The 140,910-nt window shown below is 46.6% G+C and overlaps 4 protein-coding genes across 8 annotated transcripts; 1 reads left to right on the forward strand and 3 right to left on the reverse strand.

Moving 5' to 3' along the window:
* Positions 1–15,478: 15,478 nt before the first annotated feature.
* Positions 15,479–21,113, reverse strand: LOC106594760 (protein-lysine methyltransferase METTL21E). Of its 3 annotated transcripts, none has more exons than XM_014186146.2 (4): positions 20,741–21,113; positions 18,868–19,025; positions 17,792–17,909; positions 15,479–16,157 (listed from the first exon to the last, which is right to left on the reverse strand). In XM_014186146.2, exons 1-4 carry the CDS (start codon positions 21,096–21,098, stop codon positions 15,733–15,735), a joined length of 1,059 nt encoding a protein of 352 aa, XP_014041621.1. In that variant the 5' UTR covers positions 21,099–21,113; the 3' UTR covers positions 15,479–15,732. The 3 variants fall into 3 exon arrangements, with proteins under 3 accessions (XP_014041621.1, XP_014041624.1, XP_014041623.1); XM_014186149.2 differs by having other exon boundaries at positions 20,736–21,113; XM_014186148.2 differs by lacking the exon at positions 20,741–21,113 and adding an exon at positions 19,102–19,486.
* A 1,877-nt stretch (positions 21,114–22,990) lies between these two features.
* On the reverse strand, positions 22,991–92,900 carry ercc5 (excision repair cross-complementation group 5). Its single transcript, XM_045711302.1, has 14 exons — positions 92,703–92,900; positions 92,492–92,597; positions 92,102–92,277; positions 91,758–91,873; positions 91,107–91,245; positions 90,792–90,929; positions 90,422–90,629; positions 88,713–90,205; positions 87,778–87,897; positions 28,576–28,789; positions 27,009–27,153; positions 26,228–26,431; positions 25,835–25,919; positions 22,991–23,939 (listed from the first exon to the last, which is right to left on the reverse strand). Exons 2-14 carry the CDS (start codon positions 92,577–92,579, stop codon positions 23,304–23,306), a joined length of 3,762 nt encoding a protein of 1,253 aa, XP_045567258.1. The 5' UTR covers positions 92,580–92,597; positions 92,703–92,900; the 3' UTR covers positions 22,991–23,303.
* Positions 92,852–104,139, forward strand: LOC106575890 (golgin-45). Of its 3 annotated transcripts, none has more exons than XM_014152605.2 (7): positions 92,852–93,069; positions 93,590–93,707; positions 93,868–94,394; positions 101,543–101,742; positions 102,130–102,258; positions 102,939–103,185; positions 103,320–104,139. In XM_014152605.2, the coding sequence occupies exons 2-7, from the start codon at positions 93,680–93,682 to the stop codon at positions 103,512–103,514; spliced, it is 1,326 nt and encodes a 441-aa protein (XP_014008080.1). In that variant the 5' UTR covers positions 92,852–93,069; positions 93,590–93,679; the 3' UTR covers positions 103,515–104,139. The 3 variants fall into 3 exon arrangements, with proteins under 3 accessions (XP_014008080.1, XP_014008079.1, XP_014008081.1); XM_014152604.2 differs by having other exon boundaries at positions 93,002–93,102; positions 103,320–104,138; XM_014152606.2 differs by lacking the exon at positions 92,852–93,069 and adding an exon at positions 93,300–93,396.
* Positions 104,140–108,138: 3,999 nt separating this feature from the next.
* On the reverse strand, positions 108,139–111,022 carry LOC106575889 (tRNA methyltransferase 10 homolog C-like). Its single transcript, XM_014152603.2, is given in 3 exon segments — positions 108,139–108,545; positions 108,656–109,607; positions 109,610–111,022. Coding segments are annotated over 3 exon segments (1,719 nt in total). The 5' UTR covers positions 110,192–111,022; the 3' UTR covers positions 108,139–108,360.
* Between the last annotated feature and the right edge of the window lie 29,888 nt (positions 111,023–140,910).

Consider the following 140,910-nt stretch of genomic DNA (forward strand, 5'->3'; position numbering starts at 1 on the left):
GTGTTATTGGGGGGGGTATGTTTAGTTGTGGTCGGGGGTCCGGTGTTGTAGTGTTATGGGTGGGGGTATGTTTAGTTGTGGTGGGGGTCCGGTGTTGTAGTGTTATTGGGGGGTATGTTTAGTTGTGGTCGGGGTCGGTGTTGTAGTGTTATGGGGGGTATGTTTAGTTGTGGTCGGGGGTCCGGTGTTGTAGTGTTATGGGGGGGTATGTTTAGTTGTGGTCGGGGGTCTGGTGTTGTAGTGTTATTGGGGGGGTGTGTTTAGTTGTGGTCGGGGTCCGGTGTTGTAGTGTTATTGGGGGGGTATGTTTAGTTGTGGTCGGGGTCCGGTGTTGTAGTGTTATTGGGGGGTATGTTTAGTTGTGGTCGGGGGTCGGTGTTGTAGTGTTATGGGGGTGGGGTATGTTTAGTTGTGGTCGGGGGTCCGGTGTTGTAGTGTTATGGGGGTGGGGTATGTTTAGTTGTGGTCGGGGGTCCGGTGTTGTAGTGTTATTGGGGGGGTATGTTTAGTTGTGGTTGGGGGTCCTGGTGTTGTAGTGTTATGGGGGGGTATGTTTAGTTGTGGTCGGGGTCGGTGTTGTAGTGTTATTGGGGGGGTATGTTTAGTTGTGGTCGGGGGTCGGTGTTGTAGTGTTATGGGGGTGGGTATGTTTGAGTTGTGGTGGGGTCGGTGTTGTAGTGTTATTGGGGGGTATGTTTAGTTGTGGTGGGGGTCCGGTGTTGTAGTGTTATTGGGGGGGTATGTTTAGTTGTGGTCGGGGTCCGGTGTTGTAGTGTTATTAGGGGTATGTTTAGTTGTGGTGGGGGTCGGTGTTGTAGTGTTATTGGGGGGTATGTTTAGTTGTGGTCGGGGGTCGGTGTTGTAGTGTTATTGGGGGGGTATGTTTAGTTGTGGTGGGGGGTCGGTGTTGTAGTGTTATTGGGGGGGTATGTTTAGTTGTGGTCGGGGGTCCGGTGTTGTAGTGTTATGGGGGGGGGGTATGTTTAGTTGTGGTCGGGGGGTCCGGTGTTGTAGTGTTATTGGGGGGGGTATGTTTAGTTGTGGTCGGGGTCGGTGTTGTAGTGTTATGGGGGTGGGGTATGTTTAGTTGTGGTCGGGGGTCGGTGTTGTAGTGTTATGGGGGGGGTATGTTTAGTTGTGGTCGGGGGTCGGTGTTGTAGTGTTATTGGGGGGGTATGTTTAGTTGTGGTCGGGGGTCCGGTGTTGTAGTGTTATGGGGGTGGGGGTATGTTTAGTTGTGGTCGGGGGTCCGGTGTTGTAGTGTTATTGGGGGGGTATGTTTAGTTGTGGTCGGGGTCCGGTGTTGTAGTGTTATTGGGGGGGTATGTTTAGTTGTGGTGGGGGTCCGGTGTTGTAGTGTTATGGGGGGTATGTTTAGTTGTGGTCGGGGTCCGGTGTTGTAGTGTTATGGGGGGGGGTATGTTTAGTTGTGGTCGGGGTCGGTGTTGTAGTGTTATTGGGGGGTATGTTTAGTTGTGGTCGGGGGTCTGGTGTTGTAGTGTTATGGGGGGGGGGTATGTTTAGTTGTGGTCGGGGTCCGGTGTTGTAGTGTTATTGGGGGGTATGTTTAGTTGTGGTCGGGGTCCGGTGTTGTAGTGTTATTGGGGGGGGTATGTTTAGTTGTGGTCGGGGGTCCGGTGTTGTAGTGTTATTGGGGGGGTATGTTTAGTTGTGGTCGGGGTCCGGTGTTGTAGTGTTATTGGGGGGGGGTATGTTTAGTTGTGGTCGGGGGTCCGGTGTTGTAGTGTTATGGGGGGGGTATGTTTAGTTGTGGTCGGGGGTCGGTGTTGTAGTGTTATGGGGGGGGGGGGTATGTTTAGTTGTGGTCGGGGTCCGGTGTTGTAGTGTTATTGGGGGGTATGTTTAGTTGTGGTTGGGGGTCCGGTGTTGTAGTGTTATTGGGGGGGGTATGTTTAGTTGTGGTGGGGGTCGGTGTTGTAGTGTTATTGGGGGGGTATGTTTAGTTGTGGTCGGGGGTCCGGTGTTGTAGTGTTATTGGGGGGGGTATGTTTAGTTGTGGTCGGGGGTCGGTGTTGTAGTGTTATTGGGGGGGTATGTTTAGTTGTGGTCGGGGTCCGGTGTTGTAGTGTTATGGGGGGGGTATGTTTAGTTGTGGTCGGGGGTCCGGTGTTGTAGTGTTATTGGGGGTATGTTTAGTTGTGGTCGGGGGTCCGGTGTTGTAGTGTTATGGGGGGTATGTTTAGTTGTGGTGGGGGTCCGGTGTTGTAGTGTTATTGGGGGGTATGTTTAGTTGTGGTCGGGGGTCCGGTGTTGTAGTGTTATTGGGGGGTATGTTTAGTTGTGGTCGGGGGTCCGGTGTTGTAGTGTTATTGGGGGTGGGGTATGTTTAGTTGTGGTCGGGGGGTCCGGTGTTGTAGTGTTATTGGGGGGGGTATGTTTAGTTGTGGTCGGGGGTCCGGTGTTGTAGTGTTATTGGGGTGGGGTATGTTTAGTTGTGGTCGGGGGTCCGGTGTTGTAGTGTTATGGGGGGTGGGTATGTTTAGTTGTGGTCGGGGGTCCGGTGTTGTAGTGTTATTGGGGGGGGTATGTTTAGTTGTGGTCGGGGGGTCCGGTGTTGTAGTGTTATGGGGGGTGGGGTATGTTTAGTTGTGGTCGGGGGTCCGGTGTTGTAGTGTTATTGGGGGTGGGTATGTTTAGTTGTGGTCGGGGTCCGGTGTTGTAGTGTTATTGGGGGGGGGTATGTTTAGTTGTGGTCGGGGGTCCGGTGTTGTAGTGTTATGGGGGGGTATGTTTAGTTGTGGTCGGGGTCCGGTGTTGTAGTGTTATGGGGGGGGGGTATGTTTAGTTGTGGTCGGGGTCCGGTGTTGTAGTGTTATTGGGGGGTGGGTATGTTTAGTTGTGGTCGGGGTCCGGTGTTGTAGTGTTATGGGGGTGGGGTATGTTTAGTTGTGGTCGGGGGTCCGGTGTTGTAGTGTTATTGGGGGGTATGTTTAGTTGTGGTCGGGGGTCCGGTGTTGTAGTGTTATGGGGGGTATGTTTAGTTGTGGTCGGGGGTCGGTGTTGTAGTGTTATGGGGGGTGGGTATGTTTAGTTGTGGTCGGGGGTCCGGTGTTGTAGTGTTATGGGGGGGTATGTTTAGTTGTGGTCGGGGGTCCGGTGTTGTAGTGTTATTGGGGGTATGTTTAGTTGTGGTCGGGGTCCGGTGTTGTAGTGTTATTGGGGGGGGGTATGTTTAGTTGTGGTCGGGGGTCCGGTGTTGTAGTGTTATTGGGGGGGGTATGTTTAGTTGTGGTCGGGGGTCCGGTGTTGTAGTGTTATGGGGGGGGGTATGTTTAGTTGTGGTCGGGGGTCCGGTGTTGTAGTGTTATTGGGGTGGGGTATGTTTAGTTGTGGTCGGGGGTCGGTGTTGTAGTGTTATTGGGGGGTATGTTTAGTTGTGGTCGGGGGTCCGGTGTTGTAGTGTTATGGGGGTGGGGTATGTTTAGTTGTGGTCGGGGGTCCGGTGTTGTAGTGTTATTGGGGGGGGGTATGTTTAGTTGTGGTCGGGGGCCGGTGTTGTAGTGTTATGGGGGGGTATGTTTAGTTGTGGTCGGGGGTCGGTGTTGTAGTGTTATTGGGGGGGGTATGTTTAGTTGTGGTCGGGGGTCCGGTGTTGTAGTGTTATGGGGGGGGTATGTTTAGTTGTGGTCGGGGTCCGGTGTTGTAGTGTTATGGGGGTGGGGTATGTTTAGTTGTGGTCGGGGGTCCGGTGTTGTAGTGTTATGGGGGTGGGTATGTTTAGTTGTGGTGGGGGTCCGGTGTTGTAGTGTTATGGGGGGGTATGTTTAGTTGTGGTCGGGGGTCCGGTGTTGTAGTGTTATTGGGGTGGGGTATGTTTAGTTGTGGTCGGGGTCGGTGTTGTAGTGTTATGGGGGTGGGGTATGTTTAGTTGTGGTCGGGGGTCCGGTGTTGTAGTGTTATGGGGGGGGTATGTTTAGTTGTGGTCGGGGGTCCGGTGTTGTAGTGTTATGGGGGGGGTATGTTTAGTTGTGGTCGGGGGTCCGGTGTTGTAGTGTTATTGGGGGGTATGTTTAGTTGTGGTCGGGGGTCCGGTGTTGTAGTGTTATGGGGGTGGGGTATGTTTAGTTGTGGTCGGGGGTCCGGTGTTGTAGTGTTATTGGGGGGGGGTATGTTTAGTTGTGGTCGGGGGTCCGGTGTTGTAGTGTTATGGGGTGGGGGGTATGTTTAGTTGTGGTCGGGGGTCCGGTGTTGTAGTGTTATTGGGGTGGGTATGTTTAGTTGTGGTCGGGGGTCCGGTGTTGTAGTGTTATGGGGGGGGTATGTTTAGTTGTGGTGGGGGTCCGGTGTTGTAGTGTTATGGGGGTGGGGTATGTTTAGTTGTGGTCGGGGGTCCGGTGTTGTAGTGTTATGGGGGTGGGGTATGTTTAGTTGTGGTCGGGGTCCGGTGTTGTAGTGTTATTGGGGGGGTATGTTTAGTTGTGGTCGGGGGTCGGTGTTGTAGTGTTATTGGGGGGGGTATGTTTAGTTGTGGTCGGGGTCCGGTGTTGTAGTGTTATTGGGGGGGTATGTTTAGTTGTGGTCGGGGGTCCGGTGTTGTAGTGTTATGGGGGTGGGGTATGTTTAGTTGTGGTCGGGGGTCCGGTGTTGTAGTGTTATTGGGGGGGTATGTTTAGTTGTGGTCGGGGTCGGTGTTGTAGTGTTATTGGGGGTATGTTTAGTTGTGGTCGGGGGTCGGTGTTGTAGTGTTATGGGGGGGGGTATGTTTAGTTGTGGTCGGGGGTCGGTGTTGTAGTGTTATGGGGGTGGGGTATGTTTAGTTGTGGTGGGGGTCCGGTGTTGTAGTGTTATTGGGGGGTATGTTTAGTTGTGGTGGGGGTCGGTGTTGTAGTGTTATGGGGGGTATGTTTAGTTGTGGTCGGGGTCCGGTGTTGTAGTGTTATGGGGGTGGGGTATGTTTAGTTGTGGTCGGGGGTCCGGTGTTGTAGTGTTATGGGGGGTGGGGTATGTTTAGTTGTGGTCGGGGGTCGGTGTTGTAGTGTTATTGGGGGGTATGTTTAGTTGTGGTCGGGGGTCCGGTGTTGTAGTGTTATTGGGGGGGGTATGTTTAGTTGTGGTCGGGGGTCCGGTGTTGTAGTGTTATGGGGGGGGTATGTTTAGTTGTGGTCGGGGGTCCGGTGTTGTAGTGTTATGGGGGGTGGGGTATGTTTAGTTGTGGTCGGGGTCCGGTGTTGTAGTGTTATGGGGGTGGGGTATGTTTAGTTGTGGTCGGGGGTCCGGTGTTGTAGTGTTATTGGGGGGGTATGTTTAGTTGTGGTCGGGGTCGGTGTTGTAGTGTTATTGGGGGTATGTTTAGTTGTGGTCGGGGTCCGGTGTTGTAGTGTTATTGGGGGGGTATGTTTAGTTGTGGTCGGGGGTCCGGTGTTGTAGTGTTATGGGGGGGGTATGTTTAGTTGTGGTGGGGGGTCCGGTGTTGTAGTGTTATTGGGGGTATGTTTAGTTGTGGTCGGGGTCCGGTGTTGTAGTGTTATGGGGGTGGTATGTTTAGTTGTGGTCGGGGGTCCGGTGTTGTAGTGTTATTGGGGGTATGTTTAGTTGTGGTGGGGGTCCGGTGTTGTAGTGTTATTGGGGGGGTATGTTTAGTTGTGGTCGGGGGTCCGGTGTTGTAGTGTTATGGGGGGGTGGGGTATGTTTAGTTGTGGTCGGGGGTCCGGTGTTGTAGTGTTATGGGGGGGTGGGGTATGTTTAGTTGTGGTCGGGGTCCGGTGTTGTAGTGTTATGGGGGTGGGGTATGTTTAGTTGTGGTCGGGGGTCCGGTGTTGTAGTGTTATTGGGGGGGGTATGTTTAGTTGTGGTCGGGGGTCCGGTGTTGTAGTGTTATTGGGGGGGGGGTATGTTTAGTTGTGGTCGGGGTCCGGTGTTGTAGTGTTATTGGGGGTGGGGTATGTTTAGTTGTGGTCGGGGTCCGGTGTTGTAGTGTTATGGGGGGTGGGGTATGTTTAGTTGTGGTCGGGGGTCCGGTGTTGTAGTGTTATTGGGGGGGGTATGTTTAGTTGTGGTCGGGGGTCCGGTGTTGTAGTGTTATGGGGGGGGGTATGTTTAGTTGTGGTCGGGGGTCCGGTGTTGTAGTGTTATTGGGGGGGGTATGTTTAGTTGTGGTCGGGGGTCCGGTGTTGTAGTGTTATTGGGGGGGTATGTTTAGTTGTGGTCGGGGTCCGTGTTGTAGTGTTATTGGGGGTGGGGTATGTTTAGTTGTGGTCGGGGGTCCGGTGTTGTAGTGTTATTGGGGTGGGTATGTTTAGTTGTGGTCGGGGGTCGGTGTTGTAGTGTTATGGGGGGTGGGGTATGTTTAGTTGTGGTCGGGGGTCCGGTGTTGTAGTGTTATGTGGGGGGGTATGTTTAGTTGTGGTCGGGGTCCGTGTTGTAGTGTTATGGGGGTGGGGTATGTTTAGTTGTGGTCGGGGGTCCGGTGTTGTAGTGTTATTGGGGGGGGTATGTTTAGTTGTGGTCGGGGGTCCGGTGTTGTAGTGTTATGGGGGTGGGGTATGTTTAGTTGTGGTCGGGGTCCGGTGTTGTAGTGTTATTGGGGGTGGGGTATGTTTAGTTGTGGTCGGGGGTCCGGTGTTGTAGTGTTATGGGGGTGGGGTATGTTTAGTTGTGGTCGGGGGTCCGGTGTTGTAGTGTTATTGGGGGGGGTATGTTTAGTTGTGGTCGGGGGTCCGGTGTTGTAGTGTTATTGGGGGGTATGTTTAGTTGTGGTCGGGGGTCCCGTGTTGTAGTGTTATTGGGGGGTGGGGTATGTTTAGTTGTGGTCGGGGGTCCGGTGTTGTAGTGTTATGGGGGGGGTATGTTTAGTTGTGGTCGGGGGTCCGGTGTTGTAGTGTTATTGGGGTGGGGTATGTTTAGTTGTGGTCGGGGTCCGGTGTTGTAGTGTTATTGGGGGGGTGGGGTATGTTTAGTTGTGGTCGGGGGTCCGGTGTTGTAGTGTTATGGGGGTGGGGTATGTTTAGTTGTGGTCGGGGGTCCCGTGTTGTAGTGTTATTGGGGGGGTATGTTTAGTTGTGGTCGGGGGTCCGGTGTTGTAGTGTTATTGGGGGGGGTATGTTTAGTTGTGGTCGGGGGTCCGGTGTTGTAGTGTTATGGGGGTGGGTATGTTTAGTTGTGGTCGGGGGTCCGGTGTTGTAGTGTTATTGGGGGGGTATGTTTAGTTGTGGTCGGGGTCCGGTGTTGTAGTGTTATGGGGGTGGGTATGTTTAGTTGTGGTCGGGGGTCCGGTGTTGTAGTGTTATTGGGTGGGGTATGTTTAGTTGTGGTCGGGGGTCCGGTGTTGTAGTGTTATTGGGGGGGTATGTTTAGTTGTGGTCGGGGGTCCGGTGTTGTAGTGTTATGGGGGGGTATGTTTAGTTGTGGTCGGGGGTCCGGTGTTGTAGTGTTATGGGGGTGGGGTATGTTTAGTTGTGGTCGGGGGTCCGGTGTTGTAGTGTTATTGGGGGGGTATGTTTAGTTGTGGTCGGGGGTCCGGTGTTGTAGTGTTATTGGGGGGTATGTTTAGTTGTGGTCGGGGGTCCGGTGTTGTAGTGTTATGGGGGGTATGTTTAGTTGTGGTCGGGGGTCCGGTGTTGTAGTGTTATTGGGGGTGGTATGTTTAGTTGTGGTCGGGGTCCGGTGTTGTAGTGTTATGGGGGGTGGGGTATGTTTAGTTGTGGTCGGGGTCCGGTGTTGTAGTGTTATGGGGGGTATGTTTAGTTGTGGTCGGGGGTCGGTGTTGTAGTGTTATGGGGGTATGTTTAGTTGTGGTCGGGGGTCGGTGTTGTAGTGTTATGGGGGGGTATGTTTAGTTGTGGTCGGGGTCTGGTGTTGTAGTGTTATGGGGGTATGTTTAGTTGTGGTCGGGGTCTGGTGTTGTAGTGTTATGGGGGTATGTTTAGTTGTGGTCGGGGGTCCGGTGTTGTAGTGTTATTGGGGGGGTATGTTTAGTTGTGGTCGGGGTCTGGTGTTGTAGTGTTATTGGGGGTGGGGTATGTTTAGTTGTGGTCGGGGGCCTGGTGTTGTAGTGTTATTGGGGGTGGGGTATGTTTAGTTGTGGTCGGGGGCCTGGTGTTGTAGTGTTATTGGGGGGGTGGGGTATGTTTAGTTGTGGTCGGGGGTCTGGTGTTGTAGTGTTATTGGGGGGGTATGTTTAGTTGTGGTTGGGGGCCTGGTGTTGTAGTGTTATTGGGGGGGTATGTTTAGTTGTGGTTGGGGGTCTGGTGTTGTAGTGTTATTGGGGGGGTATGTTTAGTTGTGGTTGGGGCCTGGTGTTGTAGTGTTATTGGGGGGTATGTTTAGTTGTGGTTGGGGGTCTGGTGTTGTAGTGTTATTGGGGGTATGTTTAGTTGTGGTTGGGGGTCTGGTGTTGTAGTGTTATTGGGGGGGGTATGTTTAGTTGTGGTTGGGGGTCTGGTGTTGTAGTGTTATTGGGGGGGTATGTTTAGTTGTGGTTGGGGGTCTGGTGTTGTAGTGTTATGGGGTGGGGTATGTTTAGTTGTGGTGGGGGCCTGGTGTTGTAGTGTTATTGGGGGGGTATGTTTAGTTGTGGTCGGGGGTCTGGTGTTGTAGTGTTATTGGGGGGTATGTTTAGTTGTGGTTGGGGGTCTGGTGTTGTAGTGTTATTGGGGGGTATGTTTAGTTGTGGTTGGGGGTCTGGTGTTGTAGTGTTATTGGGGGGGGTATGTTTAGTTGTGGTTGGGGTCTGGTGTTGTAGTGTTATTGGGGGGGTATGTTTAGTTGTGGTTGGGGGTCTGGTGTTGTAGTGTTATTGGGGGGGTATGTTTAGTTGTGGTTGGGGGTCTGGTGTTGTAGTGTTATGGGGGTGGGGTATGTTTAGTTGTGGTTGGGGGTCTGGTGTTGTAGTGTTATTGGGGGGGTATGTTTAGTTGTGGTCGGGGTCTGGTGTTGTAGTGTTATTGGGGGGTATGTTTAGTTGTGGTTGGGGGTCTGGTGTTGTAGTGTTATGGGGGGGTATGTTTAGTTGTGGTTGGGGGTCTGGTGTTGTAGTGTTATTGGGGGGGTATGTTTAGTTGTGGTTGGGGGTCTGGTGTTGTAGTGTTATGGGGGTGGGGTATGTTTAGTTGTGGTTGGGGTCTGGTGTTGTAGTGTTATTGGGGGTGTATGTTTAGTTGTGGTTGGGGGTCTGGTGTTGTAGTGTTATTGGGGGTGTATGTTTAGTTGTGGTTGGGGTCTGGTGTTGTAGTGTTATGGGGGTCTGGTGTTGTAGTGTTATGGGGGGTATGTTTAGTTGTGGTTGGGGGTCTGGTGTTGTAGTGTTATGGGGGAGGTTGTTTAGTTGTAGTTGGGGGTCTGGTGTTGTAGTGTTATGGGGGGAGGTTGTTTAGTTGTGGTTGGGGGTCTGGTGTTGTAGTGTTATTGGGAAGGGGGGTATGTTTAGTTGTGGTTGGGGTCTGGTGTTGTAGTGTTATTGGGGGGGGTATGTTTAGTTGTGGTTGGGGGTCTGGTGTTGTAGTGTTATTGGGGGGTGTATGTTTAGTTGTGGTTGGGGGTCTGGTGTTGTAGTGTTATTGGGGGGGGTATGTTTAGTTGTGGTTGGGGGTCTGGTGTTGTAGTGTTATTGGGAGGGGGTATGTTTAGTTGTGGTTGGGGGTCTTGTGTTGTAGTGTTATTGGGGGGTGTATGTTTAGTTGTGGTTGGGGGTCTGGTGTTGTAGTGTTATTGGGGGGTATGTTTAGTTGTGGTTGGGGTGGGGGGTCTGGTGTTGTAGTGTTATGGGGGTATGTTTAGTTGTGGTCGGGGGTCTGGTGTTGTAGTGTTATGGGGGTATGTTTAGTTGTGGTCGGGGGTCTGGTGTTGTAGTGTTATGGGGGTATGTTTAGTTGTGGTCGGTGGTCTGGTGTTGTAGTGTTATGGGGGGTATGTTTAGTTGTGGTCGGTGGTCTGGTGTTGTAGTGTTATGGGGGTATGTTTAGTTGTGGTCGGTGGTCTGGTGTTGTAGTGTTATGGGGGGGTATGTTTAGTTGTGGTTGGTGGTCTGGTGTTGTAGTGTTATGGGGGGTATGTTTAGTTGTGGTTGGTGGTCTGGTGTTGTAGTGTTATTGGGGGGTATGTTTAGTTGTGGTTGGGGGTCTGGTGTTGTAGTGTTATTGGGGGTTGGTGTTAGTTGTGGTTGGGGGTCTGGTGTTGTAGTGTTATGGGGGGGTATGTTTAGTTGTGGTTGGGGGTCTGGTGTTGTAGTGTTATGGGGGGTCTGTTTAGTTGTGGTTGGGGGTCTGGTGTTGTAGTGTTATTGGAGGGGGTATGTTTAGTTGTGGTTGGGGTCTGGTGTTGTAGTGTTATGGGGGGGTATGTTTAGTTGTGGTTGGTGGTCTGGTGTTGTAGTGTTATGGGGGAGGTATGTTTAGTTGTGGTTGGGGGTCTGGTGTTGTAGTGTTATGGGGGTGGGGTATGGTTAGTTGTGGTTGGGGGTCTGGTGTTGTAGTGTTATTGGGGAGGGGGTATGTTTAGTTGTGGTTGGGGTCTGGTGTTGTAGTGTTATTGGGGGGTGTATGTTTAGTTGTGGTTGGGGGTCTGGTGTTGTAGTGTTATTGGGGGGTGTATGTTTAGTTGTGGTTGGGGGTCTGGTGTTGTAGTGTTATTGGGGGGTATGTTTAGTTGTGGTCGGGGTCTGGTGTTGTAGTGTTATGGGGGGGTATGTTTAGTTGTGGTTGGTGGTCTGGTGTTGTAGTGTTATGGGGTGGGGTATGTTTAGTTGTGGTTGGTGGTCTGGTGTTGTAGTGTTATGGGGGATGGGGTATGTTTAGTTGTGGTTGGTGGTCTGGTGTTGTAGTGTTATTGGGGGTGGTGTATGGTTAGTTGTGGTTGGGGGTCTGGTGTTGTAGTGTTATTGGGGGGGTGTATGTTTAGTTGTGGTTGGGGGTCTGGTGTTGTAGTGTTATTGGGGGGTATGTTTAGTTGTGGTTGGGGGTCTGGTGTTGTAGTGTTATGGGGGGGTATGTCTTCAGATGTCTCAGGATGAGAGATGGATGAGTTATGTCTTCAGATGTCTCAGGATGAGAGATGGATGAGGTATGTCTTCACGTCCCGTTGGGACCTAAAGGGCAGACGGGTCGTACTGACAGGTGGACCGTCTCACCTCAACCCCCCCTCTCTGACCCATGTCCTTTCCTCTTCAGTAGACTGACGGATACAACCACTTCCTGTCCAGAACCATTTACAGATCAGAGGTGTTTATAATGTACTTTATTTCTCATTTGATAAATTACTGCATAAAGCAACAAATAACATATTACAAAATAAATAGTGTTTATTGTACGGACATGAGCTTTTTCCTGAAGTTTAAGGTCTTGATATGTACAGCAACACATAAGGTGAAGCAGGTCTCGGTATGCTACAGCAACACATCAGGTGAAGCAGGTCTCGATATGTACAGCAACACATCAGGTGAAGCAGGGCTCGATATGCTACAGCAACACATCAGGTGAAGCAGGTCTCGATATGTACAGCAACACATCAGGTGAAGCAGGTCTCGATATGCTACAGCAACACATCAGGTGCAGCAGACACTATATGTCCTTCTGGTCATGTAGTGGACATCTTCAAATCAGAAATACAACTGAATAATAGCATGAAGGGGAAGAGAGATCCGTAAAGGGGACAGTAACTCCGTAAAGACGACAGTAACCTCCGTAAAGATGACAGTAACCTCCGTAAAGACGACAGTAATCTCCGTAAAGACGACAGTAATCTCCGTAAAGAGGGCAGTAACCTCCGTAAAGAGGGCAGTAACCTCCGTAAAGAGTGCAGTAACCTCCGTAAAGAGTGCAGTAACCTCCGTAAAGGGGATCAGTAACCTCCGTAAAGAGGGTAGTAACCTCCGTAAAGGGGATCAGTAATCTCCGTAAAGGGGATCAGTAATCTCCGTAAAGGGGACAGTAACCTCCGTAAAGGGGTCAGCAACCTCCGTAAAGGGGTCAGCAACCTCCGTAAAGAGGACAGCAACCTCCGTAAAGATGACAGTAACCTCCGTAAAGACGACAGTAACCTCCGTAAAGACGACAGTAACCTCCGTAAAGACGACAGTAACCTCCGTAAAGACGACAGTAACCTCCGTAATGACGACAGTTACCTCCGTAATGAGCGACAGTAACCTCCGTAAAGAGGATCAGTAATCTCCGTAAAGATGACAGTAACCTCCGTAAAGACGACAGTAACCTCCGTAAAAAGGACAGTAACCTCCGTAAAAAGGACAGTAACCTCCGTAAAGAGGACAGTAGCCTCCATAAAGAAGACAGCTACAACAAAACAAAGGGCTGCAAGAAATTATTTTCTGGGCCATGACACTACAACTTCCCCGAAATGCTGTGGATGTCGGCTCAAGGGTAATGACCTTCAATAGTTTAGTGTAATGACCTTCTCCACAATGCCTTTGTTGATTCTCTGAGTCTGTGGCCGGGATTCAATCAAATAACACACATTCCCATCCATCTCTCTCCATCCATCTCTCCATCTCTCCATCCATCCATCCATCCATCCCTCTATCCATCCATCTCTCCATCCACTCTCCATCCAGCCATCCATCCATCCATCTCTCCATCTCTCCATCCATCTCTCCATCCATCCATCTCTCCATCCATCCATCTATCTCTCCATCCATCCATCACTCATCCATCCATCTCTCATCCATCCATCTCTCCATCCATCCATCCATCTCTCTATCATCCATCTCTCCATCCATCCATCTCTCCATCCATCCATCCATCTCTCTATCATCCATCTCTCCATCCATCCATCTCTCCATCCATCCATCTCTCCATCCATCCATCTCTCCATCCATCCATCCATCTCTCCATCCATCCATCCATCCATCCATCTCTCTATCCATCCATCTCTCATCCATCTCTCCATCTCTCCATCCATCTCTCATCCATCTCTCCATCCATCCATCCATCTATCCATCCATCCATCCATCCATCTCTCCATCCATCCATCCATCCATCTCTCTATCCATCCATCTCTCATCCATCTCTCCATCTCTCCATCCATCTCTCCATCCATCTCTCCATCCATCCATCCATCTCTCCATCCATCCATCCATCCATCTCTCTATCCATCCATCTCTCATCCATCTCTCCATCTCTCCATCCATCTCTCCATCCAGCCCTCCATCCATCCATCCATCTCTCCATCCATCCATCTATCTCTCTATCCATCCATCCATCCATCTCTCCATCCATCCATCCATCCATCCATCCATCCATCCATCCATCCATCTCTCCATCCATCTCTCATCCATCTCTCATCCATCTCTCCATCCATCCATCCATCCATCCATCCATCCATCCATCCATCCATCCATCTCTCCATCCATCCATCTCTCCATCCATCCATCTCTCCATCCATCCATCTATCTCTCCATCCATCCATCTCTCTATCCATCCATCTCCATCCATCCATCCATCCATCCATCCATCCATCCATCCATCCATCCATCCATCCATCTCTCCATCCATCCATCTATCTCTCCATCCATCTCTCCATCCATCTCTCCATCCATCCATCTATCTCTCTATCCATCCATCCATCCATCTCTCCATCCATCCATCTCTCTATCCATCCATCTCTCATCCATCTCTCTATCCATCCATCTATCTCTCCATCCATCCATCTATCTCTCCATCCATCCATCCATCCATCCATCCATCTCTCCATCCATCCATCTCTCCATCCATCTATCTCTCCATCCATCCATCTCTCATCCATCCATCTATCTCTCCATCCATCCATCCATCTCTCTATCCATCCATCTCTCATCCATCCATCTCTCATCCATCTCTCCATCCATCCATCCATCCATCCATCCATCCATCCATCTCTCCATCCATCCATCCATCCATCCATCTCTCCATCCATCTCTCCATCCAGCCCTCCATCCATCTCTCCATCTCTCCATCCATCCATCCATCTCTCCATCCATCCATCCATCCATCTCTCCATCCATCCATCTCTCCATCCATCCATCTATCTCTCCATCCATCTATCTCTCCATCCATCTCTCCATCCATCCATCCATCCATCCATCCATCCATCCATCCATCCATCTCTCCATCCATCCATCCATCCATCCATCTCTCCATCCATCTCTCCATCCATCCCTCCATCCATCTCTCCATCTCTCCATCCATCCATCCATCTCTCCATCCATCCATCCATCCATCTCTCCATCCATCCATCTCTCCATCCATCCATCTATCTCTCCATCCATCTATCTCTCCATCCATCCATCTCTCTATCCATCCATCTCTCATCCATCCATCTCTCATCCATCTCTCCATCCATCCATCCATCCATCTCTCCATCCATCTCTCCATCCAGCTCTCCATCCATCCATCTATCTCTCCATCTCTCCATCCATCTCTCCATCCATCCATCTATCTCTCTTCATCCATCTCTCATCCATCCATCTCTCCATCCATCCATCCATCTCTCCATCCATCTATCTCTCCATCCATCCATCTCTCATCCATCCATCTATCTCTCCATCCATCCATCCATCTCTCTATCCATCCATCTCTCCATCCATCCATCTCTCCATCCATCATCTCCATCCATCCATCTCATCCATCCATCCATCCATCCATCCATCTCTCCATCCATCCATCCATCCATCCATCTCTCCATCCATCTCTCCATCCAGCCCTCCATCCATCTCTCCATCTCTCCATCCATCTCTCCATCCATCCATCTATCTCTCTATCCATCTCTCATCCATCCATCTCTCCATCCATCCATCCATCCATCCATCCATCTCTCCATCCATCCATCCATCTCTCCATCCATCCATCCATCCATCTCTCCATCCATCCATCTCTCCATCCATCCATCTATCTCTCCATCCATCTATCTCTCCATCCATCCATCTCTCTATCCATCCATCTCTCATCCATCCATCTCTCATCCATCCATCCATCCATCCATCTCTCCATCCATCTCTCCATCCAGCCCTCCATCCATCCATCCATCTCTCCATCTCTCCATCCATCTCTCCATCCATCCATCTATCTCTCTATCCATCTCTCATCCATCCATCTCTCCATCCATCCATCCATCCATCCATCTCTCCATCCATCCATCCATCTCTCCATCCATCCATCCATCTCTCCATCCATCCATCTCTCCATCCATCCATCTATCTCTCCATCCATCTATCTCTCCATCCATCCATCTCTCATCCATCCATCTATCTCTCCATCCATCCATCTCTCTATCCATCCATCTCTCATCCATCCATCTCTCATCCATCCATCTCTCATCCATCTCTCCATCCATCCATCCATCCATCCATCCATCCATCCATCCATCCATCCATCCATCTCTCATCCATCCATCACCATCCCATCTCTCATCATCTTCCAAAATCCATCCATCTCTCCATCCATCTCTCCATCCATCCATCCATCCATCTCTCCATCCATCTCTCCATCCATCCATCTCTCCATCCAGCCCTCCATCCATCCATCTCTCATCCATCCTTCTCTCCTTCCATCCATCCTTCTCTCCATCCATCCATCCTTCTCTCCATCCATCCATCCATCCATCCATCTCTCCATCCATCTCTCCATCCCCCTGCAGTGTCTCAGACTGCTTCCGTAGAGCATGGTAGTATTAAGCAGCCTCTCCATCCATCCATCCATCCATCCATCCATCTCTCCCTCCATCCATCTCTCTATCCATCTCTCCATCCCCCTGCAGTGTCTCAGACTGCTTCCGTAGAGCATGGTAGTATTAAGCAGCCTCTCCAGATGGTGTCTTCCTCTCCATCTCCTTCCTTGATGCTCGGTACAGTTTGATACAGAGACTGGGCAGATCATACAGTTCTTCCAGGTGGAACCTGGTCCGGAACCGTTCTACGAACTGGTTCTCTCTGTCCAGACGGAACCTCATGGCCCAGAGGATCTCCGTCCCGTCCTGACACAGGTGATCGAAGGTGTCCAAGAGTTCCCCCAGGTAGGGGTGGCAGTACACCACGTCAGCGGCGAACACGTAGTCGTAGTGACAGGTAGCCTGAGGGAAGTGTTGTTCCAGCTCGTTCCCCCAGGACAGCTCAGTGACCTGAGGAGGGTGTCTACACTGCCCCCTGGTGTTACGGAGGACGTTATACTGCAGGTTACTCAGCACCTCCGGTAGGTCTGTGGACGTTACCTTGGCACCTAGGAAATAATAAAAATAAAATTAAAAAAACAACCAAACAGGAAGGAGATGTCTGTCCTCTGAAGAGGGTGTTGTCACCCTGTCCCACACCCACACGTGCTACCTGTCCCGGACCTGCTACCTGTCCCGGACCTTCTACCTGTCCCGGACCTGCTACCTGTCCCAGACCTGCTACCTGTCCCAGACCTGCTACCTGTCCTAGACATTCTACATGTCCCAGACCTCCCACATGTCCCAGACCCTCTACCTGTCCCATACCTACCTGTCCCATACATTCTACCTGTCCCAGACCTGATACATGTCCCAGACCAACACCTGTCCCAGACCTGCTACCTGTCCCAGACCTGCTACCTGTCCCAGACCTGCTACGTGTCCCAGACCTGTTGTTTTCAACTCTCTAGAGACAGCAGGAGCGGTAGAGATACTCTGAATGATCGGCTATGAAAAGCCAACTGACATTTACTCCTGAGGTGCTGACCTGTCGCACCCTCGACAACCACTGTGATTATTATTATTTGACCATGCTGGTCATTTATGAACATTTGAACATCTTGGCCATGTTCTGTTATAATCTCCACCCAGCACAGCCAGAAGAGGACTGGCCACCCCTCATAGCCTGGTTCCTCTCTACCCGGCACAGCCAGAAGAGGACTGGCCACCCCTCATAGCCTGATCCCTCTCTAGGTTTCTTCCTAGGTTCTGGCCTTTCTAGGGAGTTTTTCCTAGCCACCGTGCTTCTACACCTGCATTACTTGAAGGTTTGGGGTTTTAGGCTGGGTTTCTGTACTGCACTTTGAGATATCAGCTGATGTAAGAAGGGCTTTATAAATACATTTGATTGATTGATTGATTGATTGGATGGGCCCGAAAAACAAAAACAAAACCACACTAACGAATCCAGATGGGTCCACCCAGGACAGCTCAGTGACACGAGGAGGGTGTCTGAGACCACCCAGGACAGCTCAGTGACACGAGGAGGGTGTCTGGGACCACCCAGGACAGCTCAGTGACACGAGGAGGATGTCTGAGACCACCCAGGACAGCTCAGTGACACGAGGAGGGTGTCTGAGACCACCCAGGACAGCTCAGTGACACGAGGAGGGTGTCTGAGACCACCCAGGACAGCTCAGTGACACGAGGAGGGTGCCTGGGACCACCCAGGACAGCTCAGTGACACGAGGAGGGTGCCTGGGACCACCCAGGACAGCTCAGTGACACGAGGAGGGTGCCTGGGACCACCCAGGACAGCTCAGTGACACGAGGAGGGTGCCTGGGACCACCCAGGACAGCTCAGTGGCACGAGGAGGGTGTCTGAGACCACCCAGGACAGCTCAGTGACACGAAGAGGGTGCCTGGGACCACCCAGGACAGCTCAGTGACACGAAGAGGGTGCCTGGGACCACCCAGGACAGCTCAGTGACACGAGGAGGGTGTCTGAGACCACCCAGGACAGCTCAGTGACACGAGGAGGGTGTCTGGTCCACCCAGGACAGCTCAGTGACACGAGGTGGGAGTCCGGAACGACCTGTATGTAATATTCATGAGGAGGGAGTCTGGGACCACCCGTATGTAATATGTATGAGGAGGGTGTCGGGACGACCTATGCGACTTTGTAAACACAAGATTGTCTCACCTAGAAGGCTGGTAACTACGGAGACCAGACCGGTCCCGGCGCCCAGCTCGATGACGTTCTTGTCCAGCAGGTTGTACGTGTCACGGTGCGTATCCAGGAAGTAACACAGCACTATGGCCTGATTGGAAATAACAGGACATTATAAAAATGAAGTTATACATGGTGAGGAAAAAAGTGGAATTTAAAAGTAATGATTGTCATGAAGGTGAGCAGAAGGGTAGTAGTGTTAGTGAGGATGACGAAGATGAGCGTAAGGGTAGTAGTGTTAGTGAGGATGACGAAGGTGAGCGTAAGGGTAGTAGTGTTAGTGAGGATGATGAAGATGAGCGTAAGGGTAGTGTTAGTGAGGATGACGAAGGTGAGAGTAAGGGTAGTAGTGTTAGTGAGGATGACAAAGATGAGCGTAATGGTAGTAGTGTTAGTGAGGATGACGAAGGTGAGCAGATGGGTAGTAGTGTTAGTGAGGATGACGAAGATGAGCGTAAGGGTAGTAGTGTTAGTGAGGATGACGAAGATGAGCGTAAGGGTAGTAGTGTTAGTGAGGATGACGAAGATGAGCGTAAGGGTAGTAGTGTTAGTGAGGATGACGAAGGTGAGCGTAAGGGTAGTAGTGTTAGTGAGGATGATGAAGATGAGCGTAAGGGTAGTAGTGTTAGTGAGGATGACGAAGGTGAGCGTAAGGGTAGTAGTGTTAGTGAGGATGACGAAGGTGAGCGTAAGGGTAGTGTTAGTGAGGATGACGAAGGTGAGTGTAAGGGTAGTGTTAGTGAGGATGACGAAGGTGAGCGTAAAGGTAGTAGTGTTAGTGAGGATGACGAAGGTGAGCGTAAGGGTAGTAGTGTTAGTGAGGATGACGAAGGTTAGCGTAAAGGTAGTAGTGTTAGTGAGGATGACGAAGGTGAGAGTAAAGGTAGTAGTGTTAGTGAGGATGACGAAGGTGAGAGTAAGGGTAGTGTTAGTGAGGATGACGAAGGTGAGCGTAAGGGTAGTAGTGTCAGTGAGGACGACGAAGGTGAGCGTAAGGGCAGTAGCGTTAGCGAGGACGACGAAGGAGAGCGTAAAGGCGCGTGTCGTACCGAGGGCCACATCACAGCTCCGTAGAGGTCATGTGACTCCTTGATCCTGATCTGATGATCAGCGAAGGTGTACCCCTCCCAGGCTTCCACGGTGATCAGAGACTGGATGATCCTCCTGGACATGATGGCAGCTGCCAGCTCAGCATCCGCAACATCACCTGGCAACACAATTACGTCAGATTTATTCTGTGTCGGAGACGTGAATTCTAAGGTGGTATTGAACTATTTCCAAACCATAACGGAGAAGATCGTTGCATTTCCCATCATCCTCTCCGTCAGTACAGTCTCAGGTTGTTGATGTATTTCCCATCATCCTCTCTGTCAGTACAGTCTCAGGTTGTTGATGTATTTCCCATCATCCTCTCTGTCAGTACAGTCTCAGGTTGTTGTTGTATTTCCCATCATCCTCTCTGTCAGTACAGTCTCAGGTTGTTGATGTATTTCCCATCATCATCTCTGTCAGTACAGTCTCAGGTTGTTGATGTAGTTCCCATCATCCTCTCTGTCAGTACAGTCTCAGGTTGTTGATGTATTTCCCATCATCCTCTCTGTCAGTACAGTCTCAGGTTGTTGATGTATTTCCCATCATCCTCTCTGTCAGTACAGTCTCAGGTTGTTGACGTATTTCCCATCATCCTCTCTCTCAGTGGAAAGAGCTCATCCAAATCTTCCATTTAAAGTTGAGACCTCGTCTTGGCCCAGTAGTCTCCCCCCACCCCCACCTCCTCATTGGTTGTCCACAGTAATGTAGGGTGACTTGTGACCTGTGACCTAGGGTTAGTAGGGCAGCAGGGTAATATAACCCCTTTACACGGCTAGCTGACCCAGCATCAGTACATTAACCTAGCCCCTCAGTAGGGTAATATAACCCCTCTACACGGCTAGCTGACCCAGCATCAGTACGGTAACCTAGCCCCTCAGTAGGGTAATATAACCCCTCTACACGGCTAGCTGACCCAGCATCAGTACGGTAACCTAGCCCCTCAGTAGGGTAATATAACCCCTCTACACGGCAAGCTGACCCAGCATCAGTACGGTAACCTAGTCCCTCAGTAGGGTAATATAACCCCTCTACACGGCTAGCTGACCCAGCATCAGTACAGTAACCTAGTCCCTCAGTAGGGTAATATAACCCCTCTACACGGCTAGCTGACCCAGCATCAGCACTGTAACCTAGTCCCTCAGCAGGGTAATATAACCCCTCTAGACGGCTAGCTGACCCAGCATCAGTACAGTAACCTAGTCCCTCAGCAGGGTAATATAACCCCTCTACACGGCTAGCTGACCCAGCATCAGTATGGTAACCTAGCCCCTCAGTAGGGTAATATAACCTCTCTACACGGCTAGCTGACCCAGCATCAGTACGGTAACCTAGCCCCTCAGTAGGGTAATATAACCCCTCTACACGGCTAGCTGACCCAGCATCAGTAGGGTAACCTAGCCCCTCAGTAGGGTAATATAACCCCTCTATGTAGCCGATTAGTGTACGCGTTGGCAGGTTATTTGCGTCCTCTCTGACAGACAGACATGCAGCTGGTATACCAGTTATGTAAGCTAGTGAGGAGAGAGACGGAGAACAGCTCTTAAATCACTTCACAGCCTCTGTGTGTGTGTTTGTGTGCGTGTCAATGTACCCCGATTACGATGCTATAAAACAAGTCTATGAAGCACTATAAAACATGACTTAACACTCATAGTGACCATCAATGAACGAATAACACCAATCTACCCAGAGTGCACTTCAACTATCGACAACCGACGTTTCGATACGTACAGCAATAACCATAAAGTTGACATAGTGAGTCATCCCATAAATCGACACGTTTCGTTCTGTATCCGTGTGGGTTCTGAAAGTTCTAGCTACCTACCGTACCTTCTGTTTCAGAATCTTCCTCAGTCTGGATCGGGAGGACGTTCATGTCTCTGGTTGTCCGGGGACTGGAGTAAGGGGTGAGGAGTTTGTGGGTTAGTAGCGGTAACAAAAATCGGACCGTGTTGCTCCAAAACGGTGCGTTGGATGTCCAGGGAACAGAGTCGGGTTCCTTTAGGCTAGGTGCTCCGGGTCTCAATGGGCTCAGGGTCTCAGTCAGGTCGGCTGGCTGTGTGTTGTGAGGGGTTGGTATATGGTTCTCTTTCTCCTTGCCCTCCCTCCCTTGGCATACTGGGTATGGTACTCCCCTCCCTCCCTCCTTTCCTTCCCTCCCTCCGTTGGCATACTGGGTATGGTGCATCTCTCTCTCTCTCTCTCTCTCTCTCTCTCTCTCTCTCTCTCTCCTTCCCTCCCTCCCTCCGTTGGCATACTGGGTATGGTACTCCCCTCCCTCCCTCTCTCCTTTCCTTCCTCCCTCCCTCCGTTGGCATACTGGGTACGGTATTCCCCCTCCCTCTCTCCTTTCCTTCCCTCCCTCCGTTGGCGTACTGCCTGGTGGGTCAGCCAGAGAGAGAATGTGCAAGCCAAAGAGAGAGAGAGGGAAACATGAATAAGAGAGAATGAAGAAAACAGGTGAGAGAAGGTTAGGAAGGGCTAGAGGTAGGAAGGGCTAGAGGTAGGAAGGGCTAGAGGGAGGAAGGGCTAGAGGGAGAGAGGAAGAGCTAGAGATAGGAAGGGCTAGAGGTAGGAGGGCTTAAGAGCGAGGGAGAGAGGAAGAGCTAGAGAGAGAGGAAGAGCTAGAGAGAGAGAAGGCTAGGAGGAAGAGCTAGAGAGAGAAGGCTGGGAAGGGCTAGAGATAGGAAGGGCTAGAGATAGGAAGGGCTAGAGGGAGGAAGGGCTAGAGGAAGGGCTAGAGGGAGAGAGGAAGAGCTAAAGAGAGAGAAGGCCGGGAAGGGCTAGAGAGAGAGAATGCTAGGAAGTGCTAGAGAGAGAGAGAGAGAAGGCTGGGAAGGGCTAGAGAGAGAGAGAGAGAGAGAGAGAGAAGGCTAGGAAGTGCTAGAGAGAGAGAGAGAGAGAGAGAGAGAAGGTCGGGAAGGGCTAGAGAGAGAGACAGAGAGAGAGAGAAGGCCGGGAAGGGCTAGAGAGAGAGAGAGACAGAGAGAGAGAGAAGGCCGGGAAGGGCTAAGAGAGAGAGAGAGAGAGAGAGAGAGAGAGAGAGAGAAGGCTAGGAAGTGCTAGAGAGAGAGAGGGAAGACTGGGAAGGGCTAGAGAGAGAGAGAGAGAGAGAGACAGAGAGAAGGCTGGGAAGGGCTAGAGAGAGAGACAGAGAGAGAGAGAAGGCCGGGAAGGGCTAGAGAGAGAGACAGAGAGAGAGAGAAGGCCGGGAAGGGCTAGAGAGAGAGAGAGACAGAGAGAGAGAGAAGGCCGGGAAGGGCTAGAGAGAGAGAGAGAGAGAGAGAGAGAGAGAGAGAGAGAGAGAGAGAGAGAGAAGGCTGGGAAGGGCTAGAGAGAGAGAGAGAGAGAAAAGGCTAGGAAGGGATAGAGAGAGAGAGAAAAGGCTGGGAAGGGCTAGAGAGAGAAAGAGAAGGCTAGGAAAGGCTAGAGAAAGAGAGAGAAGGCTGGGAAGGGCTAGAGAGAGAGAGAGAGAGAAGGCTGGGAAGGGCTAGAGAGAGAGAGAGAAAGGCTAGGAAAGGCTAGAGAAAGAGAGAAGGCTGGGAAGGGCTAGAGAGAGAGAAGGGAAAAGGGAGAGCGAGAGACTAAGGGGAGAGTTCTAGCAGAGTTGGAAATAGAGTGGAGGGCTTGGGGGTAATACCTTGACAAATATTGTGACAAGGAGGGGAGATTATCATTCCAAACACAGTTTGCTACAGTTAGCCTAAATAAGAACGCTGTTTCTCTGAGGCAGCCCTTCCTGCTGCATCCTAGCTGTTAAAGAACGATGCTGTCTCTCTGAGGCATCCCTTCCTGCTGCATCCTTGCTGTTAAAGAACGATGCTGTTTCACTGAGGCATCCCTTCCTGCGGCATCCTAGCTGTTAGAGATCGATGATGTCTCTCTTAGGCATCACTTCCTGCTGCATTCTAGCTGTTAAAGAATGATGCTGTTTCACTGAGGCATCCCTTCCTGCGGCATCCTAGCTGTTAAAGAACGATGCTGTCTCTCTTAGGCATCCCTTCCTGCTGCATCCTAGCTGTTAAAGAACGATGTAAACAAGCAGAGACACATCGTGTAAACAAGCAGAGACACATCGTGTAAACAAAATAACAAGACTGCCTTTGTAATACAAAAAAAAACATTTTCATTATTCCAAATCTTCATCCCAAAACATAGAAAATACACCAACAGACAGACAGGCAGAGACGCCTCATTATCAACAACGTCATGGGTTTTACACAGCACCGTCTTCTACACCAATACGTCTCATACATTATCCCTCATCATTCAGAAACATCATTCAGAAAACGGTTCCCAGTGGGTTTCAGCGCCTGTTTATCGGTCAAATATACCCCCCTGATGACATCATCACCACCAGACGGTCCAGAGTTTTAAAAGTTTAAAAGTTCTCTCACAGTGTCTTCCTCCCTCTGCCTCTGCCTCTCCCCCTCACACCTCTCTTCCCCCTCCTCCCCCCTCTCCCTTCCCTAGGTTGGCCCCCGAACACGGACTGGGCCGTTACCATGGCGACCCCGCTGTCCCCGTCACTGTCGTCCCCGGAATTGCCGCCGCCACTCTGCTCCGTCCTACTGGGGAGGAGTTTAGGTACGCCGTTATTAGGAGGAGGTACTTCCTTCCTCTGCTGGCTGGCCCCTCCCACAACCAGGTTGGCGCCTCCCGTATTCTGACTAACCACTCCTACTTCTTTCTTCCTTTCTTGGCTGGCCACTCCCACATCATGGCTGGTTCTTCCCATATCCTCTTGAACAGGTTTACTGACCTCTGCCCCCAGAAACCCCCCTGATCCCTCCTCTACCTCTCCTTTCCTCTGCTTTGGCTCTGACCCTTTCCCTCTCTTAGCCTTGGACGGGGAGCCAGTCCCTTCTTCTTCTTCCTCTTCTCTCCCTCCGTCCTCCCTCTCTTCCCTCCCTCCGTCCTCCCTCTCTTTCCTCTTTATACAGGTGACAGCTCGGCGGAGACGCTGGCTCTTGATGGCCTGTCTCTCCTGCTGCTCCAGACGGAAGAACGAGTCGATACGCAGCTGGGTCTACAGGGAAGGGAGGAGGGGAGAGGAGGACGGAGGGAAGGGAGGAGAGGGAAGAGGAAGTAGGAGAGAGGGGAGGGAGGAGAGAGAAGAGGAAGTAGGAGCGAGGGGAGGGAGGAGGGGAGGGAAGAGGAAGTAGGAGAGAGGGGAGGGAGGAGGGGAGGGAAGAGGAAGTAGGAGAGAGGGGAGGGAGGGAAGTAGGAGAGACGGAGGGAGGGAAAAGTAGGAGAGAGGGGAGGGAAGGGAGGAGAAGGAAGAGGAAGTAGGAGAGAGGGGAGGGAGGGAGGAGAGGGAAGAGGAAGTAGGAGAGAGGGGAGGGAGGGAGGAGAGGGAAGAGGAAGTAGGAGAGAGGGGAGGGAGGGAGGAGAGGGAAGTAGGAGAGAGGGAGGGAGGAGAGGGAAGTAGGAGGGAGGGAGGGAGGGAGGGAGGGAGGGAGGGAGGGGAAAGTAGGAGAGAGGGGAGGGAAGGGAGGAGAAGGAAGAGGAAGTAGGAGAGAGGGGAGGGAGGGAGGAGAGGGAAGAGGAAGTAGGAGAGAGGGGAGGGAGGGAGGGAGGAGAGGGAAGAGGAGGGAGAGGAATGGAGGTATACAGGACAGATCAGAGGCAAATTGAGACACATTCACAAAAAATTCACTGTTATACCCAAGTCATTCTCAATAAATTCACTATCCAAGTCATTCACAATAAATTCACTGTTATACCCCAAGTCATTCTCAATAAATTCACTGTTATACCCCAAGTCATTCACAATAAATTCACTGTTATACCCCAAGTCATTCACAATAAATTCACTGTTATACCCCAAGTCATTCACAATAAATTCACTGTTATACCCTAAGTCATTCACAATAAATTCACTGTTATACCCCAAGTCATTCACAATAAATTCACTGTTATACCCCAAGTCATTCAAAATAAATTCACTGTTAAACCCCAAGTCATTCTCAATAAATTCACTATCCAAGTCATTCACAATAAATTCACTGTTATACCCCAAGTCATTCTCAATAAATTCACTGTTATACCCCAAGTCATTCACAATAAATTCACTGTTATACCCCAAGTCATTCTCAATAAATTCACTATCCAAGTCATTCACAAAAAATTCACTGTTATACCCCAAGTCATTCACAGTTATACCCCAAGTCATTCACAATAAATTCACTGTTATACCCCAAGTCATTCACAATAAATTCACTGTTATACCCCAAGTCATTCACAATAAATTCACTGTTATACCCCAAGTCATTCACAATAAATTCACTGTTATACCCAAGTCATTCTCAATAAATTCACTGTTATACCCCAAGTCATTCACAATAAATGCACTGTTATACCCCAAGTCATTCACAATAAATTCACTGTTATACCCCAAGTCATTCACAATAAATTCACTGTTATACCCCAAGTCATTCACAATAAATTCACTACCCAAGTCATTGTCAATAAATTCACTGTTATACCCCAAGTCATTCACAATAAATTCACTGTTATACCCAAGTCATTCTCAATAAATTCACTGTTATACCCCAAGTCATTCACAATAAATTCACTGTTATACCCCAAGTCATTCACAATAAATTCACTATCCAAGTCATTCACAATAAATTCACTATCCAAGTCATTCACAATAAATTCACTGTTATACCCCAAGTCAATCACAATAAATTCACTGTTATACCCCAAGTCAATCACAATAAATTCACTGTTATACCCCAAGTCATTCACAATAAATTCACTATCCAAGTCATTCTCAATAAATTCACTATCCAAGTCATTCTCAATAAATTCACTGTTAAATCCAAGTCATTCACAATAAATTCACTGTTATACCCCAAGTCATTCTCAATCTGTACTTATCTGTAATAATTACGACCAACCATTGACCCAGACTGGTACCTGCTGTGTGCTGAGCTGTTTGAGAACAGGATGTAGAGTCTCTTCTGTCTTCCTGCTGTTCCAACCAAAACGACTCTCACAGAACGTAGGCTTAGGGTTAAGAAAAGCTGGTAGTGCCTCAAAGATCACACACACACACACACGCAGGGACACACACACACACAGAAGCAGGGACACACACACACGCAGAAGCAGGGACACACACACACACACACGCACGCAGAAGCAGGGACACACACACACATAGAAGCAGGGAACACACACACACACACACACACACACACACACACACACACACACACACATACAGAAGCAGGGACACACACACACACACACAGAACCAGGGACACACACAGAAGCAGGGACACACACACACACTCTCCTAGAGGATATTCCTTGAGGAGGTCGAGATGTGGGCGTCCCCAGCTAAAGGAGCTTTCTGATAGGTCGACACTGGGCTGCAGGTAGGCAGTTGCCACTGCAGGGTCGGGGAAACCCGTCCGCAGCTGAAGGCCTCTCAGCTTCCTCTTGACCTTGGAGTCACGGGGGTCAGAGTTCAGACGCTGCTGCTGCTGCTGGGCCGAGGACCACCACTCACTGGAAGGGTCAAAACGGAGACAAAAACACAGACAGCATTGTGCCGTCACTGTGATCTCTGAGGGAATTGAACCCACAACCTCGGCATAGATAAAAAGAGCCACACTGGCCGACTGAGTCACACAGGACTACTAGTTCATTATTTATCACCACACAATATACACACACACACACACACACACACACACACACACACACACACACACACACACACACACGTACGTTCCTGACTGGTTCTGTGCCAGGTCCAGGGGAACAGACCAATCTACCTGAACATGCTGACTGGTTCTGTGCCAGGTCCAGGGAACAGACCAATCTACCTGAACATCCTGACTGGTTCTGTGCCAGGTCCAGGGAACAGACCAATCTACCTGAACATGCTGACTGGTTCTGTGCCAGGTCCAGGGAACAGACCAATCTACCTGAACATCCTGACTGGTTCTGTGCCAGGTCCAGGGGAACAGACCAATCTACCTGAACATCCTGACTGGATCTGTGCCAGGTCCAGGGGAACAGACCAATCTACCTGAACACGCTGACTGGTTCTGTGCCAGGTCCAGGGAACAGACCAATCTACCTGAACATCCTGACTGGTTCTGTTCCAGGTCCAGGGAACTCGTTGAGTATCTCCATGCCGGTCACGTAGCCCACCCCCGGGACTCCCTCCGTATAGTCACTACCGAGCAGGTAGGCCAGGTTAATCAGCTTGGTACGGTCCACACCTGGGGGAGGGACGAGGGTTAGAGAGAGGAGTCTAGTGGGGGGGAGGGACGAGGGTTAGAGAGAGGAGTCTAGTGGGGGGGACGAGGGTTAGAGAGAGGAGTCTAGTGGGGGGGGGACGAGGGTTAGAGAGAGGAGTCTAGTGGGGAGGGACGAGGGTTAGAGAGAGGAGTCTAGTGGGGGGGACGAGGGTTAGAGAGAGGAGTCTAGTGGGGGGAGGGATGAGGGTTAGAGAGAGGAGTCTAGTGGGGGGAGGGATGAGGGTTAGAGAGAGGAGTCTAGTGGGGGGAGGGATGAGGGTTAGAGAGAGGAGTCTAGTGGGGGGGAGGGACGAGGGTTAGAGAGAGGAGTCTAGTGGGGGGGGAGGGATGAGGGTTAGAGAGAGGAGTCTAGTGGGGGGACGAGGGTTAGAGAGAGGAGTCTAGTGGGGGGAGGGACGTGGGTTAGAGAGAGGAGTAGAGTGGGGGGGACGAGGGTTAGAGAGAGGAGTCTAGTGGTTTGGGTGGGGAGGGATGAGGGTTAGAGAGAGGAGTCTAGTGGGGGGGGACGATGGTTAGAGAGAGGAGTCTAGTGGGGGGGACGGATGAGGGTTAGAGAGAGGAGTCTAGTGGGGGGGACGAGGGTTAGAGAGAGGAGTCTAGTGGGGGGGACGAGGGTTAGAGAGAGGAGTCTAGTGGGGGGGGACGAGGGTTAGAGAGAGGAGTATAGTGGGGGGGAGGGATGAGGGTTAGAGAGAGGAGTCTAGTGGGGGGGAGGGACGAGGGTTAGAGAGAGGAGTCTAGTGGGGGGGAGGGACGAGGGTTAGAGAGAGGAGTCTAGTGGGGGGGAGGGACGAGAGTTAGAGAGAGGAGTCTAGTGGGGTGGGGGAGCGAGGGTTAAAGAGAGGAGTCTAGTGGGGGGGAGGGACGAGGGTTAGAGAGAGGAGTCTAGTGGGGGGGAGGTACGAGGGTTAGAGAGAGGAGTCTAGTGGGGGGGACGAGGGTTAGAGAGAGGAGTATAGTGGGGGGGACGAGGGTTTGGTGTCTAGTGGTTTGGGTGGGTGGGGGGTTGGTGTCTAGTGGTTTGGGTGGGTGGGGGGGTTGGTGAATAGTGGTTTGGGTAGGTGGGGGGTTGGTGTCTAGTGGTTTGGGTGGGTGGGGGGTTGGTGTCTAGTGGTTTGGGTGGGTGGGGGGGGTTGGTGTCTAGTGGTTTGGGTGGGTGGGGGGGGTTGGTGTCTAGTGGTTTGGGTGGGGGGGTTGGTGTCTAGTGGTTTGGGTGGGGGGTTGGTGTCTAGTGGTTTGGGTGGGGGGGTTGGTGTCTAGTGTTTTGGGTGGGGGGGGTCGTAGTTCTCACGTACCCAGTTGGTTCTGTAGGTCTATGTACTGGTAGGGTTCTACGTACCCAGTTGGTTCTGTAGGTCTAGGTACTGGTAGGGTTCTACGTACCCAGTTGGTTCTGTAGATCTACGTACTGGTAGTATTCTACGTATTTGTTCTGGCTGAAGAAGTTCTTGTAGACATGTCGTCCTCCGAACAGCCATACGTCGCTGTCGTCGGTGATTGTTCCGTGGGTCTGGTCGGTCCGGTCCAGCGCTGCACACTGGGCCTCGGCCTCACCGGGAGCCACCAGGAAGGGTACGCCAAACAACCTCAGCAGCTCCTGACGGACAAGACACACCGGGACATTAGACCCGGTAAGGGATCATCAAAGACGAGGGGCTATGCTTTCAATGGAAAATAATAACCGACGGGAAAAGGTGTGTTCCACCGAGCGCTAGCAGTGAGGAACTGACCTTCCACGGAGTTGTATTATTTTCCAGAAAACGCATAGAGCCCAGAGTTGATTATCTTTTTATAACATGGACATAATTTAACACATTTGCAGGTAAAAATGTGTTCAACATTCACTGAATTAGATAGCTATGGTAGTTTCCGTGGTAACCAAACAAACAAGCTTGTTTATCTAACCAAACTATCAGTCCTAGCTTGTTCAGCTAACCAAACAATCAGTCCTAGCTTGTTCAGCTAACCAAACTATCAGTCCTAGCTTGTTCAGCTAACCAAACTATCAGTCCTATAGCTTGTTTAGCTAACCAAACTAGCAGTCCTATAGCTTGTTTAGCTAACCAAACTAACAGTCCTATAGCTTGTTCAGCTAACGAAACTAGCAGTCCTATAGCTTGTTTAGCTAACCAAACTAGCAGTCCTATAGCTTGTTCAGCTAACGAAACTAGCAGTCCTATAGCTTGTTCAGCTAACGAAACTATCAGTCCCGGCTTGTTTAGCTATTCAAACTAGCAGTCCCGGCTTGTTTAGCTAACCAAACTAGCAGTCCCGGCTTGTTTAGCTAACCAAACTAGCAGTCCCGGCTTGTTTAGCTAACCAAACTAGCAGTCCTATATCTTGTTTAGCTAACCAAACTAGCAGTCCCGGCTTGTTTAGCTAACCAAACTAGCAGTCCTATAGCTTGTTTAGCTAACCAAACTATCAGTCCTATAGCTTGTTTAGCTAACCAAACTAGCAGTCCTATAGCTTGTTTAGCTAACCAAACTAGCAGTCCTATAGCTTGTTTAGCTAACCAAACTAGCAGTCCCAGCTTGTTTAGCTAACCAAACTATCAGTCCTATAGCTTGTTTAGCTAACCAAACTATCAGTCCTATAGCTTGTTTAGCTAACCAAACAAGCAGTCCTATAGCTTGTTTAGCTAAAGAAACTAGCAGTCCTATAGCTTGTTTAGCTAACCAAACTAGCAGTCCTATAGCTTGTTCAGCTAACCAAACTAGCAGTCCTATAGCTTGTTCAGCTAACGAAACTAGCAGTCCTATAGCTTGTTCAGCTAACGAAACTAGCAGTCCTATAGCTTGTTTAGCTAACCAAACTAGCAGTCCCGGCTTGTTTAGCTAACCAAACTAGCAGTCCCGGCTTGTTTAGCTAACCAAACTAGCAGTCCCGGCTTGTTTAGCTAACCAAACTATCAGTCCCAGCTTGTTTAGCTAACCAAACTAGCAGTCCTATAGCTTGTACAGCTAACCAAACTAGCAGTCCCAGCTTGTTTAGCTAACCAAACTAGCAGTCCTATAGCTTGTTTAGCTAACCAAACTATCAGTCCTATAGCTTGTTTAGCTAACCAAACTATCAGTCCTAGCTTGTTTAGCGAACCAAACTATCAGTCCTAGCTTGTTTAGCTAACCAAACTAGCAGTCCTAGCTTGTTTAGCTAATCAAACTATCAGTCCTAGCTTGTTTAGCTAACCAAACTATCAGTCCCAGCTTGTTTAGCTAACCAAACTATCAGTCCTATAGCTTGTTTAGCTAACCAAACTATCAGTCCTATAGCTTGTTTAGCAAACCAAACAAGCAGTCCCGGATTGTTTAGCTAACCAAACTAGCAGCCCTATAGCTTGTTTAGCTAACCAAACTATCAGTCCTATAGCTTGTTTAGCTAACCAAACTATCAGTCCTATAGCTTGTTTAGCTAACCAAACTATCAGTCCTATAGCTTGTTTAGCTAACCAAACGATCAGTCCTATAGCTTGTTTAGCTAACCAAACAAGCAGTCCCGGATTGTTTAGCGAACCAAACTATCAGTCCTAGCTTGTTTAGCTAACCAAACTAGCAGTCCTAGCTTGTTTAGCTAACCAAACTAGCAGTCCCAGCTTGTTTAGCTAACCAAACTAGCAGTCCCAGCTTGTTTAGGTAATCAAACTATCAGTCCTATAGCTTGTTTAGCTAACCAAACTATCAGTCCTATAGCTTGTTTAGCTAACCAAACTATCAGTCCTATAGCTTGTTTAGCTAACCAAACTATCAGTCCTATAGCTTGTTTAGCTAACCAAACTATCAGTCCTATAGCTTGTTTAGCTAACCAAACTATCAGTCCTATAGCTTGTTTATCTAACCAAACTATCAGTCCTAGCTTGTTCAGCTAACCAAACAATCAGTCCTAGCTTGTTCAGCTAACCAAACTATCAGTCCTAGCTTGTTCAGCTAACCAAACTATCAGTCCTATAGCTTGTTTAGCTAACCAAACTAGCAGTCCTATAGCTTGTTTAGCTAACCAAACTAACAGTCCTATAGCTTGTTCAGCTAACGAAACTAGCAGTCCTATAGCTTGTTTAGCTAACCAAACTAGCAGTCCTATAGCTTGTTCAGCTAACGAAACTAGCAGTCCTATAGCTTGTTCAGCTAACGAAACTATCAGTCCCGGCTTGTTTAGCTAACCAAACTAGCAGTCCCGGCTTGTTTAGCTAACCAAACTAGCAGTCCCGGCTTGTTTAGCTAACCAAACTAGCAGTCCTATATCTTGTTTAGCTAACCAAACTAGCAGTCCCGGCTTGTTTAGCTAACCAAACTATCAGTCCTATAGCTTGTTTAGCTAACCAAACTATCAGTCCTATAGCTTGTTTAGCTAACCAAACTAGCAGTCCTAGCTTGTTTAGCTAACCAAACTAGCAGTCCCAGCTTGTTTAGCTAACCAAACTAGCAGTCCCAGCTTGTTTAGCTAATCAAACTATCAGTCCTATAGCTTGTTTAGCTAACCAAACTAGCAGTCCTCGGCTTGTTTAGCTAACCAAACTAGCAGTCCTATAGCTTGTTTAGCTAACCAAACTATCAGTCCTATAGCTTGTTTAGCTAACCAAACTATCAGTCCATAGCTTGTTTAGCTAACCAAACTAGCAGTCCTATAGCTTGTTTAGCTAACCAAACGGTCAGTCCATAGCTTGTTTAGCTAACCAAACAAGCAGTCCCGGCTTGTTTAGCTAACCAAACTAGCAGTCCTATAGCTTGTTTAGCTAACCAAACTAGCAGTCCTATAGCTTGTTTAGCTAACCAAACTATCAGTCCTAGCTTGTTTAGCTAATCAAACTAGCAGTCCTAGCTTGTTTAGCTAATCAAACTGTCAGTCCTAGCTTGTTTAGCTAACCAAACTATCAGTCCCAGCTTGTTTAGCTAACCAAACTAGCAGTCCTATATCTTGTTTAGCTAACCAAACTATCAGTCCTAGCTTGTTTAGCTAACCAAACTATCAGTCCTATAGCTTGTTAAGCTAACCAAACTAGCAGTCCAATAGCTTGTACAGCTAACCAAACAAGCAGTCCCGGATTGTTTAGCTAACCAAACTAGCAGTCCTATAGCTTGTTTAGCTAACCAAACTAGCAGTCCTATAGCTTGTTTAGCTAACCAAACTAGCAGTCCCGGCTTGTTTAGCTAACCAAACTAGCAGTCCCGGCTTGTTTAGCTAACCAAACTATCAGTCCTATAGCTTGTTTAGCTAACCAAACTATCAGTCCTATAGCTTGTTTAGCTAACCAAACAAGCAGTCCCGGATTGTTTAGCTACCCAAACTAGCAGTCCTATAGCTTGTTTAGCTAACCAAACTAGCAGTCCTATAGCTTGTTTAGCTAACCAAACTATCAGTCCTAGCTTGTTTAGCTAATCAAACTATCAGTCCTATAGCTTGTTTAGCTAACCAAACTATCAGTCCTATAGCTTGTTTAGCTAACCAAACTAGCAGTCCTATAGCTTGTTTAGCTAACCAAACTAGCAGTCCTATAGCTTGTTTAGCTAACCAAACTAGCAGTCCCAGCTTGTTTAGCTAACCAAACTATCAGTCCTATAGCTTGTTTAGCTAACCAAACTATCAGTCCTATAGCTTGTTTAGCTAACCAAACTATCAGTCCTATAGCTTGTTTAGCTAACCAAACGATCAGTCCTATAGCTTGTTTAGCTAACCAAACGATCAGTCCTATAGCTTGTTTAGCTAACCAAACAAGCAGTCCCGGATTGTTTAGCGAACCAAACTATCAGTCCTAGCTTGTTTAGCTAACCAAACTAGCAGTCCTAGCTTGTTTAGCTAACCAAACTAGCAGTCCCAGCTTGTTTAGCTAACCAAACTAGCAGTCCCAGCTTGTTTAGCTAACCAAACTAGCAGTCCTATAGCTTGTTTAGCTAACCAAACTATCAGTCCTAGCTTGTACAGCTAACCAAACTAGCAGTCCTATAGCTTGTTAAGCTAACCAAACTAGCAGTCCAATAGTTTGTACAGCTAACCAAACAAGCAGTCCCGGATTGTTTAGCTAACCAAACTAGCAGTCCTATAGCTTGTTTAGCTAACCAAACTAGCAGTCCTATAGCTTGTTTAGCTAACCAAACTAGCAGTCCCGGCTTGTTTAGCTAACCAAACTAGCAGTCCCGGCTTGTTTAGCTAACCAAACTATCAGTCCTATAGCTTGTTTAGCTAACCAAACTATCAGTCCTATAGCTTGTTTAGCTAACCAAACTATCAGTCCTATAGCTTGTTTAGCTAACCAAACGATCAGTCCTATAGCTTGTTTAGCTAACCAAACAAGCAGTCCCGGATTGTTTAGCTAACCAAACTAGCAGTCCTATAGCTTGTTTAGCTAACCAAACTATCAGTCCTAGCTTGTTTAGCTAATCAAACTATCAGTCCTATAGCTTGTTTAGCTAACCAAACTATCAGTCCTATAGCTTGTTTAGCTAACCAAACGATCAGTCCTATAGCTTGTTTAGCTAACCAAACAAGCAGTCCCGGATTGTTTAGCTAACCAAACTAGCAGTCCTATAGCTTGTTTAGCTAACCAAACTAGCAGTCCTATAGCTTGTTTAGCTAACCAAACTATCAGTCCTAGCTTGTTTAGCTAATCAAACTAGCAGTCCTAGCTTGTTTAGCTAATCAAACTATCAGTACTAGCTTGTTTAGCTAACCAAACTATCAGTCCCAGCTTGTTTAGCTAACCAAACTAGCAGTCCTATATCTTGTTTAGCTAACCAAACTATCAGTCCTAGCTTGTACAGCTAACCAAACTAGCAGTCCTATAGCTTGTTTAGCTAACCAAACTAGCAGTCCAATAGCTTGTACAGCTAACCAAACAAGCAGTCCCGGATTGTTTAGCTAACCAAACTAGCAGTCCTATAGCTTGTTTAGCTAACCAAACTAGCAGTCCTATAGCTTGTTTAGCTAACCAAACTAGCAGTCCCGGCTTGTTTAGCTAACCAAACTAGCAGTCCCGGCTTGTTTAGCTATCCAAACTATCAGTCCTATCCCTTGTACAGCGAACCAAACTATCAGTCCTATAGCTTGTTTAGCTAACCAAACTAGCAGTCCTAGCTTGTACAGCTAACCAAACTAGCAGTCCTATAGCTTGTTTAGCTAACCAAACTAGCAGTCCAATAGCTTGACAGCTAACCAAACAAGCAGTCCCAGCTTGTTTAGCTAACCAAACTATCAGTCCTATAGCTTGTTTAGCTAACCAAACTATCAGTCCTATAGCTTGTTTAGCTAACCAAACTATCAGTCCTATAGCTTGTTTAGCTAACCAAACTATCAGTCCTATAGCTTGTTTAGCTAACCAAACTAGCAGTCCTATAGCTTGTTTAGCTAACCAAACTAGCAGTCCTATAGCTTGTTTAGCTAACCAAACTAGCAGTCCCAGCTTGTTTAGCTAACCAAAATATCAGTCCTATAGCTTGTTTAGCTAACCAAACTATCAGTCCTATAGGTTGTTTAGCTAACCAAACTATCAGTCCTATAGCTTGTTTAGCTAACCAAACGATCAGTCCTATAGCTTGTTTAGCTAACCAAACGATCAGTCCTATAGCTTGTTTAGCTAACCAAACAAGCAGTCCCGGATTGTTTAGCGAACCAAACTATCAGTCCTAGCTTGTTTAGCTAACCAAACTAGCAGTACTAGCTTGTTTAGCTAACCAAACTAGCAGTCCCAGCTTGTTTAGCTAACCAAACTAGCAGTCCCAGCTTGTTTAGCTAACCAAACTAGCAGTCCCAGCTTGTTTAGCTAACCAAACTATCAGTCCTATAGCTTGTTTAGCTAACCAAACTATCAGTCCTATAGCTTGTTTAGCTAACCAAACGATCAGTCCTATAGCTTGTTTAGCTAACCAAACGATCAGTCCTATAGCTTGTTTAGCTAACCAAACAAGCAGTCCCGGATTGTTTAGCTAACCAAACTAGCAGTCCTATAGCTTGTTTAGCTAACCAAACTAGCAGTCCTATAGCTTGTTTAGCTAACCAAACTATCAGTCCTAGCTTGTTTAGCTAACCAAACTAGCAGTCCTAGCTTGTTTAGCTAATCAAACTATCAGTCCTAGCTTGTTTAGCTAACCAAACTATCAGTCCCAGCTTGTTTAGCTAACCAAACTAGCAGTCCTATATCTTGTTTAGCTAACCAAACTATCAGTCCTAGCTTGTACAGCTAACCAAACTAGCAGTCCTATAGCTTGTTTAGCTAACCAAACTAGCAGTCCAATAGCTTGTACAGCTAACCAAACAAGCAGTCCCGGATTGTTTAGCGAACCAAACTATCAGTCCTAGCTTGTTTAGCTAACCAAACTAGCAGTACTAGCTTGTTTAGCTAACCAAACTAGCAGTACCAGCTTGTTTAGCTAACCAAACTAGCAGTCCCAGCTTGTTTAGCTAACCAAACTAGCAGTCCCAGCTTGTTTAGCTAACCAAACTATCAGTCCTATAGCTTGTTTAGCTAACCAAACTATCAGTCCTATAGCTTGTTTAGCTAACCAAACTATCAGTCCTATAGCTTGTTTAGCTAACCAAACGATCAGTCCTATAGCTTGTTTAGCTAACCAAACAAGCAGTCCCGGATTGTTTAGCTAATCAAACTATCAGTCCTAGCTTGTTTAGCTAACCAAACTATCAGTCCCAGCTTGTTTAGCTAACCAAACTAGCAGTCCTATATCTTGTTTAGCTAACCAAACTATCAGTCCTAGCTTGTACAGCTAACCAAACTAGCAGTCCTATAGCTTGTTTAGCTAACCAAACTAGCAGTCCAATAGCTTGTACAGCTAACCAAACAAGCAGTCCCGGATTGTTTAGCTAACCAAACTAGCAGTCCTATAGCTTGTTTAGCTAACCAAACTAGCAGTCCTATAGCTTGTTTAGCTAACCAAACTAGCAGTCCCGGCTTGTTTAGCTAACCAAACTAGCAGTCCCGGCTTGTTTAGCTAACCAAACTATCAGTCCTATAGCTTGTTTAGCTAACCAAACTATCAGTCCTATAGCTTGTTTAGCTAACCAAACTATCAGTCCTATAGCTTGTTTAGCTAACCAAACTATCAGTCCTATAGCTTGTATAGCTAACCAAACGATCAGTCCTATAGCTTGTTTAGCTAACCAAACAAGCAGTCCCGGATTGTTTAGCTAACCAAACTAGCAGTCCTATAGCTTGTTTAGCTAACCAAACTAGCAGTCCTATAGCTTGTTTAGCTAACCAAACTATCAGTCCTATAGCTTGTTTAGCTAACCAAACGATCAGTCCTATAGCTTGTTTAGCTAACCAAACAAGCAGTCCCGGATTGTTTAGCTAACCAAACTAGCAGTCCTATAGCTTGTTTAGCTAACCAAACTATCAGTCCTATAGCTTGTTTAGCTAACCAAACTATCAGTCCTAGCTTGTTTAGCTAATCAAACTAGCAGTCCTAGCTTGTTTAGCTAATCAAACTATCAGTCCTAGCTTGTTTAGCTAACCAAACTATCAGTCCCAGCTTGTTTAGCTAACCAAACTAGCAGTCCTATATCTTGTTTAGCTAACCAAACTATCAGTCCTAGCTTGTACAGCTAACCAAACTAGCAGTCCTATAGCTTGTTTAGCTAACCAAACTAGCAGTCCAATAGCTTGTACAGCTAACCAAACAAGCAGTCCCGGATTGTTTAGCTAACCAAACTAGCAGTCCTATAGCTTGTTTAGCTAACCAAACTAGCAGTCCTATAGCTTGTTTAGCTAACCAAACTAGCAGTCCCGGCTTGTTTAGCTAACCAAACTAGCAGTCCCGGCTTGTTTAGCTATCCAAACTATCAGTCCTATCCCTTGTACAGCGAACCAAACTATCAGTCCTATAGCTTGTTTAGCTAACCAAACTAGCAGTCCTAGCTTGTACAGCTAACCAAACTAGCAGTCCTATAGCTTGTTTAGCTAACCAAACTAGCAGTCCAATAGCTTGTACAGCTAACCAAACAAGCAGTCCCAGCTTGTTTAGCTAACCAAACTATCAGTCCTATAGCTTGTTTAGCTAACCAAACTATCAGTCCTATAGCTTGTTTAGCTAACCAAACTATCAGTCCTATAGCTTGTTTAGCTAACCAAACTATCAGTCCTATAGCTTGTTTAGCTAACCAAACTAGCAGTCCTATAGCTTGTTTAGCTAACCAAACTAGCAGTCCTATAGCTTGTTTAGCTAACCAAACTAGCAGTCCCAGCTTGTTTAGCTAACCAAAATATCAGTCCTATAGCTTGTTTAGCTAACCAAACTATCAGTCCTATAGGTTGTTTAGCTAACCAAACTATCAGTCCTACAGCTTGTTTAGCTAACCAAACCATCAGTCCTATAGCTTGTTTAGCTAACCAAACGATCAGTCCTATAGCTTGTTTAGCTAACCAAACAAGCAGTCCCGGATTGTTTAGCGAACCAAACTATCAGTCCTAGCTTGTTTAGCTAACCAAACTAGCAGTACTAGCTTGTTTAGCTAACCAAACTAGCAGTCCCAGCTTGTTTAGCTAACCAAACTAGCAGTCCCAGCTTGTTTAGCTAACCAAACTAGCAGTCCCAGCTTGTTTAGCTAACCAAACTATCAGTCCTATAGCTTGTTTAGCTAACCAAACTATCAGTCCTATAGCTTGTTTAGCTAACCAAACTATCAGTCCTATAGCTTGTTTAGCTAACCAAACGATCAGTCCTATAGCTTGTTTAGCTAACCAAACAAGCAGTCCCGGATTGTTTAGCTAACCAAACTAGCAGTCCTATAGCTTGTTTAGCTAACCAAACTAGCAGTCCTATAGCTTGTTTAGCTAACCAAACTATCAGTCCTAGCTTGTTTAGCTAACCAAACTAGCAGTCCTAGCTTGTTTAGCTAACCAAACTAGCAGTCCTAGCTTGTTTAGCTAATCAAACTATCAGTCCTAGCTTGTTTAGCTAACCAAACTATCAGTCCCAGCTTGTTTAGCTAACCAAACTAGCAGTCCTATATCTTGTTTAGCTAACCAAACTATCAGTCCTAGCTTGTACAGCTAACCAAACTAGCAGTCCAATAGCTTGTACAGCTAACCAAACAAGCAGTCCCGGATTGTTTAGCGAACCAAACTATCAGTCCTAGCTTGTTTAGCTAACCAAACTAGCAGTACTAGCTTGTTTAGCTAACCAAACTACCATCCCAGCTTGTTTAGCTAACCAAACTAGCAGTCCCAGCTTGTTTAGCTAACCAAACTAGCAGTCCCAGCTTGTTTAGCTAACCAAACTAGCAGTCCCAGCTTGTTTAGCTAACCAAACTATCAGTCCTATAGCTTGTTTAGCTAACCAAACTATCAGTCCTATAGCTTGTTTAGCTAACCAAACTATCAGTCCTATAGCTTGTTTAGCTAACCAAACGATCAGTCCTATAGCTTGTTTAGCTAACCAAACAAGCAGTCCCGGATTGTTTAGCTAATCAAACTATCAGTCCTAGCTTGTTTAGCTAACCAAACTATCAGTCCCAGCTTGTTTAGCTAACCAAACTAGCAGTCCTATATCTTGTTTAGCTAACCAAACTATCAGTCCTAGCTTGTACAGCTAACCAAACTAGCAGTCCTATAGCTTGTTTAGCTAACCAAACTAGCAGTCCTATAGCTTGTTTAGCTAACCAAACTAGCAGTCCCGGCTTGTTTAGCTAACCAAACTAGCAGTCCACGGCTTGTTTAGCTAACCAAACTAGCAGTCCAATAGCTTGTTCAGCTAACCAAACAAGCAGTCCCAGCTTGTTTAGCTAACCAAACTATCAGTCCTATAGCTTGTTTAGCTAACCAAACTATCAGTCCTATAGCTTGTTTAGCTAACCAAACTATCAGTCCTATAGCTTGTTTAGCTAACCAAACTATCAGTCCTATAGCTTGTTTAGCTAACCAAACTATCAGTCCTATAGCTTGTTTAGCTAACCAAACTATCAGTCCTATAGCTTGTTTAGCTAACCAAACTAGCAGTCCTATAGCTTGTTTAGCTAACCAAACTAGCAGTCCTATAGCTTGTTTAGCTAACCAAACTAGCAGTCCCAGCTTGTTTAGCTAACCAAAATATCAGTCCTATAGCTTGTTTAGCTAACCAACCGATCAGTCCTATAGCTTGTTTAGCTAACCAAACGATCAGTCCTATAGCTTGTTTAGCTAACCAAACAAGCAGTCCCGGATTGTTTAGCGAACCAAACTATCAGTCCTAGCTTGTTTAGCTAACCAAACTAGCAGTACTAGCTTGTTTAGCTAACCAAACTAGCAGTCCCAGCTTGTTTAGCTAACCAAACTAGCAGTCCCAGCTTGTTTAGCTAACCAAACTAGCAGTCCCAGCTTGTTTAGCTAACCAAACTATCAGTCCTATAGCTTGTTTAGCTAACCAAACTATCAGTCCTATAGCTTGTTTAGCTAACCAAACGATCAGTCCTATAGCTTGTTTAGCTAACCAAACAAGCAGTCCCGGATTGTTTAGCTAACCAAACTAGCAGTCCTATAGCTTGTTTAGCTAACCAAACTAGCAGTCCTATAGCTTGTTTAGCTAACCAAACTATCAGTCCTAGCTTGTTTAGCTAACCAAACTAGCAGTCCTAGCTTGTTTAGCTAATCAAACTATCAGTCCTAGCTTGTTTAGCTAACCAAACTATCAGTCCCAGCTTGTTTAGCTAACCAAACTAGCAGTCCTATATCTTGTTTAGCTAACCAAACTAGCAGTCCTATAGCTTGTTTAGCTAACCAAACTAGCAGTCCAATAGCTTGTACAGCTAACCAAACAAGCAGTCCCGGATTGTTTAGCGAACCAAACTATCAGTCCTAGCTTGTTTAGCTAACCAAACAAGCAGTCCCGGATTGTTTAGCTAATCAAACTATCAGTCCTAGCTTGTTTAGCTAACCAAACTATCAGTCCCAGCTTGTTTAGCTAACCAAACTAGCAGTCCTATATCTTGTTTAGCTAACCAAACTATCAGTCCTAGCTTGTACAGCTAACCAAACTAGCAGTCCTATAGCTTGTTTAGCTAACCAAACTAGCAGTCCAATAGCTTGTACAGCTAACCAAACAAGCAGTCCCGGATTGTTTAGCTAACCAAACTAGCAGTCCTATAGCTTGTTTAGCTAACCAAACTAGCAGTCCTATAGCTTGTTTAGCTAACCAAACTAGCAGTCCCGGCTTGTTTAGCTAACCAAACTAGCAGTCCCGGCTTGTTTAGCTAACCAAACTATCAGTCCTATAGCTTGTTTAGCTAACCAAACTATCAGTCCTATAGCTTGTTTAGCTAACCAAACGATCAGTCCTATAGCTTGTTTAGCTAACCAAACAAGCAGTCCCGGATTGTTTAGCTAACCAAACTAGCAGTCCTATAGCTTGTTTAGCTAACCAAACTAGCAGTCCTATAGCTTGTTTAGCTAACCAAACTATCAGTCCTAGCTTGTTTAGCTAATCAAACTATCAGTCCTATAGCTTGTTTAGCTAACCAAACTATCAGTCCTATAGCTTGTTTAGCTAACCAAACTATCAGTCCTATAGCTTGTTTAGCTAACCAAACGATCAGTCCTATAGCTTGTTTAGCTAACCAAACAAGCAGTCCCGGATTGTTTAGCTAACCAAACTAGCAGTCCTATAGCTTGTTTAGCTAACCAAACTAGCAGTCCTATAGCTTGTTTAGCTAACCAAACTATCAGTCCTAGCTTGTTTAGCTAATCAAACTAGCAGTCCTAGCTTGTTTAGCTAATCAAACTATCAGTCCTAGCTTGTTTAGCTAACCAAACTATCAGTCCCAGCTTGTTTAGCTAACCAAACTAGCAGTCCTATATCTTGTTTAGCTAACCAAACTATCAGTCCTAGCTTGTACAGCTAACCAAACTAGCAGTCCTATAGCTTGTTTAGCTAACCAAACTAGCAGTCCAATAGCTTGTACAGCTAACCAAACAAGCAGTCCCGGATTGTTTAGCTAACCAAACTAGCAGTCCTATAGCTTGTTTAGCTAACCAAACTAGCAGTCCCGGCTTGTTTAGCTAACCAAACTAGCAGTCCCGGCTTGTTTAGCTATCCAAACTATCAGTCCTATCCCTTGTACAGCGAACCAAACTATCAGTCCTATAGCTTGTTTAGCTAACCAAACTAGCAGTCCTAGCTTGTACAGCTAACCAAACTAGCAGTCCTATAGCTTGTTTAGCTAACCAAACTAGCAGTCCAATAGCTTGTACAGCTAACCAAACAAGCAGTCCCAGCTTGTTTAGCTAACCAAACTATCAGTCCTATAGCTTGTTTAGCTAACCAAACTATCAGTCCTATAGCTTGTTTAGCTAACCAAACTATCAGTCCTATAGCTTGTTTAGCTAACCAAACTATCAGTCCTATAGCTTGTTTAGCTAACCAAACTAGCAGTCCTATAGCTTGTTTAGCTAACCAAACTAGCAGTCCTATAGCTTGTTTAGCTAACCAAACTAGCAGTCCCAGCTTGTTTAGCTAACCAAAATATCAGTCCTATAGCTTGTTTAGCTAACCAAACTATCAGTCCTATAGGTTGTTTAGCTAACCAAACTATCAGTCCTATAGCTTGTTTAGCTAACCAACCGATCAGTCCTATAGCTTGTTTAGCTAACCAAACGATCAGTCCTATAGCTTGTTTAGCTAACCAAACTATCAGTCCTATAGCTTGTTTAGCTAACCAAACTATCAGTCCTATAGCTTGTTTAGCTAACCAAACGATCAGTCCTATAGCTTGTTTAGCTAACCAAACTATCAGTCCTATAGCTTGTTTAGCTAACCAAACTATCAGTCCTATAGCTTGTTTAGCTAACCAAACTATCAGTCCTATAGCTTGTTTAGCTAACCAAACTATCAGTCCTATAGCTTGTTTAGCTAACCAAACTATCAGTCCTATAGCTTGTTTAGCTAACCAAACTAGCAGTCCTATAGCTTGTTTAGCTAACCAAACTAGCAGTCCTATAGCTTGTTTAGCTAACCAAACTAGCAGTCCCAGCTTGTTTAGCTAACCAAAATATCAGTCCTATAGCTTGTTTAGCTAACCAAACTATCAGTCCTATAGGTTGTTTAGCTAACCAAACTATCAGTCCTATAGCTTGTTTAGCTAACCAAACGATCAGTCCTATAGCTTGTTTAGCTAACCAAACGATCAGTCCTATAGCTTGTTTAGCTAACCAAACAAGCAGTCCCGGATTGTTTAGCGAACCAAACTATCAGTCCTAGCTTGTTTAGCTAACCAAACTAGCAGTACTAGCTTGTTTAGCTAACCAAACTAGCAGTCCCAGCTTGTTTAGCTAACCAAACTAGCAGTCCCAGCTTGTTTAGCTAACCAAACTAGCAGTCCCAGCTTGTTTAGCTAACCAAACTATCAGTCCTATAGCTTGTTTAGCTAACCAAACTATCAGTCCTATAGCTTGTTTAGCTAACCAAACTATCAGTCCTATAGCTTGTTTAGCTAACCAAACGATCAGTCCTATAGCTTGTTTAGCTAACCAAACAAGCAGTCCCGGATTGTTTAGCTAACCAAACTAGCAGTCCTATAGCTTGTTTAGCTAACCAAACTAGCAGTCCTATAGCTTGTTTAGCTAACCAAACTATCAGTCCTAGCTTGTTTAGCTAACCAAACTAGCAGTCCTAGCTTGTTTAGCTAACCAAACTATCAGTCCCAGCTTGTTTAGCTAACCAAACTAGCAGTCCTATATCTTGTTTAGCTAACCAAACTATCAGTCCTAGCTTGTACAGCTAACCAAACTAGCAGTCCTATAGCTTGTTTAGCTAACCAAACTAGCAGTCCAATAGCTTGTACAGCTAACCAAACAAGCAGTCCCGGATTGTTTAGCGAACCAAACTATCAGTCCTAGCTTGTTTAGCTAACCAAACTAGCAGTACTAGCTTGTTTAGCTAACCAAACTAGCAGTCCCAGCTTGTTTAGCTAACCAAACTAGCAGTCCCAGCTTGTTTAGCTAACCAAACTAGCAGTCCCAGCTTGTTTAGCTAACCAAACTATCAGTCCTATAGCTTGTTTAGCTAACCAAACTATCAGTCCTATAGCTTGTTTAGCTAACCAAACTATCAGTCCTATAGCTTGTTTAGCTAACCAAACGATCAGTCCTATAGCTTGTTTAGCTAACCAAACAAGCAGTCCCGGATTGTTTAGCTAACCAAACTAGCAGTCCTATAGCTTGTTTAGCTAACCAAACTAGCAGTCCTATAGCTTGTTTAGCTAACCAAACTAGCAGTCCTAGCTTGTTTAGCTAACCAAACTAGCAGTCCTAGCTTGTTTAGCTAACCAAACTATCAGTCCTAGCTTGTTTAGCTAACCAAACTATCAGTCCCAGCTTGTTTAGCTAACCAAACTAGCAGTCCTATATCTTGTTTAGCTAACCAAACTATCAGTCCTAGCTTGTACAGCTAACCAAACTAGCAGTCCTATAGCTTGTTTAGCTAACCAAACTAGCAGTCCAATAGCTTGTACAGCTAACCAAACAAGCAGTCCTATAGCTTGTTTAGCTAACCAAACTAGCAGTCCTATAGCTTGTTTAGCTAACCAAACTAGCAGTCCTATAGCTTGTTTAGCTAACCAAACTAGCAGTCCCGGCTTGTTTAGCTAACCAAACTAGCAGTCCCGGCTTGTTTAGCTAACCAAACTAGCAGTCCAATAGCTTGTACAGCTAACCAAACAAGCAGTCCCGGATTGTTTAGCGAACCAAACTATCAGTCCTAGCTTGTTTAGCTAACCAAACTAGCAGTACTAGCTTGTTTAGCTAACCAAACTAGCAGTCCCAGCTTGTTTAGCTAACCAAACTAGCAGTCCCAGCTTGTTTAGCTAACCAAACTAGCAGTCCCAGCTTGTTTAGCTAACCAAACTATCAGTCCTATAGCTTGTTTAGCTAACCAAACTATCAGTCCTATAGCTTGTTTAGCTAACCAAACTATCAGTCCTATAGCTTGTTTAGCTAACCAAACGATCAGTCCTATAGCTTGTTTAGCTAACCAAACAAGCAGTCCCGGATTGTTTAGCTAACCAAACTAGCAGTCCTATAGCTTGTTTAGCTAACCAAACTAGCAGTCCTATAGCTTGTTTAGCTAACCAAACTATCAGTCCCAGCTTGTTTAGCTAACCAAACTAGCAGTCCTATATCTTGTTTAGCTAACCAAACTATCAGTCCTAGCTTGTACAGCTAACCAAACTAGCAGTCCTATAGCTTGTTTAGCTAACCAAACTAGCAGTCCAATAGCTTGTACAGCTAACCAAACAAGCAGTCCCGGATTGTTTAGCTAACCAAACTAGCAGTCCTATAGCTTGTTTAGCTAACCAAACTAGCAGTCCTATAGCTTGTTTAGCTAACCAAACTAGCAGTCCCGACTTGTTTAGCTAACCAAACTAGCAGTCCCGGCTTGTTTAGCTAACCAAACTAGCAGTCCAATAGCTTGTACAGCTAACCAAACAAGCAGTCCCAGCTTGTTTAGCTAACCAAACTATCAGTCCTATAGCTTGTTTAGCTAACCAAACTATCAGTCCTATAGCTTGTTTAGCTAACCAAACTATCAGTCCTATAGCTTGTTTAGCTAACCAAACGATCAGTCCTATAGCTTGTTTAGCTAACCAAACTATCAGTCCCAGCTTGTTTAGCTAACCAAACTATCAGTCCTATAGCTTGTTTAGCTAACCAAACTATCAGTCCTATAGCTTGTTTAGCTAACCAAACGATCAGTCCTATAGCTTGTTTAGCTAACCAAACGATCAGTCCTATAGCTTGTTTAGCTAACCAAACAAGCAGTCCCGGATTGTTTAGCGAACCAAACTATCAGTCCTAGCTTGTTTAGCTAACCAAACTAGCAGTCCCAGCTTGTTTAGCTAACCAAACTAGCAGTCCCAGCTTGTTTAGCTAACCAAACTAGCAGTCCCAGCTTGTTTAGCTAACCAAACTATCAGTCCTATAGCTTGTTTAGCTAACCAAACTAGCAGTCCCAGCTTGTTTAGCTAACCAAACTATCAGTCCTATAGCTTGTTTAGCTAACCAAACTATCAGTCCTATAGCTTGTTTAGCTAACCAAACTATCAGTCCTATAGCTTGTTTAGCTAACCAAACTAGCAGTCCTATAGCTTGTTTAGCTAACCAAACTATCAGTCCTAGCTTGTTTAGCTAACGAAACTATCAGTCCCAGCTTGTTTAGCTAAACAAACTAGCAGTCCTATATCTTGTTTAGCTAACCAAACTATCAGTCCTAGCTTGTACAGCTAACCAAACTAGCAGTCCTATAGCTTGTTTAGCTAACCAAACTAGCAGTCCAATAGCTTGTACAGCTAACCAAACAAGCAGTCCCGGATTGTTTAGCTAACCAAACTAGCAGTCCTATAGCTTGTTTAGCTAACCAAACTAGCAGTCCTATAGCTTGTTTAGCTAACCAAACTAGCAGTCCCGGCTTGTTTAGCTATCCAAACTATCAGTCCTATACCTTGTACAGCGAACCAAACTAGCAGTCCTATAGCTTGTTTAGCTAACCAAACTAGCAGTCCTAGCTTGTACAGCTAACCAAACTAGCAGTCCTATAGCTTGTACAGCTAACCAAACTAGCAGTCCAATAGCTTGTACAGCTAACCAAACAAGCAGTCCCAGCTTGTTTAGCTAACCAAACTATCAGTCCTATAGCTTGTTTAGCTAACCAAACTATCAGTCCTATAGCTTGTTTAGCTAACCAAACTATCAGTCCTATAGCTTGTTTAGCTAACCAAACTATCAGTCCTATAGCTTGTTTAGCTAACCAAACTAGCAGTCCTATAGCTTGTTTAGCTAACCAAACTAGCAGTCCTATAGCTTGTTTAGCTAACCAAACTAGCAGTCCCAGCTTGTTTAGCTAACCAAACTATCAGTCCTATAGCTTGTTTAGCTAACCAAACTATCAGTCCTATAGCTTGTTTAGCTAACCAAACTATCAGTCCTATAGCTTGTTTAGCTAACCAAACGATCAGTCCTATAGCTTGTTTAGCTAACCAAACAAGCAGTCCCGGATTGTTTAGCTAACCAAACTAGCAGTCCTATAGCTTGTTTAGCTAACCAAACTAGCAGTCCTATAGCTTGTTTAGCTAACCAAACTATCAGTCCTAGCTTGTTTAGCTAACCAAACTAGCAGTCCTAGCTTGTTTAGCTAATCAAACTATCAGTCCTAGCTTGTTTAGCTAACGAAACTATCAGTCCCAGCTTGTTTAGCTAAACAAACTAGCAGTCCTATATCTTGTTTAGCTAACCAAACTATCAGTCCTAGCTTGTACAGCTAACCAAACTAGCAGTCCCAGCTTGTTTAGCTAACCAAACTATCAGTCCTATAGCTTGTTTAGCTAACCAAACTATCAGTCCTATAGCTTGTTTAGCTAACCAAACTATCAGTCCTATAGCTTGTTTAGCTAACCAAACTATCAGTCCTATAGCTTGTTTAGCTAACCAAACAATCAGTCCTATAGCTTGTTTAGCTAACCAAACAAGCAGTCCCGGATTGTTTAGCGAACCAAACTATCAGTCCTAGCTTGTTTAGCTAACCAAACTAGCAGTCCTATAGCTTGTTTAGCTAACCAAACTAGCAGTCCCGGCTTGTTTAGCTAACCAAACTAGCAGTCCCGGCTTGTTTAGCTAACCAAACTAGCAGTCCAATAGCTTGTACAGCTAACCAAACAAGCAGTCCCAGCTTGTTTAGCTAACCAAACTATCAGTCCTATAGCTTGTTTAGCTAACCAAACTATCAGTCCTATAGCTTGTTTAGCTAACCAAACTAGCAGTCCTATATCTTGTTTAGCTAACCAAACTATCAGTCCTAGCTTGTACAGCTAACCAAACTAGCAGTCCTATAGCTTGTTTAGCTAACCAAACTAGCAGTCCAATAGCTTGTACAGCTAACCAAACAAGCAGTCCCGGATTGATTAGCGAACCAAACTATCAGTCCTAGCTTGTTTAGCTAACCAAACTAGCAGTACTAGCTTGTTTAGCTAACCAAACTAGCAGTCCCAGCTTGTTTAGCTAACCAAACTAGCAGTCCCAGCTTGTTTAGCTAACCAAACTAGCAGTCCTACAGCTTGTTTAGCTAACCAAACTATCAGTCCTATAGCTTGTTTAGCTAACCAAACTATCAGTCCTATAGCTTGTTTAGCTAACCAAACAATCAGTCCTATAGCTTGTTTAGCTAACCAAACTATCAGTCCTACAGCTTGTTTAGCTAACCAAACTATCAGTCCTATAGCTTGTTTAGCTAACCAAACGATCAGTCCTATAGCTTGTTTAGCTAACCAAACGATCAGTCCTATAGCTTGTTTAGCTAACCAAACAAGCAGTCCTACGGCTTGTTTAGCTAACCAAACTAGCAGTCCTATAGCTTGTTTAGCTAACCAAACGATCAGTCCTATAGCTTGTTTAGCTAACCAAACAAGCAGTCCCGGATTGTTTAGCTAACCAAACTAGCAGTCCTATAGCTTGTTTAGCTAACCAAACTAGCAGTCCTATAGCTTGTTTAGCTAACCAAACTATCAGTCCTAGCTTGTTTAGCTAACCAAACTAGCAGTCCTAGCTTGTTTAGCTAATCAAACTATCAGTCCTAGCTTGTTTAGCTAACCAAACTATCAGTCCCAGCTTGTTTAGCTAACCAAACTAGCAGTCCTATATCTTGTTTAGCTAACCAAACTATCAGTCCTAGCTTGTACAGCTAACCAAACTAGCAGTCCTATAGCTTGTTTAGCTAACCAAACTAGCAGTCCAATAGCTTGTACAGCTAACCAAACAAGCAGTCCCGGCTTGTTTAGCTAACCAAACTAGCAGTCCTATAGCTTGTTTAGCTAACCAAACTATCAGTCCTATAGCTTGTTTAGCTAACCAAACTAGCAGTCCCGGCTTGTTTAGCTAACCAAACTAGCAGTCCCGGCTTGTTTAGCTAACCAAACTAGCAGTCCAATAGCTTGTACAGCTAACCAAACAAGCAGTCCACAGCTTGTTTAGCTAACCAAACTATCAGTCCTATAGCTTGTTTAGCTAACCAAACAATCAGTCCTATAGCTTGTTTAGCTAACCAAACGATCAGTCCTATAGCTTGTTTAGCTAACCAAACTATCAGTCCCAGCTTGTTTAGCTAACCAAACTAGCAGTCCTATAGCTTGTTTAGCTAACCAAACTATCAGTCCTATAGCTTGTTTAGCTAACCAAACGAGCAGTCCTATAGCTTGTTTAGCTAACCAAACGATCAGTCCTATAGCTTGTTTAGCTAACCAAACTAGCAGTCCCGGCTTGTTTAGCTAACCAAACTAGCAGTCCTAGCTTGTTTAGCTAACCAAACTAGCAGTCCCAGCTTGTTTAGCTAACCAAACTAGCAGTCCACAGCTTGTTTAGCTAACCAAACTATCAGTCCTAGCTTGTTTAGCTAACCAAACTATCAGTCCCAGCTTGTTTAGCTAACCAAACTATCAGTCCTATAGCTTGTTTAGCTAACCAAACGATCAGTCCTATAGCTTGTTTAGCTAACCAAACTATCAGTCCTATAGCTTGTTTAGCTAACCAAACTAGCAGTCCTATAGCTTGTTTAGCTAACCAAACTAGCAGTCCTATAGCTTGTTTAGCTAACCAAACTATCAGTCCTAGCTTGTTTAGCTAACCAAACTAGCAGTCCTAGCTTGTTTAGCTAATCAAACTATCAGTCCTAGCTTGTTTAGCTAACGAAACTATCAGTCCCAGCTTGTTTAGCTAACCAAACTAGCAGTCCTATATCTTGTTTAGCTAACCAAACTATCAGTCCTAGCTTGTACAGCTAACCAAACTAGCAGTCCTATAGCTTGTTTAGCTAACCAAACTAGCAGTCCAATAGCTTGTACAGCTAACCAAACAAGCAGTCCCGGATTGTTTAGCTAACCAAACTAGCAGTCCTATAGCTTGTTTAGCTAACCAAACTAGCAGTCCTATAGCTTGTTTAGCTAACCAAACTAGCAGTCCCGGCTTGTTTAGCTATCCAAACTATCAGTGCTATACCTTGTACAGCTAACCAAACTAGCAGTCCTATAGCTTGTTTAGCTAACCAAACTAGCAGTCCTAGCTTGTACAGCTAACCAAACTAGCAGTCCTATAGCTTGTACAGCTAACCAAACTAGCAGTCCAATAGCTTGTACAGCTAACCAAACAAGCAGTCCCAGCTTGTTTAGCTAACCAAACTATCAGTCCTATAGCTTGTTTAGCTAACCAAACTATCAGTCCTTTAGCTTGTTTAGCTAACCAAACTATCAGTCCTATAGCTTGTTTAGCTAACCAAACTATCAGTCCTATAGCTTGTTTAGCTAACCAAACTAGCAGTCCTATAGCTTGTTTAGCTAACCAAACTAGCAGTCCTATAGCTTGTTTAGCTAACCAAACTAGCAGTCCCAGCTTGTTTAGCTAACCAAACTATCAGTCCTATAGCTTGTTTAGCTAACCAAACTATCAGTCCTATAGCTTGTTTAGCTAACCAAACTATCAGTCCTATAGCTTGTTTAGCTAACCAAACAATCAGTCCTATAGCTTGTTTAGCTAACCAAACAATCAGTCCTATAGCTTGTTTAGCTAACCAAACGATCAGTCCTATAGCTTGTTTAGCTAACCAAACAAGCAGTCCCGGATTGTTTAGCGAACCAAACTATCAGTCCTAGCTTGTTTAGCTAACCAAACTAGCAGTCCTAGCTTGTTTAGCTAACCAAACTAGCAGTCCCAGCTTGTTTAGCTAACCAAACTATCAGTCCTAGCTTGTTTAGCTAACCAAACTAGCAGTCCTAGCTTGTTTAGCTAATCAAACTATCAGTCCTAGCTTGTTTAGCTAACCAAACTATCAGTCCCAGCTTGTTTAGCTAACCAAACTAGCAGTCCTAGCTTGTACAGCTAACCAAACTAGCAGTCCTATAGCTTGTTTAGCTAACCAAACTAGCAGTCCAATAGCTTGTACAGCTAACCAAACAAGCAGTCCTCGGATTGTTTAGCTAACCAAACTAGCAGTCCTATAGCTTGTTTAGCTAACCAAACTAGCAGTCCTATAGCTTGTTTAGCTAACCAAACTAGCAGTCCCGGCTTGTTTAGCTAACCAAACTAGCAGTCCCGGCTTGTTTAGCTAACCAAACTAGCAGTCCTATAGCTTGTTTAGCTATCCAAACTATCAGTCCTATAGCTTGTTTAGCTAACCAAACTATCAGTCCTATAGCTTGTTTAGCTAACCAAACTAGCAGTCCTAGCTTGTTTAGCTAACCAAACTAGCAGTCCTATAGCTTGTTTAGCTAACCAAACTAGCAGTCCAATAGCTTGTACAGCTAACCAAACAAGCAGTCCCAGCTTGTTTAGCTAACCAAACTATCAGTCCTATAGCTTGTTTAGCTAACCAAACTATCAGTCCTATAGCTTGTTTAGCTAACCAAACTATCAGTCCTATAGCTTGTTTAGCTAACCAAACGATCAGTCCTATAGCTTGTTTAGCTAACCAAACGATCAGTCCTATAGCTTGTTTAGCTAACCAAACAAGCAGTCCCGGATTGTTTAGCTAACCAAACTAGCAGTCCTATAGCTTGTTTAGCTAACCAAACTATCAGTCCTAGCTTGTTTAGCTAACCAAACTAGCAGTCCTAGCTTGTTTAGCTAATCAAACTAGCAGTCCTAGCTTGTTTAGCTAATCAAACTATCAGTCCTAGCTTGTTTAGCTAACCAAACTATCAGTCCCAGCTTGTTTAGCTAACCAAACTAGCAGTCCTATATCTTGTTTAGCTAACCAAACTATCAGTCCTAGCTTGTACAGCTAACCAAACTAGCAGTCCTATAGCTTGTTTAGCTAACCAAACTAGCAGTCCAATAGCTTGTACAGCTAACCAAACAAGCAGTCCCGGATTGTTTAGCTAACCAAACTAGCAGTCCTATAGCTTGTTTAGCTAACCAAACTAGCAGTCCTATAGCTTGTTTAGCTAACCAAACTAGCAGTCCCGGCTTGTTTAGCTAACCAAACTAGCAGTCCCGGCTTGTTTAGCTAACCAAACTAGCAGTCCTATAGCTTGTTTAGCTATCCAAACTATCAGTCCTATACCTTGTACAGCGAACAAAACTATCAGTCCTATAGCTTGTTTAGCTAACCAAACTAGCAGTCCTAGCTTGTTTAGCTAACCAAACCAGCAGTCCTAGCTTGTACAGCTAACCAAACTAGCAGTCCTATAGCTTGTTTAGCTAACCAAACTAGCAGTCCAATAGCTTGTACAGCTAACCAAACAAGCAGTCCCAGCTTGTTTAGCTAACCAAACTATCAGTCCTATAGCTTGTTTAGCTAACCAAACTATCAGTCCTATAGCTTGTTTAGCTAACCAAACTATCAGTCCTATAGCTTGTTTAGCTAACCAAACTATCAGTCCTATAGCTTGTTTAGCTAACCAAACTATCAGTCCTATAGCTTGTTTAGCTAACCAAACTAGCAGTCCTATAGCTTGTTTAGCTAACCAAACTAGCAGTCCTATAGCTTGTTTAGCTAACCAAACTAGCAGTCCCAGCTTGTTTAGCTAACCAAAATATCAGTCCTATAGCTTGTTTAGCTAACCAAACTATCAGTCCTATAGCTTGTTTAGCTAACCAAACTATCAGTCCTATAGCTTGTTTAGCTAACCAAACAATCAGTCCTATAGCTTGTTTAGCTAACCAAACAATCAGTCCTATAGCTTGTTTAGCTAACCAAACGATCAGTCCTATAGCTTGTTTAGCTAACCAAACTAGCAGTCCCGGATTGTTTAGCGAACCAAACTATCAGTCCTATAGCTTGTTTAGCTAACCAAACTAGCAGTCCTAGCTTGTTTAGCTAACCAAACTAGCAGTCCCAGCTTGTTTAGCTAACCAAACTAGCAGTCCCAGCTTGTTTAGCTAACCAAACGATCAGTCCTATAGCTTGTTTAGCTAACCAAACTAGCAGTCCTAGCTTGTTTAGCTAACCAAACTAGCAGTCCTATTGCTTGTTTAGCTAACCAAACTAGCAGTCCTATAGCTTGTTTAGCTAACCAAACTATCAGTCCTAGCTTGTTTAGCTAACCAAACTAGCAGTCCTAGCTTGTTTAGCTAACCAAACTATCAGTCCTAGCTTGTTTAGCTAACCAAACTATCAGTCCCAGCTTGTTTAGCTAACCAAACTAGCAGTCCTATATCTTGTTTAGCTAACCAAACTATCAGTCCTAGCTTGTACAGCTAACCAAACTAGCAGTCCTATAGCTTGTTTAGCTAACCAAACTAGCAGTCCAATAGCTTGTACAGCTAACCAAACAAGCAGTCCCGGATTGTTTAGCTAACCAAACTAGCAGTCCTATAGCTTGTTTAGCTAACCAAACTAGCAGTCCATAGCTTGTTTAGCTAACCAAACTAGCAGTCCCGGCTTGTTTAGCTAACCAAACTAGCAGTCCCGGCTTGTTTAGCTAACCAAACTAGCAGTCCTATAGCTTGTTTAGCTAACCAAACTATCAGTCCTATAGCTTGTACAGCTAACCAAACTATCAGTCCTATAGCTTGTTTAGCTAACCAAACTAGCAGTCCTAGCTTGTTCAGCTAACCAAACTAGCAGTCCAATAGCTTGTTCAGCTAACCAAACAAGCAGTCCCAGCTTGTTTAGCTAACCAAACTATCAGTCCTATAGCTTGTTTAGCTAACCAAACTATCAGTCCTATAGCTTGTTTAGCTAACCAAACTATCAGTCCTATAGCTTGTTTAGCTAACCAAACGATCAGTCCTATAGCTTGTTTAGCTAACCAAACGATCAGTCCTATAGCTTGTTTAGCTAACCAAACAAGCAGTCCCGGATTGTTTAGCTAACCAAACTAGCAGTCCTATAGCTTGTTTAGCTAACCAAACTATCAGTCCTAGCTTGTTTAGCTAACCAAACTAGCAGTCCTAGCTTGTTTAGCTAATCAAACTAGCAGTCCTAGCTTGTTTAGCTAATCAAACTATCAGTCCTAGCTTGTTTAGCTAACCAAACTATCAGTCCCAGCTTGTTTAGCTAACCAAACTAGCAGTCCTATATCTTGTTTAGCTAACCAAACTATCAGTCCTAGCTTGTACAGCTAACCAAACTAGCAGTCCTATAGCTTGTTTAGCTAACCAAACTAGCAGTCCAATAGCTTGTACAGCTAACCAAACAAGCAGTCCCGGATTGTTTAGCTAACCAAACTAGCAGTCCTATAGCTTGTTTAGCTAACCAAACTAGCAGTCCTATAGCTTGTTTAGCTAACCAAACTAGCAGTCCCGGCTTGTTTAGCTAACCAAACTAGCAGTCCCGGCTTGTTTAGCTAACCAAACTAGCAGTCCTATAGCTTGTTTAGCTAACCAAACTATCAGTCCTATACCTTGTACAGCGAACAAAACTATCAGTCCTATAGCTTGTTTAGCTAACCAAACTAGCAGTCCATAGCTTGTTTAGCTAACCAAACTAGCAGTCCTATAGCTTGTTTAGCTAACCAAACGATCAGTCCTATAGCTTGTTTAGCTAACCAAACGAGCAGTCCTATAGCTTGTTCAGCTAACCAAACAAGCAGTCCCGGATTGTTTAGCTAACCAAACTATCAGTCCTATAGCTTGTTTAGCTAACCAAACTAGCAGTCCTAGCTTGTTAAGCTAACCAAACTAGCAGTCCTAGCTTGTTTAGCTAACCAAACTATCAGTCCATAGCTTGTTTAGCTAACCAAACTATCAGTCCTAGAGCTTGTTTAGCTAACCAAACTATCAGTCCTATAGCTTGTTTAGCTAACCAAACTATCAGTCCTAGCTTGTTTAGCTAACCAAACTAGCAGTCCTAGCTTGTTTAGCTAACCAAACTATCAGTCCTATAGCTTGTTTAGCTAACCAAAGAAGCAGTCCCGGATTGTTTAGCTAACCAAACTAGCAGTCCTATAGCTTGTTTAGCTAACCAAACTAGCAGTCCTATAGCTTGTTTAGCTAACCAAAAAAGCAGTCCCAGCTTTTTTAGCTAACCAAACTATCAGTCCTATAGCTTGTTTAGCTAACCAAACTAGCAGTCCTATAGCTTGTACAGCTAACCAAACTATCAGTCCTAGAGCTTGTTCAGCTAACCAAACTAGCAGTCCTATAGCTTGTTCAGCTAACCAAACTATCAGTCCTATAGCTTGTTTAGCTAACCAAACTAGCAGTCCTATAGCTTGTTTAGCTAACCAAACTAGCAGTCCTATAGCTTGTTTAGCTAACCAAACTAGCAGTCCTATAGCTTGTTTAGCTAACCAAACTATCAGTCCTATAGCTTGTTTAGCTAACCAAACTATCAGTCCTATAGCTTGTTTAGCTAACCAAACTAGCAGTCCTATAGCTTGTTTAGCTAACCAAACTAGCAGTCCTATAGCTTGTTTAGCTAACCAAACTAGCAGTCCCAGCTTGTTTAGCTAACCAAAATATCAGTCCTATAGCTTGTTTAGCTAACCAAACTATCAGTCCTATAGCTTGTTTAGCTAACCAAACTATCAGTCCTATAGCTTGTTTAGCTAACCAAACGATCAGTCCTATAGCTTGTTTAGCTAACCAAACGATCAGTCCTATAGCTTGTTTAGCTAACCAAACAATCAGTCCCGGATTGTTTAGCGAACCAAACTATCAGTCCTAGCTTGTTTAGCTAACCAAACTAGCAGTCCCGGCTTGTTTAGCTAACCAAACTAGCAGTCCCAGCTTGTTTAGCTAACCAAACTAGCAGTCCCAGCTTGTTTAGCTAACCAAACTAGCAGTCCCAGCTTGTTTAGCTAACCAAACTATCAGTCCTATAGCTTGTTTAGCTAACCAAACTATCAGTCCTATAGCTTGTTTAGCTAACCAAACTATCAGTCCTATAGCTTGTTTAGCTAACCAAACGATCAGTCCTATAGCTTGTTTAGCTAACCAAACTAGCAGTCCCGGCTTGTTTAGCTAACCAAACTAGCAGTCCTATAGCTTGTTTAGCTAACCAAACTAGCAGTCCTATAGCTTGTTTAGCTAACCAAACTATCAGTCCTAGCTTGTTTAGCTAACCAAACTAGCAGTCCTAGCTTGTTTAGCTAATCAAACTATCAGTCCTAGCTTGTTTAGCTAACGAAACTATCAGTCCCAGCTTGTTTAGCTAAACAAACTAGCAGTCCTATATCTTGTTTAGCTAACCAAACTATCAGTCCTAGCTTGTACAGCTAACCAAACTAGCAGTCCTATAGCTTGTTTAGCTAACCAAACTAGCAGTCCAATAGCTTGTACAGCTAACCAAACAAGCAGTCCCGGATTGTTTAGCGAACCAAACTAGCAGTCCTAGCTTGTTTAGCTAACCAAACTAGCAGTACATAGCTTGTTTAGCTAACCAAACTAGCAGTCCCGGCTTGTTTAGCTAACCAAACTAGCAGTCCTAGCTTGTTTAGAACAAACTAGCAGTCCCAGCTTGTTTAGCTAACCAAACTATCAGTCCTATAGCTTGTTTAGCTAACCAAACTATCAGTCCATAGCTTGTTCAGCTAACCAAACTAGCAGTCCTATAGCTTGTTTAGCTAACCAAACGAGCAGTCCTATAGCTTGTTCAGCTAACCAAACAAGCAGTCCCGGATTGTTTAGCTAACCAAACTAGCAGTCCTATAGCTTGTTTAGCTAACCAAACTATCAGTCCTATAGCTTGTTTAGCTAACCAAACTAGCAGTCCTATAGCTTGTTTAGCTAACCAAACTAGCAGTCCTATAGCTTGTTTAGCTAACCAAACTAGCAGTCCTATAGCTTGTTTAGCTAACCAAACTAGCAGTCCTATAGCTTGTTTAGCTAACCAAACTAGCAGTCCCAGCTTGTTTAGCTAACCAAACTAGCAGTCCTATAGCTTGTTTAGCTAACCAAACTAGCAGTCCTACAGCTTGTTTAGCTAACCAAACTATCAGTCCTATAGCTTGTTTAGCTAACCAAACGATCAGTCCTATAGGTTGTTTAGCTAACCAAACTATCAGTCCTATAGCTTGTTTAGCTAACCAAACTAGCAGTCCTATAGCTTGTTTAGCTAACCAAACTATCAGTCCTATAGCTTGTTTAGCTAACCAAACTAGCAGTCCCGGATTGTTTAGCTAACCAAACTATCAGTCCTAGCTTGTTTAGCTAACGAAACTAGCAGTACCAGCTTGTTTAGCTAACCAAACTAGCAGTCCTACAGCTTGTTTAGCTAACCAAACTAGCAGTCCTAGCTTGTTCAGCTAACCAAACTAGCAGTCCCAGCTTGTTTAGCTAACCAAACTATCAGTCCTATAGCTTGTTTAGCTAACCAAACTATCAGTCCTATAGCTTGTTTAGCTAACCAAACTATCAGTCCTATAGCTTGTTTAGCTAACCAAACGATCAGTCCTATAGCTTGTTTAGCTAACCAAACTATCAGTCCCGAGCTTGTTTAGCTAACCAAACTAGCAGTCCTATAGCTTGTTTAGCTAACCAAACTAGCAGTCCCAGCTTGTTTAGCTAACCAAACTAGCAGTCCCAGCTTGTTTAGCTAACCAAACTAGCAGTCCATAGCTTGTTCAGCTAACCAAACTAGCAGTCCCAGCTTGTTTAGCTAACCAAACTAGCAGTCCTATATCTTGTTTAGCTAACCAAACTATCAGTCCTATAGCTTGTTTAGCTAACCAAACTAGCAGTCCTATAGCTTGTTTAGCTAACCAAACTAGCAGTCCTATAGCTTGTTTAGCTAACCAAACTATCAGTCCTAGCTTGTTTAGCTAACCAAACTAGCAGTCCTATAGCTTGTTTAGCTAACCAAACTAGCAGTCCTATAGCTTGTTTAGCTAACCAAACTAGCAGTCCTAGCTTGTTTAGCTAACCAAACTAGCAGTACTAGCTTGTTTAGCTAACCAAACTAGCAGTCCCAGCTTGTTTAGCTAACCAAACTAGCAGTCCCAGCTTGTTTAGCTAACCAAACTAGCAGTCCCGGCTTGTTTAGCTAACCAAACTATCAGTCCTATAGCTTGTTTAGCTAACCAAACGATCAGTCCTATAGCTTGTTTAGCTAACCAAACTATCAGTCCCAGCTTGTTTAGCTAACCAAACTATCAGTCCTATAGCTTGTTTAGCTAACCAAACTATCAGTCCTATATCTTGTTTAGCTAACCAAACTATCAGTCCTAGCTTGTACAGCTAACCAAACTAGCAGTCCTATAGCTTGTTTAGCTAACCAAACTAGCAGTCCAATAGCTTGTACAGCTAACCAAACAAGCAGTCCCGGATTGTTTAGCTAACCAAACTAGCAGTCCTATAGCTTGTTTAGCTAACCAAACTAGCAGTCCTATAGCTTGTTTAGCTAACCAAACTAGCAGTCCCGGCTTGTTTAGCTAACCAAACTAGCAGTCCCGGCTTGTTTAGCTAACCAAACTAGCAGTCCAATAGCTTGTACAGCTAACCAAACAAGCAGTCCCAGCTTGTTTAGCTAACCAAACTATCAGTCCTATAGCTTGTTTAGCTAACCAAACTATCAGTCCTATAGCTTGTTTAGCTAACCAAACGATCAGTCCTATAGCTTGTTTAGCTAACCAAACTATCAGTCCCAGCTTGTTTAGCTAACCAAACTATCAGTCCTATAGCTTGTTTAGCTAACCAAACTATCAGTCCTATAGCTTGTTTAGCTAACCAAACGATCAGTCCTATAGCTTGTTTAGCTAACCAAACGATCAGTCCTATAGCTTGTTTAGCTAACCAAACAAGCAGTCCCGGATTGTTTAGCGAACCAAACTATCAGTCCTAGCTTGTTTAGCTAACCAAACTAGCAGTCCCAGCTTGTTTAGCTAACCAAACTAGCAGTCCCAGCTTGTTTAGCTAACCAAACTAGCAGTCCCAGCTTGTTTAGCTAACCAAACTATCAGTCCTATAGCTTGTTTAGCTAACCAAACTAGCAGTCCCAGCTTGTTTAGCTAACCAAACTATCAGTCCTATAGCTTGTTTAGCTAACCAAACTATCAGTCCTATAGCTTGTTTAGCTAACCAAACTATCAGTCCTATAGCTTGTTTAGCTAACCAAACTATCAGTCCTATAGCTTGTTTAGCTAACCAAACTAGCAGTCCTATAGCTTGTTTAGCTAACCAAACTATCAGTCCTAGCTTGTTTAGCTAACCAAACTAGCAGTCCTAGCTTGTTTAGCTAATCAAACTATCAGTCCTAGCTTGTTTAGCTAACGAAACTATCAGTCCCAGCTTGTTTAGCTAAACAAACTAGCAGTCCTATATCTTGTTTAGCTAACCAAACTATCAGTCCTAGCTTGTACAGCTAACCAAACTAGCAGTCCTATAGCTTGTTTAGCTAACCAAACTAGCAGTCCAATAGCTTGTACAGCTAACCAAACAAGCAGTCCCGGATTGTTTAGCTAACCAAACTAGCAGTCCTATAGCTTGTTTAGCTAACCAAACTAGCAGTCCTATAGCTTGTTTAGCTAACCAAACTAGCAGTCCCGGCTTGTTTAGCTATCCAAACTATCAGTGCTATACCTTGTACAGCGAACCAAACTAGCAGTCCTATAGCTTGTTTAGCTAACCAAACTAGCAGTCCTAGCTTGTACAGCTAACCAAACTAGCAGTCCTATAGCTTGTACAGCTAACCAAACTAGCAGTCCAATAGCTTGTACAGCTAACCAAACAAGCAGTCCCAGCTTGTTTAGCTAACCAAACTATCAGTCCTATAGCTTGTTTAGCTAACCAAACTATCAGTCCTTTAGCTTGTTTAGCTAACCAAACTATCAGTCCTATAGCTTGTTTAGCTAACCAAACTATCAGTCCTATAGCTTGTTTAGCTAACCAAACTAGCAGTCCTATAGCTTGTTTAGCTAACCAAACTAGCAGTCCTATAGCTTGTTTAGCTAACCAAACTAGCAGTCCCAGCTTGTTTAGCTAACCAAACTATCAGTCCTATAGCTTGTTTAGCTAACCAAACTATCAGTCCTATAGCTTGTTTAGCTAACCAAACTATCAGTCCTATAGCTTGTTTAGCTAACCAAACTATCAGTCCTATAGCTTGTTTAGCTAACCAAACAATCAGTCCTATAGCTTGTTTAGCTAACCAAACGATCAGTCCTATAGCTTGTTTAGCTAACCAAACAAGCAGTCCCGGATTGTTTAGCGAACCAAACTATCAGTCCTAGCTTGTTTAGCTAACCAAACTAGCAGTCCTAGCTTGTTTAGCTAACCAAACTAGCAGTCCCAGCTTGTTTAGCTAACCAAACTATCAGTCCTAGCTTGTTTAGCTAACCAAACTAGCAGTCCTAGCTTGTTTAGCTAATCAAACTATCAGTCCTAGCTTGTTTAGCTAACCAAACTATCAGTCCCAGCTTGTTTAGCTAACCAAACTAGCAGTCCTATATCTTGTTTAGCTAACCAAACTATCAGTCCTAGCTTGTACAGCTAACCAAACTAGCAGTCCTATAGCTTGTTTAGCTAACCAAACTAGCAGTCCAATAGCTTGTACAGCTAACCAAACAAGCAGTCCCGGATTGTTTAGCTAACCAAACTAGCAGTCCTATAGCTTGTTTAGCTAACCAAACTAGCAGTCCTATAGCTTGTTTAGCTAACCAAACTAGCAGTCCCGGCTTGTTTAGCTAACCAAACTAGCAGTCCTAGCTTGTACAGCTAACCAAACTAGCAGTCCTATAGCTTGTTTAGCTAACCAAACTATCAGTCCTATAGCTTGTACAGCGAACCAAACTATCAGTCCTATAGCTTGTTTAGCTAACCAAACTAGCAGTCCTAGCTTGTTCAGCTAACCAAACTAGCAGTCCTATAGCTTGTTTAGCTAACCAAACTAGCAGTCCAATAGCTTGTACAGCTAACCAAACAAGCAGTCCCAGCTTGTTTAGCTAACCAAACTATCAGTCCTATAGCTTGTTTAGCTAACCAAACGATCAGTCCTATAGCTTGTTTAGCTAACCAAACGATCAGTCCTATAGCTTGTTTAGCTAACCAAACAAGCAGTCCCCGGATTGTTTAGCTAACCAAACTAGCAGTCCTATAGCTTGTTTAGCTAACCAAACTAGCAGTCCTTAGCTTGTTTAGCTAACCAAACTAGCAGTCCTAGCTTGTTTAGCTAACCAAACTAGCAGTCCTAGCTTGTTTAGCTAATCAAACTATCAGTCCTAGCTTGTTTAGCTAACCAAACTATCAGTCCCAGCTTGTTTAGCTAACCAAACTAGCAGTCCTATATCTTGTTTAGCTAACCAAACTATCAGTCCTAGCTTGTACAGCTAACCAAACTAGCAGTCCTATAGCTTGTTTAGCTAACCAAACTAGCAGTCCAATAGCTTGTACAGCTAACCAAACAAGCAGTCCCGGATTGTTTAGCTAACCAAACTAGCAGTCCTATAGCTTGTTTAGCTAACCAAACTAGCAGTCCTATAGCTTGTTTAGCTAACCAAACTAGCAGTCCCGGCTTGTTTAGCTAACCAAACTAGCAGTCCCGGCTTGTTTAGCTAACCAAACTAGCAGTCCTATAGCTTGTTTAGCTATCCAAACTATCAGTCCTATACCTTGTACAGCGAACAAAACTATCAGTCCTATAGCTTGTTTAGCTAACCAAACTAGCAGTCCTAGCTTGTTTAGCTAACCAAACTAGCAGTCCAATAGCTTGTACAGCTAACCAAACAAGCAGTCCCAGCTTGTTTAGCTAACCAAACTATCAGTCCTATAGCTTGTTTAGCTAACCAAACTATCAGTCCTATAGCTTGTTTAGCTAACCAAACTATCAGTCCTATAGCTTGTTTAGCTAACCAAACTATCAGTCCTATAGCTTGTTTAGCTAACCAAACTAGCAGTCCTATAGCTTGTTTAGCTAACCAAACTAGCAGTCCTATAGCTTGTTTAGCTAACCAAACTAGCAGTCCCAGCTTGTTTAGCTAACCAAACTATCAGTCCTATAGCTTGTTTAGCTAACCAAACTATCAGTCCTATAGCTTGTTTAGCTAACCAAACTATCAGTCCTATAGCTTGTTTAGCTAACCAAACAATCAGTCCTATAGCTTGTTTAGCTAACCAAACAATCAGTCCTATAGCTTGTTTAGCTAACCAAACGATCAGTCCTATAGCTTGTTTAGCTAACCAAACAAGCAGTCCCGGATTGTTTAGCGAACCAAACTATCAGTCCTAGCTTGTTTAGCTAACCAAACTAGCAGTCCTAGCTTGTTTAGCTAACCAAACTAGCAGTCCCAGCTTGTTTAGCTAACCAAACTAGCAGTCCCAGCTTGTTTAGCTAACCAAACGATCAGTCCTATAGCTTGTTTAGCTAACCAAACAAGCAGTCCCGGATTGTTTAGCTAACCAAACTATCAGTCCTATAGCTTGTTTAGCTAACCAAACTAGCAGTCCTATAGCTTGTTTAGCTAACCAAACTATCAGTCCTAGCTTGTTTAGCTAACCAAACTAGCAGTCCTAGCTTGTTTAGCTAATCAAACTATCAGTCCTAGCTTGTTTAGCTAACCAAACTATCAGTCCCAGCTTGTTTAGCTAACCAAACTAGCAGTCCTATATCTTGTTTAGCTAACCAAACTATCAGTCCTAGCTTGTACAGCTAACCAAACTAGCAGTCCTATAGCTTGTTTAGCTAACCAAACTAGCAGTCCAATAGCTTGTACAGCTAACCAAACAAGCAGTCCCGGATTGTTTAGCTAACCAAACTAGCAGTCCTATAGCTTGTTTAGCTAACCAAACTAGCAGTCCTATAGCTTGTTTAGCTAACCAAACTAGCAGTCCCGGCTTGTTTAGCTAACCAAACTAGCAGTCCCGGCTTGTTTAGCTAACCAAACTAGCAGTCCTATAGCTTGTTTAGCTATCCAAACTATCAGTCCTATACCTTGTACAGCGAACCAAACTATCAGTCCTATAGCTTGTTTAGCTAACCAAACTAGCAGTCCTAGCTTGTACAGCTAACCAAACTAGCAGTCCAATAGCTTGTACAGCTAACCAAACAAGCAGTCCCAGCTTGTTTAGCTAACCAAACTATCAGTCCTATAGCTTGTTTAGCTAACCAAACTATCAGTCCTATAGCTTGTTTAGCTAACCAAACTATCAGTCCTATAGCTTGTTTAGCTAACCAAACGATCAGTCCTATAGCTTGTTTAGCTAACCAAACGATCAGTCCTATAGCTTGTTTAGCTAACCAAACAAGCAGTCCCGGATTGTTTAGCTAACCAAACTAGCAGTCCTATAGCTTGTTTAGCTAACCAAACTATCAGTCCTAGCTTGTTTAGCTAACCAAACTAGCAGTCCTAGCTTGTTTAGCTAATCAAACTAGCAGTCCTAGCTTGTTTAGCTAATCAAACTATCAGTCCTAGCTTGTTTAGCTAACCAAACTATCAGTCCCAGCTTGTTTAGCTAACCAAACTAGCAGTCCTATATCTTGTTTAGCTAACCAAACTATCAGTCCTAGCTTGTACAGCTAACCAAACTAGCAGTCCTATAGCTTGTTTAGCTAACCAAACTAGCAGTCCAATAGCTTGTACAGCTAACCAAACAAGCAGTCCCGGATTGTTTAGCTAACCAAACTAGCAGTCCTATAGCTTGTTTAGCTAACCAAACTAGCAGTCCTATAGCTTGTTTAGCTAACCAAACTAGCAGTCCCGGCTTGTTTAGCTAACCAAACTAGCAGTCCCGGCTTGTTTAGCTAACCAAACTAGCAGTCCTATAGCTTGTTTAGCTATCCAAACTATCAGTCCTATACCTTGTACAGCGAACAAAACTATCAGTCCTATAGCTTGTTTAGCTAACCAAACTAGCAGTCCTTAGCTTGTTTAGCTAACCAAACCAGCAGTCCTATAGCTTGTTTAGCTAACAAAACGATCAGTCCTATAGCTTGTTTAGCTAACCAAACGATCAGTCCTATAGCTTGTTCAGCTAACCAAACAAGCAGTCCCGGATTGTTTAGCTAACCAAACTATCAGTCCTATAGCTTGTTTAGCTAACCAAACTATCAGTCCTAGCTTGTTAAGCTAACCAAACTAGCAGTCCTAGCTTGTTTAGCTAACCAAACTATCAGTCCTATAGCTTATACAGCTAACCAAACTATCAGTCCTAGAGCTTGTTCAGCTAACCAAACTATCAGTCCTATAGCTTGTTTAGCTAACCAAACTATCAGTCCTATAGCTTGTTTAGCTAACCAAACTATCAGTCCTAGCTTGTTTAGCTAACCAAACTAGCAGTCCTAGCTTGTTTAGCTAACCAAACTATCAGTCCTATAGCTTGTTTAGCTAACCAAAGAAGCAGTCCCGGATTGTTTAGCTAACCAAACTAGCAGTCCTATAGCTTGTTTAGCTAACCAAACTAGCAGTCCTATAGCTTGTTTAGCTAACCAAACTAGCAGTCCCAGCTTTTTTAGCTAACCAAACTATCAGTCCTATAGCTTGTTTAGCTAACCAAACTAGCAGTCCTATAGCTTATACAGCTAACCAAACTATCAGTCCTAGAGCTTGTTCAGCTAACCAAACTATCAGTCCTATAGCTTGTTCAGCTAACCAAACTATCAGTCCTATAGCTTGTTTAGCTAACCAAACTATCAGTTCTATAGCTTGTTTAGCTAACCAAACTAGCAGTCCTATAGCTTGTTTAGCTAACCAAACTAGCAGTCCTATAGCTTGTTTAGCTAACCAAACTATCAGTCCTATAGCTTGTTTAGCTAACCAAACTATCAGTCCTATAGCTTGTTTAGCTAACCAAACTAGCAGTCCTATAGCTTGTTTAGCTAACCAAACTAGCAGTCCTATAGCTTGTTTAGCTAACCAAACTAGCAGTCCTATAGCTTGTTTAGCTAACCAAACTAGCAGTCCTATAGCTTGTTTAGCTAACCAAACTAGCAGTCCCAGCTTGTTTAGCTAACCAAAATATCAGTCCTATAGCTTGTTTAGCTAACCAAACTATCAGTCCTATAGGTTGTTTAGCTAACCAAACTATCAGTCCTATAGGTTGTTTAGCTAACCAAACTATCAGTCCTATAGCTTGTTTAGCTAACCAAACGATCAGTCCTATAGCTTGTTTAGCTAACCAAACGATCAGTCCTATAGCTTGTTTAGCTAACCAAACAAGCAGTCCCCGGATTGTTTAGCGAACCAAACTATCAGTCCTAGCTTGTTTAGCTAACCAAACTAGCAGTACTAGCTTGTTTAGCTAACCAAACTAGCAGTCCCAGCTTGTTTAGCTAACCAAACTAGCAGTCCCAGCTTGTTTAGCTAACCAAACTAGCAGTCCCAGCTTGTTTAGCTAACCAAACTATCAGTCCTATAGCTTGTTTAGCTAACCAAACTATCAGTCCTATAGCTTGTTTAGCTAACCAAACTATCAGTCCTATAGCTTGTTTAGCTAACCAAACGATCAGTCCTATAGCTTGTTTAGCTAACCAAACAAGCAGTCCCGGATTGTTTAGCTAACCAAACTAGCAGTCCTATAGCTTGTTTAGCTAACCAAACTAGCAGTCCTATAGCTTGTTTAGCTAACCAAACTATCAGTCCTAGCTTGTTTAGCTAACCAAACTAGCAGTCCTAGCTTGTTTAGCTAATCAAACTATCAGTCCTAGCTTGTTTAGCTAACCAAACTATCAGTCCCAGCTTGTTTAGCTAACCAAACTAGCAGTCCTATATCTTGTTTAGCTAACCAAACTATCAGTCCTAGCTTGTACAGCTAACCAAACTAGCAGTCCTATAGCTTGTTTAGCTAACCAAACTAGCAGTCCAATAGCTTGTACAGCTAACCAAACAAGCAGTCCCGGATTGTTTAGCGAACCAAACTATCAGTCCTAGCTTGTTTAGCTAACCAAACTAGCAGTACTAGCTTGTTTAGCTAACCAAACTAGCAGTCCCAGCTTGTTTAGCTAACCAAACTAGCAGTCCCAGCTTGTTTAGCTAACCAAACTAGCAGTCCCAGCTTGTTTAGCTAACCAAACTATCAGTCCTATAGCTTGTTTAGCTAACCAAACTATCAGTCCTATAGCTTGTTTAGCTAACCAAACTATCAGTCCTATAGCTTGTTTAGCTAACCAAACGATCAGTCCTATAGCTTGTTTAGCTAACCAAACAAGCAGTCCCGGATTGTTTAGCTAACCAAACTAGCAGTCCTATAGCTTGTTTAGCTAACCAAACTATCAGTTCTATAGCTTGTTTAGCTAACCAAACTAGCAGTCCTATAGCTTGTTTAGCTAACCAAACTAGCAGTCCTATAGCTTGTTTAGCTAACCAAACTATCAGTCCTATAGCTTGTTTAGCTAACCAAACTATCAGTCCTATAGCTTGTTTAGCTAACCAAACTAGCAGTCCTATAGCTTGTTTAGCTAACCAAACTAGCAGTCCTATAGCTTGTTTAGCTAACCAAACTAGCAGTCCCAGCTTGTTTAGCTAACCAAAATATCAGTCCTATAGCTTGTTTAGCTAACCAAACTATCAGTCCTATAGGTTGTTTAGCTAACCAAACTATCAGTCCTATAGCTTGTTTAGCTAACCAAACGATCAGTCCTATAGCTTGTTTAGCTAACCAAACGATCAGTCCTATAGCTTGTTTAGCTAACCAAACAAGCAGTCCCGGATTGTTTAGCGAACCAAACTATCAGTCCTAGCTTGTTTAGCTAACCAAACTAGCAGTACTAGCTTGTTTAGCTAACCAAACTAGCAGTCCCAGCTTGTTTAGCTAACCAAACTAGCAGTCCCAGCTTGTTTAGCTAACCAAACTAGCAGTCCCAGCTTGTTTAGCTAACCAAACTATCAGTCCTATAGCTTGTTTAGCTAACCAAACTATCAGTCCTATAGCTTGTTTAGCTAACCAAACTATCAGTCCTATAGCTTGTTTAGCTAACCAAACGATCAGTCCTATAGCTTGTTTAGCTAACCAAACAAGCAGTCCCGGATTGTTTAGCTAACCAAACTAGCAGTCCTATAGCTTGTTTAGCTAACCAAACTAGCAGTCCTATAGCTTGTTTAGCTAACCAAACTAGCAGTCCCGGCTTGTTTAGCTAACCAAACTAGCAGTCCCGGCTTGTTTAGCTAACCAAACTAGCAGTCCTATAGCTTGTTTAGCTATCCAAACTATCAGTCCTATACCTTGTACAGCGAACCAAACTATCAGTCCTATAGCTTGTTTAGCTAACCAAACTAGCAGTCCTAGCTTGTACAGCTAACCAAACTAGCAGTCCAATAGCTTGTACAGCTAACCAAACAAGCAGTCCCAGCTTGTTTAGCTAACCAAACTATCAGTCCTATAGCTTGTTTAGCTAACCAAACTATCAGTCCTATAGCTTGTTTAGCTAACCAAACTATCAGTCCTATAGCTTGTTTAGCTAACCAAACGATCAGTCCTATAGCTTGTTTAGCTAACCAAACGATCAGTCCTATAGCTTGTTTAGCTAACCAAACAAGCAGTCCCGGATTGTTTAGCTAACCAAACTAGCAGTCCTATAGCTTGTTTAGCTAACCAAACTATCAGTCCTAGCTTGTTTAGCTAACCAAACTAGCAGTCCTAGCTTGTTTAGCTAATCAAACTAGCAGTCCTAGCTTGTTTAGCTAATCAAACTATCAGTCCTAGCTTGTTTAGCTAACCAAACTATCAGTCCCAGCTTGTTTAGCTAACCAAACTAGCAGTCCTATATCTTGTTTAGCTAACCAAACTATCAGTCCTAGCTTGTACAGCTAACCAAACTAGCAGTCCTATAGCTTGTTTAGCTAACCAAACTAGCAGTCCCGGCTTGTTTAGCTAACCAAACTAGCAGTCCCGGCTTGTTTAGCTAACCAAACTAGCAGTCCTATAGCTTGTTTAGCTATCCAAACTATCAGTCCTATACCTTGTACAGCGAACAAAACTATCAGTCCTATAGCTTGTTTAGCTAACCAAACTAGCAGTCCTAGCTTGTTTAGCTAACCAAACCAGCAGTCCTATAGCTTGTTTAGCTAACAAAAACGATCAGTCCTATAGCTTGTTTAGCTAACCAAACGATCAGTCCTATAGCTTGTTCAGCTAACCAAACAAGCAGTCCCGGATTGTTTAGCTAACCAAACTATCAGTCCTATAGCTTGTTTAGCTAACCAAACTATCAGTCCTAGCTTGTTAAGCTAACCAAACTAGCAGTCCTAGCTTGTTTAGCTAACCAAACTATCAGTCCTATAGCTTATACAGCTAACCAAACTATCAGTCCTAGAGCTTGTTCAGCTAACCAAACTATCAGTCCTATAGCTTGTTCAGCTAACCAAACTAGCAGTCCTAGCTTGTTTAGCTAACCAAACCAGCAGTCCTATAGCTTGTTTAGCTAACAAAACGATCAGTCCTAGCTTGTTTAGCTAACCAAACTAGCAGTCCTAGCTTGTTTAGCTAACCAAACTATCAGTCCTATAGCTTGTTTAGCTAACCAAAGAAGCAGTCCCGGATTGTTTAGCTAACCAAACTAGCAGTCCTATAGCTTGTTTAGCTAACCAAACTAGCAGTCCTATAGCTTGTTTAGCTAACCAAACTAGCAGTCCCAGCTTTTTTAGCTAACCAAACTATCAGTCCTATAGCTTGTTTAGCTAACCAAACTAGCAGTCCTATAGCTTATACAGCTAACCAAACTATCAGTCCTAGAGCTTGTTCAGCTAACCAAACTATCAGTCCTATAGCTTGTTCAGCTAACCAAACTATCAGTCCTATAGCTTGTTTAGCTAACCAAACTATCAGTTCTATAGCTTGTTTAGCTAACCAAACTAGCAGTCCTATAGCTTGTTTAGCTAACCAAACTAGCAGTCCTATAGCTTGTTTAGCTAACCAAACTATCAGTCCTATAGCTTGTTTAGCTAACCAAACTATCAGTCCTATAGCTTGTTTAGCTAACCAAACTAGCAGTCCTATAGCTTGTTTAGCTAACCAAACTAGCAGTCCTATAGCTTGTTTAGCTAACCAAACAAGCAGTCCCGGATTGTTTAGCGAACCAAACTATCAGTCCTAGCTTGTTTAGCTAACCAAACTAGCAGTACTAGCTTGTTTAGCTAACCAAACTATCAGTCCCAGCTTGTTTAGCTAACCAAACTATCAGTCCTTAGCTTGTTTAGCTAACCAAACTAGCAGTCCCAGCTTGTTTAGCTAACCAAACTATCAGTCCTATAGCTTGTTTAGCTAACCAAACTAGCAGTCCTATAGCTTGTTTAGCTAACCAAACTATCAGTCCTAGCTTGTTTAGCTAACCAAACTAGCAGTCCTAGCTTGTTTAGCTAATCAAACTATCAGTCCTAGCTTGTTTAGCTAACCAAACTATCAGTCCCAGCTTGTTTAGCTAACCAAACTAGCAGTCCTATATCTTGTTTAGCTAACCAAACTATCAGTCCTAGCTTGTACAGCTAACCAAACTAGCAGTCCTATAGCTTGTTTAGCTAACCAAACTAGCAGTCCAATAGCTTGTACAGCTAACCAAACAAGCAGTCCCCGGATTGTTTAGCTAACCAAACTATCAGTCCTATAGCTTGTTTAGCTAACCAAACTAGCAGTACTAGCTTGTTTAGCTAACCAAACTAGCAGTCCCGGCTTGTTTAGCTAACCAAACTAGCAGTCCCAGCTTGTTTAGCTAACCAAACTAGCAGTCCCAGCTTGTTTAGCTAACCAAACTATCAGTCCTATAGCTTGTTTAGCTAACCAAACTATCAGTCCTATAGCTTGTTTAGCTAACCAAACTATCAGTCCTATAGCTTGTTTAGCTAACCAAACGATCAGTCCTATAGCTTGTTTAGCTAACCAAACAAGCAGTCCCGGCTTGTTTAGCTAACCAAACTAGCAGTCCTATAGCTTGTTTAGCTAACCAAACTATCAGTTCTATAGCTTGTTTAGCTAACCAAACTAGCAGTCCCATAGCTTGTTTAGCTAACCAAACTAGCAGTCCTATAGCTTGTTTAGCTAACCAAACTATCAGTCCTATAGCTTGTTTAGCTAACCAAACTATCAGTCCTATAGCTTGTTTAGCTAACCAAACTAGCAGTCCTATAGCTTGTTTAGCTAACCAAACTAGCAGTCCTATAGCTTGTTTAGCTAACCAAACTAGCAGTCCCAGCTTGTTTAGCTAACCAAAATATCAGTCCTATAGCTTGTTTAGCTAACCAAACTATCAGTCCTATAGGTTGTTTAGCTAACCAAACGATCAGTCCTATAGCTTGTTTAGCTAACCAAACTATCAGTCCTAGCTTGTTCAGCTAACCAAACTAGCAGTCCTATAGCTTGTTTAGCTAACCAAACTAGCAGTCCTATAGCTTGTTTAGCTAACCAAACTATCAGTCCTAGCTTGTTTAGCTAACCAAACTAGCAGTCCTAGCTTGTTTAGCTAATCAAACTATCAGTCCTAGCTTGTTTAGCTAACCAAACTATCAGTCCCAGCTTGTTTAGCTAACCAAACTAGCAGTCCTATATCTTGTTTAGCTAACCAAACTATCAGTCCTAGCTTGTACAGCTAACCAAACTAGCAGTCCTATAGCTTGTTTAGCTAACCAAACTAGCAGTCCAATAGCTTGTACAGCTAACCAAACAAGCAGTCCCGGATTGTTTAGCTAACCAAACTATCAGTCCTATAGCTTGTTTAGCTAACCAAACTAGCAGTCCTATAGCTTGTTTAGCTAACCAAACTAGCAGTCCCAGCTTGTTTAGCTAACCAAACTAGCAGTCCCAGCTTGTTTAGCTAACCAAACTAGCAGTCCTATAGCTTGTTTAGCTAACCAAACTATCAGTCCTATAGCTTGTTTAGCTAACCAAACTATCAGTCCTATAGCTTGTTTAGCTAACCAAACTAGCAGTCCTATAGCTTGTTTAGCTAACCAAACGAGCAGTCCTATAGCTTGTTTAGCTAACCAAACTAGCAGTCCTATAGCTTGTTTAGCTAACCAAACTAGCAGTCCTATAGCTTGTTTAGCTAACCAAACTATCAGTCCTAGCTTGTTTAGCTAACCAAACTAGCAGTCCTATAGCTTGTTTAGCTAACCAAACTATCAGTCCCAGCTTGTTTAGCTAACCAAACTAGCAGTCCTATATCTTGTTTAGCTAACCAAACTATCAGTCCTAGCTTGTACAGCTAACCAAACTAGCAGTCCTATAGCTTGTTTAGCTAACCAAACTAGCAGTCCAATAGCTTGTACAGCTAACCAAACAAGCAGTCCCGGATTGTTTAGCTAACCAAACTAGCAGTCCTATAGCTTGTTTAGCTAACCAAACTAGCAGTCCTATAGCTTGTTTAGCTAACCAAACTAGCAGTCCCGGCTTGTTTAGCTAACCAAACTAGCAGTCCCGGCTTGTTTAGCTAACCAAACTAGCAGTCCTATAGCTTGTTCAGCTAACCAAACAATCAGTCCCAGCTTGTTTAGCTAACCAAACTATCAGTCCTATAGCTTGTTTAGCTAACCAAACTATCAGTCCTATAGCTTGTTTAGCTAACCAAACTATCAGTCCTATAGCTTGTTTAGCTAACCAAACGATCAGTCCTATAGCTTGTTTAGCTAACCAAACGATCAGTCCTATAGCTTGTTTAGCTAACCAAACTATCAGTCCCAGCTTGTTTAGCTAACCAAACTATCAGTCCTATAGCTTGTTTAGCTAACCAAACTATCAGTCCTATAGCTTGTTTAGCTAACCAAACTAGCAGTCCTATAGCTTGTTTAGCTAACCAAACGATCAGTCCTATAGCTTGTTTAGCTAACCAAACTAGCAGTCCCGGATTGTTTAGCGAACCAAACTATCAGTCCTATAGCTTGTTTAGCTAACCAAACTAGCAGTCCCAGCTTGTTTAGCTAACCAAACTAGCAGTCCTAGCTTGTTTAGCTAACCAAACTATCAGTCCTATAGCTTGTTTAGCTAACCAAACTAGCAGTCCCAGCTTGTTTAGCTAACCAAACTATCAGTCCTATAGCTTGTTTAGCTAACCAAACTATCAGTCCTATAGCTTGTTTAGCTAACCAAACTATCAGTCCTAGCTTGTTTAGCTAACCAAACTATCAGTCCTATAGCTTGTTTAGCTAACCAAACTATCAGTCCTATAGCTTGTTTAGCTAACCAAACTATCAGTCCTATAGCTTGTTTAGCTAACCAAACAAGCAGTCCCGGATTGTTTAGCTAACCAAACTAGCAGTCCTATAGCTTGTTTAGCTAACCAAACTAGCAGTCCTATAGCTTGTTTAGCTAACCAAACTATCAGTCCTAGCTTGTTTAGCTAACCAAACTAGCAGTCCTAGCTTGTTTAGCTAATCAAACTATCAGTCCTAGCTTGTTTAGCTAACCAAACTATCAGTCCCAGCTTGTTTAGCTAACCAAACTAGCAGTCCTATATCTTGTTTAGCTAACCAAACTATCAGTCCTAGCTTGTACAGCTAACCAAACTAGCAGTCCTATAGCTTGTTTAGCTAACCAAACTAGCAGTCCAATAGCTTGTACAGCTAACCAAACAAGCAGTCCCGGATTGTTTAGCTAACCAAACTAGCAGTCCTATAGCTTGTTTAGCTAACCAAACTAGCAGTCCTATAGCTTGTTTAGCTAACCAAACTAGCAGTCCCGGCTTGTTTAGCTAACCAAACTAGCAGTCCTTAGCTTGTTTAGCTAACCAAACTATCAGTCCTATAGCTTGTTTAGCTAACCAAACTATCAGTCCTATAGCTTGTTTAGCTAACCAAACTATCAGTCCTATAGCTTGTTTAGCTAACCAAACTATCAGTCCTATAGCTTGTTTAGCTAACCAAACGATCAGTCCTATAGCTTGTTTAGCTAACCAAACAAGCAGTCCCGGATTGTTTAGCTAACCAAACTATCAGTCCTATAGCTTGTTTAGCTAACCAAACTAGCAGTCCTATAGCTTGTTTAGCTAACCAAACTATCAGTCCTAGCTTGTTTAGCTAACCAAACTAGCAGTCCTAGCTTGTTTAGCTAATCAAACTATCAGTCCTATAGCTTGTTTAGCTAACGAAACTATCAGTCCCAGCTTGTTTAGCTAAACAAACTAGCAGTCCTATATCTTGTTTAGCTAACCAAACTATCAGTCCTAGCTTGTACAGCTAACCAAACTAGCAGTCCTATAGCTTGTTTAGCTAACCAAACTAGCAGTCCAATAGCTTGTACAGCTAACCAAACAAGCAGTCCCGGATTGTTTAGCTAACCAAACTAGCAGTCCTATAGCTTGTTTAGCTAACCAAACTAGCAGTCCTATAGCTTGTTTAGCTAACCAAACTAGCAGTCCCGGCTTGTTTAGCTAACCAAACTAGCAGTCCTATACCTTGTTCAGCTAACCAAACTAGCAGTCCTATAGCTTGTTTAGCTAACCAAACTATCAGTCCTATAGCTTGTACAGCTAACCAAACTAGCAGTCCTATAGCTTGTTTAGCTAACCAAACTAGCAGTCCAATAGCTTGTACAGCTAACCAAACAAGCAGTCCCGGCTTGTTTAGCTAACCAAACTATCAGTCCTATAGCTTGTTTAGCTAACCAAACTATCAGTCCTTTAGCTTGTTTAGCTAACCAAACTATCAGTCCTATAGCTTGTTTAGCTAACCAAACTATCAGTCCTATAGCTTGTTTAGCTAACCAAACTAGCAGTCCTTAGCTTGTTTAGCTAACCAAACTAGCAGTCCTATAGCTTGTTTAGCTAACCAAACTAGCAGTCCACAGCTTGTTTAGCTAACCAAACTATCAGTCCTATAGCTTGTTTAGCTAACCAAACTATCAGTCCTATAGCTTGTTTAGCTAACCAAACAATCAGTCCTATAGCTTGTTTAGCTAACCAAACTATCAGTCCTATAGCTTGTTTAGCTAACCAAACGATCAGTCCTATAGCTTGTTTAGCTAACCAAACAAGCAGTCCCGGCTTGTTTAGCTAACCAAACTATCAGTCCTATAGCTTGTTTAGCTAACCAAACTAGCAGTCCATAGCTTGTTTAGCTAACCAAACTAGCAGTCCCAGCTTGTTTAGCTAACCAAACTATCAGTCCTAGCTTGTTTAGCTAACCAAACTATCAGTCCTACAGCTTGTTTAGCTAACCAAACTATCAGTCCTTAGCTTGTTTAGCTAACCAAACTAGCAGTCCTATAGCTTGTTTAGCTAACCAAACTATCAGTCCTAGCTTGTTTAGCTAACCAAACTAGCAGTCCTAGCTTGTTTAGCTAACCAAACGATCAGTCCTATAGCTTGTTTAGCTAACCAAACAAGCAGTCCCGGATTGTTTAGCTAACCAAACTAGCAGTCCTATAGCTTGTTTAGCTAACCAAACTAGCAGTCCTATAGCTTGTTTAGCTAACCAAACTAGCAGTCCCAGCTTGTTTAGCTAACCAAACTATCAGTCCTATAGCTTGTTTAGCTAACCAAACTATCAGTCCCAGCTTGTTTAGCTAACCAAACTAGCAGTCCTATATCTTGTTTAGCTAACCAAACTATCAGTCCTAGCTTGTTCAGCTAACCAAACTAGCAGTCCTATAGCTTGTTTAGCTAACCAAACTAGCAGTCCTATAGCTTGTTCAGCTAACCAAACTAGCAGTCCCGGATTGTTTAGCTAACCAAACTAGCAGTCCTATAGCTTGTTTAGCTAACCAAACTAGCAGTCCTATAGCTTGTTTAGCTAACCAAACTAGCAGTCCCGGCTTGTTTAGCTAACCAAACTATCAGTCCTATAGCTTGTTTAGCTAACCAAACTAGCAGTCCTATAGCTTGTTTAGCTAACCAAACTAGCAGTCCTATAGCTTGTACAGCTAACCAAACTAGCAGTCCTATAGCTTGTTTAGCTAACCAAACTAGCAGTCCAATAGCTTGTACAGCTAACCAAACAATCAGTCCTATAGCTTGTTTAGCTAACCAAACTATCAGTCCTATAGCTTGTTTAGCTAACCAAACTATCAGTCCTATAGCTTGTTTAGCTAACCAAACTATCAGTCCTATAGCTTGTTTAGCTAACCAAACTATCAGTCCTATAGCTTGTTTAGCTAACCAAACTATCAGTCCTATAGCTTGTTTAGCTAACCAAACAAGCAGTCCTAGCTTGTTTAGCTAACCAAACTATCAGTCCTATAGCTTGTTTAGCTAACCAAACTAGCAGTCCTAGCTTGTTTAGCTAACCAAACTAGCAGTCCTAAGCTTGTTTAGCTAACCAAACTATCAGTCCTAGCTTGTTTAGCTAACCAAACTAGCAGTCCCAGCTTGTTTAGCTAACCAAACTAGCAGTCCCAGCTTGTTTAGCTAACCAAACTAGCAGTCCTAGCTTGTTTAGCTAACCAAACTATCAGTCCCAGCTTGTTTAGCTAACCAAACTATCAGTCCTCAGCTTGTTTAGCTAACCAAACGATCAGTCCTATAGCTTGTTTAGCTAACCAAACAAGCAGTCCCGGATTGTTTAGCTAACCAAACTAGCAGTCCTATAGCTTGTTTAGCTAACCAAACTAGCAGTCCTATAGCTTGTTTAGCTAACCAAACTATCAGTCCTAGCTTGTTTAGCTAACCAAACTAGCAGTCCTAGCTTGTTTAGCTAATCAAACTATCAGTCCTAGCTTGTTTAGCTAACCAAACTATCAGTCCCAGCTTGTTTAGCTAACCAAACTAGCAGTCCTATATCTTGTTTAGCTAACCAAACTATCAGTCCTAGCTTGTACAGCTAACCAAACTAGCAGTCCTATAGCTTGTTTAGCTAACCAAACTAGCAGTCCAATAGCTTGTACAGCCAACCAAACAAGCAGTCCCGGATTGTTTAGCGAACCAAACTAGCAGTCCTAGCTTGTTTAGCTAACCAAACTAGCAGTCCTAGCTTGTTTAGCTAACCAAACTAGCAGTCCCAGCTTGTTTAGCTAACCAAACTAGCAGTCCCAGCTTGTTTAGCTAACCAAACTAGCAGTCCCAGCTTGTTTAGCTAACCAAACTATCAGTCCTATAGCTTGTTTAGCTAACCAAACTATCAGTCCTATAGCTTGTTTAGCTAACCAAACTATCAGTCCTATAGCTTGTTTAGCTAACCAAACGATCAGTCCTATAGCTTGTTTAGCTAACCAAACTATCAGTCCTATAGCTTGTTTAGCTAACCAAACGATCAGTCCTATAGCTTGTTTAGCTAACCAAACAAGCAGTCCCGGATTGTTTAGCTAACCAAACTATCAGTCCTATAGCTTGTTTAGCTAACCAAACTATCAGTTCTATAGCTTGTTTAGCTAACCAAACTAGCAGTCCTACAGCTTGTTTAGCTAACCAAACTAGCAGTCCTATAGCTTGTTTAGCTAACCAAACTATCAGTCCTATAGCTTGTTTAGCTAACCAAACTATCAGTCCTATAGCTTGTTTAGCTAACCAAACTATCAGTCCTATAGCTTGTTTAGCTAACCAAACTAGCAGTCCTATAGCTTGTTTAGCTAACCAAACTAGCAGTCCCAAGCTTGTTTAGCTAACCAAACTATCAGTCCTAGCTTGTTTAGCTAACCAAATATCAGTCCTACAGCTTGTTTAGCTAACCAAACTATCAGTCCTATAGCTTGTTTAGCTAACCAAACTATCAGTCCTATAGCTTGTTTAGCTAACCAAACGATCAGTCCTATAGCTTGTTTAGCTAACCAAACGATCAGTCCTATAGCTTGTTTAGCTAACCAAACAAGCAGTCCCCGGATTGTTTAGCGAACCAAACTATCAGTCCATAGCTTGTTTAGCTAACCAAACTAGCAGTACTAGCTTGTTTAGCTAACCAAACTAGCAGTCCCAGCTTGTTTAGCTAACCAAACTAGCAGTCCCAGCTTGTTTAGCTAACCAAACTAGCAGTCCCAGCTTGTTTAGCTAACCAAACTATCAGTCCTATAGCTTGTTTAGCTAACCAAACTATCAGTCCTATAGCTTGTTTAGCTAACCAAACTATCAGTCCTATAGCTTGTTTAGCTAACCAAACGAGCAGTCCTATAGCTTGTTTAGCTAACCAAACAAGCAGTCCCAGCTTGTTTAGCTAACCAAACTAGCAGTCCTATAGCTTGTTTAGCTAACCAAACTAGCAGTCCTATAGCTTGTTTAGCTAACCAAACTAGCAGTCCCGGCTTGTTTAGCTAACCAAACTAGCAGTCCTATAGCTTGTTTAGCTAACCAAACTATCAGTCCTATAGCTTGTTTAGCGAACCAAACTATCAGTCCTATAGCTTGTTTAGCTAACCAAACTAGCAGTCCTAGCTTGTTCAGCTAACCAAACTAGCAGTCCAATAGCTTGTACAGCTAACCAAACAAGCAGTCCCAGCTTGTTTAGCTAACCAAACTATCAGTCCTATAGCTTGTTTAGCTAACCAAACTATCAGTCCTATAGCTTGTTTAGCTAACCAAACTATCAGTCCTATAGCTTGTTTAGCTAACCAAACGATCAGTCCTATAGCTTGTTTAGCTAACCAAACAAGCAGTCCCGGATTGTTTAGCTAACCAAACTAGCAGTCCTATAGCTTGTTTAGCTAACCAAACTATCAGTCCTAGCTTGTTTAGCTAAAACTAGCAGTCCTAGCTTGTTTAGCTAATCAAACTAGCAGTCCTAGCTTGTTTAGCTAATCAAACTATCAGTCCTAGCTTGTTTAGCTAACCAAACTATCAGTCCCAGCTTGTTTAGCTAACCAAACTAGCAGTCCTATATCTTGTTTAGCTAACCAAACTATCAGTCCTAGCTTGTACAGCTAACCAAACTAGCAGTCCTATAGCTTGTTTAGCTAACCAAACTAGCAGTCCCGGCTTGTTTAGCTAACCAAACTAGCAGTCCTATGGCTTGTTTAGCTAACCAAACTAGCAGTCCTATAGCTTGTTTAGCTAACCAAACTATCAGTCCTATAGCTTGTTTAGCTAACCAAACTAGCAGTCCTAGCTTGTTTAGCTAACCAAACCAGCAGTCCTATAGCTTGTTTAGCTAACAAAACGATCAGTCCTATAGCTTGTTTAGCTAACCAAACGATCAGTCCTATAGCTTGTTCAGCTAACCAAACAAGCAGTCCCGGATTGTTTAGCTAACCAAACTATCAGTCCTATAGCTTGTTTAGCTAACCAAACTATCAGTCCTAGCTTGTTTAGCTAACCAAACTAGCAGTCCTAGCTTGTTTAGCTAACCAAACTATCAGTCCTATAGCTTGTACAGCTAACCAAACTATCAGTCCTAGAGCTTGTTCAGCTAACCAAACTATCAGTCCTATAGCTTGTTCAGCTAACCAAACTAGCAGTCCATAGCTTGTTTAGCTAACCAAACCAGCAGTCCTATAGCTTGTTTAGCTAACAAAACGATCAGTCCTAGCTTGTTTAGCTAACCAAACTAGCAGTCCTAGCTTGTTTAGCTAACCAAACTATCAGTCCTATAGCTTGTTTAGCTAACCAAAGTAGCAGTCCCGGCTTGTTTAGCTAACCAAACTAGCAGTCCTATAGCTTGTTTAGCTAACCAAACTAGCAGTCCTATAGCTTGTTTAGCTAACCAAACTATCAGTCCTATAGCTTGTTTAGCTAACCAAACTAGCAGTCCTATAGCTTGTTCAGCTAACCAAACTATCAGTCCTATAGCTTGTTCAGCTAACCAAACTATCAGTCCTATAGCTTGTTTAGCTAACCAAACTATCAGTCCTATAGCTTGTTTAGCTAACCAAACTATCAGTCCTATAGCTTGTTTAGCTAACCAAACTAGCAGTCCTATAGCTTGTTTAGGCTAACCAAACTATCAGTCCTATAGCTTGTTTAGCTAACCAAACTATCAGTCCTATAGCTTGTTTAGCTAACCAAACTAGCAGTCCTATAGCTTGTTTAGCTAACCAAACTAGCAGTCCTATAGCTTGTTTAGCTAACCAAACAAGCAGTCCCGGATTGTTTAGCGAACCAAACTATCAGTCCTAGCTTGTTTAGCTAACCAAACTAGCAGTACTAGCTTGTTTAGCTAACCAAACTAGCAGTCCCAGCTTGTTTAGCTAACCAAACTAGCAGTCCCAGCTTGTTTAGCTAACCAAACTAGCAGTCCCAGCTTGTTTAGCTAACCAAACTATCAGTCCTATAGCTTGTTTAGCTAACCAAACTAGCAGTCCTATAGCTTGTTTAGCTAACCAAACTATCAGTCCTAGCTTGTTTAGCTAACCAAACTAGCAGTCCTAGCTTGTTTAGCTAATCAAACTATCAGTCCTAGCTTGTTTAGCTAACCAAACTATCAGTCCCAGCTTGTTTAGCTAACCAAACTAGCAGTCCTATATCTTGTTTAGCTAACCAAACTATCAGTCCTAGCTTGTACAGCTAACCAAACTAGCAGTCCTATAGCTTGTTTAGCTAACCAAACTAGCAGTCCAATAGCTTGTACAGCTAACCAAACAAGCAGTCCCGGATTGTTTAGCGAACCAAACTATCAGTCCTAGCTTGTTTAGCTAACCAAACTAGCAGTACTAGCTTGTTTAGCTAACCAAACTAGCAGTCCCAGCTTGTTTAGCTAACCAAACTAGCAGTCCCAGCTTGTTTAGCTAACCAAACTAGCAGTCCCAGCTTGTTTAGCTAACCAAACTATCAGTCCTATAGCTTGTTTAGCTAACCAAACTATCAGTCCTATAGCTTGTTTAGCTAACCAAACTATCAGTCCTATAGCTTGTTTAGCTAACCAAACGATCAGTCCTATAGCTTGTTTAGCTAACCAAACAAGCAGTCCCGGATTGTTTAGCTAACCAAACTAGCAGTCCTATAGCTTGTTTAGCTAACCAAACTATCAGTTCTATAGCTTGTTTAGCTAACCAAACTAGCAGTCCTATAGCTTGTTTAGCTAACCAAACTAGCAGTCCTATAGCTTGTTTAGCTAACCAAACTATCAGTCCTATAGCTTGTTTAGCTAACCAAACTATCAGTCCTATAGCTTGTTTAGCTAACCAAACTAGCAGTCCTATAGCTTGTTTAGCTAACCAAACTAGCAGTCCTATAGCTTGTTTAGCTAACCAAACTAGCAGTCCCAGCTTGTTTAGCTAACCAAAATATCAGTCCTATAGCTTGTTTAGCTAACCAAACTATCAGTCCTATAGGTTGTTTAGCTAACCAAACTATCAGTCCTATAGCTTGTTTAGCTAACCAAACTATCAGTCCTAGCTTGTACAGCTAACCAAACTAGCAGTCCTATAGCTTGTTTAGCTAACCAAACTAGCAGTCCTATAGCTTGTTTAGCTAACCAAACTATCAGTCCTAGCTTGTTTAGCTAACCAAACTAGCAGTCCTAGCTTGTTTAGCTAATCAAACTATCAGTCCTAGCTTGTTTAGCTAACCAAACTATCAGTCCCAGCTTGTTTAGCTAACCAAACTAGCAGTCCTATATCTTGTTTAGCTAACCAAACTATCAGTCCTAGCTTGTACAGCTAACCAAACTAGCAGTCCTATAGCTTGTTTAGCTAACCAAACTAGCAGTCCAATAGCTTGTACAGCTAACCAAACAAGCAGTCCCGGATTGTTTAGCGAACCAAACTATCAGTCCTAGCTTGTTTAGCTAACCAAACTAGCAGTACTAGCTTGTTTAGCTAACCAAACTAGCAGTCCCAGCTTGTTTAGCTAACCAAACTAGCAGTCCCAGCTTGTTTAGCTAACCAAACTATCAGTCCTATAGCTTGTTTAGCTAACCAAACTATCAGTCCTATAGCTTGTTTAGCTAACCAAACTATCAGTCCTATAGCTTGTTTAGCTAACCAAACTATCAGTCCTATAGCTTGTTTAGCTAACCAAACGATCAGTCCTATAGCTTGTTTAGCTAACCAAACTAGCAGTCCTATAGCTTGTTTAGCTAACCAAACTAGCAGTCCTATAGCTTGTTTAGCTAACCAAACTATCAGTCCTAGCTTGTTTAGCTAACCAAACTAGCAGTCCTAGCTTGTTTAGCTAACCAAACTATCAGTCCCAGCTTGTTTAGCTAACCAAACTAGCAGTCCTATATCTTGTTTAGCTAACCAAACTATCAGTCCTAGCTTGTACAGCTAACCAAACTAGCAGTCCTATAGCTTGTTTAGCTAACCAAACTAGCAGTCCAATAGCTTGTACAGCTAACCAAACAAGCAGTCCCGGATTGTTTAGCTAACCAAACTAGCAGTCCTATAGCTTGTTTAGCTAACCAAACTAGCAGTCCTATAGCTTGTTTAGCTAACCAAACTAGCAGTCCCGGCTTGTTTAGCTAACCAAACTAGCAGTCCCGGCTTGTTTAGCTAACCAAACTAGCAGTCCAATAGCTTGTACAGCTAACCAAACAAGCAGTCCCAGCTTGTTTAGCTAACCAAACTATCAGTCCTATAGCTTGTTTAGCTAACCAAACTATCAGTCCTATAGCTTGTTTAGCTAACCAAACTATCAGTCCTATAGCTTGTTTAGCTAACCAAACGATCAGTCCTATAGCTTGTTTAGCTAACCAAACGATCAGTCCTATAGCTTGTTTAGCTAACCAAAATATCAGTCCCAGCTTGTTTAGCTAACCAAACTATCAGTCCTATAGCTTGTTTAGCTAACCAAACTATCAGTCCTATAGCTTGTTTAGCTAACCAAACGATCAGTCCTATAGCTTGTTTAGCTAACCAAACGATCAGTCCTATAGCTTGTTTAGCTAACCAAACAAGCAGTCCCGGATTGTTTAGCGAACCAAACTATCAGTCCTAGCTTGTTTAGCTAACCAAACTAGCAGTCCCAGCTTGTTTAGCTAACCAAACTAGCAGTCCCAGCTTGTTTAGCTAACCAAACTATCAGTCCTATAGCTTGTTTAGCTAACCAAACTAGCAGTCCCAGCTTGTTTAGCTAACCAAACTATCAGTCCTATAGCTTGTTTAGCTAACCAAACTATCAGTCCTATAGCTTGTTTAGCTAACCAAACTATCAGTCCTATAGCTTGTTTAGCTAACCAAACTATCAGTCCTATAGCTTGTTTAGCTAACCAAACTATCAGTCCTATAGCTTGTTTAGCTAACCAAACGATCAGTCCTATAGCTTGTTTAGCTAACCAAACAAGCAGTCCCGGATTGTTTAGCTAACCAAACTAGCAGTCCTATAGCTTGTTTAGCTAACCAAACTAGCAGTCCTATAGCTTGTTTAGCTAACCAAACTATCAGTCCTAGCTTGTTTAGCTAACCAAACTAGCAGTCCTAGCTTGTTTAGCTAATCAAACTATCAGTCCTAGCTTGTTTAGCTAACGAAACTATCAGTCCCAGCTTGTTTAGCTAAACAAACTAGCAGTCCTATATCTTGTTTAGCTAACCAAACTATCAGTCCTAGCTTGTACAGCTAACCAAACTAGCAGTCCTATAGCTTGTTTAGCTAACCAAACTAGCAGTCCAATAGCTTGTACAGCTAACCAAACAAGCAGTCCCGGATTGTTTAGCTAACCAAACTAGCAGTCCTATAGCTTGTTTAGCTAACCAAACTAGCAGTCCTATAGCTTGTTTAGCTAACCAAACTAGCAGTCCCGGCTTGTTTAGCTAACCAAACTATCAGTCCTATAGCTTGTTTAGCTAACCAAACTATCAGTCCTATAGCTTGTTTAGCTAACCAAACTATCAGTCCTATAGCTTGTTTAGCTAACCAAACTATCAGTCCTATAGCTTGTTTAGCTAACCAAACTATCAGTCCTATAGCTTGTTTAGCTAACCAACGATCAGTCCTATAGCTTGTTTAGCTAACCAAACAAGCAGTCCCGGATTGTTTAGCTAACCAAACTAGCAGTCCTATAGCTTGTTTAGCTAACCAAACTAGCAGTCCTATAGCTTGTTTAGCTAACCAAACTATCAGTCCTAGCTTGTTTAGCTAACCAAACTAGCAGTCCTAGCTTGTTTAGCTAATCAAACTATCAGTCCTAGCTTGTTTAGCTAACGAAACTATCAGTCCCAGCTTGTTTAGCTAAACAAACTAGCAGTCCTATATCTTGTTTAGCTAACCAAACTATCAGTCCTAGCTTGTACAGCTAACCAAACTAGCAGTCCTATAGCTTGTTTAGCTAACCAAACTAGCAGTCCAATAGCTTGTACAGCTAACCAAACAAGCAGTCCCGGATTGTTTAGCTAACCAAACTAGCAGTCCTATAGCTTGTTTAGCTAACCAAACTAGCAGTCCTATAGCTTGTTTAGCTAACCAAACTAGCAGTCCCGGCTTGTTTAGCTATCCAAACTATCAGTCCTATACCTTGTACAGCGAACCAAACTAGCAGTCCTATAGCTTGTTTAGCTAACCAAACTAGCAGTCCTAGCTTGTACAGCTAACCAAACTAGCAGTCCTATAGCTTGTTTAGCTAACCAAACTAGCAGTCCAATAGCTTGTACAGCTAACCAAACAAGCAGTCCCAGCTTGTTTAGCTAACCAAACTATCAGTCCTATAGCTTGTTTAGCTAACCAAACTATCAGTCCTTTAGCTTGTTTAGCTAACCAAACTATCAGTCCTATAGCTTGTTTAGCTAACCAAACTATCAGTCCTATAGCTTGTTTAGCTAACCAAACTAGCAGTCCTATAGCTTGTTTAGCTAACCAAACTAGCAGTCCTATAGCTTGTTTAGCTAACCAAACTAGCAGTCCCAGCTTGTTTAGCTAACCAAACTATCAGTCCTATAGCTTGTTTAGCTAACCAAACTATCAGTCCTATAGCTTGTTTAGCTAACCAAACAATCAGTCCTATAGCTTGTTTAGCTAACCAAACAATCAGTCCTATAGCTTGTTTAGCTAACCAAACGATCAGTCCTATAGCTTGTTTAGCTAACCAAACAAGCAGTCCCGGATTGTTTAGCGAACCAAACTATCAGTCCTAGCTTGTTTAGCTAACCAAACTAGCAGTCCTAGCTTGTTTAGCTAACCAAACTAGCAGTCCCAGCTTGTTTAGCTAACCAAACTAGCAGTCCCAGCTTGTTTAGCTAACCAAACGATCAGTCCTATAGCTTGTTTAGCTAACCAAACAAGCAGTCCCGGATTGTTTAGCTAACCAAACTAGCAGTCCTATTGCTTGTTTAGCTAACCAAACTAGCAGTCCTATAGCTTGTTTAGCTAACCAAACTATCAGTCCTAGCTTGTTTAGCTAACCAAACTAGCAGTCCTAGCTTGTTTAGCTAACCAAACGATCAGTCCTATAGCTTGTTTAGCTAACCAAACAAGCAGTCCCGGATTGTTTAGCTAACCAAACTAGCAGTCCTATAGCTTGTTTAGCTAACCAAACTAGCAGTCCTATAGCTTGTTTAGCTAACCAAACTATCAGTCCTAGCTTGTTTAGCTAATCAAACTATCAGTCCTAGCTTGTTTAGCTAACGAAACTATCAGTCCCAGCTTGTTTAGCTAAACAAACTAGCAGTCCTATATCTTGTTTAGCTAACCAAACTATCAGTCCTAGCTTGTACAGCTAACCAAACTAGCAGTCCTATAGCTTGTTTAGCTAACCAAACTAGCAGTCCAATAGCTTGTACAGCTAACCAAACAAGCAGTCCCGGATTGTTTAGCTAACCAAACTAGCAGTCCTATAGCTTGTTTAGCTAACCAAACTAGCAGTCCTATAGCTTGTTTAGCTAACCAAACTAGCAGTCCCGGCTTGTTTAGCTATCCAAACTATCAGTCCTATACCTTGTACAGCGAACCAAACTAGCAGTCCTATAGCTTGTTTAGCTAACCAAACTAGCAGTCCTAGCTTGTACAGCTAACCAAACTAGCAGTCCTATAGCTTGTTTAGCTAACCAAACTAGCAGTCCAATAGCTTGTACAGCTAACCAAACAATCAGTCCTATAGCTTGTTTAGCTAACCAAACTATCAGTCCTTTAGCTTGTTTAGCTAACCAAACTATCAGTCCTATAGCTTGTTTAGCTAACCAAACTATCAGTCCTATAGCTTGTTTAGCTAACCAAACTAGCAGTCCTATAGCTTGTTTAGCTAACCAAACTAGCAGTCCTATAGCTTGTTTAGCTAACCAAACTAGCAGTCCCAGCTTGTTTAGCTAACCAAACTATCAGTCCTATAGCTTGTTTAGCTAACCAAACAATCAGTCCTATAGCTTGTTTAGCTAACCAAACAATCAGTCCTATAGCTTGTTTAGCTAACCAAACGATCAGTCCTATAGCTTGTTTAGCTAACCAAACAAGCAGTCCCGGATTGTTTAGCGAACCAAACTATCAGTCCTAGCTTGTTTAGCTAACCAAACTAGCAGTCCTAGCTTGTTTAGCTAACCAAACTAGCAGTCCCAGCTTGTTTAGCTAACCAAACTAGCAGTCCCAGCTTGTTTAGCTAACCAAACGATCAGTCCTATAGCTTGTTTAGCTAACCAAACAAGCAGTCCCGGATTGTTTAGCTAACCAAACTAGCAGTCCTATTGCTTGTTTAGCTAACCAAACTAGCAGTCCTATAGCTTGTTTAGCTAACCAAACTATCAGTCCTAGCTTGTTTAGCTAACCAAACTAGCAGTCCTAGCTTGTTTAGCTAATCAAACTATCAGTCCTAGCTTGTTTAGCTAACCAAACTATCAGTCCCAGCTTGTTTAGCTAACCAAACTAGCAGTCCTATATCTTGTTTAGCTAACCAAACTATCATTCCTAGCTTGTACAGCTAACCAAACTAGCAGTCCTATAGCTTGTTTAGCTAACCAAACTAGCAGTCCAATAGCTTGTACAGCTAACCAAACAAGCAGTCCCGGATTGTTTAGCTAACCAAACTAGCAGTCCTATAGCTTGTTTAGCTAACCAAACTAGCAGTCCTATAGCTTGTTTAGCTAACCAAACTAGCAGTCCCGGCTTGTTTAGCTAACCAAACTAGCAGTCCCGGCTTGTTTAGCTAACCAAACTAGCAGTCCTATAGCTTGTTTAGCTATCCAAACTATCAGTCCTATACCTTGTACAGCGAACCAAACTATCAGTCCTATAGCTTGTTTAGCTAACCAAACTAGCAGTCCTAGCTTGTACAGCTAACCAAACTAGCAGTCCTATAGCTTGTTTAGCTAACCAAACTAGCAGTCCAATAGCTTGTACAGCTAACCAAACAAGCAGTCCCAGCTTGTTTAGCTAACCAAACTATCAGTCCTATAGCTTGTTTAGCTAACCAAACGATCAGTCCTATAGCTTGTTTAGCTAACCAAACGATCAGTCCTATAGCTTGTTTAGCTAACCAAACAAGCAGTCCCGGATTGTTTAGCTAACCAAACTAGCAGTCCTATAGCTTGTTTAGCTAACCAAACTAGCAGTCCTATAGCTTGTTTAGCTAACCAAACTATCAGTCCTAGCTTGTTTAGCTAACCAAACTAGCAGTCCTAGCTTGTTTAGCTAATCAAACTAGCAGTCCTAGCTTGTTTAGCTAATCAAACTATCAGTCCTAGCTTGTTTAGCTAACCAAACTATCAGTCCCAGCTTGTTTAGCTAACCAAACTAGCAGTCCTATATCTTGTTTAGCTAACCAAACTATCAGTCCTAGCTTGTACAGCTAACCAAACTAGCAGTCCTATAGCTTGTTTAGCTAACCAAACTAGCAGTCCAATAGCTTGTACAGCTAACCAAACAAGCAGTCCCGGATTGTTTAGCTAACCAAACTAGCAGTCCAATAGCTTGTACAGCTAACCAAACAAGCAGTCCCGGATTGTTTAGCTAACCAAACTAGCAGTCCTATAGCTTGTTTAGCTAACCAAACTAGCAGTCCTATAGCTTGTTTAGCTAACCAAACTAGCAGTCCCGGCTTGTTTAGCTAACCAAACTAGCAGTCCCGGCTTGTTTAGCTAACCAAACTAGCAGTCCTATAGCTTGTTTAGCTATCCAAACTATCAGTCCTATACCTTGTACAGCGAACAAAACTATCAGTCCTATAGCTTGTTTAGCTAACCAAACTAGCAGTCCTAGCTTGTTTAGCTAACCAAACCAGCAGTCCTATAGCTTGTTTAGCTAACAAAACGATCAGTCCTATAGCTTGTTTAGCTAACCAAACGATCAGTCCTATAGCTTGTTTAGCTAACCAAACAAGCAGTCCCGGATTGTTTAGCTAACCAAACTATCAGTCCTATAGCTTGTTTAGCTAACCAAACTATCAGTCCTAGCTTGTTAAGCTAACCAAACTAGCAGTCCTAGCTTGTTTAGCTAACCAAACTATCAGTCCTATAGCTTATACAGCTAACCAAACTATCAGTCCTAGAGCTTGTTCAGCTAACCAAACTATCAGTCCTATAGCTTGTTTAGCTAACCAAACTATCAGTCCTAGCTTGTTTAGCTAACCAAACTAGCAGTCCTAGCTTGTTTAGCTAACCAAACTATCAGTCCTATAGGCTTGTTTAGCTAACCAAACTATCAGTCCTATAGCTTGTTTAGCTAACCAAAGAAGCAGTCCCGGATTGTTTAGCTAACCAAACTAGCAGTCCTATAGCTTGTTTAGCTAACCAAACTAGCAGTCCTATAGCTTGTTTAGCTAACCAAACTAGCAGTCCCAGCTTTTTTAGCTAACCAAACTATCAGTCCTATAGCTTGTTTAGCTAACCAAACTATCAGTCCTATAGCTTGTTTAGCTAACCAAACTAGCAGTCCTATAGCTTATACAGCTAACCAAACTATCAGTCCTAGAGCTTGTTCAGCTAACCAAACTATCAGTCCTATAGCTTGTTCAGCTAACCAAACTATCAGTCCTATAGCTTGTTCAGCTAACCAAACTATCAGTCCTATAGCTTGTTTAGCTAACCAAACTATCAGTTCTATAGCTTGTTTAGCTAACCAAACTAGCAGTCCTATAGCTTGTTTAGCTAACCAAACTAGCAGTCCTATAGCTTGTTTAGCTAACCAAACTAGCAGTCCTATAGCTTGTTTAGCTAACCAAACTAGCAGTCCTATAGCTTGTTCAGCTAACCAAACTATCAGTCCCGGCTTGTTTAGCTAACCAAACTATCAGTCCTATAGCTTGTTTAGCTAACCAAACTATCAGTCCCATAGCTTGTTTAGCTAACCAAACTAGCAGTCCTGTAGCTTGTTTAGCTAACCAAACTAGCAGTCCTAGCTTGCTATTATGAAAATCGAATTCAACAACACCAATAAATGTTTTCAATTTGACCTTCAAAAGCAGCTGAAAACATAGAACTTGTAAGAATGAACTGTAACCATTGAATTCTACCGTGCTGAGTCCGTTACATGGAAATAATGCCCTTTCAAGCCAATCAGAAACATGTATTCAACAATGTCCTGGTATAAACACATATAAACTCAGCAGAAGAATATGGAGCATTATAAGCACTGAAATAGACCCAGGGTTTTTTTCTGGATAAAAAAGGGGCTTAGACGGTGACCATGGCTGGCATGTTTTCAGTTTTAAAGCACATTTCCTGCAATTCTACAAATTTTTACATGGATCTGAGAGAACAGGCTGCAGTTTCACACCTCGTTTCCTGTAAATCTATACCTTTTGCCATGGAGCTGAGAGAACAGGCTGCAAATCACATCTAATTTCCTGTAAATCTATACCTTTTGCCATGGACAATGCTGTGATCTTTTAATCAAAACATAACCACGTCAATACTGATAACTTTCAATCACTTATTTTGGTGATTGTTTAGTTTCTCAAAGATTGTAGGATATTATTATAATATACACTACCGTTCAATAGTTTGGGGTCACTTAGAAATGTCCTTGTTTTTGAAAGAAAAGCAATTTCTTTTGGTCCATTAAAATAACATCAAATTGATCAGAAATACAGTAGATGACTATTGTAGCTGGAAACGGCTGATTTGTAATGGGATTGTTGACTGCGTCCTTCATCAGACTGACTAAATGTGTGTGTGTTGACTGCGTCCCCTACCTGGCTCTCCAGACACATCTGTCCAGTAACGGTGGCAGCGATGCGTTCCTGCTGCTGCTTCTGTTCTCTCAGACTGGACTGCTGCTCTCCAAGACTGCTCTCTAGCGCCACCAGCTCATCCTGGTGGACAATACAGGTACTGCATCAACCCAGTTCCACTACTGTACACAGTAACAGCTCCCCCTACAGGACAATACAGGTACTGCATCAACCCAGTTCCACTACTGTACACAGTAACAGCTCCCCCTACAGGACAATACAGGTACTGCATCAACCCAGTTCCACTACTGTACACAGTAACAGCACCCCCTACAGGACAACACAGGTACTGCATCAACCCAGTTCCACTACTGTACACAGTAGCAGCTCCCCCTGTAGGACAATACAGGTACTGCATCAACCCAATTCCACTACTGTACACAGTAACAGCTCCCCCTACAGGACGATACAGGTACTGCATCAACCCAGTTCCACTACTGTACACAGTAACAGCTCCCCCTACAGGACAATACAGGTACTGCATCAACCCAGTTCCACTACTGTACACAGTAACAGCTCCCCCTGTAGGACAATACAGGTACTGCATCAACCCAGTTCCACTACTGTACACAGTAACAGCTCCCCCTACAGGACAAGACAGGTACTGCATCAACCCAGTTCCACTACTGTACACAGTAACAGCTCCCCCTACAGGACGATACAGGTACTGCATCCTCAAATCTCTACTGTACAAACAGCTCCTCCTACAGGACAACACAGGTACTGCATCCTCAAATCTCTACTGTACAAACAGCTCCTCCTACAGGACATCACAAATGCTGCAACAACATCTCAACCACACACAGAGAAATATACATTTTCCTGTCTATTTCCTGGACATCACCATCTACATGCTCTGTCTTTTCACCACTAAATGTAAGCAGTACTTATCTTACCACATTGATGTCTTCCCACTCGTTGGGTAGAGGAACAGACGCTGGGGCAGGAAGAGCTGGGCTGGTCTCTGTGGGAGGCTGGGGTTCCTCTTCCTCCTCCCTCTCTTCCAAAGGGATCGCTCTGCTACTTAAAGCCTCCTCCTCTTCCTCCTTCTTATTGGCCACGTCTTCCTGTGCCTTAGATGGAGCACCGCCCCCAACCTCTATCGGTGAATCATCTGTCTCCTCCTCCTCGTTTAGCTCCTCCCCCTCAGACACGTCAATGAAGCTCTCTGAATCACTGTCCTCCTCACCGTCCTCCATCTTCACAATCTGTCCATTCCTCTCCTCCCTGGTGTTCTGTCCATTCCTCTCCTCCCTGGTGTTCTGTCCATTCCTCTCCTCCCTGGTGTTCTGTCCATTCCTCTCCTCCCTGGTGTTCTCTCCATTCCTCTCCTCCCTGGTGTTCTGTCCATTCCTCTCCTCCCTGGTGTTCTGTCCATTCCTCTCCTCCCTGGTGTTTTGTCCATTCCTCTCCTCCCTGGTGTTGTTGTCTCCATTCCTCTCCTGCTGCGATGGAGGTAAAGGCCCAGTCAGTAGGCTTCTCCTCCCCGTGTCCTTCTCTCTGTTTAGACCTAGGCCTGATGGGGGAATGACACAGAGATCCTGACCCAAACTGTCCCCCTGACCTACTGCAGAGTGGAAAGCTCTGTTCCTGTTGTCGATGGCTTGCTCCACCTCCTCTCTGTTCCTCCTCAGAATCTCCTCCACCTCCTCTCTGTTCCTCTTGGTGGCGGTTTCATCCTGTTCCTCCCTGCCGAGGAGCACCCTGTCCGTGGGAGGAATGGGAAGGCTAAGGGGGAGGGGCGACTGTTGCTCATCGCCCTTCACCTCAAGCCTGTCCTCATTGGTCAGAGTTGTCCTCAGGGGCGTGTCCTTCCCTTCAGTCTCCTCCTGTGAGCTGCTGATGACGACCAATCGGTTCGCAGGACGCTGGGGACTGGGAGAGTGGGGCTTAACAGGAGAATTGCCAATCATGGTGGCGTATTGGGACGGGCCTACCTCCAACTCTTCTCCAATAGCTCGCTGAATGGCCAGGAGGGTACGAGGAGACACACTGCCACCAGCACCCTCCTCATCAGCCCTCCTTCCTCCCCTACCCCAGGAGCTATCCTCCTCCTCCTCCTCAGCCCTCCTTCCTCCCCTACCCCAGGAGCTATCCTCCTCATCCTCGTCTGAGAAGCTGCTATCCATGGCAGCCTGGATGGCCTTCAGTGTCCTAGGGGAAGTCGGTGCTGTGTCCCCCAGGCTCGGGTTAGTGTCCTGGGGATGTTTAGACGATGATGAGGGTCCCTCCTCCAGGCTCTCCTCCTCTGAGATAGGTTTCCAAAGGGGCTCAGGTCTCTTCTCCCCTCCCCCCGTCCTAACCCTTCCTGACAGGGGACCACCCAACCAGGGAGAGGCCGCAGGCTGGATGTCTGGGACCCTCTCACTGTTGTCGGTCTTCTTCGGACCTGAGGAGCGAGCGCACGCACACACACACACACACACACACACACACACACACACACACACACACACACACACACACACACACACACACACACACACACACACACACACACACACACACACACACACACACAGCATATGAGGGGATGAGTTTGAACAGGTCAATGCGGAGAATCGCTAAATTTGATCGCTGACCCCCCCCCCTTTCAACCTCTAACCTTTGATGAGGATGTAGTGGGTGGAGTCTTCTGAGAGGAGGCGTCGTGTCTCCACGCTGTGCCCCTCCCCCTGGTTGTATAGCTCCACCCCCGGGGCGTTCCCTGCACTACGGTTGGACATCTCTCTCTCCACTCCCTCCAGACGCACGTTCAGCTTGTTCCTCTGCAGCAGCCCTGCTAGCTGGTACTGGGAGAAGTCACCTGACCGCTGGGAGAGGGGGGGGGCTGGGTTAGGGTGCGGTCCTCAGGGGGTGTGTGGTACATGGTGTGTGGTACATGGTGTGTGGTACCTCAGGAGGTGTGTGGTACATGGTGTGTGGTACCTCAGGAGGTGTGCGGTACATGGTGTGTGGTACATGGTGTGTGGTACCTCAGGAGGTGTGTGGTACATGGTGCGTCGTCTCTTGCTGAATTCCTTCATGTCTTTAAGAATCTCGTGTTTCACCTCAGGAGGCATGGCAGAAAACTCCTCAGAGTTGATGTCCACAGAGTCTTCATAGAAATCCCCCTGACAGACAGACAGACAGACAGACAGACAGACAGACAGACAGACAGACAGACAGGTGTCACAACGTAGCAAAACGTTATGAAACAAAAAGGAATACAGTGTTCTTATTGGACAAGTTGATAAAGCACCGCCCTCTCTGTTTTCTCCTCCATCACATGACGTGGGTGTTGACCTCACCTGGTAGATGTGACGGCTGTCCTCCTCCTCCTGCTCCGAGCTGCTCCTCTCTCTCTCCTCCTCCTGGGCTGGCAGGGCAGGCAGAATGTACATGTCCTCCTCTCTCCTCCCAGCAGACAGGCTGGGCAGATGATCCTGACTGGAGGAGAAACACAACACAGAGAGATTGGTTACAGGTCTATACACAGACCAGATCTTCTATGAAACATGGAATGGTCCGTGTTCACACGTCACCATCTTAGTGCTTGTAGATCTGTTATGAAGCTCTGAGCGGGCTTTGCCTTTCATTTAGGTCATGGTCTTCCTCCTCTCCTCTCCCTTCCTCACCTCCTCTCCTCTCTCAGCTCCTCTCCTCTCCCTTCCTTCCTTCCTCACCTCTCCTCTCCCTCTCATCTCCTCTCCCTTCCTCCTCTCCTCTCCTCTCCCTTCTTCACCTCCTCTCCTCTCCCTTCTTCACCTCCTCTCCTCCCTTCCTCCTCTCCTCTCCCTTCCTCACCTCCTCTCCTCCTCCTCTCCTCTCCCTTACCTCTTCTCCTCTCCCTTACCTCTTCTCCCCGCTCCTCTCCCTTCCTCACCTTCTCTCCCTTCCTTACCTCCTCTCCTCTCCTCTCCTCACCTCTCCCTTACCTCCTCTCCTCCTCCCCTCCTCACCTCCTCTCTCCCAGAGCAGCTTTGATGGCCTGTCTCTTCAGGAAGGTCTTGAGGAGTTTGTCATTGGTCTGTTTGGACTCCATAGTCTTCTCCTCCTTCCTCTGTCTTCTGATGGCCTGGAGGGAAGCACAGGGTTAACACACACACACACACACACACACACACACACACACACACACACACACACACACACACACACACAGACAGACAGACAGACAGACAGACAGACAGACAGACAGACAGACAGACAGACAGACAGACAGACAGACAGACAGACCACATAAACACAAAGACAGACAGACAGACAGACAGACAGACAGACAGACAGACAGACACAGACAGACCAGGGTCTGTTTCTTGATCAGAGGTGCATCTCCATCGAACACGAAGACAGGTCTGATGCGGAAAAAGAGCAATTTACAGAGGCGATGGAACAAGGTGAGGAGGTGGGCGTTCTGGATACTGTTACCCTCCCTGTCTCTCACACCCTTCACCGCTTGGTTCAACCAGATACTGATGTCTGGGAGGGGGACAGGGTCAAGGATCTCTACTTGCACAATACACTGGACACTAATTCTATGTAAGATGCAGACACATGCAAACACACAACATGTTATGACTGGGATATGCAGGAGGTATGGGTGGGAGATTGAATGGAAGAAGTAGGGAACCCTACTTAAAAAAAATAAAAAAAAGTTTAAGAGGGGGGCTCCTTGTGGTGTCCGGAAGGATACCGACAGCCAGGATCTTGCCCTCGAGTGTCTCGGGGTTGATGGGCTTCCCGGTGGTCTCAAGCAGCTTCCACAGCCCGTGTACCCCCATTGCTCTCCGAGTGACAACCTAGACAACACAAAGACAGAAATAAGACTATTAGCAAATCACCCACATCCTAGTAGCTATTTGAAAAGCTCGATTCAAATACATACATGTGGCTATCAAACTCACCTGTACTAGAGAACAATAGTTTATTAACCAAAATTGATTATCTTCGGTACTATGTACTAAGTTGTCTTCTGTGGTGTAACAATATTTTATTTCCTACGGTGGTACAATGTAGCGCGGATAATAGTTCCGCATTATTCCACGGTTTGGTCATTTTGTAAAACGCTGTAGTCTCAACTTCCGTTTACTGATCGTGAATCAGATTTTGGGATATCTGTTTACTGTCACCGCTATTGATGAGAAATCGTAGGAGCTGATTCAGAGTCAGTTTTGTGCAGTACAGCCCGTCCGCCAAGTCAACAGTATCCGGGCGGTGACAACACAAACAAGATGGCGACCAACATTTAATAACAGAGGAAATCTTCATCGGGTAACATCAATATTTTCTTCATCGGGTAACACAGTATGTGCAATGTTTTATTCTGACACCGTTACACTTCATTTTACACCGCTAATGTTAGCTAACAATGTCTATAAGTTTATGTCCAGGACACGGTTTGTTGTCAGTTACTGTTAGCTGAGGAAAGCTGAAGTCTGTTCTCTGAAATCCTTATCTAACCCGGCTGGGTGTTGATCATGTGCTGACAGTGCTGTTAAAGCTCATCCACAGATAACTAGTGAGTTATTTTAACCTCGGAGCTCAGCCAGAGACTGAAGTCAACTAGTTAACTAGCCAAGTAAACAAATAGTTGGAAAGGTCAGCTGTTTTAACTCTAATTTGACCAATTCAAAACATATTTTGTTTAAAGAAATTGAAGGCAGAAAAAGTCCATTAGTTATTTACAGGAGCCTTGCGATATTCTCTCGCTACTTTCTTATTTTATTTGATTCGTTTAACATGGCTAACAGGTTGGTTAACTCAGAATCAATATTTGTCTGTCTGTCTTCAGGAGAGAGATCTAACTGCCATCCTGGAAGTCATCCATCGTCATGTCTCTCTGTCATTCGACTGGACTGTTGTGAAAACTTCCTCTACCATCATGTCTACTGCTGCAGTAGCAGACAGAGGTAAGCAGTTATCACCCGTATCATTTCACAGACTGTTGTTTACATCCCCCCCCCCTGCATCCTCTCAGCCAATCACACAAAGCGATGTTGAGACCTGATAACTCTTCCAGTCAATGCAATGAGAGAGAGAGAACATTCCAGAATGTCTGCTATGTTCCAGGTTCCGTCCATCCAGTCAGGGGACCCGGCGACGGCATGGAGACAGACGAGCCCCCAGTCGCTAAGGAGATCGGTGTCGTGGATACGCCTCTGTTTTCGGTGCCACTACTTAAAGTAGCTAGTCCCAAACAAAGTCCCAAGACGACGCACCCTTCCCCCGCCAGCCTCCAGCACAGCCCCCACTCCACCCCCCAGCAGAGCCCCAGAGCCAGTCCCAGAGACATCGCGTCTGCCCCCCAGCTCCCCGGGGTGCTCCACCTGGGGAAGGTTCCCCGGGAGGCCTGCGTGGTGGTGGAGGCGGTGAGGATCGTTGTTCCCCGTGCCGCCATCAGCCGGAGTGGGGGTCATATGGGTCCGGCTGAGGAGAAAGGAGAGGCCTGGGCTGGGCAGCAGATGGAGGAACGACCCCCCTCTCCCTCCCTTCCTCTGGAGGACCTGAGAGGAGCCATGGAGAAGCTGCAGAACTCAGAGAGAAGACTGCTGCAGGACAAGGAGGGACTCCTCAACCAGCTCCACGTGCAGACTGAGGTGGGTAAATGAGTTAACGTAAAGGCCCAGTGCCATCAAAAACGTCAAATTACTGAGTTTGGAGTACTACTGTGAAAATTATGATAAGGCCCTTTTAGTGTAAGAGCTATTTGAAAAGACTTCCTGAAATTTCAGCCTGTTTTGGTGGGGTTGAGGTTTGGCCTGCCTGGTGACAGACCAATAATTTAATAGACCAATAAGAAAGAGAGTTCCAAACCTCTCTGCCAATAACAGCTACTTTTCAGTTTTCCCTTCCTCATTCAGACCAATCCCAGTCAGTCCTAACTAAATTCTTGCTTGAGAATTACTCTTAACTAAGAAGCTATTTCTGTTTCTTTTGAACCATTTTTAATTGAAGACAATCATGGTAAGGACCTTAATCGTTCCCCAGAAATGATTTGATATTGAGATAAAAACGGCTGCATTTGGGCCTTTAACACTTTTAACCACAATATTTGGAATTGTTCAGTGACTGTAGGAGTTAATCTGGATCCTGAGTTTTGTTCAGTGACTGTAGGATTATATCTGGATCCTGAGTTTTGTTCAGTGACTGTAGGAGTTAATCTGGATCCTGAGTTTTGTTCAGTGACTGTAGGAGTTAATCTGGATCCTGAGTTTTGTTCAGTGACTGTAGGAGTTAATCTGGATCCTGAGTTTTGTTCAGTGACTGTAGGAGATAATCTGGATCCTGAGTTTTGTTCAGTGACTGTAGGATTAGATCTGGATCCTGACTTTTGTTCTGTGACTGTAGGATTAGATCTGGATCCTGAGTTTTGTTCAGTGACTGTAGGAGTTAATCTGGATCCTGAGTTTTGTTCAGTGACTGTAGGAGTTAATCTGGATCCTGAGTTTTGTTCAGTGATTGTAGGATTATATCTGGATCCTGAGTTTTGTTCAGTGACTGTAGGATTATATCTGGATCCTGAGTTTTGTTCAGTGACTGTAGGAGTTCATCTGGATCTGAGTGTTAGTGACTGGATCTGGATCCTGAGTTTTGTTCAGTGACTGTAGGAGTTAATCTGGATCCTGAGTTTTGTTCAGTGACTGTGGAGTAATCTGGATCCTGAGTTTTGTTCAGTGACTGTAGGAGATAATCTGGATCCTGAGTTTTGTTCAGTGACTGTAGGATTAGATCTGGATCCTGAGTTTTGTTCATTGACTGTAGGAGTTAATCTGGATCCTGAGTTTTGTTCAGTGACTGTAGGAGTTAATCTGGATCCTGAGTTTTGTTCAGTGATTGTAGGATTATATCTGGATCCTGAGTTTTGTTCAGTGACTGTAGGAGTTAATCTGGATCCTGAGTTTTGTTCAGTGACTGTAGGAGTTAATCTGGATCCTGAGTTTTGTTCAGTGACTGTAGGATTAGATCTGGATCCTGATTTTTGTTCTGTGACTGTAGGATTAGATCTGGATCCTGAGTTTTGTTCAGTGACTGTAGGAGTTAATCTGGATCCTGAGTTTTGTTCAGTGACTGTAGGAGTTAATCTGGATCCTGAGTTTTGTTCAGTGATTGTAGGATTATATCTGGATCCTGAGTTTTGTTCAGTGACTGTAGGATTATATCTGGATCCTGAGTTTTGTTCAGTGACTGTAGGAGTTCATCTGGATCCTGAGTTTTGTTCAGTGACTGTAGGATTATATCTGGATCCTGAGTTTTGTTCAGTGACTGTAGGATTATATCTGGATCCTGAGTTTTGTTCAGTGACTGTAGGAGTTCATCTGGATCCTGAGTTTTGTTCAGTGACTGTAGGATTATATCTGGATCCTGAGTTTTGTTCAGTGACTGTAGGATTATATCTGGATCCTGAGTTTTGTTCAGTGACTGTAGGAGTTAATCTGGATCCTGAGTTTTGTTCAGTGACTGTAGGAGTTAATCTGGATCCTGAGTTTTGTTCAGTGACTGTAGGAGTTAATCTGGATCCTGAGTTTTGTTCAGTGACTGTAGGAGTTAATCTGGATCCTGAGTTTTGTTCAGTGACTGTAGGTGTTAATCTGGATCCTGAGTTTTGTTCAGTGACTGTAGGAGTTAATCTGGATCCTGAGTTTTGTTCAGTGATTGTAGGATTATATCTGGATCCTGAGTTTTGTTCAGTGACTGTAGGATTATATCTGGATCTTGAGTTTTGTTCAGTGACTGTAGGAGTTAATCTGGATCCTGAGTTTTGTTCAGTGACTGTAGGAGTTCATCTGGATCCTGAGTTTTGTTCAGTGACTGTAGGATTAGATCTGGATCCTGACTTTTGTTCAGTGACTGTAGGATTAAATCTGGATCCTGACTTTTGTTCAGTGACTGTAGGAATTATTCTGGATCCTGAGTTTTGTTCAGTGACTGTAGGATTATATCTGGATCCTGAGTTTTGTTCAGTGACTGTAGGATTATATCTGGATCCTGAGTTTTGTTCAGTGACTGTAGGATTAAATCTGGATCCTGACTTTTGTTCAGTGACTGTAGGAGTTAATTTGTATCCTGAGTTTTGTTTAGTGACTGTAGGAGTTAATCTGGATCCTGAGTTTTGTTCAGTGATTGTAGGATTATATCTGGATCCTGAGTTTTGTTCAGTGACTGTAGGAGTTAATCTGGATCCTGAGTTTTGTTCAGTGACTGTAGGATTAGATCTGGATCCTGACTTTTGTTCTGTGACTGTAGGATTAGATCTGGATCCTGAGTTTTGTTCAGTGACTGTAGGAGTTAATCTGGATCCTGAGTTTTGTTCAGTGACTGTAGGAGTTAATCTGGATGCTGAGTTTTGTTCAGTGATTGTAGGATTATATCTGGATCCTGAGTTTTGTTCAGTGACTGTAGGATTATATCTGGATCCTGAGTTTTGTTCAGTGACTGTAGGAGTTCATCTGGATCCTGAGTTTTGTTCAGTGACTGTAGGATTAGATCTGGATCCTGAGTTTTGTTCAGTGACTGTAGGAGTTAATCTGGATCCTGAGTTTTGTTCAGTGACTGTAGGAGTTAATCTGGATCCTGAGTTTTGTTCAGTGACTGTAGGAGATAATCTGGATCCTGAGTTTTGTTCAGTGACTGTAGGATTAGATCTGGATCCTGAGTTTTGTTCATTGACTGTAGGAGTTAATCTGGATCCTGAGTTTTGTTCAGTGACTGTAGGAGTTAATCTGGATCCTGAGTTTTGTTCAGTGACTGTAGGAGTTAATCTGGATCCTGAGTTTTGTTCAGTGATTGTAGGATTATATCTGGATCCTGAGTTTTGTTCAGTGACTGTAGGAGTTAATCTGGATCCTGAGTTTTGTTCAGTGACTGTAGGATTAGATCTGGATCCTGAGTTTTGTTCAGTGACTGTAGGATTATATCTGGATCCTGAGTTTTGTTCAGTGACTGTAGGAGTTCATCTGGATCCTGAGTTTTGTTCAGTGACTGTAGGAGTTAATCTGGATCCTGAGTTTTGTTCAGTGACTGTAAGAATTAATCTGGATCCTGAGTTTTGTTCAGTGACTGTAGGAGTTAATCTGGATCCTGAGTTTTGTTCAGTGACTGTAGGAGTTAATCTGGATCCTGAGTTTTGTTCAGTGACTGTAGGATTAGATCTGGATCCTGACTTTTGTTCTGTGACTGTAGGATTAGATCTGGATCCTGAGTTTTGTTCAGTGACTGTAGGAGTTAATCTGGATCCTGAGTTTTGTTCAGTGACTGTAGGAGTTAATCTGGATCCTGAGTTTTGTTCAGTGACTGTAGGAGTTAATCTGGATCCTGAGTTTTGTTCAGTGACTGTAGGATTAGATCTGGATCCTGAGTTTTGTTCAGTGACTGTAGGATTAGATCTGGATCCTGAGTTTTGTTCAGTGACTGTAGGAGTTAATCTGGATCCTGAGTTTTGTTCAGTGACTGTAGGAGTTAATCTGGATCCTGAGTTTTGTTCAGTGACTGTAGGAGTTAATCTGGATCCTGAGTTTTGTTCAGTGATTGTAGGATTATATCTGGATCCTGAGTTTTGTTCAGTGACTGTAGGAGTTAATCTGGATCCTGAGTTTTGTTCAGTGACTGTAGGAGTTAATCTGGATCCTGAGTTTTGTTCAGTGACTGTAGGATTAGATCTGGATCCTGACTTTTGTTCTGTGACTGTAGGATTAGATCTGGATCCTGAGTTTTGTTCAGTGACTGTAGGAGTTAATCTGGATCCTGAGTTTTGTTCAGTGACTGTAGGAGTTAATCTGTATCCTGAGTTTTGTTCAGTGATTGTAGGATTATATCTGGATCCTGAGTTTTGTTCAGTGACTGTAGGATTATATCTGGATCCTGAGTTTTGTTCAGTGACTGTAGGAGTTCATCTGGATCCTGAGTTTTGTTCAGTGACTGTAGGAGTTCATCTGGATCCTGAGTTTTGTTCAGTGACTGTAGGATTAGATCTGGATCCTGACTTTTGTTCAGTGACTGTAGGATTAAATCTGGATCCTGACTTTTGTTCAGTGACTGTAGGAGTTAATCTGGATCCTGAGTTTTGTTCAGTGACTGTAGGAGTTAATCTGGATCCTGAGTTTTGTTCAGTGATTGTAGGATTATAACTGGATCCTGAGTTTTGTTCAGTGACTGTAGGAGTTAATCTGGATCCTGAGTTTTGTTCAGTGATTGTAGGATTATATCTGGATCCTGAGTTTTGTTCAGTGACTGTAGGAGTTAATCTGGATCCTGAGTTTTGTTCAGTGACTGTAAGAATTAATCTGGATCCTGAGTTTTGTTCAGTGACTGTAGGAGTTAATCTGGATCCTGAGTTTTGTTCAGTGACTGTAGGAGTTAATCTGGATCCTGAGTTTTGTTCAGTGACTGTAGGAGTTAATCTGGATCCTGAGTTTTGTTCAGTGACTGTAGGATTAGATCTGGATCCTGAGTTTTGTTCAGTGACTGTAGGATTAGATCTGGATCCTGAGTTTTGTTCAGTGACTGTAGGAATTATTCTGGATCCTGAGTTTTGTTCAGTGATTGTAGGATTATATCTGGATCCTGAGTTTTGTTCAGTGACTTTAGGAGTGAATCTGGATCCTGAGTTTTGTTCAGTGACTGTAAGAATTAATCTGGATCCTGAGTTTTGTTCAGTGACTGTAGGAGTTCATCTGGATCCTGAGTTTTGTTCAGTGACTGTAGGATTAGATCTGGATCCTGAGTTTTGTTCAGTGACTGTAGGATTAGATCTGGATCCTGAGTTTTGTTCAGTGACTGTAGGAATTATTCTGGATCCTGAGTTTTGTTCAGTGACTGTAGGATTATATCTGGATCCTGAGTTTTGTTCAGTGACTGTAGGAGTTCATCTGGATCCTGAGTTTTGTTCAGTGACTGTAGGATTATATCTGGATCCTGAGTTTTGTTCAGTGACTGTAGGATTATATCTGGATCCTGAGTTTTGTTCAGTGACTGTAGGAGTTAATCTGGATCCTGAGTTTTGTTCAGTGACTGTAGGAGTTAATCTGGATCCTGAGTTTTGTTCAGTGACTGTAGGAGTTCATCTGGATCCTGAGTTTTGTTCAGTGACTGTAGGATTATATCTGAATCCTGTGTTTTGTTCAGTGACTGTAGGATTATATCTGGATCCTGAGTTTTGTTCAGTGACTGTAAGAGTTAATCTGAATCCTGAGTTTTCAGCACTTGCCTTTGTCCCGATAAAATAAGGATAGTACTTATGTTTTAAGAATCTGTCGGAACACGAAATACAGTACTTCGGTCCATATTTAACCTGTTAGGGCTAGGGGGCAGTATTTGAACGGCTGGATAATTTTTTTTTACCCGATTTAATCTGGTTAGTAATCCTACCCAGTAACTAGAATATGCATATACTTATTATATATGGATAGAAAACACTCTAAAGTTTCTAAAACTGTTTGAATGGTGTCTGTGAGTATAACAGAACTAATTTGGCAGGCAAAACCCGGAGACATTTTCTGACAGGAAGTGGATACCTGATGTGTTGTATTACCTTTAAACCTATGCCATTGAAAAACACAGGGGCTGAGGAATATTTTGGCACTTCCTATTGCTTCCACTAGATGTCACCAGCCTTTACAAAGTGTTTTGAGTCTTCTGGAGGGAGATCTGACCGAACAAGAGCCATGGAACGATGATGGCCCATTAGACACCTGGCGCGCGAGTTCATGTTGGGTACCCTCGTTCCAATACGGTATAAAAGAGAATGCATTCGTCCACCTTGAATATTATTCATGTTCTGGTTAAAAAAGGCCCTAATGATTTATGCTATACAACGTTTGACATGTTTGAACGAACGTAAATATATTTTTTCCCCTCGTTCATGACGAGAAGTCCGGCTGGCTTAGATCATGTGCTAACAAGACGGAGATTTTTGGACATAAATGATGAGCTTTTTTGAACAAAACTACATTCGTTATGGACCTGTGATACCTGGAAGTGACATCTAATGAAGAGAATCAAAGGTAATGGATTATTTACATAGTATTTTCGATTTTAGATCTCCCCAACATGACGTCTAGTCTGTATCGCAACGCGTATTTTTCTGGGCGCAGTGCTCAGATTATTGCAAAGTGTGATTTCCCAGTAAGGTTATTTTTAAATCTGGCAAGTTGATTGCGTTCAAGAGATGTAAATCTATAATTCTTTAAATGACAATATAATATTTTACCAATGTTTTCTAATTTTAATTATTTAATTTGTGGTACTGACTTGACTGCCGGTTATTGGAGGGAAACGATTTCCTCAACATCAATGCCATAGTAAAACGCTGTTTTTGGATATAAATATGAACTTGATAGAACTAAAAATGCATGCATTGTCTAACATAATGTCCTAGGAGTGTCATCTGATGGAGATTGTAAAAGGTTAGTGCATCATTTTAGCTGGTTTTATGGTTTTGGTGACCCTGTCTTTGAATTGACAAAACATTACACACAACTCTTGTAAATGTACTGTCCTAACATACTCTAAATTTATGCTTTCGCCGTAAAACCTTTTTGAAATCGTAAAACGTGGTTAGATTAAGGAGATGTTTATCTTTCAAAGGGTGTAAAATAGTTGTATGTTTGAAAAATTTGAATTTTGACATTTATTTGGATTCAAATTTGCCGCTCTTGAAATGCACCTGCTGTTGATGGAGTGCACCACGGCAAGCGTCCCACCTAGCCCATAGAGGTTAAACCAACTCAACATCTGTATTCTCCTATAGGTGAATAGAGAGTTGAAGAAGCTGCTGGTAGCCTCTGTAGGAGACGACCTGCAGTACCACTTTGAGCGTCTGGCCAGAGAGAAGAACCAGATGATCTTAGATAATGAGGCTCTGGGTCGCAGCCTGGCCTCCACAGCAGAACAGCTGGAACGCATGTCCATACAATGTGACGTCTGGAGGACCAAGTTCCTGGCGTCCAGGTGTGTGTGTGTGTGTGTGTGTGTGTGTGTGTGTGTGTGTGTGTGTGTGTGTGTGTGTGTGTGTGTGTGTGTGTGTGTGTGTGTGTGTGTGTGTGTGTGTGTGTGTGTGTGTGTGTGTGTTATAATCTCCACCCGGCACAGCCAGAAGAGGACTGGCCACCCCTCATAGCCTGGTTCCTCTCTAGGTTTCTTCCTAGGTTTTGGCCTTTCTAGGGAGTTGTTCCTAGCCACCGTGCTTCTACACTTGCATTACTTGCTGTTTGGGGTTTCTGTACAGCACTTTGAGATATCAGCTGATGTAAGAAGGGCTTTATAAATACATTTGATTTGATTTGATGTGTGTGTGTGTGTGTGTGTGTGTGTGTGTGTGTGTGGTATCTCTTCAAGAGTGATGGCGGAGGAGCTGACCAATGCCAGGGTTTCTCTCCAGCACCAGACCAGAGAGGCTCAGAGCGCCATCACAGACCTGCTGAGTGAGAGAGACGAGTTCTCCAGAGACATGATGCTAACCCACAGGTACGACACTGATATATGAACCTGGTGCTCAGTTAAAACACACAGACGTGACGCTAACCCACAGGTACAACACTGATATATGAACCTGGTGCTCAGTTAAAACACACAGACGTGACGCTAACCCACAGGTACAACACTGATATATGAACCTGGTGCTCAGTTAAAACACACAGACGTGACGCTAACCCACAGGTACAACACTGATATATGAACCTGGTGCTCAGTTAAAACACACAGACGTGACGCTAACCCACAGGTACGACACTGATATATGAACCTGGTGCTCAGTTAAAACGCACAGACGTGATGTTAACCCACAGGTACAACACTGATATATGAACCTGGTGCTCAGTTAAAACACACAGACGTGACGCTAACCCACAGGTACAACACTGATATATGAACCTGGTGCTCAGTTAAAACACACAGACGTGACGCTAACCCACAGGTACAACACTGATATATGAACCTGGTGCTCAGTTAAAACACACAGACGTGACGCTAACCCACAGGTACAACACTGATATATGAACCTGGAGCTCAGTTAAAACACACAGATGTGACGCTAACCCACAGGTACAGTAGGACTTCTGTGCTTCACATAGGAACATAAAGTTGCTGAGATACACACTTTCATTACCAGCGATACAGATTATGTGTTTGTGTTTTCTCTCTCCCAGGTCTCTGGAGCAGCTGCTGGTCTCTCTCCAGTGGGGTCGACAGCAGACCTACTACCCAAGTGCCCAGCCACTCAGCACGGGAGAACTTTCCCTAGCCAATCACAAGCTGGCAGAAGCCATCAACTCCCGCCTGCTGGGTAAGGTAGGGCCTGTAGGGAGCAGCAGCGGAGCCGGGCTGAGGAAAGGAAGACAGGCCTCAGAGCTCCCTAACACCTCACACACGCCTGCTGAGAAGATGGCTGAGAAGGTAGGAAGTGGAGTCGGACCCCCAGCAGGACACTCGCACTGACCTCTACCCAGAAACCACCACCTCACTCTTTCTGTCTTTCTCTCCTTCTTCCCATCTCTCTCTCTCTCTCTCCCCCCCTACTCCCTTCTCAGGTGTTGAAGATCCTGGACCCTATTTCCTGTTCAGACAACGAGGAAAAAATCTCCCCCCTCTCAATCTCTGACTCCTCCCCCTCGGCCTTCCTGACCAATAAGAAGAGCATCGGCCGGTTCCACCCTTACACTCGCTATGAGAACATCACCTTCAACTGCTGCGAGCGCTGCAGCGGAGACATCCTGGTACTCTAGGGGATCAGAGGGCAGGGGTCATGACCTTTTAATCTGGACAGGTCAACGCAGACCGCTGTGAGGAACACCAGTCGGCTCTCTGTCTCTCAGTCGAACTGTCTGGTTTCACAGCGGCCTCAGAACGGGACTTGACTGGAAGTACGGCAGAACAACCGCTGGTTTTAATTGGCTGATCTCTCAGTCCATCACCGTCTCATAACCCTTAGAACCTCCCACTGCATTGTGGGCTTCAGAACGTGAGCAGAGCAAGTGATTTAAACGAGGAAGTGAGTTCGGAAAATCTTAAAGTACTCATCTTAGAATCATTTGGGCTTCCCAAAAATAATATGGTCGAAATTATATAACACGCGTCAAAGTCATTCCACTGATGGCCGAGTGTCTGTGGGTCTCTGATCCTTCCCTGGACTTGACTGATGAATTGAGGTCACTAATTAGTAAGGAACTGCCCTCACCTGGTTGTCTAGGTTACTAATTAGTAAGGAACTGCCCTCACCTGGTTGTCTAGGTTACTAATTAGTAAGGAACTGCCCTCACCTGTTTGTCTAGGTTACTAATTAGTAAGGAACTGCCCTCACCTGGTTGTCTAGGTTACTAATTAGTAAGGAACTACCCTCACCTGGTTGTCTAGGTTACTAATTAGTAAGGAACTGCCCTCACCTGGTTGTCTAGGTCACTAATTAGTAAGGAACTGCCCTCACCTGGTTGTCTAGGTTACTAATTAGTAAGGAGCTTCCCTCACCTGGTTGTCTAGGGTACTAATTAGTAAGGAACTGCCCTCACCTGGTTGTCTAGGTCACTAATTTGTAAGGAACTTCCCTCACCTGGTTGTCTAGGTTACTAATTAGTAAGGAACTGCCCTCACCTGGTTGTCTAGGTTACTAATTAGTAAGGAACTCCCCTCACCTGGTTGTCTAGGTCACTAATTAGTAAGGAACTCCCCTCGCCTGGTTGTCTAGGTTACTAATTAGTAAGGAACTGCCCTCGCCTGGTTGTCTAGGTTACTAATTAGTAAGGAACTCCCCTCGCCTGGTTGTCTAGGTTACTAATTAGTAAGGAACTGCCCTCACCTGGTTGTCTAGTTTACTAATTATTAAGGAACTGCCCTCACCTGGTTGTCTAGGTTACTAATTAGTAAGGAACTGCCCTCACCTGGTTGTCTAGGTTACTAATTAGTAAGGAACTCCCCTCACCTGGTTGTCTAACTCTTTGAGAGAGGTTACACCAGACCTGACATTAGACGGTCATTCATAAGGGAGGGAGGAGATGAGGAAAGGAAACATTTTAAGACTGTTGGGACTAGCTTTTAGCTAGTGAGTCATGACGTCATGATGCCCTCAGTGTTGGAGACAGCATCTATTGAGAGAACACTGCTGAAGACTTGAACTCAGGCTAAGATGCTATTTATCAACATAAATATAATGTTTATAGAAAAACACTCTTCTATGATGTTATTATTATTATTAAACATTTTATTTAACTCGGCAAGTCAGTTAAGATTAAATTCTTATTTTCAATGACGGCCTAGGAACAGTGGGTTAATTGTCTTGTTCAGGGGCAGAACGACAGATTTTTACCTTGTTCAGCTCGGGGATTCGATCCATCAACCTTTCGGTTACTAGTCCAACGCTCTAACCACTAGGCTACCTGCTGGTTACTGGTCCAACGCTCTAACCATTAGGTTACCTGCTGGTTACTGGCCCAACGCTCTAACCACTAGGCTACCTGCTGGTTACTGGCCCAACGCTCTAACCACTAGGCTACCTGCTGGTTACTGGCCCAACGCTCTAACCACTAGGCTACCTGCTGGTTACTGGCCCAACGCCCTAACCACTAGGCTACCTGCTGGTTACTGGCCCAACGCTCTAACCACTAGGCTACCTGCTGGTTACTGGCCCAACGCTCTAACCACTAGGCTACCTGCCGCCTCTACACTCTAACCACTAGGCTACCTGCCGCCTCTACGCTCTAACCACTAGGCTACCTGCCTCCCCAGCAGTATGATTGATTCAGCATCAGGTTTTTATTCTGAGTGTTATATTTATTGAATTGATCTGATGATAATCTCTGTATCATCTCTAAGGTTCCTCAGACGAGCAGCGAATTTCAAACACTGATTCAATCGCAAAGACCAGGGAGGTTTTCCAGTGACTTGCAAAGAAGGGCACCTATTGGTAGATGGGTAAAAATTGAATATCCCTTTGAGCATGGTGAAGATATTAATTACACTTTGGATGGTGTATCAATACACCCAGTCACTACAAAGACACAGGCGTCCTTCCTAGCTCAGTTGCCGGAGAGGAAGGAAACTGCTCAGGGATTTCACCATGAGGCCAATGGTGACTTTAAAACAGTTACAGAGTTTAATGGCTGTGATAGGAGAAAACTGAGGATGGATCAACAACATTGTAGTTACTCCACAATAATAACCTAAATGACAGAAGGAAAAGAAGGAAGTCTGTACAGAATAACAAATATTCCAAAACATGCATCCTGTTTGCAACAAGGCACTAAAGTAATACTGCAAAAAATGTGGCAAAGAAATTAACTTTTTGTCCTGAATACAAAGTGTTATGTTTCGCGCAAATCCAATGCAACACATTACTGAGTACCACTCTCCATATTTTCAAGCAGAGTGGTGGCTGCATCATGTTATGGGTATGCTTGTAATCGTTAAGGACTGGGGAGTTTTTCAGGATAAAAAATAAACGGACTGGAGCCAAGCACAGAAAGAATCCTAAAGGAAAACCTGGTTCAGTCTGCTTTCCACCAGACACTGGGAGATTCAATAACCTAAAACACAAGGACAAATCTACACTGGAGTTACTTACCAAGAAGACAGTGAATGTTCCTGAGTGGTCGAGTTACAGTTTTGACTTAAATCGACTTCAGAATCTATAGAAAGACCTAAAAATGGTTGTCTAGCAATGATCAACAACCAATTTGACAGAGCTTGAATGATTTTGAAAAGAATTATGGGCAAATGTTGCACAATCCAGGCGTAGAAAGATCTTAGAGACTTAATCGGAAAGACTCACAGCTTTAATCGCTGCCAAAGGTGCTTATACAAAGTATTGACCATTAAGGTATTGATCAAACATGTTTTCACTTTGTCATTATGGGGTATTGTGTGTAGATGGGTGAGAATTATTCACGCTCTGGCAAATTGGTTGTTGATCCCATTGCTAAACAGCCATTTTTAGGTCTTTCCATAGATGTTCAAGTAGATTTTAAGTTTAAACTATCTAGGCCACTCAGTAACATCCACTGTCTTGGCCACAACTCCAGTGTAGATTTGACCTTGTGTTTTAGGTGTGAATACATGAGATATTTTAGCTATTTCATTTTCAACAAATTTGCTAAAATTTCTAAACACATTTTCACTGTCATTATGGAGTATTGTGTGTAGATGGGTGAGAAACAAATATATCAATTGAAACCATTTTGAATTCAGGTCAAAGGGTATGAATACTGTCCTTTCTGAAGGCACTGTATCTTCCCAATTTAGAGACTGAAAACATTTCACTTTTAAAGAAAACGTGTAATTAGATGAAAGTAAATAAGATTAATGGTTTTTTTTGTGCAAAAGGTTGTTGTTGACCATTTTTCTTTGTAAAGATTTTTGTAAAGTCTTTCATGTCAGAGACCAGAATTAAAGATTTGTTAAATCTATTTACTGTTTAGTGAGAATCTGTCCATCATAACGCTTGAATACAGGATGAATGGAAGTTAAAGTGGAGTAAATGGTTTTTAACTTAAAACTGAGGTTCAGCAAGACAATATAATGACATTAACATTTTTGTGGTTAAATATAATTAACAAAAAATATAAATGCGAACAATTTCAAAGATTTTACTGAGTTACAGGAAATCAGTCAATTGAAACAAATTCATTAGGGCCCTAATCTATGGATTTCACATGACTGGGCAGGTCTGCAAGCCATGGGTGGGCCTGGGAGGGCCCGCTCCACTGGGGAGCCAGGCCCAACCAATCAGAAAGAGTTTTTTCCCCACAAAATTGCTATATTACAGATAGAAATACCCCAATACCCCATCCCCCCCAACCGCGAAGAAGCCGGATGTGGAGGTCCTGGGCTGGTGTGGTTACACGTGGTCTATGGTTCTGGGGCCGGTTGGACGCATGGAGGGAGCGATGTTGGAGGCAGTTTACGGTAGAGAAATTAACATTAAAATATCTGGCAACAGCTGCGGGTGAACATTCCTGCAGTCAGCATGCCAACTGCACACTCCCTCAGGCCACTTTAATAAAATGTGCAGTTTTGTCACACAACTCAATGCCACAGATGTCTCAAGTTTTGAGGGAGCATGCAGTTGGCATGCTGACTGTAGGAATGTCCACCCGGAGCTGTTGCCAAAGTGGCCTTTTATTGTACCCCAGCACGAGGTGCACCTGTGTAACGACCATGCTGTTTAATCATCTTCTTGATATGTCACACCTGTCAGGTGGATGGATCACCTTGACAAATAAGAAATGCTCACTAACAGGGATGTAAACAAATTTGTGCAAAGATTTGAGAGAAATAAGCCTTTTGTACATGTGGAAAATGTTCTGTATCTTTTATTTCAGCTCATAAAACATGGGACAAACGCTTCACATGTTGCGTTTTATATATTTTTTTTTTCCCAGTTGTACACATTGACACGAAGTATCAATACGCCAAAGATTCCTTAACAATCAACAGTCTCACTGAGTTGCTTATCAAAATGTTTAATGTTCAAGGCATTTAGAAGTGCTTTTCATCAGTTCATCTCTGAATCCATTAATACAACATGGTGAAACGGAAGCACATTCAGAGGAGAAATGTCTCACTATATTTGGACCAATTAGGTTACTCTACCTCTCGTAATTTCTTCCCGCTCTTGGCTGTACTGTTCTGATCCTCCATCTTGCTTTTTAGTGAGGTCCGTAGCCTGGTGGTGGTCTGCGTGTTCTGCCTGTTCTCTGAATCCCCTGTCGGTCCTGCTTCCTTACTGACTGTTACCCTGTCTCTGCTACTGAATACACTGTCCTTATGTCTCCTCTGTACTATCTCCGTCCCTGTCTCTGCTACTGAATACACTGTCCTTATGTCTCCTCTGTACTATCTCCGTCCCTGTCTCTGCTACTGAATACACTGTCCTTATGTCTCCTCTCCTCCGTACTATCTCTGTCTCCTTCTCTGTCCCTGTCTCCTTCTCTGTCCCCAGTCCTGATTGATCCATCACTGTCCCCACTCTTCAATACACTGTCTCTCCTACTAAATGCCCTCTCTCTGTCCCCACTTCTGAATGTTCTATCACAGTCTCTGTCCCCAGCCCTGAACCCTGTGTCTCCTCTGGTTCTGCCACTAAAAAACCTCCTGTCCTTATCTGATCCTCTGTCTCTGTCCTGCTTGGGTTTCTCCTGGTAGAATCCATCATGTTTCCTCTTGTGTACGTGCTCCAGAGCCTCCTCCCACCTCCCTCTCTCCTTCAGCGTCAGCAGAATGCGTACCATCTGATCCAGGGTCAGGTTCTTGGCCCCCGTCTCCCATTGGAGGAAGTCATCCAGCGGCAGACGTGCCGTGTTCAGCTTCAGACGCTTGGCGTTGGCCAAGGAGAGCCCTGATTGGATGGAGCGGTCCACCATGGAGCCTACGATGTAGACCTTAGAGTTGTCGAAGGTAAGGAGGACGTTAGGGGAGTCAGCCGTCAGGTAGACCAGGTTGTCCCGGGGGAACAGGTCCACGTGACGTCGCTCCGTGGAGGTGACGAGGAGAGGCTCCCAGGCCTCGGCGCCGTACCGTTTAACCAGCTCCCTGCGGTAGCCGCCGTCCGGCTGCAAGTTACAGAAGTGCAGGTGGAAGGGGTCCGCGGCTCGTCGGTTCCACCCCTCCACCTCCATCAGCTGGGACACAGTGTTCTCCACCTCCCGACGAGTCATCTGCTGTTCGTAGGACATATCAAACACCAGTGACTGTCCGAACACCATGGCCTGGGCCGACCTCCACCCCAGCAGCTTATCCAGGGAACGACCCCAGAATTGGAGCAGAAAGGTGTTCCTCAGTTCCCCCTCCTCTTCTCCTCTCAGACCACCAGGCCTGATCCTGTCGTCCTCTCACTCCTCTCTGCCTTCCTCTTCTCCTGCTTCTGCTTGTGGCTTTTCTTGTGGCCCTCCTTGACGGCTAGGTATTTCAGGTACTTCTTCTTGGAGGATTTGGTTTGTAGCTCCGCTAGGATCCCCAGCTCTTCGTCAGTCATGGTCTCTGGCACCAGCTTCCCAGCCTGACGCCACATCACTACCAGCTCTCTGGTGGCCTCCAGTGGTGAGATCTCCTCCTGCCCTGTTACACCTCCAGTAGCACAATCACTACTTCCCTCCTCACCTCCCAGTTTCTCCTCCTCCTCCACCCCTGGGACCTGCAACCTCGTCACAGACTTCCATATGTCCAGGTCCAATTTCTCTTCAGTCTGAACTGCTTTAGACTGAGGGAGGGGTACATCGTTTCTTAGTGTGGCCCCAGTATAGAGAGGCCGGCTTGTGGGTGCAGAATGGTGGGGTGGGAGAAGGCAGGTGATCGGTAGCTGTTTACTCCCTCCGTGTTTATTTGCGACAGTAGATACCAGCGGGAGACGCCGCTGCAACTCGTTCAAAAGCGGTGTGGTGAGAAACCTCATCATTTCAATGGTTTGATGATACATACATATGGAGTCAAGATGTTGACACTCACGGCGTTTATATTAAAGTCCCAGAACTTGCCATCAGGAGAGGAGGAAATACCGTTCGACGTGCAGACAAGATAGGAAGCGTTTGTTGTTCCGTAATCACGAAAAATAAATTATACAAACTGTAATTAAGGTCGACTCTCAACAAGGACAGAATGGATCATATAATCCAGGTAGTATTCCATTGAATGTCTTATATTGGTGTCAGTCTGAATTCAATTTTATATCCGTGCTTATCGAAAAATGTCGAAAGGGTCACGTTGAAAACGTGTGCAACGCCATTATGGAGTCGTGCTGATGCAAGTGCAAAACATATTGTAATAACCGGCTGGGTCATGAAGGAAAAAGAGACGGACTCTAGGTGTGCAGGTCAGAACACAGGTTTATTCCTAAACTGGGCTATTGTTCAGGCCACAGCCCACGCCGCTAAATGCCGAATGTACACAACTATACCAAGTCTAATTAATGTTTACTCCCATAGGAACAGATCAAGGCCCCGAACAGAAAAAGAGAGAAGATGAGACAGTAATCCCTATTTATCATTTCCAAATCCCGCGGGATTACCCATCATACCCCCCCAACCTTTCCCTCTGTCCTGACATATTTAACCCCTGCTAGTAGCCATGAGAACCATAACACACCAACAAACACAGAACACAATACCGGGTCGTTACAATATTTGTTCCGGGATTAATGTCTCTGGGCATAACAATTTGTCCAGAAGACTGTCTCACATTTCACCAATCATACAAAAATATGTTATTTTCCTACGTCAATACATAGTAAACAACGTTAAATGCAAGAGAGAATTTGGAACCGGAAATGACCCTAAACTACCAACTGAGTTTAAAGTTCACCTGAGTCCTACTCAGTGGTTCGTATATACACTAGATGACTAATTGGGGGCGCTTTGTTGAAGCCACCGTGCCTCCATCTTGGCACTCCCCCGCCGTTGTAAAACATTTTATTATTATTCTTTTACATTTTTAAATTTTAAATTTTATTAACAGTAACATTTAAAACATAAACATAACAGTCAGAGGTATTCCACTAAGAAATTATTTTTTACAAATAAAAAAATTAAACTAATCCACATTATATCAATTCAAATACAGACATGTAGCAAATACATTTTTTTTTAAACATTTTGTTTTGTAAACGTTTCCGTTGTAAAATATATTTAGGAAGCTATAGAAAGGGAGCTCCAAAAAAAACGCAAAAAAACCCCCATTGGGCGTCTATTATCAGAATGCTAACAAAATTAGCACAATTAATAGCGAATTTCCATGGAGGCTGCTAGCTAAATATTCTACATTCGGTTTTTTTGCCACGTTTATTCTATTACAGACACCTTAATGCATACTTTTAAATTATATTGTGTGAGCGAAACATAAAATAAATAAAAAAATATGAAAACATTTTCCTTGAAGTATAATTGTTTTAGATTACAAATGTTATTGTCCCCACTAGAACAAGAAAATACTTAAATACATGTACTTTTGTCCTTGGAACATTTAAAGCTGCAATATATACCTTTTTGGAATACCCCACCAAATTCACATAGAAATGCGTGTTATAGATCTGTCATTCTCATTGAAAGCAAGTCTAAGAATCAGTAGATGTGTCCTATGTGTGCTATTTCTATGCTTCCTGTAAGTTTCGTTTTTGTGTCCTTTACTTTAGGTTTTGTACACCAGCTTCAAACAGCTGAAAATAAAAAATGTTGGTTATGGCTAATGTATTTCACAGCGGTTTAGATGGTACAATGATTCTCTACACTAGACTTGCTTGTTTTGTCACATAAACTGAAATGAGGCAAACTATTCTAATGTTAACAACCAGGAAATGGTGGAGCGATTTCTGCATAGTGCATCTTTAATTTAAATACTGTAGAATTACATTCATTCCAATGGAAGACTGCGCCTACTGGGGAGTGGCAATATGGCCGACCAGTGGCTTCAAAGCCTCTCAATGGCCAATACGCAGAATCATCAATCCCATGGTTTAAATACATCTAGGGTTTATATACATCGCGTGGTGTTTTTATTTTATTTTATTGTATTCTCAGGAATGTCCCTGTATTGATGTGTAATATTGGTAGTATTACTGCAATAAAAATAATACAAAAAGAATACAAATATGTGTACGTGACCAATATGTCATTTGATTTGAAAGAGCGGCATATGCCTGATTTGTGGAACCCGTTTTCCGAAACATCCAAAATGATGGCAAAAGCATTGGGTAAAGTCAAATCAGTGATGAGAAGTGGGTTAGTTTGGATTTCTTGTGTTTCTGAGGAACAGAATAAATGTCTGTTGGACATCAAACAAGCTGATGAATATAATGTAGGACAGCTGTCTAGGGAGGACACCTGTCTAGGGAGGACACCCGTCTAGGGAGGACACCTTATCTAGGGAGGACACCTTATCTAGGGAGGACACCTGTCTAGGGAGGACATCTTATCTAGGGAGGACACCTGTCTAAGGAGGACAACTGTCTAGGGAGGACACCTGTCTAGGGAGGACACCTGTCTAGGGAGGACACCTTATCTAGGGAGGACACCTTATCTAGGGAGGGCACCTGTCTAGGGAGGACACCTTATCCAGGGAGGACACCTTATCTAGGGAGGACACCTTATCTAGGGAGGGCACCTTATCTAGGGAGGACACCTGTATAGGGAGGACACCTTATCTAGGGAGGACACCTTTATCTAGGGAGGGCTCCTCATCTAGGGAGGACACCTCATCTAGGGAGGGCACCTTATCTAGGGAGGGCACCTGTCTAGGGAGGACACCTGTCTAGGGAGGACACCTTATCTAGGGTCGTCACCTTATCTAGGGAGGGCACCTGTCTAGGGAGGGCACCTTATCTAGGGAGGGCACCTTATCTAGGGAGGGCACCTGTATAGGGAGGGCACCTTATCTAGGGAGGGCACCTTATCTAGGGAGGGCACCTGTCTAGGGAGGACACCTCTCTAGGGAGGACACCTTATCTAGGGAGGGCACCTTATCTAGGGAGGGCACCTTATCTAGGGAGGGCACCTTATCTAGGGAGGGCACCTGTATAGGGAGGGCACCTTATCTAGGGAGGGCACCTTATCTAGGGAGAACGCCTTATCTAGGGAGGACACCTGTCTAGGGAGGGCACCTTATCTAGGGAGGACACCTGTCTAGGGAGGACACCTTATCTAGGGAGGACACCTTATCTAGGGAGGGCTCCTCATCTAGGGAGGACACCTCATCTAGGGAGGGCACCTTATCTAGGGAGGGAACCTGTCTAGGGAGGACACCTGTCTAGGGAGGACACCTTATCTAGGGTCGTCACCTTATCTAGGGAGGGCACCTTATCTAGGGAGGGCACCTGTATAGGGAGGGCACCTGTATAGGGAGGGCACCTTATCTAGGGAGGGCACCTTATCTAGGGAGGGCACCTTATCTAGGGAGGACACCTGTCTAGGGAGGACACCTTATCTAGGGTCGTCACCTTATCTAGGGAGGGCACCTGTCTAGGGAGGGCACCTTATCTAGGGAGGGCACCTTATCTAGGGAGGGCACCTTATCTAGGGAGGGCACCTGTATAGGTAGGGCACCTTATCTAGGGAGGGCACCTTATCTAGGGAGGGCACCTGTCTAGGGAGGACACCTTATCTAGGGTCGTCACCTTATCTAGGGAGGGCACCTTATCTAGGGAGGGCACCTTATCTAGGGAGGACACCTTATCTAGGGAGGACACCTGTCTAGGGAGGACACCTTATCTAGGGAGGACACCTGTCTAGGGAGGGCACCTTATCTAGGGAGGACACCTGTATAGGGAGGACACCTTATCTAGGGAGGGCACCTGTCTAGGGAGGACACCTGTCTAGGGAGGGCACCTTATCTAGGGTCGTCACCTTATCTAGGGAGGGCACCTTATCTAGGTAGGACACCTGTCTAGGGAGGGCACCTTATCTAGGGAGGGCACCTGTCTAGGGAGGGCACCTTATCTAGGGAGGGCACCTTATCTAGGGAGGGCACCTTATCTAGGGAGGGCACCCTTCTAGGGGGGGCACCCGTCTAGGGAGGGCACCCGTCTAGGGAGGGCACCTTATCTAGGGAGGGCACCTTATCTAGGGACGACACCTTATCTAGGGAGGGCACCTTATCTAGGGAGGACACCTTAGCTAGGGAGGGCACCCGTCTAGGGAGGGCACCCGTCTAGGGAGGGCACCTGTCTAGGGAGGGCACCTTATCTGGGGAGGGCACCTTATCTGGGGAGGGCACCTTATCTAGGGAGGGCACCTTATCTGGGGAGGGCACCTTATCTAGGGAGGGCACCCGTCTAGGGAGGATACCTTATCAAGGGAGGGCACCTGTCTAGGGAGGACACCTTATCTAGGGAGGACACCTTATCTAGGGAGGGCACCCGTCTAGGGAGGGAAACTTATCTAGGGAGGGCACCTTATCTAGGGAGGGCACCCGTCTAGGGAGGACACCCGTCTAGGGAGGACACCTTATCTAGGGAGGGCACCTTATCTAGGGAGGACACCTTATCTAGGGAGGGCACCTGTCTAGGGAGGGCACCTTATCTAGAGAGGTCACCTGTCTAGGGGGTCATTTCTGGAGTCTCATAGGATTTTTTAGTGCTTTATTTAAGGGAATTCCAGGAGTGATCGATGTAGAATGAATCATAAGGTTAATGGCAAGAAGGAGAAGAGTTAGTCTGTTCTAGTGTTGTTTTTTTGGATGTGGAGTCTCTCAGCTGGGACGTCTGTACTGATAGAGCTTCTGTAGAAAGGCCTTTTACAATGTTCCTTCTGTCAAATGTCTGGACATGGAAGAAGTGTCTGCAGACGGGAGAAGCTGAGATGTGGAATGTGTGGGGAAACACCACTATGTATGAGATGCTAAATGTCTAGTAGAAGAGAATAGACAAGGAGCAACATGTTGCAACTGTGGTGGGGAGCATGAAGGCGCAATCATTGGAGTTCCCGATGTAGGGCGAAAGAGACTGAGGTTGCTAAAATCAGGGCAGTTGAGTGTCTCCTATGCAGAGGCTGTCAAAAGGGGTTGAAAGAGTGAGTATATTTGAAGGTCCGGTGGTATTGCAGAATGGTATGCCTACATTGGAGCCTTCACCACAGACTGAGAATCAACAGCAGGACCCAGAAATGGGTGATTGTGGAGGCCAGGTCATCTGATGCAGCACTTCATCACTCTGCTTCTTGGTCAAATAGCCCTTACACAGCCTGGAGGTGTGTTGGGTCATTGTCCTGTTGAAAAACAAATGATAGTCCCACTAAGCCCAAACCAGATGGGATGGTGTATCGCTGCAGAATGCTGTGGTAGCCATGCCAGTTAAGTGTACCTTGAATTCTAAATAAATCACTGTCAGTGTTGCCAGCAAAGCACCCATACACCATTTCACCTCCTCCTCCATGCTTCATGGTGGGAACCACACATGCTGAGATGATCTGTTCACCTACTCTGCTTCTCACAAAGACATTGCGGTTGGAACCAAAAATTCGACCATGAAGGCCTGATTCACACAGTCTCCTCTGAACAGTTGATGTTGAGATGTGTCTGTTACTTGAACTCTGTGAAGCATTTATTTGGGCTGCAATTTCTGAGGCTAGTAACTCTAATGTACTTGTCCTCTGCAGCAGAGGTAACTCTGGGTCTTCCTTTCCTGTGGCGGTCCTCATGAGAGCCAGTTTCATCAGTGGGACTATCATTTGTTTTTCAACATAGAATCCAATGAAAACGTATCAGTTGACATACAGGAGGTTGATTGGCGTTCTCTGAACACCATCCAGTTTGGATTTCTATTTGCCGTATATTTTTTAACTGTGTTGTTTCACAAAAGTTGTGAACCTATATACATTTTACAGACCCAGGATAATTTCCAATTAGTTATCTTGTTGTTTTTTAGTCCTACTCTTTTAGCTCCAACCACAACCTGTCCTTTCAACATGAATTTCTCATGGTATTGTAGTTAATCAGGTAGAAACTGCTAAAGGAGACCAAAAACATGCTGCCATTTTAGATTTATTCAGATTATATACTAGATATCACCAGAACGGGGTTTGTCCTGTCCGGCTGAAGTAGTGCACTATAATAGGGAAGATAATAAAGGGTAATTCGGGACAAGCTTATGTATCACACTACTTGTTCTGTGCTCTCTTCCCTAGACGGAGGAGCTGGAGGAGAGGCTGAATGTTGCCCTGCACCAGAAACAGGTCCTGGCTCTGAGACTGGACAGCCAGCTGCAACTCACCCAGGATGAGAGCAGGTAGGAATAGATCTGAGGCCTTGACTAACAGGTCCTGGCTCTGAGACTGGACAGCCAGCTCCAACTCACCCAGGATGAGAGGAGGTAGGAACAGAGCTGAGGCCTTGACTAACAGGTCCTGGCTCTGAGACTGGACAGCCAGCTGCAACTCACCCAGGATGAGAGCAGGTAGGAACAGAGCTGAGGCCTTGACTAACAGGTCCTGGCTCTGAGACTGGACAGCCAGCTCCAACTCACCCAGGATGAGAGGATATAGGAACAGAGCTGAGACCTTGACTAACAGGTCCTGGCTCTGAGACTGGACAGCCAGCTCCAACTCACCCAGGATGAGAGCAGGTAGGAACAGAGCTGAGACCTTGACTAACAGGTCCTGGCTCTGAGACTGGACAGCCAGCTCCAACTCACCCAGGATGAGAGGAGGTAGGAACAGAGCTGAGACCTTGACTTACCTTTAGCCATAATAATATGTCTGATACAGAGTCTCTCTGATCAGTCGTAATGGTCGTAGAGGTCGACACACGATCACCTTGCTGAACCCAGACTCTAAAGGATTGGAAGATGTTCCTCCGAGCAGGCATGGAAAGGAAGCTCTCCTTGATATTTACCTCGAGTCAGTGTGGGTTCTCTGTCTGTCCTGTAGGAAGCAGCAGGCTCTGAGGAAGCAGGAGATGGATGTGATCCTACTGAGACAGAAGCAGCTGGAGGAGACCAACAGAGAGCTGTGTGACAAGGCAGGAGACCTGCGACGCAGCCTCAGGGACCTGAAGCTCACTGAGGACAAATACAAGGAGCTCCGAGATATCCCCGAGGAGAGACTGTCTATCACTGAATACGTAGCAGTGAGAACTGGGGACAGATTGGGTTAATGCAGTGTGTTAATGCAGTGTGTTGTGTTAATGCAGTGTGTTGTGATAATGCAGTGTTAATGCAGTGTGTGGTGTTAATGCAGCGTGTTGTGTTAATGCAGCGTGTGTTGTGTTAATGCAGTGTGTTGTGTTAATGCAGTTTGTGGTGTTAATGCAGTGTGTGGTGTTAATGCAGTGTGTTGTGATAATGCAGTGTTAATGGAGTGTGTGGTGTTAATGCAGTGTGTTGTGTTAATGCATGTGTTGTGTTAATGCAGTATGTTGTGTTAATGCAGTGTGTTGTGTTAATGCGGTGTTAATGCAGTGTGTGGTGTTATTGCAGTGTGTTGTGATAATGCAGTGTTAATGCAGTGTGTTGTGTTAATGAAGTGTGTTGTGTTAATGCGGTGTGTTGTGTTAATGCGGTGTGTGGTGTTAATGCAGTGTGTGGTGTTATTGCAGTGTGTTGTGATAATGCTGTGTTAATGCAGTGTGTTGTGTTACTTCAGTGTCAATGCAGTGTGTTGTGTTAATGCAGTGTGTTGTGTTACTGCAGTGTCAATGCAGTGTGGTGTGTTACTGCAGTGTCAATGCAGTGTGTTGTATTAATGCAGTGTGTTGTGTTAATGCAGTGTCAATGCAGTGTGTTGTGTTAATGCAGTGTGTGGTGTTAATGCAGTGTGTGGTGTTACTGCAGTGTCAATGCAGTCTGGTGTTAATGCAGTGTGTTGTGTTAATGTAGCGTGTGGTGTTAATGAAGCATGTGGTGTTAATGCAGCGTGTGGTGTTAATGCAGCGTGTTGTGTTAATGCAGTGTGTTGTGTTAATGCAGTGTGTTGTGTTAATGTTGTGTGTTGTGTTAATGCAGTGTTAATGCAGTGTGTTGTGTTAATGCAGTGTGTGGTGTTAATGCAGTGTGTTGTGTTAATGTTGTGTGTTGTGTTAATGCAGTGTGTTGTGTTAATGCTGTGTGTTGTGTTAATGCAGCGTGTTGTGTTAATGCAGCGTGTGGTGTTAACGCAGCGTGTTGTGTTAATGCAGCGTGTTGTGTTAATGCAGCGTGTGGTGTTAATGCAGCGTGTGGTGTTAATGCAGCGTGTGGTGTTAATGCAGCGTGTGGTGTTAATGCAGCGTGTGGTGTTAATGCAGCGTGTTGTGTTAATGCAGCGTGTTGTGTTAATGCAGCGTGTTGTGTTAATGCAGCGTGTTGTGTTAATGCAGTGTTAATGCAGTGTGTTGTGTTAATGCAGTGTGTTGTGTTAATGCAGTGTGTTGTGTTAATGCAGTGTGTTGTTCTTCCAGGTGTGTTTCTATGAGGTGGTGAGTCCTCTCAAAGCGCAGCTCTCTGAGCTTCATGTCAAGAGGAACAGTCTGACAGACGACTTGGAGACACACAGGACTCAGATCAATGCCCTTATGAAGACAGACAGACAGACAGACAGACAGACAGACAGACAGACAGACAGACAGCACACACACACACACACACACACACACACACACACACACACACACACACACACACACACACACACACACACACACACACACACACACACACACACACACACACACACACACACACACACACACAGAGATTAAAGCCTTCATGGAGGTACAGACAGAGAGAGGACAGATCAGAGCCTTCATGGAGGTACAGACAGAGAGAAGACAGATCAGAGCCTTCATGGAGGTACAGACAGAGAGAGGACAGATCAGAGCCTTCATGGAGGTACTGTACTGGACCTGTGAATCACAGGAGACTGTGTTAGCCCGCTGAGCACAAGGCTAAATCACAGGGAGCTAACGCAAGTGTTCACGTCTCAGGCGCGGTTACTGCTGCCTGGTTTGGTTCTGCAGCTACGCCAGTTTTTAAGAGGGAGGGGGGGTATTGTTTTGTCATAGAACAGTATCGGTCCAGGTGTTTGTATTATAACCCTCCTCCCGTGGTGTAGAGTTACGAGGAGGAGCGCAGGGCGAGGTCAGAGCTGGAGATCAGGAACCAGAGACTAACTCTGGAGCTGGCTGACACTAAACGGCTCATCCAGGAGGGAGACTTCAAGCAGGACAACTACTCTAACATCAAACGGTGAGAGTGTGAGAGAGAGAGAGAGAGAGAGAGAGAGAGTGTGAGAGAGCGAGAGAGAGAGAGTGTGAGAGGGAGAGTGTGAGAGAGAGAGAGAGAGAGTGTGAGAGAGAGAGAGTGTGTGAGAGAGTGTGAGAGAGAGAGAGTGTGAGAGTCAGTGACCCTCCTCCAGATGGATAGACTACCTCTAACCCCTCTGTCCTCCAGGTGTCTACTCTGCAGAAGTCAGTGACCCTCCTCCAGATGGATAGACTACCTCTAACCCCTCTGTCCTCCAGGTGTCTACTCTGCAGCATTCAGTGACCCTCCTCCAGATGGATAGACTACCTCTAACCCCTCTGTCCTCCAGGTGTCTACTCCGCAGAAGTCAGTGACCCTCCTCCAGATGGATAGACTACCTCTAACCCCTCTGTCCTCCAGGTGTCTACTCTGCAGCATTCAGTGACCCTCCTCCAGATGGATGAACTACCTCTAACCCCTCTGTCCTCCAGGTGTCTACTCTGCAGCAGTTAGTGACCCTCCTCCAGATGGAAAGACTACCTCTAACCCCTCTGTCCTCCCGGTGTCTGCTTCAGTCAGTGACCCTCCTCCAGATGGAAAGACTACCTCTAACCCCTCTGTCCTCCAGATGGACCCTCCTCCAGATGGATAGACTACCTCTAACCCCTCTGTCCTCCAGGTGTCTACTCTGCAGCAGTCAGTGACCCTCCTCCAGATGGATAAACTACCTCTAACCCCTCTGTCCTCCAGGCGTCTACTCTGCAGCAGTCAGTGACCCTCCTCCAGATGGATAGACTACCTCTAACCCCTCTGTCCTCCAGGTGTCTACTCTGCAGCAGTCAGTGACCCTCCTCCAGATGGATAGACTACCTCTAACCCTAACCCCTCTGTCCTCCAGTTGGACCCTCCTCCAGATGGATAAACTACCTCTAACCCCTCTGTCCTCCCGGTGTCTGCTGCAGTCAGTGACCCTCCTCCAGATGGATAGACTACCTCTAACCCCTCTGTCCTCCAGGTGTCTACTCTGCAGCAGTCAGTGACCCTCCTCCAGAAGGATAAAGAATATGTTCACAGACAGAACATGGAGCTGAATGTCCGCTGTGGCCACCAGGAAGACCATCTGGAGAGGCTGCATACCCAGCTGGACGACGCCCAGAGGGGCAGGGAGGAGCTCTACCACAAATACATCGCTTCTAGGTCGGTACCCCACCCTAACCCTTCTGGGTCGGTACCCCTCCCCAACCCTTCTAGGTCGGTACCCCTCCCTGACCCTTCTAGGTCGGTACCCCTCCCTAACCCCAACCCTTCCGGGTCGGTACCCCTCACTAAGCCCAATCCTTCCAGGTCAGTACCCCTCCCTGACCCTTCTAGGTCGGTACCCCTCCCTGACCCTTCTAGGTCGGTACCCCTCCCCAACCCCATCCCTTCTAGGTCAGTACCCCTCCCTAACCCCAACCCTTCTAGGTCGGTACCCCTCCCTAACCCCAACCCTTCTAGGTCGGTACCCCTCCCTAACCCCAACCCTTCTAGGTCGGTACCCCTCCCAAACCCTTCTAGGTCTGTACCCCTCCCTAACCCCAACCCTTCTAGGTCGGTACCCCTCCCTAACCCTTCTAGGTCGCTACCCCTCCCCTAACCCTTCTAGGTCGCTACCCCTCCCTAACCCTTCTAGGTCGGTACCCCTCCCTGACCCTTCTAGGACGGTACCCCTCCCTAAACCCAACCCTTCTAGGTCGGTACCCCTCCCAAACCCTTCTAGGTCTGTACCCCTCCCTAACCCCAACCCTTCTAGGTCGGTACCCCTCCCTAACCCTTCTAGGTCGCTACCCCTCCCTAACCCTTCTAGGTCGCTACCCCTCCCTAACCCTTCTAGGTCGGTACCCCTCCCTGACCCTTCTAGGTCGGTACCCCTCCCTGACCCTTCTAGGTCGGTACCCCTCCCTGACCCTTCTAGGTCGGTACCCCTCCCTGACCCTTCTAGGTCGGTACCCCTCCCTGACCCTTCTAGGTCGGTACCCTCTCTGACCCTTCTAGGTTGGTACCCCTCCCTGACCCTTCTAGGTCGGTACCCCTCCCTAACCCTGACCCTTCTAGGTCGGTACCCCTCCCTAACCCCGACCCTTCTAGGTCAGTACCCCTCCCTAACCCCAACCCTTCTAGGTCGGTACCCCTCCCTAACCCTTCTAGGTCGGTACCCCTCCCTAACCCTTCTAGGTCGCTACCCCTCCCTAACCCTTCTAGGTCGGTACCCCTCCCTAACCCTTCTAGGTCGGTACCCCTCCCTAACCCTTCTAGGTCGGTACCCCTCCCTAACCCTTCTAGGTCGGTACCCCTCCCTGACCCTTCTAGGTTGGTACCCCTCCCTGACCCTTCTCCCTGACCCTTCTAGGTCAGTACCCCTCCTGACCCTTCTAGGTCGGTACCCCTCCATAACCCTTCTAGGTCGGTACCGCTTCCCAACCCCATCCCTTCTAGGTTGGTACCCTCCCTGACCCTTCTAGGTCAGTACCCCTCCCTGACCCTTCTAGGTCGGTACCCCTTCCCAACCCCATCCCTTCTAGGTCGGTACCCCTCCCTGACCCTTCTAGGTCGGTATCCCTCCCTAACCCATCTAGGTCGGTACCCCTCCCTAACCCTTCTAGGTCGGTACCCCTCCCTAACCCTTCTAGGTCGGTACCCCACCCTAACCCTTCTAGGTCGGTACCCCACCCTAACCCTTCTAGGTCGGTACCCTCCCTAACCCTTCTAGGTCGGTACCCCTCCCTAACCCTTCTAGGTCGGTACCCCTCCCTAACCCTTCTAGGTCGGTACCCCACCCTAACCCTTCTAGGTCGGTACCCACCCTAACCCTTCTAGGTCGGTACCCCATCCTAACCCTTCTAGGTCAGTACCCCTCCCTAACCCTTCTAGGTCGGTACCCCACCCTAACCCTTCTAGGTCAGAACCCCTCCCCAACCCTTCCAGGTCACTACCCCTCCCTAACCCTTCTAGGTAGGTACCAATCCCCGACCCTTCTAGGTCGGTACCCCTCCCCGACCCCGACCCTTCCAGGTCGGTACCCCTCCCTAACCTTTCTAGGTCGATACCCCTCCCTAACCCTTCTAGGTCGGTACCCCTCCCTGACCTTTCTAGGTCGGTACCCCTCCCTGACCCTTCTAGGTCGGGACCCCTCCCCGACCCTTCTAGGTCGGGACCCCTCCCCGACCCTTCTAGGTCGGGACCCCTCCCCGACCCTTCTAGGTCGGTACCCCTCCCCGACCCTTCTAGGTCGGTAACCCTCCCCGACCCTTCAAGGTCGGTACCCCTCCCCGACCCTTCTAGGTCGGTACCCCTCCCCAACCCTTCTAGGTCGGTACCCCTCCCTAACCCCAACACTTCTAGGTCGGTACCCCTCCCTAACCCTTCTAGGTCAGTACCCCTCCCTAACCCCAACCCTTCTAGGTCGGTACCCCTCCCTAACCCTTCTAGGTCGCTACCCTCCCTGACCCTTCTAGGTCGGTACCCCTACCTGACCCTTCTAGGTCGGTACCCCTCCCTGACCCTTCTAGGTCAGTACCCCTCCCTAACCCCAACCCTTCTAAGTCAGTACCCCTCCCTAACCCCAACCCTTCTAGGTCGGTACCCCTCCCTAACCCTTCTAGGTCGGTACCCCTCCCTAAACCTTCTAGGTTGGTACCCCTCCCTAACCCTTCTAGGTCGGTACCCCTCCCTGACTCTTCTAGGTTGGTACCCCTCCCTGACCCTTCTCCCTGACCCTTCTAGGTCGGTACCCCTCCCTGACCCTTCTAGGTCAGTACCCCTCCCTAACCCTTCTAGGTCGGTACCCCTTCCCAACCCCATCCCTTCTAGGTTGGTACCCCTCCTTGACCCTTCTAGGTCGGTACCCCTTCCCAACCCATTCCCTTCTAGGTCGGTACCCCTCCCTGACTCTTCTAGATCGGTACCCCTCTCTGACCCTTCTAGGTCAGTATCCCTCCCTAACCCTTCTAGGTCGGTACCCCTCCCTAACCCTTCTAGGTCGGTAACCCTCCATAACCCTTCTGGGTCGGTACCCCTCCCCAACCCTTCTAGGTCGATACCCCTCCCCAACCCTTCTAGGTCGGTACCCCTCCCCGACCCTTCTAGGTCGGTACCCCTCCCTAACCCTGACCCTTCTAGGTCGGTATCCCTCCCTAACCCATCTAGGTCGGTACCCCTCCCTAACCCTTCTAGGTCGGTACCCCTCCCTAACCCTTCTAGGTCGGTACCCCACCCTAACCCTTCTAGGTCGGTACCCACCCTAACCCTTCTAGGTCGGTACCCACCCTAACCCTTCTAGGTCGGTACCCCACCCTAACCCTTCTAGGTCAGTACCCCTTCCTAACCCTTCTAGGTCGGTACCCCACCCTAACCCTTCTAGGTCAGAACCCCTCCCCAACCCTTCCAGGTCACTACCCCTCCTTAACCCTTCTAGGTAGGTACCCCTCCCCGACCCTTCTAGGTAGGTACCCCTCCCCGACCCCGACCCTTTCAGGTCGGTACCCCTCCCTAACCTTTCTAGGTCGATACCCCTCCCTAACCCTTCTAGGTCGGTACCCCTCCCTGACCCTTCTAGGTCGGTACCCCTCCCTGACCTTTCTAGGTCGGTACCCCTCCCTGACCCTTCTAGGTCGGTACCCCTCCCCGACCCTTCTAGGTCGGTACCCCTCCCCGACCCTTCTAGGTCGGTAACCCTCCCCGACCCTTCTAGGTCGGTAACCCTCCCCGACCCTTCAAGGTCGGTACCACTCCCCGACCCTTCTAGGTCGGTACCCCTCCCCAACCCTTCTAGGTCGGTACCCCTCCCTAACCCCAACACTTCTAGGTCGGTACCCCTCCCTAACCCTTCTAGGTCAGTACCCCTCCCTAACCCCAACCCTTCTAGGTCGGTACCCCTCCCTAACCCTTCTAGGTCGCTACCCTCCCTAAACCTTCTAGGTCGGTACCCCTCCCTGACCCTTCTAGGTCGGTACCCCTCCCTGACCCTTCTAGGTCGGTACCCCTACCTGACCTTTCTAGGTCGGTACCCCTCCCTGGCCCTTCTAGGTCGGTACCCCTCCCTGACCCTTCTAGGTCGGTACCCCTCCCTGACCCTTCTAGGTCGGTACCCCTCCCTGACCCTTCTAGGTCCCCTCCCTGACCCTTCTAGGTCGGTACCCCTCCCTAACCCCAACCCTTCTAAGTCAGTACCCCTCCCTAACCCCAACCCTTCTAGGTCGGTACCCCTCCCTAACCCTTCTAGGTCGGTACCCCTCCCTAAACCTTCTAGGTCGGTAGCCCTCCCTAACCCTTCTAGGTCGGTACTCCTCCCTGACTCTTCTAGGTTGGTACCCCTCCCTGACCCTTCTCCCTGACCCTTCTAGGTCGGTACCCCTCCCTGACCCTTCTAGGTCAGTACCCCTCCCTAACCCTTCTAGGTTGGTACCCCTTCCCAACCCCATCCCTTCTAGGTTGGTACCCCTCCTTGACCCTTCTAGGTCGGTACCCCTTCCCAACCCCATCCCTTCTAGGTCGGTACCCCTCCCTGACTCTTCTAGGTCGGTACCCCTCTCTGACCCTTCTAGGTCGGCATCCCTCCCTAACCCTTCTACGTCGGTACCCCTCCCTAACCCTTCTAGGTCGGTACCCCTCCCTAACCCTTCTGGGTCGGTACCCCTCCCCAACCCTTCTAGGTCGGTACCCCTCCCTAACCCTGACCCTTCTAGGTCGGTACCCCTCCCTAACCCCGACCCTTCTAGGTCAGTACCCCTCCCTAACCCCAACCCTTCTAGGTCGGTACCCCTCCCTAACCCTTCTAGGTCGGTACCCCTCCCTAACCCTTCTAGGTCGGTACCCCTCCCTAACCCTTCTAGGTCGGTACCCCTCCCTAACCCTTCTAGGTCGCTACCCTCCCTAACCCTTCTAGGTCGGTACCTCTCCTAACCCTTCTAGGTCGGTACCCCTCCCTAACCCTTCTAGGTCGGTACCCCTCCCTAACCCTTCTAGGTCGGTACCCCTCCCTGACCCTTCTAGGTCGATATCCCTCCCTTACCCTTCTCCCTGACCCTTCTAGGTCGGTACCCCTCCTGACCCTTCTAGGTCGGTACCCCTCCCTAACCCTTCTAGGTCAGTACCCCTTCCCAACCCCATCCCTTCTAGGTTGGTACCCCTCCCTGACCCTTCTAGGTCAGTACCCCTCCCTGACCCTTCTAGGTCGGTACCCCTTCCCAACCCCATCTCTTCTAGGTCGGTACCCCTCCCTGACCCTTCTAGGTCGGTATCCCTCCCTATCCCATCTAGGTCGGTAACCCTCCCTAACCCTTCTAGGTTGGTACCCCTCCCTAACCCTTCTAGGTCGGTACCCCACCCTAACCCTTCTAGGTCGGTACCCCACCCTAACCCTTCTAGGTCAGTACCCCTCCCTAACCCTTCTAGGTCGGTACCCCACCCTAACCCTTCTAGGTCTGTACCCACCCTAACCCTTCTCGGTCGGTACCCCACCCTAACCCTTCTAGGTCAGTACCCCTCCCTAACCCTTCTAGGTCTGTACCCCACCCTAACCCTTCTAGGTCACTACCCCTCCCTAACCCTTCTAGGTAGGTACCCCTCCCCGACCCTTCTAGGTCGGTACCCCTCCCCGACCCCGACCCTTCGAGGTCCGTACCCCTCCCTAACCTTTCTAGGTCGATACCCCTCCCTAACCCTTCTAGGTCGGTACCCCTCCCTGACCCTTCTAGGTCGGTACCCCTCCCTGACCCTTCTAGGTCGGTACCCCTCCCTGACCCTTCTAGGTCGGTACCCTCCCTGACCCTTCTAGGTCGGTACCCCTCCCTGACCCTTCTAGGTCGGTACCCTCCCTGACCCTTCTAGGTTGGTACCCCTCCCTGACCCTTCTAGGTCGGTACCCCTCCCTGACCCTTCTAGGTCGGTACCCCTCCCTGACCCTTCTAGGTCGGTACCCCTCCCTAACCCTTCTAGGTCGGTAACCCTCCCTAACCCTTCTAGGTCGGTACCCCTCCCTAACCCTTCTAGGTCGGTACCCCTCCCTAACCCTTCTAGGTCGGTACCCTCCCTAACCCTTCTAGGTCGGTACCCTCCCTGACCCTTCTAGGTCGGTACCCCTCCCTGACCCTTCTAGGTCGGTACCTCCCTACCCTGACCCTTCTAGGTCGGTACCCTCCCCTGACCCTTCTAGGTCGGTACCCTCCCTAACCCTTCTAGGTCGGTACCCCTCCCTAACCCTTCTAGGTCGGTACCCTCCCTGACCCTTCTAGGTCGGTGCCTCCCTAACCCTTCTAGGTCAGTACCCCTCCCTAACCCCAACCCTTCTAGGTCAGTACCCCTCCCTAACCCTTCTAGGTCGGTACCCCTCCCTAACCCTTCTAGGTCGGTACCCCTCCCTAACCCTTCTAGGTCGGTACCCCTCCCTAACCCTTCTAGGTCGGTACCCCTCCCTGACCCTTCTAGGTTGGTACCCTCCCTGACCCTTCTCCTGACCCTTCTAGGTCGGTACCCCTCCCCTGACCCTTCTAGGTCGGTACCCCTCCCTAACCCTTCTAGGTCGGTACCCCTTCCCAACCCCATCCCTTCTAGGTTGGTACCCCTCCCTAACCCTTCTAGGTCGGTACCCCTCCCTGACCCTTCTAGGTCGGTACCCCTCCCTGACCCTTCTAGGTCGGTACCCCTCCCTGACCCTTCTAGGTCGGTACCCTCCCTGACCCTTCTAGGTCGGTACCCTCCCTGACCCTTCTAGGTCGGTACCCTCCCTAACCCTTCTGGGTCGGTACCCCTCCCCAACCCTTCTAGGTCGGTACCTCCCTACCCTGACCCTTCTAGGTCGGTACCCTCCCTAACCCTGACCCTTCTAGGTCAGTACCCCTCCCTAACCCCTTCTAGGTCGGTACCCTCCCTAACCCTTCTAGGTCGGTGCCCTCCCCTAACCCTTCTAGGTCGGTACCCTCCCCTAACCCTTCTAGGTCGGTACCCCTCCCTGACCCTTCTAGGTCGGTACCCCTCCCTGACCCTTCTAGGTCGGTACCCCTCCCTGACCCTTCTAGGTCGGTACCCCTCCTAACCCTTCTAGGTCGGTACCCCTCCCTAACCCTTCTAGGTCGGTACCCCTCCCTGACCCTTCTAGGTCGGTACCCCTCCCTAACCCTTCTCCCTGACCCTTCTAGGTCGGTACCCCTCCCTGACCCTTCTAGGTCGGTACCCTCCCTAACCCTTCTAGGTCGGTACCCCTCCCTAACCCCATCCCTTCTAGGTTGGTACCCTCCCTGACCCTTCTAGGTCGGTACCCTCCCTGACCCTTCTAGGTCGGTGCCCTTCCCAACCCCATCCCTTCTAGGTTGGTACCCTCCCTGACCCTTCTAGGTCGGTACCCCTCCCTGATCCCTTCTAGGTCGGTACCCCTCCCTAACCCTTCTAGGTCGGTACCCCTCCCTAACCCTTCTAGGTCGGTACCCCTCCCTAACCCTTCTAGGTCGGTACCCCTCCCTAACCCTTCTAGGTCGGTACCCCTCCCTAACCCTTCTAGGTCGGTACCCTCCCTAACCCTTCTAGGTCGGTACCCCTCCCTAACCCTTCTAGGTCGGTACCCCTCCCTAACCCTTCTAGGTCAGTACCCCTCCCTAACCCTTCTAGGTCGGTACCCCTCCCCTAACCCTTCTAGGTCGGTACCCCTCCCCTAACCCTTCTAGGTCGGTACCCTCCCTGACCCTTCTAGGTCGGTACCCCTCCCTAACCCTTCTAGGTCGGTACCCTCCCCTAACCCTTCTAGGTCGGTACCCTCCCTAACCCTTCTAGGTCGGTACCCCTCCCTAACCCTTCTAGGTCGGTACCCCTCCCTGACCCTTCTAGGTCGGTACCCCTCCCTGACCCTTCTAGGTCGGTACCCCTCCCTGACCCTTCTAGGTCGGTACCCCTCCCTGACCCTTCTAGGTCAGTACCCCCCCTAACACTTCTAGGTCGGTACCCCTTCCCAACCCCATCCCTTCTAGGTTGGTACCCCTCCCTGACCCTTCTAGGTCGGTACCCTCCCTGACCCTTCTAGGTCGGTATCCCTCCCTAACCCCACCTTCTAGGTCGGTACCCTCCCTGACCCTTCTAGGTCGGTACCCCTCCCTGTCCCTTCTAGGTCGGTAACCCTCCCTAACCCTTCTAGGTCGGTACCCCTCCCTAACCCTTCTAGGTCGGTACCCCTCCCTAACCCTTCTAGGTCGGTACCCCTCCCTAACCCTTCTAGGTCGGTACCCCTCCCTAACCCTTCTAGGTCGGTACCCCTCCCTAACCCTTCTAGGTCGGTACCCACCCTAACCCTTCTAGGTCGGTACCTCACCCTAACCCTTCTAGGTCAGTACCCCTCCCTAACCCTTCTAGGTCGGTACCCCACCCTAACCCTTCTAGGTCGGTACCCCTCCCTAACCCTTCCAGGTCACTACCCCTCCCTAACCCTTCTAGGTAGGTACCCCTCCCCGACCCTTCTAGGTCGGTACCCTCCCTGACCCCGACCCTTCTAGGTCGGTACCCCTCCCTAACCTTTCTAGGTCGATACCCCTCCCTAACCCTTCTAGGTCGGTACCTCTCCCGACCCTTCTAGGTCGGTACCCCTCCCTAACCCCAACACTTCTAGGTCGGTACCCCTCCATAACCCTTCTAGGTCAGTACCCCTCCCTAACCCCAACCCTTCTAGGTCGGTACCCCTCCCTAACCCTTCTAGGTCGGTACCCCTCCCTAACCCTTCTAGGTCGGTACCCTCCCTGACCCTTCTAGGTCGGTACCCTCCCTGACCCTTCTAGGTCGGTACCCTCCCTGACCCCGACCCTTCTAGGTCGGTACACCTCCCGACCCCAACCCTTCCAGGTCGGTACCCCTCCCTAACCCTTCTAGGTCGCTACCCTCCCTAACCCTTCTAGGTCGGTACCCTCCCTGACCCTTCTAGGTCGGTACCCCTCCCTGACCCTTCTAGGTCGGTACCCCTCCCTGACCCTTCTAGGTCGGTACCCCTCCCTGACCCTTCTAGGTCGGTACCCCTCCCTAACCCCAACCCTTCTAAGTCAGTACCCTCCCTAACCCCAACCCTTCTAGGTCGGTACCCCTCCCTAACCCTTCTAGGTCGGTACCCTCCCTAACCCTTCTAGGTCGGTACCCTCCCTAACCCTTCTAGGTTGGTACCCCTCCCTAACCCTTCTTGGTCGGTACCCCTCCATGACCCTTCTAGGTTGGTACCCCTCCCTGACCCTTCTCCCTGACCCTTCTAGGTCGGTACCCCTCCCTGACCCTTCTAGGTCGGTACCCCTCCCTAACCCTTCTAGGTCGGTACCCTTCCCAACCCCATCCCTTCTAGGTTGGTACCCTCCCTGACCCTTCTAGGTCAGTACCCCTCCCTGACCCTTCTAGGTCGGTACCCTTCCCAACCCCATCCCTTCTAGGTCGGTACCCTCCCTGACCCTTCTAGGTCGGTATCCCTCCCTAACCCATCTAGGTCGGTACCCTCCCCTAACCCTTCTAGGTCGGTACCTCTCCCTAACCCTTCTAGGTCGGTACCCCACCCTAACCCTTCTAGGTCGGTACCCTACCCTAACCCTTCTAGGTCGGTACCCCTCCCTAACCCTTCTAGGTCGGTACCCCACCCTAACCCATCTAGGTCGGTACCCACCCTAACCCTTCTAGGTCGGTACCCCACCCTAACCCTTCTAGGTCGGTACCCCTCCCTAACCCTTCTAGGTCGGTACCCCACCCTAACCCTTCTAGGTCAGAACCCTCCCTAACCCTTCCAGGTCACTACCCCTCCCTAACCCTTCTAGGTCGGTACCCCTCCCTGACCCTTCTAGGTCGGTACCCTCCCCGACCCTTCCAGGTCGGTACACCTCCCGATCCCAACCCTTCCAGGTCGGGTACCCCTCCCTAACCTTTCTAGGTCGATACCCCTCCCTAACCCTTCTAGGTCGGTACCCCTCCCTGACCCTTCTAGGTCGGTACCCTCCCTAACCCTAACACTTCTAGGTCGGTACCCTCCCTAACCCTTCTAGGTCGGTACCCCTCCCTAACCCCAACCCTTCTAGGTCGGTACCCTCCCTAACCCTTCTAGGTCGGTACCCTCCCTAACCCTTCTAGGTTGGTACCCTCCCTGACCCTTCTAGGTCGGTACCCTCCCTAACCCCAACCCTTCTAGGTCGGTACCCTCCCTAACCCCAACCCTTCTAGGTCGGTACCCTCCCTAACCCTTCTAGGTCGGTACCCTCCCTAACCCTTCTAGGTTGGTACCCTCCCTAACCCTTCTAGGTCGGTACCCCTCCCTGACCCTTCTAGGTTGGTACCCTCCCTGACCCTTCTCCCTGACCCTTCTAGGTCGGTACCCTCCCTGACCCTTCTAGGTCAGTACCCTCCCTAACCCTTCTAGGTCGGTACCCTTCCCAACCCCATCCCTTCTAGGTTGGTACCCCTCCCTGACCCTTCTAGGTCGGTACCCCTTCCCAACCCCATCCCTTCTAGGTCGGTACCCCTCCCTGACCCTTCTAGGTCGGTACCCCTCTCTGACCCTTCTAGGTCGGTACCCTCCCTAACCCTTCTAGGTCGGTACCCCTCCCTAACCCTTCTAGGTCGGTACCCCTCCCTAACCCTTCTAGGTCGGTACCCCTCCCTAACCCTTCTGGGTCGGTACCCTCCCTAACCCTTCTAGGTCGGTACCCTCCCTAACCCTTCTAGGTCGGTGCCCTCCCTAGACCCTTCTAGGTCGGTACCCCTCCCTGACCTTTCTATGTCGGTACCCCTCCCTGACCCTTCTAGGTCGGTAACCCTCCCTGACCCTTCTAGGTCGGTACCGCTCCCTAACCCCAACCCTTCTAGGTCGGTACCCTCCCGACCCCGACCCTTCGAGGTCGGTACCCTCCCTAACCTTTCTAGGTCGATACCCCTCCCTAACCCTTCTAGGTCGGTACCCCTCCCCGACCCTTCTAGGTCGGTACCCCTCCCTAACCCCAACACTTCTAGGTCGGTACCCCTCCATAACCCTTCTAGGTCAGTACCCCTCCCTAACCCCAACCCTTCTAGGTCGGTACCCCTCCCTAACCGTTCTAGGTCGCTACCCCTCCCTAACCCTTCTAGGTCGGTACCCCTCCCTGACCCTTCTAGGTCGGTACCCCTCCCCGACCCTTCTAGGTCGGTACCCCTCCCCGACCCCGACCCTTCCAGGTCGGTACACCTCCCCGATCCCAACCCTTCCAGGTCGGTACCCCTCCCTAACCTTTCTAGGTCGATACCCCTCCCTAACCCTTCTAGGTCGGTACCCCTCCCTGACCCTTCTAGGTCGGTACCCCTCCCTGACCCTTCTAGGTCGGTACCCTCCCTGACCCTTCTAGGTCGGTACCCCTCCCTGACCCTTCTAGGTCGGTACCCCTCCCTAACCCCAACCCTTCTAAGTCGGTACCCTCCCTAACCCCAACCCTTCTAGGTCGGTACCCTCCCTAACCCTTCTAGGTCGGTACCCTCCCCTAACCCTTCTAGGTCGGTACCCCTCCCTAACCCTTCTAGGTTGGTACCCTCCCCTAACCCTTCTGGGTCGGTACCCTCCATGACCCTTCTAGGTTGGTACCCCTCCCTGACCCTTCTCCCTGACCCTTCTAGGTCGGTACCCCTCCCTGACCCTTCTAGGTCGGTACCCCTCCCTAACCCTTCTAGGTCGGTACCCTTCCCAACCCCATCCCTTCTAGGTTGGTACCCCTCCCTGACCCTTCTAGGTCACTACCCCTCCCTGACCCTTCTAGGTCGGTACCCCTTCCCAACCCCATCCCTTCTAGGTCGGAACCCCTTCCTGACCCTTCTAGGTCGGTATCCCTCCCTAACCCATCTAGTTCGGTACCCCTCCCTAACCCTTCTAGGTCGGTACCCCTCCCTAACCCTTCTAGGTCGGTACCCCACCCTAACCCTTCTAGGTCGGTACCCCACCCTAACCCTTCTAGGTCGGTACCCCTCCCTAACCCTTCTAGGTCGGTACCCCACCCTAACCCATCTAGGTCGGTACCCACCCTAACCCTTCTCGGTCGGTACCCCACCCTAACCCTTCTAGGTCAGTACCCCTCCCTAACCCTTCTAGGTCGGTACCCCACCCTAACCCTTCTAGGTCAGAACCCCTCCCCAACCCTTCCAGGTCACTACCCCTCCCTAACCCTTCTAGGTAGGTACCCCTCCCCGACCCTTCTAGGTCGGTACCCCTCCCCGACCCTTCCAGGTCGGTACACCTCCCCGATCCCAACCCTTCCAGGTCGGTACCCCTCCCTAACCTTTCTAGGTCGATACCCCTCCATAACCCTTCTAGTTCGGTACCCCTCCCCGACCCTTCTAGGTCGGTACCCCTCCCTAACCCTAACACTTCTAGGTCGGTACCCCTCCCTAACCCTTCTAGGTCAGTACCCCTCCCTAACCCCAACCCTTCTAGGTCGGTACCCCTCCCTAACCGTTCTAGGTCGCTACCCCTCCCTAACCCTTCTAGGTTGGTACCCCTCCCTGACCCTTCTAGGTCAGTACCCCTCCCTAACCCCAACTCTTCTAAGTCAGTACCCCTCCCTAACCCCAACCCTTCTAGGTCGGTACCCCTCCCTAACCCTTCTAGGTCAGTACCCCTCCCTAAACCTTCTAGGTTGGTACCCCTCCCTAACCCTTCTAGGTCGGTACCCCTCCCTGACCCTTCTAGGTTGGTACCCCTCCCTGACCCTTCTCCCTGACCCTTCTAGGTCGGTACCCCTCCCTGACCCTTCTAGGTCAGTACCCCTCCCCTAACCCTTCTAGGTCGGTACCCTTCCCAACCCCATCCCTTCTAGGTTGGTACCCTCCCTGACCCTTCTAGGTCGGTACCCTTCCCAACCCCATCCCTTCTAGGTCGGTACCCTCCCTGACCCTTCTAGGTCGGTACCCTCTCTGACCCTTCTAGGTCGGTACCCCTCCCTAACCCTTCTAGGTCGGTACCCTCCCCTAACCCTTCTAGGTCGGTACCCCTCCCTAACCCTTCTAGGTCGGTACCCCTCCCTAACCCTTCTGGGTCGGTACCCCTCCCCAACCCTTCTAGGTCGATACCCCTCCGCAACCCTTCTAGGTCGGTACCCCTCCCAGACCCTTCTAGGTCGGTACCCCTCCCTGACCTTTCTATGTCGGTACCCCTCCCTGACCCTTCTAGGTCGGTAACCCTCCCTGACCCTTCTAGGTCGGTACCGCTCCCTAACCCCAACCCTTCTAAGTCAGTACCCCTCCCTAACCCCAACCCTTCTAGGTCGGTACCCCTCCCTAACCCTTCTAGGTCGGTACCCCTCCCTAACCCTTCTAGGTCGGTACCCCTCCCTGACCCTTCTAGGTTGGTACCCCTACCTGACCCTTCTCCCTGACCCATCTAGGTCGGTACCCCTCCCTGACCCTTCTAGGTCGGTACCCCTCCCTAACCCTTCTAGGTCGGTACCCCTTCCCAACCCCATCCCTTCTAGGTTGGTACCCCTCCCCGACGCTTCTAGGTCGGTACCCCTCCCCGACCCTTCTAGGTCGGTACCCTCCCTGACCCTTCTAGGTCGGTACCCCTCCCTGACCCTTCTAGGTCGGTACCCCTCCCTGACCCTTCTAGGTCGGTACCCCTCCCTAACCCCAACCCTTCTAAGTCAGTACCCCTCAAAAACCCCAACCCTTCTAGGTCGGTACCCCTCCCTAACCCATCTAGGTCGGTAACCCTCCCTAACCCTTCTAGGTTGGTACCCCTCCCTAACCCTTCTAGGTCGGTACCCCTCCCTGACCCTTCTAGGTTGGTACCCCTCCCTGACCCTTCTCACTGACCCTTCTATGTCGGTACCCCTCCCTGACCCTTCTAGGTCAGTACCCGTCCGTAACACTTCTAGGTCGGTACCCCTTCCCAACCCCATCCCTTCTAGGTTGGTACCCCTCCCTGACCCTTCTAGGTCGGTACCCCTCCCTGACCCTTCTAGGTCGGTACCCCTCCCTGTCCCTTCTAGGTCGGTACCCCTTCCCAACCCCATCCCTTCTAGGTCGGTATCCCTCCCTGACCCTTCTAGGTCGGTACCCCTCTCTGACCCTTCTATGTCGGTATCCCTCCCTAACCCTTCTAGGTCGGTACCCCTCCCTGACCCTTCTAGGTCGGTACCCCTCCCTGACCCTTCTAGGTCGGTACCCCTCCCCGACCCTTCTAGGTCGGTACCCTCCCCGACCCTTCTAGGTCGGTACCCCTCCCCGACCCTTCTAGGTCGGTACCCCTCCCTAACCCCAACCCTTCTAGGTCGGTAACCCTCCCTAACCCTTCTAGGTCAGTACCCCTCCCTAACCCCAACCCTTCTAGGTCGGTACCCCTCCCTAACCCTTCTAGGTCGGTACCCTCCCTAACCCTTCTAGGTCGGTACCCCTCCCTAACCCTTCTTGGTCGGTACCCTCCATGACCCTTCTAGGTTGGTACCCCTCCCTGACCCTTCTCCTGACCCTTCTAGGTCGGTACCCTCCCTGACCCTTCTAGGTCGGTACCCCTCCCTAACCCTTCTAGGTCGGTACCCTTCCCAACCCCATCCCTTCTAGGTTGGTACCCTCCCTGACCCTTCTAGGTCGCTACCCTCCCTGACCCTTCTAGGTCGGTACCCTTCCCAACCCCATCCCTTCTAGGTCGGAACCCCTCCCTGACCCTTCTAGGTCGGTATCCCTCCCTAACCCATCTAGTTCGGTACCCCTCCCTAACCCTTCTAGGTCGGTACCCCTCCCTAACCCTTCTAGGTCGGTACCCCACCCTAACCCTTCTAGGTCGGTACCCCACCCTAACCCTTCTAGGTCGGTACCCCTCCCTAACCCTTCTAGGTCGGTACCCCACCCTAACCCATCTAGGTCGGTACCCACCCTAACCCTTCTCGGTCGGTACCCCACCCTAACCCTTCTAGGTCAGTACCCCTCCCTAACCCTTCTAGGTCGGTACCCCACCCTAACCCTTCTAGGTCAGAACCCCTCCCCAACCCTTCCAGGTCACTACCCCTCCCTAACCCTTCTAGGTAGGTACCCCTCCCCGACCCTTCTAGGTCGGTACCCCTCCCCGACCCTTCCAGGTCGGTACACCTCCCCGATCCCAACCCTTCCAGGTCGGTACCCCTCCCTAACCTTTCTAGGTCGATACCCCTCCATAACCCTTCTAGTTCGGTACCCCTCCCCGACCCTTCTAGGTCGGTACCCCTCCCTAACCCTAACACTTCTAGGTCGGTACCCCTCCCTAACCCTTCTAGGTCAGTACCCCTCCCTAACCCCAACCCTTCTAGGTCGGTACCCCTCCCTAACCGTTCTAGGTCGCTACCCCTCCCTAACCCTTCTAGGTTGGTACCCCTCCCTGACCCTTCTAGGTCAGTACCCCTCCCTAACCCCAACTCTTCTAAGTCAGTACCCCTCCCTAACCCCAACCCTTCTAGGTCGGTACCCCTCCCTAACCCTTCTAGGTCAGTACCCTCCCTAAACCTTCTAGGTTGGTACCCTCCCTAACCCTTCTAGGTCGGTACCCTCCCTGACCCTTCTAGGTTGGTACCCTCCCTGACCCTTCTCCCTGACCCTTCTAGGTCGGTACCCTCCCTGACCCTTCTAGGTCAGTACCCTCCCCTAACCCTTCTAGGTCGGTACCCTTCCCAACCCCATCCCTTCTAGGTTGGTACCCTCCCTGACCCTTCTAGGTCGGTACCCCTTCCCAACCCCATCCCTTCTAGGTCGGTACCCTCCCTGACCCTTCTAGGTCGGTACCTCTCTCTGACCCTTCTAGGTCGGTACCCTCCCTAACCCTTCTAGGTCGGTACCCTCCCTAACCCTTCTAGGTCGGTGCCCTCCCTAACCCTTCTAGGTCGGTGCCCTCCCTAACCCTTCTGGGTCGGTACCCTCCCCAACCCTTCTAGGTCGATACCCTCCGCAACCCTTCTAGGTCGGTACCCCTCCCAGACCCTTCTAGGTCGGTACCCCTCCCTGACCTTTCTATGTCGGTACCCCTCCCTGACCCTTCTAGGTCGGTAACCCTCCCTGACCCTTCTAGGTCGGTACCGCTCCCTAACCCCAACCCTTCTAAGTCGGTACCCTCCCTAACCCCAACCCTTCTAGGTCGGTACCCTCCCTAACCCTTCTAGGTCGGTACCCTCCCTAACCCTTCTAGGTCGGTACCCTCCCTGACCCTTCTAGGTTGGTACCCCTACCTGACCCTTCTCCCTGACCCATCTAGGTCGGTACCCCTCCCTGACCCTTCTAGGTCGGTACCCCTCCCTAACCCTTCTAGGTCGGTACCCTTCCCAACCCCATCCCTTCTAGGTTGGTACCCTCCTCGACGCTTCTAGGTCGGTACCCTCCCCGACCCTTCTAGGTCGGTACCCTCCCTGACCCTTCTAGGTCGGTACCCCTCCCTGACCCTTCTAGGTCGGTACCCCTCCCTGACCCTTCTAGGTCGGTACCCTCCCTAACCCCAACCCTTCTAAGTCAGTACCCCTCAAAAACCCCAACCCTTCTAGGTCGGTACCCCTCCCTAACCCATCTAGGTCGGTAACCCTCCCTAACCCTTCTAGGTTGGTACCTCTCCTAACCCTTCTAGGTCGGTACCCCTCCCTGACCCTTCTAGGTTGGTACCCCTCCCTGACCCTTCTCACTGACCCTTCTATGTCGGTACCCCTCCCTGACCCTTCTAGGTCAGTACCCGTCCGTAACACTTCTAGGTCGGTACCCCTTCCCAACCCCATCCCTTCTAGGTTGGTACCCCTCCCTGACCCTTCTAGGTCGGTACCCCTCCCTGACCCTTCTAGGTCGGTACCCCTCCCTGTCCCTTCTAGGTCGGTACCCCTTCCCAACCCCATCCCTTCTAGGTCGGTATCCCTCCCTGACCCTTCTAGGTCGGTACCCCTCTCTGACCCTTCTATGTCGGTATCCCTCCCTAACCCTTCTAGGTCGGTACCCCTCCCTGACCCTTCTAGGTCGGTACCCCTCGCGGACCCTTCTAGGTCGGTACCCCTCCCCGACCCTTCTAGGTCGGTACCCTCCCCGACCCTTCTAGGTCGGTGCCCTCCCCGACCCTTCTAGGTCGGTACCCTCCCTAACCCCAACCCTTCTAGGTCGGTAACCCTCCCTAACCCTTCTAGGTCAGTACCCCTCCCTAACCCCAACCCTTCTAGGTCGGTACCCTCCCTAACCCTTCTAGGTCGGTACCCTCCCTGACCCTTCTAGGTCGGTACTCCTCCCCGACCCTTCTAGGTCGGTGCCCTCCCCGACCCTTCTAGGTCGGTACCCTCCCCGACCCTTCTAGGTCGGTACCCCTCCCGACCCTTCTAGGTCGGTAACCCTCCCGACCCTTCTAGGTCGGTACCCCTCCCCGACCCTTCTAGGTCGGTACCCTCCCTGACCCTTCTAGGTCGGTACCCTCCCTAACCCCAACCCTTCTAGGTGGGTACCCTCCCTAACCCTTCTAGGTCGCTACCCCTCCCTAACCTTTCTAGGTCGGTACCCCTCCCTGACCCTTCTAGGTCGGTACCACTCCCTGACCCTTCTAGGTCGGTACCCCTCCCTGACCCTTCTAGGTCGGTACCCTCCCTGACCCTTCTAGGTCGGTACCCCTCCCTGACCCTTCTAGGTCGGTACCCCTCCCTGACCCTTCTAGGTCGGTACCCCTCCCTAACCCTTCTAGGTCGGTACCCCACCCTAACCCATCTAGGTCGGTACCCACCCTAACCCTTCTGGGTCGGTACCCCACCCTAACCCTTCTAGGTCAGTACCCTCCCTAACCCTTCTAGGTCGGTACCCCACCCTAACCCTTCTAGGTCAGAACCCTCCCCAACCCTTCCAGGTCACTACCCTCCCTAACCCTTCTAGGTAGGTACCCCTCCTCGACCCTTCTAGGTCGGTACCCTCCCCGACCCTTCCAGGTCGGTACACCTCCCGATCCCAACCCTTCCAGGTCGGTACCCCTCCCTAACCTTTCTAGGTCGATACCCCTCCATAACCCTTCTAGGTCGGTACCCCTCCCGACCCTTCTAGGTCGGTACCCTCCCTAACCCTAACACTTCTAGGTCGGTACCCTCCCTAACCCTTCTAGGTCGGTACCCTCCCTAACCCTAACCCTTCTAGGTCGGTACCCTCCCTAACCGTTCTAGGTCGGGTACCCTCCCTAACCCTTCTAGGTTGGTACCCTCCCTGACCCTTCTAGGTCGGTACCCTCCCTAACCCCAACCCTTCTAAGTCAGTACCCTCCCTAACCCCAACCCTTCTAGGTCGGTACCTCTCCTAACCCTTCTAGGTCGGTACCCCTCCCTAAACCTTCTAGGTTGGTACCCCTCCCTAACCCTTCTAGGTCGGTACCCTCCCTGACCCTTCTAGGTTGGTACCCCTCCTGACCCTTCTCCTGACCCTTCTAGGTCGGTACCCTCCCTGACCCTTCTAGGTCGGTACCCCTCCCTAACCCTTCTAGGTCGGTACCCTTCCCAACCCCATCCCTTCTAGGTTGGTACCCCTCCCTGACCCTTCTAGGTCGGTGCCCTTCCTAACCCTAACCCTTCTAGGTCGGTGCCCTCCCTGACCCTTCTAGGTCGGTACCCTCTCTGACCCTTCTAGGTCGGTGCCCTCCCCTAACCCTTCTAGGTCGGTACCCTCCCAGACCCTTCTAGGTCGGTGCCCTCCCTGACCCTTCTAGGTCGGTACCCCTCCCTGACCCTTCTAGGTCGGTAACCCTCCCTGACCCTTCTAGGTCGGTACCGCTCCCTAACCCCAACCCTTCTAAGTCGGTACCCTCCCTAACCCCAACCCTTCTAGGTCGGTGCCCTCCCTAACCCTTCTAGGTCGGTGCCCTCCCTAACCCTTCTAGGTCGGTACCCTCCCTGACCCTTCTAGGTTGGTACCCCTACCTGACCCTTCTCCCTGACCCATCTAGGTCGGTGCCCTCCCTGACCCTTCTAGGTCGGTACCCCTCCCTAACCCTTCTAGGTCGGTACCCTTCCCAACCCCATCCCTTCTAGGTTGGTACCCCTCCCGACCCTTCTAGGTCGGTACCCCTCCCTGACCCTTCTAGGTCGGTGCCCTCCCTGACCCTTCTAGGTCGGTGCCCCTCCCTGACCCTTCTAGGTCGGTACCCTCCCTGACCCTTCTAGGTCGGTACTCCTCCCTGACCCTTCTAGGTCGGTACCCTCCCTGACCCTTCTAGGTCGGTACCCTCCCTAACCCCAACCCTTCTAGGTCGGTACCCCTCCCTAACCCTTCTAGGTCGGTACCCTCCCTAACCCTTCTAGGTCGGTACCCCTCCCTAACCCTTCTAGGTTGGTACCCTCCCTGACCCTTCTAGGTTGGTACCCCTCCTGACCCTTCTCACTGACCCTTCTAGGTCGGTACCCTCCCTGACCCTTCTAGGTCAGTACCCGTCCGTAACCCTTCTAGGTCGGTGCCCTTCCCAACCCCATCCCTTCTAGGTTGGTACCCCTCCCTGACCCTTCTAGGTCGGTACCCCTCCCTGACCCTTCTAGGTCGGTGCCCTCCCTGTCCCTTCTAGGTCGGTACCCTTCCCAACCCCATCCCTTCTAGGTCGGTATCCCTCCCTGACCCTTCTAGGTCGGTACCCCTCCCTGACCCTTCTAGGTCGGTATCCCTCCCTAACCCTTCTAGGTCGGTACCCTCCCTGACCCTTCTAGGTCGGTACCCTCTCCTGACCCTTCTAGGTCGGTACCCTCCCCGACCCTTCTAGGTCGGTACCCCTCCCCGACCCTTCTAGGTCGGTGCCCTCCCTAACCCCAACCCTTCTAGGTCGGTAACCCTCCCTAACCCTTCTAGGTCGGTACCCTCCCTAACCCCAACCCTTCTAGGTCGGTGCCCTCCCTAACCCTTCTAGGTCGGTACCCTCCCTGACCCTTCTAGGTCGGTACCCTCCCTGACCCTTCTAGGTCGGTACCCTCCCCGACCCTTCTAGGTCGGTGCCCCTCCCGACCCTTCTAGGTCGGTACCCTCTCCGACCCTTCTAGGTCGGTACCCCTCCCGACCCTTCTAGGTCGGTAACCCTCCCCGACCCTTCTAGGTCGGTGCCCTCCCTGACCCTTCTAGGTCGGTACCCTCCCTGACCCTTCTAGGTCGGTACCCTCCCTAACCCCAACCCTTCTAGGTGGGTGCCCTCCCTAACCCTTCTAGGTCGGTACCCTCCCTAACCCTTCTAGGTCGGTGCCCTCCCTGACCCTTCTAGGTCGGTACCCTCCCTGACCCTTCTAGGTCGGTACCCCTCCCTGACCCTTCTAGGTCGGTACCCCTCCCTGACCCTTCTAGGTCGGTACCCTCCCTGACCCTTCTAGGTCGGTACCCCTCCTGACCCTTCTAGGTCGGTGCCCTCCCTGACCCTTCTAGGTCGGTGCCCCTACCCTAACCCTTCTAGGTCGGTACCCTCCCTAACCCTAACCCTTCTAGGTCGGTACCCTCCCTAACCCTTCTAGGTCGGTACCCTCCCTAACCCTTCTAGGTCGGTACCCTCCCTAACCCTTCTAGGTCGGTGCCCT

The sequence above is a fragment of the Salmo salar genome, unplaced genomic scaffold (genome assembly GCF_905237065.1).
Source record: "Salmo salar unplaced genomic scaffold, Ssal_v3.1, whole genome shotgun sequence".
Classification (NCBI taxonomy): Eukaryota; Metazoa; Chordata; class Actinopteri; order Salmoniformes; family Salmonidae; genus Salmo; species Salmo salar.

What these genes read in the sequence shown, in the direction of transcription:
- LOC106594760 (XM_014186146.2), bottom strand. Translation starts at nt 21,098, where the DNA reads ATGCACCATACCCAGTATGCCAACGGAGGGAGGGAAGGAAAGGAGGGA. An exon ending in GGAAGATTCTGAAACAGAAG is followed by an intron (nt 19,026 to 20,740) that starts GTACGGTAGGTA and finishes TTGTGTTGCCAG; the next exon opens with GTGATGTTGCGGATGCTGAG. An exon ending in GAGCTGTGATGTGGCCCTCG is followed by an intron (nt 17,910 to 18,867) that starts GTACGACACGCG and finishes ATTTCCAATCAG; the next exon opens with GCCATAGTGCTGTGTTACTT.
- ercc5 (XM_045711302.1), bottom strand. Translation starts at nt 92,579, where the DNA reads ATGGGGGTACACGGGCTGTGGAAGCTGCTTGAGACCACCGGGAAGCCC. An exon ending in GGGCAAGATCCTGGCTGTCG is followed by an intron (nt 92,278 to 92,491) that starts GTATCCTTCCGG and finishes TCCCCCTCCCAG; the next exon opens with ACATCAGTATCTGGTTGAAC. An exon ending in ACAGCCGTCACATCTACCAG is followed by an intron (nt 90,930 to 91,106) that starts GTGAGGTCAACA and finishes TCTGTCTGTCAG; the next exon opens with GGGGATTTCTATGAAGACTC.
- LOC106575890 (XM_014152605.2), top strand. Translation starts at nt 93,680, where the DNA reads ATGTCTACTGCTGCAGTAGCAGACAGAG. An exon ending in AGCTCCACGTGCAGACTGAG is followed by an intron (nt 94,395 to 101,542) that starts GTGGGTAAATGA and finishes ATTCTCCTATAG; the next exon opens with GTGAATAGAGAGTTGAAGAA. An exon ending in CTGAGAAGATGGCTGAGAAG is followed by an intron (nt 103,186 to 103,319) that starts GTAGGAAGTGGA and finishes CTCCCTTCTCAG; the next exon opens with GTGTTGAAGATCCTGGACCC.